The sequence below is a fragment of the Amblyomma mixtum genome, chromosome 1 (assembly GCF_055824585.1).
Source record: "Amblyomma mixtum isolate Tamu chromosome 1, ASM5582458v1, whole genome shotgun sequence".
NCBI lineage: Eukaryota > Metazoa > Arthropoda > Arachnida > Ixodida > Ixodidae > Amblyomma > Amblyomma mixtum.
The window spans coordinates 177,042,603-177,186,781 of record NC_143012.1 but is presented as its reverse complement, the minus strand read 5'-3'; the positions used below and the strand labels follow the sequence as shown (position 1 = coordinate 177,186,781).

Here is a 144,179-nt window from a genome sequence, read left to right as displayed (position 1 = left end):
ATCGCATAAATCTTGTCTTGCGTGGATCTTATGTAATGCGCAACTACGAACATCAGCCAGGTTGGGCCTCTTAGGGCATCCATGAGCTGCGCCTGCTCGAATTCAAACAGGCGCTGCCACGAATAGCATCTTCTAGTCTTCTAGTGCAAATTCTTCAGGAAACTGAGCTCTTGTGGGCGCTCGTGTGAGGTAACGAGAGTACGATATTCAGTAATATTCTTAATCGAACAAGAGCATAAAATAAATAAATTAATTAAAAATCCCTCGTGTCCCTTGGTTTCTGTGGCTGTTGGCTTCTCTCATATTTATAACGAGCCCCTCATCCCCCCTCTCTTATTTGCTTAATTGTTTAGCGAGGGCCTCGGTTCTGGCAGCCTTGACGCCATAGGAAGCATAAGACGGTTCTCACACAGCTTCCACTCTAGCCGTTCGATGGCGTTCTACGTCACATCAGCGGTAACTCAGGAGGTGCCACGTCCGCCGCTTAAGAGCGTGGGTGGCGCTGGTGAACACTGTAAAGGTTAGGTTATTTGTAAACATAAATACCCCCGAAAGCAGAAGAATTGACAGCCGTCGCCGGAGCTCAGCGGTAGAGTACCGGACGCGTAATTCGGAGGTCGTAGGTTCGGATCCCACCGGCGGCATGTGGTTGTTTTTTCTTCTGCTTTTCTAATCAATTAGCTTTAAGCGGTAACATATTCAGTAATATTCTTAATCGAACAAGAGCACAAAATAAATAAATTAATTAAAAATCCCTCGTGTCCCTTGGTTTCTGTGGCTGTTGGCTTCTCTCATATTTATAACGAGCCCCTCATCCCCCCTCTCTTGTTTGCTTCACGTTAAATGTTTTCTAATGTGTCGCTGCGGTGGAGCAATTGAATACGCATTTGACGAAAGCCCGTAGCCACTCGTGGCCAACAACGACATAAAACACCTTAGCGCGCGCCAGTAACGAGAAGGAAGAAGGAAGGAGCCGCCCGCACTAGTGCCGAACGCGGATCTAGCTCCATTCGTTCCTAGGCGATTCCGCCGGCGTTGTGTCCGAGCCGAACATGCCCTTTCAACGCAAGGGGAGAAAACGTAAGTGCACGCTTACCGCTCAACCTTTAGCAAGATTTACTTACGGAACTGCACACGGCTGGACCAGGACTGTTGCCTTATTAGGTTGTCCATATGCAAAGATATTCGTGGTGCGGTTCCCTAGCACGATTTCATAGAGTGAAAGGGAGGACTAGAAAGGCGGTGTGAAATGTTTTCGCCAGTCATAGGAAAAGACGCCGCGCTTACGGATCTCTTTACGAAATAGCCAGCTTATACTCATGACCAAACTTCGGCAAATTTTAACACCTTGTAGCGGAGTGAATTCCGCTATTTTTGTTGGCACAGCAAAATTGAAACAACAGTTTTGGGGTTTGTCAATGTAATTGGTGTCCTTAGGCCCTGCCGTTACTGCCCTCATTATTTGGATGCCAGAGCGAGGAAGCTTGTTCACTCTGGTTATTTCTAAGCATGCACCCTCAGTTGCGTGTTTTAACATCGCACGTCACGGTTTCTCCATTTCAGCGTTTCAATGCGAAATCATTACTATAGTCCCATTACCGCGAAGAACGATGCTCCATGTGCACTCAACCGGGAGGTTGCTCCATTCGCTACGGTGTAGCGATAGTAAAGCAGGTATTTAAGCTTATAAAGGATAATCTCTCTCCAAAACATCATATAATGCAACCTAAAGGGTAACGCGCACACCCTGAGGGGAACGGTAAATGATTTGTGTCCAGATAATTGCTGGTTGAGGGTATATAAAAATAAGGGGAATAAAAAATTGATTTCTACACAACGATTTAAACAACGATTTCATTCGAAAGCAGCTAGGAATGCAGCCTAAAAGCAAACACACTCTGGGTGGTAACTAAATTGGCTCTATTAATTTACTTATCCATATACCTACATCACCAAGGGACGCTATTGCATGGAGACACCGGCACTTATTTGCTTCGGCTATCACTGACTGCCGGATGGACCCCCTTGACAGGTCTAAACACATAACACTTAAACGGCATTCAGACAACCACGCAGACAGCAAAGAAACAGATACGCCAGTACAAAATGTGCTCCCGAATGACCGGCCGTCATCTCCGTGCACAACAACTCTGAACCGTGAACAACAGTCTCAGATGGAATATAAACTTCGCACACTATAAAAGAGGGCTCTAAACCTTCCAATTTACACATCTAACGCTAAACTATACGCCAACGGCCTCTTCCTCACCGTGTCCGGCATCCTTCAGTTGTACCGCGACCGTCAGATGGTTCGGCTATCTGGCACCAGACACGAAGACTGGCTCCTCGATCAGGCAGGGGTCACGTCGATCGGCCTCCCCACGTTTTCGGAGAACCGACTATTTGCCCACAGCTTACGCTGTAGCCTCCTGTCCCGTAATGTAGATCCGATCCGCATGCAAATCACTGTCATACTGATTCATTCCATCACAACCCTCCCTTGAGACGCAGACTATTATATACACAGATGCCACCCGCTCCTCCACAGGAGCAGCGGTATACGGTACAGTGCATCCCAATAATACAAAAGCCTTCATTAGAAAAACTCTTGGACCCCTCCCTTATCACCCTCCAGCATCAACTCTCGACCTCCTTCCCATTGTGGTGAGCATACAAGACCTCGCAACAATGGCTCCAAACCCTCATGGTTACACACTTACACAGACTCCATGGCGGCCATAAGGGCGCTCCAGAGTGGACGCATACCCACCACCCCTAGAGAAGACCTGCGCACCGCGCTAGAATAGCTGCGACTCGCACTTTCGCTCCGGTGGGTCCCTGGTAAAATACAACTAAAATACAGCTAAATATTACACAGCTTGCCCGGTCCTGTGCCTAGATCGTCTCCGAGCTTCCCCAGCTTGCCCTCACTTCCCTGGACCTTACGCAAACCTAATTGCCTCTACGCACGCCCAGTCTTCATACAGTCACCTCACTTTCCTTACCCACTCCCACCCTGGTGAAACAAGCTCCTTCAATCCTCGGCGACTAAAACTAAGTTTCCATAAAGTGCTGTGTTTTTATCTCTCTCCTCTCTCTCTCTGAGTGCTTTCGAATGGCGCCGTTTAGTTGTGATCGCTCCAATCAGAAAATTCTCCCTGGCTGGCCGACGGATATACGCAAACTGCTATAGGCAACCATTTTCTATCGAGACATTTATTCTCGACGGTTCGGCCTGGAAGTGTTTGCCTTCTTCAATTTAGCTGCGGAAACTAAGCCAACCGACCTTGGGAATCCATAGAGAATACTCAGGGTGCTTCCCATAAGATGTTCTGCAATTTTTGAAAATTGGCTTTTTGAATTAGAAGAGCGATTTTCTGTTGCTATAGTATTGTCAGTGGCACATCAAAATACAGTTAACACGCGCTAACTAGTAGGCTGGTTAAGTAGAATTGAGTAGTTAACTTGTAACTATTATTGTTACTCTCCTTTTTTATTGAGTGGTGTGTAACCTACCGTAAGTAATATTCATGTAAATTTTCGAATTCCGAAATTGGAATTACGCTTGGCGCTGCGGACCAACATATTTTGCCTGCCAACATAGCACTCAGTTACACGCGCTTTCCAGATGAATGCAACCCACCAGTGCACGAAACTCATCCAAATAGCCTAAATTTGTTGGGGGTACACCACCGACGGTAACTGCATTTTAGAAATTCTTGAAACTGATAAGCACATTAGTCACGGTGGACAGCAAGCCTCTCAGTGAATAAGGAAACTGACAGTAATAGTCAAGAAGTGAACTACTCAATATTATTTAACCAGCCTACTAGTTAGCCCATCTTAGCTTTATTCTGATGTGGTTCGCCGCTGAGAATGGTATGCCGAAAAAAGCGCTCTTCGAACTCAGAATCAAGTTTTGAAAATTACAGAACATCTTAGGTGAAACAGTTGACATACAGGTCAAGAAGGCAGAAACTTCTCGGTGAGACAATTTTTGTCGACGTTTCGGCTACTGCACATAGTAAAAAAAAACGCTCCCTCCAAAGCCCACCATCAAATATACCTTAAGTCGCGGCGCAGATGAAGGATCAAACGAAAGGGGGCGTGCTTCACCTTGCTCGAAAGGATACATCTTGGAGAGTTCTGCATGTACAGGATATTTTACCTAAGACTTTACACAGTTTTTAAAATAGGCTTTTTGAGTCATAAGAGCGCTTATTTTCCGTCGTAGCATTACAAGCAGTATATATAGTACATGAGAATGCAACTAAGACGTGTTAATCAACGAAAGGGCTAATTACTAATATTGAATAGTTAACTTTTGAACTATTACTGTTAGGCTCCTTAATTATTGAGAGGCGTGTGGCCTGCCGTCAAAAATATCCAGTTTTTAGAATTTTGAAAACACGGTTACCCTCGGCGCTGTGGCCCAACAAATTTTGGCTATTTCAACGAGTTACATGCACTGGAGACGTTGCTTTGCCTGCAAGCTTCTCCAAAGCGCATGTGTTTTGGCGCGACGCAACTAGAATTTCCTGGACCACCGCGCTGAGGGAAACCGCGTTTTCGAAATTCTAAAAACTGATATGGATATTACTTACGGTGGGCAACACGCCTCTCAATAATTAAGGAGACTAACAGTAGTAGTTGAAAAGTTGACTTCAATATCTGTTCAGAATCCTGCTAGTTAGCACGTCTTAGTTGCATTCTGATGTACTACACCGCTGACAATGCCATGCCACACAAAGCGGTCTTGTAATCCAAACAGCCTATTTTTAAAAATGCCTTAGGTGAAACACCCTGTATAGTACGCTTCCATCTCTCCGGCTTGAGAATGCACTGATCCTGTTTTCCTTTGCTTTTTTTTCTGTGCAGGCGGAAGCGTGAATTACGGGAGCGGCATGTCCGGCAGCGAGTAAGACACACGTGTTGTTTTACAGAGGCAGCGTCGCTTACTCCTAGACCATTCCGCAGATGCAGCGGAATTCGTGACATTGCACTTCGTTTTAGAGCACTGAATAGTGTAGTGGTTTGGAACTACTTCAAGTAAGCAAGAATCGGCTCTAAAAAGACAAGCCCTAAAATAAAGTGCAGTCCTTTGGTGCTAATCTGTTAGCAATGAGAAAAAGAAGTTACCTTGAAACTTTGTCTGTACATCAATTGGGATATATTGATAGCAATAGGGAAGGTGTGGTGTTTTCTCATACCACAATAATTGTTACCACGGTCCGCAGCGCCTAGTGAAAATTAGACATAGTCTAGGCTTTAACTTATGAGAGCAATACTTCTAGACGATGCGCAGAGACAGTCCACTATGGCAGGTCTTCTAAAACATCTTGTTGCTTCTTGAGCATATGGAATTTTCCACTTATTTTCGGCATTATCCATTAACCACTATAAATTAGCCCAGCCATCAATAAAACGCGGTTATTTCTATAGCCGACCTCCTAACTGCCACTTTTATCTTATGAGCACAGTGTTTGCGGGAAACCCAGCGTTCGAAATGTGTGTAAGCTGATGTATCTACAAAGTTACGGTCAAAACAGGGCATTTCTTTGATGACGGCTGGCTGATGGTGTCTACTGTCGAGCTATTTCGTTCTAAAGTATCGCCTGCTGTAGCTATCACACATACCTCCCACCTTTCTGACAACGCTCTAGCGTACGGCCCCTCGGCTTTAGATAACCACTCGTCTTATCGGCGAGCGACGTGCTTCCGCTCAGGCAGGATCATGTGCGCGTGGTTTAACCTTGCGCGCTGTACTTCATTTTTGCCAACGGTCGCTCACAACACAGCAGCCGCTACTTCGAGGGTTACAACAATTACTTAGGCTGTCTGCAAAAACATAGGAAGATATGCAGTAAAAAAACAGCGCCTTCTTCGGAGTTTATCTTCGTTCTTCTGTTGTGTAAGAAGTTCGTGCGCTGCTTGGAAAGTTTCATTGGAAAAACGGCACGAAAAGCGCAGGGACGATGCAGGCACATTGGAGCGCAGTTAGCGACTGTGTGGCTCACACCGCAGCCGGTGATGGTGCCACGGAACACGAGAAAACAGGCCAAAAACGTGCACAAGACGTAAAATAACATGACATAAGCGTCCAGAATGTCTTGAAACAGGATGTCACATCAAGTGGCTCCTGCACAACCTTAGCTCCCCGTGCGTCCACTCTCACGATCATCTGCGCTTCCCCAGTCAATAAGCGCTGTTACGTTAACCTTGTTTCTTAACTTTACAAAAGAAAACCGGCGTTTTTTCTGCCCTCATGCTAACGTTCGGCTATCTGGAATTTGGAATAGCCACCAGCTAGCGCCGCTAAACCTAGCGGCCTATGTCCCTTCAACGGGAAAAGTCGTGTTATTTGCAGTCATCATCAGCCTGACTACAAACAACTAATACTTGAAGGAATTGGTGAGCGCTATAAAACACTGAAAAGGGACGAACACACAGGACGAAGCGCTTAACTAATCGTAGAGACGACAGACCGAATATTTCAGCTCGTTTTTGTTTCTAGGTGATATTCCGAACCGCGCCATTATCAGTGGCGTCCCGATAACTCATAAAGAACATGTTTCCAAGAGAATTCATAGCTTTAACAATAGCAGTCCGTACAAACGGCCAGAATGAAGCCAATTTGCACTCTTAGAAAAAAGGGGCTAACAAAGGGCGAGAGGTTAGTCTTTTTGAGGATAACTGACCTGCCACTGGCATTCGTCCTTTTCGGGACTAACTGCAAAGGGTGTAACTGTTGGTCCCCTTGGAAAGGGTGTAACAGTTAGTCCCCTGGAGCAGACGTTTAATGAAAAAATGCAAACGATGCCTGATTTCCAGCGCTCTGGGATAGTTTCTCACAGAACTTGACAGACATAACAACGATAAAGGAAACAGAAATAAACATACATGAAAACATCAGGATTCGAACCGACAACCTTTGGATTATGAGCCGAGCGGACGGTTCATAGCAGAAAATAAAAGGCTTATATGCGAAACACACACTTTACCACTCTGTCTGTTTTTACCGCTCAAATTGTTGTCAAACATATTGCTGTTTAGAGCACAGTATGGTGATTTTGGTATCATACGCTTTTGAAACAACCTGCAGTAAGCTTTAATGCGCACGCACAACGGTCTAAATCGCGTTTTGGCCAAAAAAGAAGTGCTGAACTGTGTATACATTACGGCCGGTTTATTCAGAACCACAGCAGTTGTTTTCTTTTCGTTTCTTTTTTGTGCGTTTAAGGCGGTCTTATTTCTTGCAATTGGTAGCTGCACATTACAGCCTGTTGAAAACAAATATAGAAGGCGATGGTTCACTTCGTTTTTTGTTACTGGCGGACAGCGGTGACAGGGAATTGACTTTTTGCCACTCACCGATAGTGTCGCCGATACTTACACAGCATCACATAAGCTCGTAAACAACGGCAACGATATGAAACTACGTGCACTTGCTCAACCCTAACCTTTACAACTCACATTCGACACGTATTGAAGCTCGTAGTATTTTTTATGGTCATTCACAGCTGCCAGCCGTTTCGGTTGCCCGAAGCCTTTTTCTCACGCAAAAGAGTCTATCCGCTTCGTCACAGGCAGCGGCGGTGCTCTCACTGGCCTTAGACCACGCCCTGCGCTTCAAAAATCGAGTGCTATTGCAGTCGGATCTTCTCGCGCGATTTTCGCGTGCTGCTATGCTGCGATTCGCCCCCCGTTAGTCTCTTTCTCGGCAGTTAGTCCGTTTAGTTTGCGCACGGCGCGCATTTGTGGCAAGAAGGGTGTCGTGTGAAAATTTAGGGACTAACGAGCCGTTTTGAGGACTACAGTTGTCTTTACTCCTCCCTGGGCCGGTTTTTTTTTTAGAGTGTGGGAGACCGATACACGATTTCTGAAAAATCAAGGGCTCCAAGTCAGCTTTTCCAACGGCTAAATATATAATAGGGACTCTGCTTTCTATTATTCAAGGCCGCGCTTGCCGGAAAAAAAAAATGAAAAAATGTGCCCGAAATTGACGTTTTATTATTAGGATCACCCCATCTCACTTAGCATAGATATGCAAGTAAATGCTTGAACACGCGCTTTTACTATGCGCAGTATTCGAGTGATCGGGCGTCGCACAGCAAAGATCAAGAGGTTATCAGTTATCGTTCTCGACACGAATGACAGCCCTCAGTTCCTTGTCATTCGCCACGCGGCTGCTGAATAAGCGAACTATAGGCCGCGGTCCCGAATTCATGGTAACGAGAACTTGAACAGTGCTCCTGCTGACGGCACCCCTGGCCCGTTCCGTTTGTTTGTTGTGCAGTGTGAACCGGCCGGCCCAGTTCGGGCTGACGGACGAGTCCAGCGTGTACTACAAGACGAGCAGGAGAGCCGGCCTCTCGGGTCAGTGAGTGGACGTGCGCCCCGGTCGCAACCGGTCATACGTGGTCCAGTAGCACTGAAGTAAACATTTTATAGGCGGGCGATCATAGAAAACTCTCCAAGTCTGAATGAGGGGCCCATACCTCCCGAATTTAATGCGCAAGCGTCACCTGGCCCACGCGTCGTGCCCACAGAAAGTTGGTTTGTTTGTTATTGGGGTTTAACGTCCCAATGCAATTCAGGCTATCAGGGACGCCGTAGTGAAGGGCACCGGAAATTTCGACCACCTGGGGTTCTTTAATGTGCACTGACATCGCACAGCACACGGGCCTCTAGAATTTTGCCCCCAATCGAAAGTCGGCCGCCGCAGCCGGAATCGAACCCGCGTGTTTCGGGTCAGCAGCCGAGTGCCGTAGCCACTGTGTACAGAAAGTTTGTACAGAAAGTGTTTACAGTATGAAAGAAAAAACCCGCGCTTACCCGAGTAACTCGGTAGTAACTCGTATAAGCTCGGGTAAATTCGGAGGAGCGCCGTGCCAGCTACGCGAGATATTGCTCCGGAAGAGCAACATGGGTCGCACAGTCCCCGCGGGCGGCTGTGACAGGCAGAGACACCTGCCAGTGCAGTGGCATATCGCTTAAACCGCTGCGCCACTGCGCTGGTACTGGTACGAGGACTCGCCACCATCTGTGAACATTAAAGGTGCACTGAAGAGGAATTTGAACTTGTCTTTTTGCCGCGGGAACTCGATCTACACGTTCCGAGATTTCTTAGAAACTGCGATTTACTCCCCTGTGTGGCCGATTTCACCAATTAAATCGAATTAACGTCCGGCTCCCGCCTTTCTTTTTGAATTCTGCCTCGTACGGTGGGCGGAGTCGACCAACGCGTGGAGCGCCTTTCACCCAGTCCCGTGGCGGCTGGCCGCTCTGCCATCGGCGGAGTAATACGTAGTAGTCCGTAGTAGCAAATAGACCGCGCGTATTTTTATTTCTTCGGGCTTATTTTGCGGCTATATTATCTGCGAATGAAACTATTTATTCATGGAAACCTAAAAAAACAAAATAAAGCGAAAGCAAAGCCTCCACGGGACTGGGTGAAAGGCGCTCCACGCGTTGGTCGACTCCGCCCACCGTACGAGGCAGAATTAAAAAAAAAAGGCGGGAGCCGGACGTTAATTCGTTTTAATTGGGGAAATCGGCCACACAGGGCAATAAGTCACTGTTTCTAAGAATGCTAGGAACGTGTGGATCCGAGTTCCCGCGGCAAAAAGACATGTTCAGAATCCTCTTCAGTGCACCTTTAAGTAGAGAATGACCAATTCTGCATATGTGGGCATTAACACACGGAGTTCCGAATGGTGTGCGGTTTGGTGACCAACGCAAACTAAGTTAAAACCCGCCAACGGAAGCAGCAGTAATGCACAATGATTTCGCATTCACAGCACGTAAGCACAGCTCCGTATAGTTTTCTATGTACTGATTTTCTATGGACGCGTGATTCTCATAATGCGCTTATTATCCCGCGTTAGATATAGGGTCTCAGAGCGAGCATACACTGATATATTGTTTATCTTTATTTTCAAAATAAACCAGGGTAAGTATTTCACTGGCTTTATAGATTGCTATCCTTCGGTTTAAACTGCCTACGCATAAAACAGAGCACGCGCACATAACATCCAGAGAGGCGGATGCTGTGACGTAGAAGAAATAACCTGCAAATATTGTGCTGGAAAAGCCGTAAAGAAGATTGTGCGCAGCAGCACTTGTAAATAAAAAGAAAGAAGATTATCGTGTTCAAAGGGGTACTCGAAGGAATCTAAGAATAGTGACTGTTGTTCAATACCGGGATGTTTCCTAACTTTTAGCTCTGACAACGAGATAACGTGTTTCCTGATATATAATAATCAGATAAATTTGAAGCGGTAAAAACGGCACAGCAGTAGGCTAGAGGAAAAAGTATTTTTTCAAGTATGAATACCCAATTAAAAAAGTCAAATTGCACTCTTCAGCACTTATTCTGTGCTCCAGAGCATAACCAACGACTTCTATCTTAAACTCGCACTTACAGTTCGCCTAGCGGTCCATAATTCTATCCCAAGAGAGTACAACTAGAATCCGCTCTAGTGCGACTCATAGCAATATGCACGAATACAACCGCAACAAGTTGCTACAATCCTTAATATAGCAGTTCGAATAGAGAAACCCTTTGTGACGAGGTGTTAATGTCTTTTTTTAGTTCTGGGATTCTTCGCCGATAGGACTCGGCATTGGACAGATCTCAGTGGTTTACATTACCGCGTGGCTGTTTCGGCGTCGAGATAAGGGGCTAGCATTCGCTATTCTTATCAGCGAACTGCGCGTCAGAACTAAGCGATACATCTATTTACGCGATGGGAAAAAAAATATTACGTTTTTACAGGCAAAGTGTGAAAGTGTGGGGGGGGGGGGGGGTTCATTATGCGACTTATTACGGTATTTTCTTTGCAGTGTAACGAACCCGTAAAGGATGTTGCACAGCTACACTCTGAAAACAGATATGCTTATATGGGAGTAAAAAGGGAATATGTTGTTCTATAGCGCACTCCCTTTTTAGTCCTTTCCGTTTGGAGTATGAGCGAAGCAGACGTCTGTGCATGCACGTTTCGAATGCATCGTTCTCAGGACGTCCAAAAGAAGATTTCGCGGCTTTGTTTCTATCCTGACTGATAACGTGAAAGTTTTAATGGAAATAGAGGTGTGCGAATATCAAATTTCGCGAATACGAATCGAATACGAATACTAAGTTCCGAATATCGAATCGAATATCGAATAATGAAGGACAGACGCATTTAACCACTACAAAGCACTTATTTGAGCATCCAAGAACATCACAGTTCAACTATCAATGAGTAAAAGAACAGAAAAGGTGTCTGTGGCTGCACAAAAAGTATCAAAGTCTAGAACATTATTCTTAGAGGAGTGGAAATATTACAGAAAATGACTAGTACAAAGCACAAAAGTGCGTTGCTGGGATTCAGCAGCTTCGCGGATGGCTTTCCACAGCCTTGGTTCGCCATGGCACTAATCAAAGGCGGCCGCGCAGTCGCAGGTATAGCCACAAAGGAGCTCACCAGCACAGTCAGCCACGGCATGGCCTAACGTTACGCAAGGCTCTGGGCGCCGCCATGTTTCAATTTCTATGTCGATAGGACTTGCGGACTGAAATGAACGCCTGTGCTCACAATCGAATATTCATCTAAATGGGAAGATTCGCGTCGGATCGAATATTCGACGCAACACGAATACTTGGTTTTCGATTAGAATACGAATACTAAAAATATATTATTCGAATTATATTCGAAAATTTCGAATATTCGCACACCCCTAAAATAAATGAAAATCATGATATCGAAGTGACACCGAATTTTATCAAAGAGCACACAACAAGTGAGCGTAACGTTGTGGATAACCTCATTCATTGTACATGTTAAAAGGCTACAGAGCTGCGCAACAGACGAGGACAGAAGAAAAAAACAACTTGTCGTTTTCACTCTATTCTTTTGTCTGTTGCGCTGCTTTTTCGTAACAACACAGAGCGGTTTTTAGGTTGCTGCGCGCCCGTGTGGCCTCGCCGCGTGGCCAGTTAAAATGCGTGGATAAAGTTCCACCACGGCTGCTCGACACACACCTAGCGGTGTGGCCTATGTAATAACGTTGGCTGCGGATGGGAGAGAACATGAGTGGCCCTGAATGCATTGCGACAGCCGCAGAAGAAACGCTGAAGTATGCGACGGTCCGACCAGCCCACGTAAACAAAACCGAAGCCAGTGTCTGCATTGGTGTGTTCTGCTCTGTGCTGCTGAAACATGTGCAGCGAGCACTTATGGTGGGAGCAGAATACTCACATACGGCCGCATTTCCGAGAGAAAGTCCGAAGTTTTACCGCACAGCGTTCATAAGTAGCAGTCAAGTATTTGCCGGCACCTGTGAATTAATTCATGAGCACGGAGACCGAGGGGTGCCTCTCTGACTTGGAATGGGCGTTTGAACCATGATGCGAGGGGAAAGCTGGAGATGTGAAAGGGCGGTTACATAAAAGAAGTGCTGCTCAGATTCGCCGGAGGTGCCAGAGTGTTGAGTCGCACAGCCTACCAGGGTGCCTAGTCGCACTGACTGCGCCGCGGCGCTGCTCATCAGGGTACGATGGGTGGGCTGTAGATTGCAGCGGGTGTATTTGCACCAAGCGGACATAATACAAGCATGGTGCGGACAAACGACAAGTAACAAAGAAATTCAAGCGGCACTTTAACGATCTAAAAGTGCGCGAGGCGAAAGCCTTTCCACACAACTTTGGCTGCTACTCTTGCTGCATCTGATGACTGACTAGTCATGATTGGTGAATGCCTAACTAGTCATGCCTGGTTAATGTCTAGCTAGTCATGATTGGCTAATGACTAGCTGGGCATGACTAATTAGTCTAGTCATGGTTGGATAATGACTAACTAGTCATGACTGGTTACTGATTAGTTGACCATGACTAACGAGTAATGACTAACTAGTCATGACTGCTTAATGACTAGCCAGTCATAACTAGTCTTGGCTGGTTAATGACTAACTATCTATGACGGGTTAATGACTCGCCAGTCATAACTAACCAGTCATGACTAAGTATTCATGACTGTTTAATCACGAATTAGTCATAACTAATTAGTCATGATTGGTTAATAACTAACTAGACTCGATTTGTTAATAACTAGTCATAACTAATTAGTTGATGATTGGTTAATGACTAGTTAGTCATGTCTAATTGCTTGATGACTGGTTAATGACTAGTTAGTCATGACCTGTGACTAGTAACAACTAGTTATGACTTTCACTTCAGATGTAACGGACCGACGGACAGAGTCATTGCCGCGAGTATGAGCTGTTAAAGGCTTTCGCCTTAAAACGTAATTATGAATGCACGAAGGCGCACCGGCAAGTAATATTGCTAAAGGCGCAAGGCGCATCTCAGCCTGCAAACAGCAGCCTATGTCATCAGACTCATCACGAACATAGGGGATTTGCTGATGTAGTCAAAGAAAAGCTTATGATGCTCTCATCGCCCCGGCAAGCTGGAAAATCCACCAAATCTTTTTAAATCTCTTTGTTTACCAAGTACACAAGCGGCGAAATAACCCACTCCCTCGTTAGGAAACACGATTTCCAGGTTTCTAGGCATCGTGTGATTTTGCTTCGAGACTTAACGAAATTCCCGATAATACAAAAGCCTAGCCACTCCTTGACGACTTCGTAAAATAGAGCCTCAACAGTGCAAGAAAAGCGATTCAAATTCACTAATGGTGAAGTACATGTTTCGCTTGTTAGTTCAAAAGAAACAACCATGGGCGCAAAAGCTTCAATGCAGAGTATACTCTTTAATTATACTTACTGTTGAGAAACTACTCTATATGAAGGTTTTTTTTTTTGTGGGCATGAAGAGAGTGTTTTAGCGTCCACACTACTAGGATGCAATTTTTTTTTCAGTTACGAATTTTATGAAAACTCCGTAAAACTTTAATTTGTACCGTACGGCTGCGCTTTGCTTTGGTGGACACTAATGAGCAATTATCCACTCCACCTTGCGGGAGTGCCCTCAACACCGCCTCACACAATACCTCAGCAGATGTCTCTTAAAGGACGAAAGAAGCGGCCAAAACATATTGCAGAATCTAAGACATCACAAAAGAAATAATAGACAACTAAAAATTCAGGGGGCACTTTGACAGTCTAAAGTGCGTAGAGGCGAAAGCGTTTTCCGCACCACTTTCGCTGCTTCTATGGCACTAGTGGCGTCATATATAATTGAGTACTAATCACTAAGTGATGACAAATCACTAATTAATGGTTAATTACTGATTATTGCCTGAATACTAATTAACTGCTAATTAATGACGCTTAAGCTTCGCCTTTAGGAGTGGAACGCGACAGCGTGTTGTAGCGCTGCCAGGGAGTCCACGGAACGCCACCACCCGTTCGGCGAGTTGCCTTGCCGTTTCAACGCAACGGTTTTTGAGGAAAGGAAATGGCGCAGTAAATCTCTGTCATCTCGGTGGACACCTGAACCGCACCGTAGAGGAACGGAGGAAGTGGGAGTGAAAGAAGAAAGACGAAGATGGCCCGTGATGAAAAAAAAAAATGAAAATTGTATTTGAGGAAAGAAAATTACGCAGTAACTGTCTCACATATCTCGGTGGACACCCGTCAAAATTCAGGGGGGGGGGGGGGGTGCACTTTTTTGACCTAAAGTGTGGTCACTGATGTGTGGTTAAGATGTTAAGCTTCGCCTCTAAGAGTGAAACGTGAGAGCGTCTTGCAACGCTGCCAGTGAGTCCATAGAACGCCATCGCCCATTCGGTTCTACGCCTCGCTCGTCGGTAAATTGGTTTTTGAGGAAAGGAAACGTATTTCTCTTTCATATCTCGGTGGACACCTAAACCTCGCCGGAAGGGAAGAGAGGAGGATGGCAGTGAGCGAAGACACCGTATTCACTAGACGTGCTTTTGTTCATTCCAAACCATCGAGCAGACATGGCGGAGTGGATAGCACGCTCGTCTCACACTCCGAAGAGCGGGGTTCGGTTCCCGAGCTCGACCAATTTCCTACTCGGTTTTATTTATTTATATGGCCTGACTAGAAAAGTTAATTAGGCTAATTGAGTAATTTAGCAATTAACTAAGCTCAGTCCCACTTACTTGGAGCATCACTATATGGTCCCTTCAATTGGTTGCATGGTTACTAGCCGAAGTACAATTGGCCCCGTTTGAAATTGGCGCACTGTGACGTCACGACCGTTTCGACCAACTGAAAAGCGTGACATTCTCTGTCGACAACTGCTGCTTACAACGATGAGACATTAAAGGCTTTCGCCTTAATAAGCAGAGAAGAAAGAAGAGTGGTTGGGTCATAACAGTTCGGAAAAGTCGCAGAAACAGACCGCAGGAAACGGCTGCCATGTTGGACTGCGATTTATTCTGCTATGGGAGAGGCACGTGCACTACTTATGAGACGTGAGTTGTAGTACCGACGCACACCCAAAACCGTAGTGCGGTAGGTTATCAAACCGTGCGTTTTTTTTTTTTTTCAGAGCATGCAGACGCGTATCTGACACCCCACATTTTTGTTCTACTTGAGATGCACGCACGTCTGCCTGGCCGTCATCGCGAGTAGCCCACCTGTTCATTTAGTTTCAAGTTTCATCACGTGGCACCGTCTGTGAGGTACAAACCGCACCGAAACTGTCCGTTCCGTCCTGAATCTAAATCCCTCCACTTCAAGAACAGCGACAGGAACCGCCTGTGTTTGAACAGTTTACGGGCCCCCACAAGGCATCGCGATGTTTATAAAGCTGACGGTCACCATTGGCGCGTCTAAATTCTGAAACTTCAGGGAGGCCACTTTGACTCAGTGACTCCCTGCCTGGTGTAGACCATGCTGGCTGACGTGGCCTGAAAAGTTTAGACACAATCGACTCGCCAATACGCTGTTCTGCTGACGCCGCAGGCCGGACGGCATGGACCCGTTCACGATATTCGTGCTCGACTGCACCATGCTGCTGGTGGTCGTCGCTCTCATCTGCCTGACGTTCGCCTCCTTCGTGTGGATTTTTCAGGCCAGCGGTACGCACCGCTTTGTTTCGTAACTCTCGGGGAAGGGGGGGGGGGGGGGGGGCAAGCACAATTGTTTGCACGCGCTGTCGTGCTGCTTACCGTGAGCGCGATGCTAGATCATTCGTAGTTGCCCAGCAGACTTGCACACGGCTACGTGGCCACCAAGGTCGTAGTCACAATAACCTCAAAACGTGGCGAAAACTTCCGACAGAACGGCATTAAAATGTGAGATGCGTCGCATCCATGCAGTTTCGGCCTCGCAAAAAAGCGAACAAGTTTTCAATACATTGATTCCATTATATATTTGCCACACGACCTACGTTTCCCGGTAGTAGTACGTTGCAGACCAGGCAGCAATGCAGTCGTCCCGCCTTGAGGCAGCTTGTGGAGCTAGACCACAGACGCCTTCGAAACATCAAGCCTACACCATTAAAAAAAAGTTAGTGAAAAGGTAGCAAGTGCAGCATTTACTAACTCCGACTTTGTTTTACTACTTTTTATCAGCTATTTACTACCCTCTTCAAGGTATAGTAGCCCTTGCTACCTTTTTACTAACTATGGTCACTAGTTACTTCCTAGTTAGTAACCGTTCCTTTAACCCTAAATTAAAATCAAGGATTATAAACTGACACAGAATGTCGTGCTAATAAATTAGTTTTGTAATTAAACATTTCTGCAGGGGCATATGGTTAGGTTACAATCTCAACTTCATAACTAACACTGGTATCTTAGCTCAACCGGTAAGAGCCACTAGCCCGTAAATGAGAGTCTGATACACGAAGTATATAAGACTCAGATAGATTTCCCCTACATGTTCACGCACAGTGCCTTAGTGACCCTTTCTGATTTGTGCTTTTCCTGCATTCTGAACCATTTTATGTGATACAGTGTGTGCGCACGGTAAGGTTGATGATGCCATGAACTCGCATAATTTCTACATCTAATACGCAATAGGCTTAAACCTAAGTGTGTAATTTGCGGCCAGCGCGCTCTGATAGCTCTGTCTGGATTCCGGAATCAGTCAAATTGACTGTGAAGACTTTTTTATTTTTCGAGTACGCATAAATTTGACAAGCCACATCAGCACACCGTACGATGAATCAAGAAACATACGCGAGCTTCTATTCATTGTTTTAGTAAATACTACTAGCTTCTCGTTACTAACTGCAGGTAGCAGCCGTTACTAACACGGTGGGTTACTTAATGTTACTAACCTACCTGGTACTAACTGCAGTTACTAACAGGGTAGTAACATTTGTGACAATCAGTTACTGCCACAAAAGATAGTAAGTACTACTACCTTTTTTTGTGTACTACTCGCGGGTCCAATTGTTCCGCAAGCGGTAAAAAAAGCACTGGATGCTAGGGAATACTACACATGTGGCGACGTAGCTGTTCCTCTCTGTTCTCCTCCAAATTTCGGATAACTTTCTGAGGTATTTGGCAGACGGCTGCATGCATCCAGTGGGTGAAGTAGAGCCCGAAAGAGCCGGCGCCTAACGGATAATCCGTGAGTCTTACATCCCTGTAACATCGTGCTAACCACTGACCCAAGTAATCCAGCGCTGCGCTGTTCTCTGTCTCCTTTCTTTCTGGGAACTCACAGCTCATAAACGCTTCTCCATTACTGTGAATAATTAAACGCAAATATAAGAGTGTCACTATAGTGATTTCGCTTAGATTTACAGGAAGACAATTCTCAACAAGTTTTCACTGTAGCCGAAATAATCCTGGCACCAATCGTAGAAACAGGGCCATAAATTAAAAAAAATCCAAGTTTATTGTAACTTGTTTCTTGTTACAACTAAATATGAAGTAGCGAAAGGCGTACAAACAATCCAGATCGGAAATGCGCCGCGAGGGGATGAAGTAACAGTATGTCTTCAGAAGTGTCGTGCAGATTGTGTATTAGGAAAAGTTGCGCTTTGTATTAGCAACAGCTCATGACCTCAACTGCAAGAAAAGCATGCAAGAATGCTAACACATATCAATCTTTTTGAGGAGGAATGTTTCACACCTGCAAAATTCCAGACTGCTTAGCCTATGTCTGCGGTATGGAGCATCATTATGTAATTCTGTAATTCCTAACAGTATTTGAACAAATTAGATTTCAGCAAATTGGAAGACTATGCTGTCCTTCGGAAAAAAACCCTCCGTGATTGATCATCTTGGTGCCGCTCAGGTTGGAGAAGCATGCTCGCAATACAAGCAGTGTCCATAAGCAATTGTCGTAAATTACGAAAAAAACATTTTACTGAATTTAAGCACCAGAGTGAAATATACACTGCATAACCAGGGTATGGTGGAAGCTTCTCTAGATAGGCTAAAGAATAGGCTATCAAATAATTATTAGATCTAAGCTTGCCAGTGGTGGTGGGGAAAAACATTTATCATTTATTTTTACAGAGAGGTGATCGCAGTAGGGCCCTAGTGGCCCTTTCCCCTCACAATACTAGTCGGAGCCCCTTTTCCGGAGCCCCATTGCAAGCAACGCCTCCCGCTTCGGTTGAACCAAGGCCTTTTGGGTCTTTAGTTCCTGACAGCCGAGCAGGGCCGCCTCCCAGTCCTCTCTGGTGGGGTTGTGGTTTGGGGGGATAGATGGGTTTGATTCACACGCCCAAACCATGTGGAAGGTGTCAGCCACCTCCTTACAGAACTGGCACGCGCCATCAAAGGATCCGTTGAAATGTTTAAGCACCGCCGGGCACAGTACAGTGTTAGTGAGAATTCTGAGGAGGAGGCGCTCGTCAGCGCGATCCAGACCTTAAAAGGGGCCGGGTAGCGCCGGTGCTCCTCCTTGTAGTAATCGGTGATTTGTTTGAATGTAAGGACCAGATTGTCTGATTTGGAGTAGACTTCCAAGGACAGGGAGATAGCCCGGGGAGAGAGTGCGCGGGCGGCCTGATCGGCCTGTTCGTTTTCCTGGAGCCCCTGGTGACCGGGGGCCCAAATCAGCTTGCGTGGAGTTGGAGCTTCGCATCGGCAACTATATTGCAGTATGCGCCAGGCAAGCGCAGTGCATCAATGAGCGAAAACTGATCGGAATTCGCTTGCGAAATGTCTTCACTGACAGGCCCATTTTGACCTTTCATAGGCGACTTCCTGGTGCGGTGTCCACACGCCCGTCTTTGCTGCCTTCCGTTCGCGGTCTTCGGTTAAATCGCTTTCTCGGCACGCTTTCAGGACCACAGCGCCCACTTGCACGAAGCAAATAGTCTAGTTGGAAATTGGTTTTGAAGAAAGGAAGTGGCGCAGTAACTGTCCCACATATGTCGGTTGACACGCGAAGCGCGCCGTAGGGGAAGGGATACAGGAGGGAGTGAAAGAAGAAAATTCGGAGGACCTCTTCCAGCGCTGCCAGGGAGTTCATGGAACGCTATCGCCAAATCAGTGCGACGACTTGCCCGTTGGTCAAATTTAATTTGCTTTTGTAGTTAGAGCTACATTACCCGCAGTCTCGCCGTTTCGCTGTGGCAGTCGGTCGCCAGTTCTGCGCATGCGCGAGGAGCCGAGTGACGTCACAGCCGCGCTGGTGATCCGCCGCGCGCCGACCCCGGAGCAGACGCCGATCGTCTTTAATGTCAACAAGTAGACATGACGATATGCAAAACAACTACGCGCAACCAGGGATATACCGTACCTCTCCCTACGTATAACCTGGCATAGCTGAGCTAAGCCACTGCCAATTTTTGGAGGGAATCAAATGGCGCAGTATCTGTCTCAACAGTCTCTCCAAGGGAACAGCACTTCACAGTTGGCAGCGAGGTGCTGGAAGTGGTAAGGGGATGCGTCTGATTGGGGCAGGTAGTGGCTGCTTATCCGGATCATGAGAGGGAAATAACTAGAAGAGTGGAACGTATATGCATCATGAATGGCGAGGCACCTTGCCCTATGAGTGCACGTTAAAGATTCCCAGGTGGTCGAAATTATTCCGGGACCCTCCACATCAGCGCCTCTTTCATTCCTACCTTCCTCCCTTCCTGTAAGTGCACGTTAAAGAACCCCAGGTGGTCGAAATTTCCGGAGCCCTTCACTACGGTGTCTCTCATGGCCAGAGTCGCTTTGGGACGTGAAACCCCATAAACCAAACCAAACCAAACTTTCCACTCTTCCCGCATGGTGTGGTTTACCTGTACACACCGAGAAGTGGGACAGTTACTGCGCCTTCCACCTCCTGATAACCAGTTTTTCTTTCCACCTCTAGGCAGAGGGTAGAGCTAGGCATGATCGCCGGCGGGGGGTTTCTGTTGTTGTGACTGAAGGAAGAACGGAAATTGTATGGGCCTGCTCACTGGCTCAGCTGAGCCACAATCGCTGCCACGTGCAGATAGAGGAGACTTAAAAGATAAGAGGGAAGAGTGAAAGAAGAGACGCGCGTCGCAACAGCCGCGTTCGCCGAAGCGACTGCGCCGACTGTAATAGAGACCCCAGTTGCACCCCCCCCCCCCCCCCCCACACTATCACCGAGGGTGTCCCATAAATAGTTTTCGCTGCAGAACTGGCTTCTAAGTCAAGTGCTAATACAAAACGTTTCGAATTCCAGAAGGATAATACCGGCCAGTTAGTTCACATTGACGGAAAAGAAGTCTTCTGTCTCGTTCTCTGCCCCGTCTTCAAAAAGCGCATTTACTTCTGTTGCGTCAAAACGATTAGACTATGTTGTGCTATAGCGATCCAAAATTGTGCGGGTCGCGTCTTGTAAAAAAACTTATTTCAGCTGTACCACGCGACCCAGTCGCCTGATTCTGTTACCAGCGGATAAAGCATGCACGTCTCCTCTTTGCACATTTCAGCCGACTGAGTTAATTGACTGCGCTGAAATTAATACTTTTTTCGTCATACTTGCGTCCCGTAAACCTTTTAAAGAATAAACTTGGGCTAGTTGGTGCTTTTGATCCACAGACATATTACGAGAGTTAAAAATTCAGGGGGCACTTTGGCTCTCTAAAGTGCTGCAAGGCGAAAGCGTTTCCTGGCCACAGTTTGTTTTTATTTACTTTTCATTTTTCATATTTTGCTTTTACTTATTTTTTGCCCCTTTTCTTAATTTTATTGTTTTTTATTTTTATTTTCTCATCTTATTGCTATTTTTTTGTTTATTTTCTTATTTTTATTTTTATTTTCCTTTTCTTGACTTTACTCCTTTTATTTTATTTATGAAGCCCATGCATTCACTAGATGCGCCTTTATTCATGCTGGAACCTTGAGCCTTTTAAGCAGTGACGCCGAAAGACGGTCGAATGTGCCGACGCGTCTGTCGACACGGCTGCCGACGCGTCTGTCGACGCTCCTGCCGACGCCTCTGTCGACACGGCTGCCGACGCGTCTGTCGACACTTCTGCCGACGCATCTGTCGACACTTCTGCCGACGCGTCTGTCGACACTCTTGCAGAAGCGTCTGTCGACACGGCTGCCGACGCGTCTGCTAACGACAGTATGAGGCATTAAAGGCTTTCGCCTTAAAATACACACAAAGGACAGAGAGCAGAAACTCAAAGGCCAGACGCTAGTGTCTGTCCTCTGTGTTTCTGCCCTCTGTCCTTTGCGTGTATTTTAATGCAAGTAATATGTCGCAGTCTGCGTAAACCTTTTAACGCGAGAGTACATAGCGCACGAGATGCATTCAACAGAATGTGCTATTAATGCGGCAAACTATTTTTTTTCTTCAACAGAAAAATCCCTGAAAGGTAGACATGTTTCTTTCCTTTGTTGTAGTTGCTATTGTTCGCGGCAGGTAGTGCGCGTGTTTCGTGCCTGTGCGATCCTGTTCCACATGCATATTGTAATACAGGTTGGGGATATGTCATATAATACAAATTTTTCAACTGTTCACCTACCAGATAGCCGCTACGAGCGGAAGTGCCTTACATTAAAAAGACGCCGGTCCATATTTTCCTTTCACTCCTTATATCAGAGAAGATTTATGGGACTTCGGTACATTAGTACGCGTTACGCAGTTGCACAGTTATGACCAGATTACGAATATTAAAACGTTGGAAGTATATCGTGTCACACACGCCCGCAAAAGCTAGCCGCTTAATGTAAAAAATGCCTTATTTGCACGATGCGTTAGTGCGTACAAAAGCGTGTAGCCGAAAAAGCGGTAGAATTTTTCTGATTATTGCCTCGAGCACAGCAAATAACCTTTCAAAGTATAAACGAAAGTCAGGCTATATTGAGCAATAATTTAAGATCAGAAGTCATGAGTGCCTGCATGCTGCAAATCGGGAACATAACTTTTGTTTCATGATCTCGTTATGACGTTTTAAATGCAGTCAACTCTCGACAGTTTACACAGACAAAGGACCACATATTTTTTCGCATTGTGCGGAGTTAAAATTTACTGTAGCGTTTTCAGTACACTTGATGCTGCTGAGACTAGAGTGGCAATTCGAATAAACTGGAAGTTCGAATTAAGCATGCACAAAGTAGCAAGAGTCTTGTTTTGTTGAAAAGAAGTAACCTAATATTTTTCTGTTTTTTTTTTTAGGAATAAAAACTGAAGTACAGTGTAGCGTACTCTACAGTGTCCTCCTGCGCATAATCATGCTCAGCGCTGGCATTAGTTGTATTTGTTTAATATTCTACAAAACTATTATTAGTAAGAGTAGTTGTAACAGCAGGTACTTTTAGTCATATTTATGCAAATAAACATTAAGCTCCAGTATTTCTTCGGAGGCATTTGAAAATGTAGGATGTATTTTCACCTAAACTTGAAATGTTAATATTGCCGGTTTAATGTCCAGGCTAATAAATATCTGTTCATTTCCGGTGTCCGCTTGACGGCTCGGACGATTGGTGCACGCTGTTTCATTTTTCAACTATGCACTCTATGTCGCACACGCAGTCATCGCTCACGCCCTATACATTTCGCCTATGTTTCCAGTGTCATGCAACTCATCCACAATAACTAAAGAATCTCCGACAACGTCCGGTAAGCATCACATAGAATAAACACACCTGTGAGTGGCACGCGGTGCTTTTAGTGTGCTTGGTTGCGCCGCATTGCGGGAAGTCCTGAAATTGTGCAGTTTTGTCTTCCGTGCTGGATCGTTGAGACCGCTTGTTGAGGTAAGCATGGATATCATAAATTAACACCGCACGGGGAAATGCTACTAGGTTCAACATATAGCTTTAACCCATTTATTTTAAGTCTTTCACGGCTATAAGTGTAACACATACACTGTTTCCAAATAGTGGCCGTGGCACTTAAAGACATCGATATTTCAATATGTCTCGCATATTCATTATCAGGTAAGCGCGGCCAACTTCCAATGCTCTGCTGCAGGATGTACTGAGCACCAGATGAGAAGCTGGGCAGCGAGACTAGTTAATAAGAGCACAATTTCAGAGCAATAGTTGTGTGTGAAGCTTTCTCTTGAAGCTTCTGCGCTCATTTGCTGCTGCCGTTGCAGGGCAGCTTTTGGTTGGCCCTTACTCAGGCTGTGTCGCTTCTCCGCCGATGACAAAAAAGCTGGTAGTTTTTTTTTGTTGTTGTTGCTGCGGTCCCGAGATATTTGGCTAAGCGACAGGCAATTTTCCTGCTCTGAACATCTCTGTTGTCTTGCATTCGAAATATGACAGGCTTTCAAGTCTCTAGTTCTGCGCATGTTACTATTATGGTGACTATATCTTTCGCGAATTTCTATCAAGATGTTTTTTGTCAAATGTATGTGCCGAAAATTCTCCGATCACGCAAAATTATTAAGCAAGACCGCCGTGGAAGGCGAGGCGATGCTTCGCTAATAACAAAAAATGTGGTCACATTCGTTGGGCTTGAAGATATTCTCGAACAAGTCGGCGTTTCGTGAGACATTAGGTTCCGAAATAATTCTACCAATGTTGGCGTCGTTTACAGTCCTCCAATGAGTCCACCATCCTGTGTACAATCTTTTGCCTGATGATATTTTGCAAATATTAAATTCAGAGGAAGGAAGGGAAGGGAAAACTTTATTTACACTAATGGTTTTTCCTGCGGTTTGGGGGCATCTTCAGAGACGTCTTGGTTCTACCCCCAGGAGCCTTCTCTGTCGAAGTCGTCCGCCTCTAATCAGTGGTCGGTTGCCCTCAGTCCAGGGCTCCGCTGGCCACTGCCGCCCGTTGAGCTCGCTGTACCAGACCTTGTTGGTCTTCGCAGCGGTCGCTGGACAGCAGAGTCTCCCACTGCTCCGCACTCGGGTTTTGTATTTTGGGGACCACGTCTATGTTTTGGCAGGCCCATGTGATGTAGTATAGTGTAGGTTTTTCGTCGCACCAGGGACATTTGTTCGTGTATATCGTAGGCTGCATTTTGTTTAGTATATGTAGGTTTGGGAAAGAGCCTGTTTGTAATTGTCTCCAAGTGACAGCTTCCTCTCTGCTGAGAGATTTGTGCGGTGGCGGATATCGCATTCTTCTGCCTCTATAGTTTTGTAGTATGGCCGAGTATTCCCTGGGTGCTGGCGCGAGTTCCGCGGTCTTGTCGGAAGCTCGGAAAGTAATGTATCCTCGAGCTATCCTGTCGGCCTCTCGGTTCCTTGCCACCCCCGTGTGCCCCGGTACCCACACAATTTTGTGTCGGATCTTGTCGTTTTGTTCTTCGCGGTTTTTAATTCTGTCACTCGCTGCGAGGAGTATACGGAGCGCGTGACGACCTATCCTGCCATTCATGTAATTTCGGCAGGCTGTTTGAGAGTCCGTAAGTATTGTTAGTGACCGCCCGGTTCTATAGCCCTCCGCCAACGCTAGAGCAACGGCTACTTCCTCGGACTCTGCAGCTGTGCAGCCTCGGAGAGACGCGCTGGTCATTTCGCGTAAAGAAGAATCGACCACCGCCGCTACAGCGATTTTGGTATCTCCTCCTCTCGAAGACGCGTCTGTATACACGGTCGTGGCTTGAGGAGCGTATGTTTTCTCGATGAATTCGGCCCTCGCTTCTCTTCTGCCTCGATGGAGGTTGGGATCCATGTTTTTTGGTATTGGCGCTACCTTGAGGGTCTTGCGAAGCTCGTCGGGGATCGTTGCCGTCCTCGACATTTCTCGCATCTGCTCGCGGTATCCGAGCCTCTGCAGGAGCGCTCTTCCTGTCGTTGTTTGCAACAGCCTGAGTTTTTGCGACTCATGCTGCGCCTCTCGTAGCTCCTCAAAGGTGTTGTGTAATCCCAGGGCCATGAGTTTTTCTGTAGACGTGTTGCGTGGTAGTCGGAGCGCTGTCTTATACGCTTTGCGTAGCAGGGCATCCGCTTGTTGTATTTCATTTTTGTTGAGGCACTGGTAGGGTGGGCTGTACGTGATTCGACTAACTACTAGGCTTCTGACTAGTTTTAGTGTGTCTTCTTCACGCATGCCATGTCGCCTGTTGGTGATGCGCGTGATCATGCGTGCGACTTGTAGCGTTGTTGCTTTCAGTAGGGTAAAAGTGTGAGTACTGCGCTGGTTGGATTGAACCCACATGCCCAAAATTCTTATTGTTGTCTTTTCGGGTATGGGCGTCCCTTCTATGTAGACGTTGAGTTTTACGTCCTCGTTGGTTGGGACGGTCCGGTTTTGCTTGCCTCTCCAGACTCTCAGCAGTTCCGATTTCTCGGTCGAGCATGAGAGTCCTCTTTCTGCGAGGTATTGCTCTACACAAGAGGCCGCTTGCTGTAGCCTTTCTTCCTTCTCTCCGAGACAGCCCGTGTTTGTCCAGACTGTTATATCGTCAGCATACATTGCATGCCTGATGCCTTCGATGTTCTCTAGTTTTCAGACGAAAAAATAATAAGCACCGGAGATTCTAACTTGATTTGCATAAACTGTAACAGTAAGCATATTAGGACCCAATGACCCTGATAGCGGGCGGCTAGATTTGGCCTCTTTTCACGACCTATGGCAGTCGTTCAGTGGTTATATCCCTCTTCTAGAGAGCCGGAGTCCCCGGGCTCGAACCCGACCGCAGCGGCCGCGCTTTGATGGAGGCGAAATGCTAAATGCACCCGTGTTCTTTGTGATGTTAATGCACGTTAAATATTTATTTACTTATTTACCCTCACGGCAGTTAGGCGTTACAGAGGGGAGTGGGAATACATACAAGTACCAAAAACAAAACAGCAACTAGAAAAATTGAATATAGTTTGTGGGCGATTCCTCTGCGCGGGGACGCGCAGGCAGTGACTCGAGGCAGGTCTTTGTATGAAAAGGTTTAATCTCACATCAGGGGGGCCGGTCGTCGTCGTGGGGCAGCGGGGTCAGGTGGTCCTCTGGCAGGGCTGGTCCAAGAGAGAGAGAGCCAGCCTTCGCAGTCGCGCCTTAAGAAGGCTTCCCCCTAGCCTCGCTCCCCCCGCCCCACCACTCGGGAAGAAGGGGTCCGAGGCTACCCGCGGTGTGCGGCGCGAGATTTGACCTGCCCGCGAGCAGACCCTACATCTCCCCCCCCCCCCCCCCTCAAACGTCCGTCCCGGGGTCCTCCAGCAGGCGTTCGATGACCTCCGGGTCCGGGTCGTTATCCATAGAGTCGTCGCAGGGGGGAGGGGTGCTCGCCGGGGGGCCGCTCACCGCTAGCTGGATGGGCTCCTCACGAGCCGCCTGGGGGAGCGAGGCGCCTGGTTCCACTGGGGGCCCTGCCGGCAGCGCCCTCCAAAGCTCCTCGGCCGCCGGGGACAGCAGGTCTGGGCGGCTGGACTGGAGGATGCGGAGGGCCGCCTCCTCCGGGCTGCCCCTCTGCAGTGGCGCAGCGGGGGAAGGTGCTGCAGCCGCCAAGCGCTTTTCCGCCGCCTCCCTGCGCGCTCTATGCAGCGCACCGGCCTCGTGGCGGGGCCGGTGCACAACAAGTGTGCCGCAGAGGGAACACAGGCCGGCCCGCTCCTCGTCATTATACACGGCCGGGGGCTCCTGGTCCCTCTCCTCCAGGGTCAGGCCGCGGAAAGGCAGCGGCACTTCCTGGAGGTCACCGCCGCGAAGGGGCTGCGCCTGGTCCCGCCACCTGGACCGCGCGCAGTAAGAGATGGCCGCTCCGTTGGCGACCGTGGTCCAGGTGGCCACGTGCCGCAGGACCCTGGGCCGCTTGGGTTGCGGCTGCTCGGCGGCCGAAGCGCCGGCTGGGTGCTGAGGGGGGCCCTGCGCCTGGTGATCCCTAGCGCCCTTGCGTTGGCCTGCACCACTGGGAGGTGCTCTCCAGTGGTTAGGCATGTGGTTTGGCTGGCTGTGGGGGCCACCGCGGCCGTGGAACCTGCGCCACTCGCGCGGCTCCTGCCGCCAGCCGGGTGGCGCGCCTTGATGGCGGCCACCGTTCGACGGTGGTCTGCCTTGCCTTCTGGAGTCCGAGCCACGGGCGTCGGTCCGCTGGAGCTTCTTAGAAGACATACTGAGAGGGCGAGAGCACTGCGAGTGATTATTAATCGAGAGACACGGGTGCTACCTGGTCCTCAGGTTGTAGCGTCGGTTGCGAACCGCACCGCTACCTGCTCGTCCTCCCGGGGGTGAGATCGCCGCATCGCGCTGATTTTCCACCGCTTCGCAGCCATCGTCCTTGCAAAGGTGGAAAGCCTTCAAATCAGCGACATGCACCGGACCGGCGGTTTCGCCGTTTGTCAACAACCGCACCTGGTAGGTGAGCTGCGTAGTCCGTGCCGTAACTTCGTACGGCCCAGCCCACTTGTGCGCTAGCGACGCGGCGAAACCGCGCGCTGCGTTACTAAGTGGGTGCGTTCTCTTGAGTACTAAGTCGCCCGTGTTGAAAACGACGTGACGGCAACCTTTGTTGTACTGATCCGCCTGCTCCATGCGCGCGACATCGAGGTTTTCGCGGGCTGCGCGCTGCGCTGCCTCCAGGCGCTCCCAGAGCCTTGCCGCGTACTGCGAAAGCGGAGGGGGCGCGGGCCCCGCCGCATCGAGTAGGGCATTATCTAGCGGAAAAGCGATCTCTCTCCCAAAATTCAAGTAAGCGGGTGAAATACCCACTGACCAGTTCACGGTTGTCCTTGTAGCGAACGCCAGTTCGGACAGCCGCGCGTCCCAATCTCTGTGCTGCTCGGTCGTCGCGACCAGCATGCTCTTCAGATTTCGATTCACCCGCTCGGTTATGTTGCTCTGAGCGTGGTAGGGACTCGTTCTCCTGTGGCGGATTTGAAGCGCCCGACAAGAGTCTACAAAGACTTTGCTTGTGAAATAAGAAGCATTGTCTGTAATCAGGTCGGAAGGGAAACCGAAACGAGTGAAAGTCTCCAACAGTTTTTCCCAAATTCGTTCCAACACAAGCTTCCTAAGGGGGAAAACCTCAACCCACTTGGAATAGTGGTCCGTTATTACCAGGATGAATTGGTTTCCGCGCGCGGACCGAGGGAGGGGTGCCATGATATCGCACGCGACCACTTGCCACGGGTAGTTGCTAACTACCGCCTTCATCATGCCAGCGGGCTTGCCCGCCCGAGGCTTGGCTACCTGGCATACCGGGCAGGTACGGGCGTATCCCAGCACATCCTTTCTCATGCCTGGCCAGGTCGCGACACGGCATAACTTGTCGTAAGTCTTACTGCCGCTGCCATGGCCTGCCAGCGCTGAGTCATGGAAGGACTGCAGGAACCGTTTCCGCAACCTTCTCGGGACCACGACTCGGAAAGGGGATGCTATCGCCTCTTCCTCGTCAAGTTGGGGGATGTAGCGGAGCAGCAAGCCATCATCGCCCAGCAGATACGCGTCGTACTTGCCCTCAGCGTTCCCGGTGCAAGCTGCGCTGCTCGCAAGCTCCTTCAGCACCCGCTGGCAAAGACCGTCTGCTTTCTGAGCCTCGATCAGCTCTTCTCTACTGACCGCTACTCCCCAAGACAGATTTCTTTCTGCCTCGCTCCTTGGCAGGCGAGCGGTCGCCGCCACGAGCTGCTGTGCTTCCCTTCTCTCACAGCACCGTGCGGGACCTTTGTCCGTCTGCTCTTTCGCCAAACCGGGCGCGACACTCCCGTCCGCCCTCTCCTCCTCTCCAACAGCTGTGACGCCGCTTTCTACAAAGCTGGGCTGCGCCTCTGAAGCGCTTCCGCCAGCCTTCCACGGTGCGCGCGATAAAGCATCGGCCACCTTGTTCAAGCTGCCCCGGCGGTACTCGATGGCGTACGCGTAACGTTGCAACGTCAGCGCCCATCTCGCGAGTCTGCCTGCGGGGTTCTTGAGCCTCTTTAACCAAGACAATGCCTGATGATCTGTTTGCACGGTGAAGACCGCTCCGTCTAGGTACATGTCGAACTTCGACAATGCGAACATGATCGCCAGGCATTCCTTTTCGGTCACGGAGTAATTCCGCTCCGCCGATGTGAGCGTGCGACTAGCGAACGCGACAGGGCGCAGTTTGCCCTCGTGTTCCTGCAACAAAACAGCTCCAACACCGTAGTCACTAGCGTCTGTCTGCAAGACAAACTGCTTGTTCAGGTCGGGGAGGCGCAGACTAGCGGTATTCGCTATCGCGCGATCCAAGGCAACAAATGCGTCACTCTGTTCCTTGCCCCAGACCCACTTCGAGCCTTTACGCAACAGCAGGTTCAGCGGCCTTGCAAGCTCCGAACAGCGCGGGATGAATTGCCTGTAGAACGCAACCATCCTCAAAAACCTCTGCAAGCTTTTCCCATCCATGGGGCAGGGGTAGTTCAGAATTGCCTGCAGTTTGTCATCATTCGGTCTCAGTGTGCCATCATCCACAACAAAGCCCAAGAGGTTCACTCTCTTCGATGCCAACTGCACTTTCTTTGGATTGATGGTTAGACTGGCACGTCTCATTCTATCGAGAACGGAATTCAGGTGAATGAGGTGCTCCTCGAACGACTGTGAGAATATCACAACGTCGTCGAGATACGCCATGGCGTAGTTTAACCTTGCATCGCCCAGCACGATGTCCATCAGTCGCATGAACGTGCTCGGGGCGTTAGACAAACCAAACGGGAGTCGAGTAAATTCGAAGAGCCCGCGGTGGCAGGTGAATGCGGTTTTCTCAATGTCACCTTCGGCCACCTCCGTCTGCAGGTACCCTCTGCTTGCATCTAGGACTGTGAAGAACCTCGCGTTCCCTAACGCGTACATCACAGCCTCGATCGACTGAAAAGGGTACGCAACCGTAGGCGTCAGTGAGTTGAGCTTACGATAATCAACACACAGCCTGACCGATCCATCTTTCTTCGGTGCTAGAACCACTGGTGACGCCCAGGGACTTTGTGAGGGTCTCACCGCACCGGTATCAATCATCTCGTCAAGGGCACAGTCGAGAAGCTGCGAGAAGCGCACTTAACGGCCTCGGGTTACATCTGAAAGGGCGCGCATCACCCCTCTGAATCTCGTGCTGAAGCAGGTCGGTTCTGCCCGGTTTCTCCTTGAAGCAATCCGAAAACGGGAGTAAAGTTTTCGCGAGCCTTCGGCGCTGACTACTGGGTCCTGAGAAAGACGCAATAATCGCTTCTAACGGGCCACCGTCTCTCAGCATCTCGAGGGAGCTCACCTGCCTTTCTGTCGCACAGGTGTGGACACCCACCTTTTGTGCAGGACAGCCGGGCAAGGATGCGCTTTCGAAGGGAATGGAGGAATCGCCCACAAATAATGGCGCCCAACGTGGGGCAGCGGGGTCAGGTGGTCCTCTGGCAGGGCTGATCCAAGAGAGAGAGAGCCTTCGCTCTCGCGCCTTAAGAAGGCTTCCTCCTAGCCTCGCTCCCCTCGCCCCACCACTCGGGAAGAAGGGGTCCGAGGCTACCCGCGGTGAGCGGCGCGAGATTTGACCTGCCCGCGAGCAGACCCTACAAGTTACAGCAAACACTGGTATAAAATCAATAACAGAATTAACAAAAGGCAGAATTTCACAAAACAAAACACAAACGAAAACAGCAGCTTATAAATTAACAAAGTTATGAACACATCCTTATATAAAATTAATAACAGTGTTACGAAATGCAGCAGTATCAGTAATTACAGCAATATTGTGAGAAAGGTGATTCCAGCTGACACAAGTTCTGGGTATGAATGAATCATGAAAACATCTTGTGCGACACGGAGGGATCCAAACTTTGTGGCGGTGATCAATGCGTGCTGAAATATATGGCGGCCTTTTTAATAACTTCTCTTTAAGATGAGGATTATGATAAATATTGTGAAAAGTACATAATGAAGCTATTGACCTGCGATGGGAAAGAAGCTGTAGGGAAAGGTGAGCTTTCATGGCAGTTACACTACTAGTACGATGATAGTTGGAAAGAATGAAGAATCCTTAGGTGGCAGAAATTATTCCGAAGCCCTCCACTAGAGCACCTCCCTCTTTATTTCTTCTTTCTCTCCTTCCTTCCTCGCTTCCCTTACGGCGTGGTTGAGGTGTCCACCGAGAGGTGACAGTCACTGGATCATTTCCATTTCTCAAAAACCACTAATTTTCACGATTTAACTTAGGTGGTCTGTGTATCAACAGGTGTCACTCCTTGCTTTTGTAAACTTTGCTGAAGACTGCGCGGATAGCAACAACGGAACACATTTCAGACCATAATTTGGTTCACATCGATCTAGGTGTAAATACTCAAACAGTCCCAATGACCGAAAATTTTCTTGATATTTTGCGAGCTGAAGAGCAATCAGTTCTAGAATGCCTCCACTAACGCCTGGTGGAATTTGAGAACGGCGGTGATGTGTCATTCCTCTGGAATTGGTTTAAGTTCTTTGTAATGAGATCCATAGACAAGTTCATCCCTATCCGTAGAAGAAAATAAAACTGTGCGAACGCATGTATTACTAGAAAGATCATTCCTCTGAAGCGCCGACTTTTGTGAAAACTAAAGCCGCGCTCTAGAAACAGAGCCGAGATTGCCACTCTCCAAATAGATTCGGCTGAGAAGTTAAGACACGCACGAGCGCAGGTTTACGGGAATTCGCAGCCGAATTTTCCGAGATCATCCCCTCAGAAGCTCTCATGGATTTTTTTGCAAAAAAAAACGTTCCATCAACCAACTTAAAACAAATGGCGAAATTAGTACAAATATTAAAGGGGTCGCTGATCAATTCAACGCCAGCTTTCAAAAGTTGAAGAGGTCACCTAAGCTGCGCCTTAACGGCATTACGCGCCGGAGTTAATGGGCCGTATATCACGAATGGGACATTCCCTACTTTGCATTCATCACAACCTGGGAGTCCTCATACCACCCCTAGTGCAGTGGTGCAGCGATTAAGCAATGCTCCACTGCCCTGCAATGACGGGTGCTGCTACTAGCGGAGCTTGCACGACTCGGGTTGCTCTTCCCGAGCGACCGATCATTAATTTAACTGCCGCCTGCCACGGCGGTCAGTTTACTCACAATCCAGAGGGAAGATTGTGATGACGTCACAAGGTCATGTGACCTCGAAGCCCACCTAGGTTGCTTCGCACATTTTTCGCTCACAATGTCCACGACGACGACGACGACGCCGCATTTTGTGCAACACGGGAGCCTTAACGATGTCGGTTTAAAACGTTTTCACAAAGCCTGGTTCCCTCTCTGCGCATATTACTAGCCGCAAAGTGCCTCCTGATGAACGCAAGGTTTCGGACACTTCCATTTCTCGCGAGGGCATATTTTCTCTATTTCTGAGCCTTAATTTCAAGAAATATTGAGGCGCGGGCGATACACCTACTGCATTTCTTAGTGGATATGCCGAATTAGTTTATTTTTTCCTTTTGGTCATTTTTAACCGTTCTCTTGAGCTGTTCTCAGTACCCAATCACTGGTTTACTGCGAGGGTAGTACCGTTATACAAATCAAGCAAAAAATGAATCGGGTAATCTCTCCATTCGGCAAGTGCTACAGAGCAGGTGCTTTGTAGCACGTAGTAAGTGGCAAGGTGATTATTCCATCAGGGAGTTCCTTTAGGAGAAGCGGGGTAGTTTTTCAAAACGATAGCCTAAATGCTGTCACATTAAAAAAGTCTTTGTGCAACATTAATTTCACCCGAACGTCACAAACACGAAAAACTGGTGATGGGGTCGAGCGGCCCCCTTCTTCGCCGGCCGCCGCCATGTTTCCTGTGACCCTTTCTGGCATAAAGCGCTGTTGTGCTGGTTTTATATCAACTTCGCTTGCTAACCGAAAAACCCAATGGATGCTTGCGGTCTGCGCATGCGCGCTGGTGATCCACTATTCCCATACCGCCCTAAGCGATACGGGCGCCTTACTCTAAAACTCCTTAGTATAGTTCCAGGTCAGAAGATACCATAGGGCATGCGTACTGGTTTCACCAGCCGAATTTTGGCAGAGGTATTATCAGTCGTGAGGAAACGGCGCTTCTTGCGCAGTGTTGTTCGTGTAACTCAATTCAGTTGAGCCCTAATCAACATCGCCGAAGTATCTGTGTCGAGAACATCGCACACATACATGAGGACACCTCATCGCAAAACGCTTCCCTACAGAGCAGTAGCGCAAGGAAGTGAAACTATGGTCCGGGCTAGACATGTTCAAGTAGCTTTTGTGAGCAGCAGTCACAATTAATATTCTTCTGGCCATAGACGGAACTATGCTCCAGATACACGTATATGGGACACCGGTTCAGATGCAACTTCACTCCGTTGAGCAGGAACGTCAACGTTTTGTCAACGTGAAAAAAAAACGTCCCTATTTCCGTATGGCTCCCTTTTCCTCGCCATAGAAACCGATAATTTTTCGAGTGATTAGTTTGTTCTTGTGGTTCACCACAGTACACTAGACCATCTTTGACATCTTCCCTATTGATACGTTTCCTGAAAAGTTCGTTTATAACTTTGTGAAGTTCCGATTGTATGGCAGGTCTAGTCAACAATAGACCGCAGTACGAATTACATCCTAAACGAAATGCAACATAAAGCGAATCATCTGAAAGTAACGTAGGTAACCATGAATAGTTTCCGGATGCTTTCGCTGTCGCCCATCGCCTGACTGGACGTACTGCAAAGTTTTTCCGCAAGCCTTTTTAGCAAGTGGAAGTCCATAAACGTCCTTGTATTCATTCCCGAGTCACTTTTTTAAATCTTAGTGGTTTTGGATGATAACCTTTTTATGGAGAATACACTTTTTTTCGCATTTATATTTAATAAGGTTAACTATATTTAGTAGCCGCAAATGGCAGTAAGCCACGTATGATACAAACAGGTGCTCGGTCAGGCCAAACTGCATTGAAAACGTAACGTTTATCCCAAACGTTCCATGCAATCAGCCTGAGCCGTGTGAATAGATCGATGTTCTTGTTACTGATCTGAAAAGGTTTTAATTGTATTCTTCCACCTCCAGCTATCTGGAAACTTTTAACGTTCATCTGTGCGTTTCGTTCAGCTGGAAATTCCAAGAAATAGAAAGGCTGTATAGCCGAGTGGTTAGAGGCGTCAATCAAGCGCACTTGCGGCTGCTCATCAAAGAGATTTTATTTATTTTCACCATTTCTTTTTTTATTGGTGTAACCGGCCGTACAAAAATCGCTATAAAAGGGAGGCGAAAGTGCACTCGGTAAATGATTTCGTGGAACTAGCTGGAACCTATGTGGAGCTTAGCAACAAGTGAGAGTCAGAGGCACTGGCATCTATCTGGTTTCAGCGATTTCCCAGCTTGTAATGGGCGCTAGCTCTTAAGATCCTTTTTTCCCCTTGTTACACGCAGTTACAGAGCCCACCCTGCCATCCACACCGGTTATCCTGATTGGACCGAAGGGTGAGCGGCTTCACGTCCCAGTTGAGCGAGTATTGTTCTGTAGAATAACGGCCTCCTAGAATTCAAAAAGGCTGGAATAGGTCTGAGTGCCGGTCCACCCGCAGACATCGTGGGTCCAACGATGCCGGAGCGGCCCCTGCTGTGCACGTACCACTGCGTGGAGGCGGGAAAGAGGCACGCCAGGTTCCCTCACGACGGCCTCTGCGACTTCCTCTTCTACCACCTGGACGGCAAGCGAGTGCCGCTGGCCAAATGGGAGAAAAGTCGCTGCGCCGCAAAGATCGCCGCAGCCGCTACCATCGCCACGCGCACACTCATGGGTGTCTCCGTGGACGACGAGTGGGTGTCTGCACAGACTTCTAGCTCCCATGTACAGTCGGAGTCAATACGATATTTTTGGCATTGTGTACAAACCTTTCTACTGGCGTTACATGCACGCCGTTGTGCACTTGTGTGCGCGTCACTCCGTCACTGTGGATGCAAAAGCACTAGCTTTCTGATCGGCACAATCTATACATTAAGTGTCTCCACATTTGCGCGAACTGCATGGGAAGGCCTGTATCGCTTAGCGCTACCGCTTACTGCGACGGCCACGGGCCGGAAGCAGTCCAGCTGTGGGTGCACTTAGCGTCTCGTGACCGTCTGAGCATGCGCACTGACGGGGAAGTCGCGGCAAGCGGTAGTGCTTAGCGGAATGCACGAGGCCGATATGTTGCTGCTTCACATTTCCGCCCATGGTTCGTGATCTCTTGTATATCCTCCTGCTTCATTAAGCACCCACTCACTCACTGAGTGGCTGCCGCTTTTGCTCATTTATTTAGTCATTTCCTTATGGAGTAGCAGGTCAGGGCCATGACACCACTGGCTGACCTCTCCTCCTTTCCTCTCGTTAAAATCCCTTTCTCTCTCTCTCCAGTAACTTGCTACCTAACTTGTTTACGGCCACTGGTACCTTCTGTTATTTAGTTGGTCGGTTCAAGCTTGACCTACGGGATTAAGGTGAATTCCTGCACCCCAGGCTTGCCAGAAAGCCGAACAAAATGCGCGTAGGAAACTTCGCCGTTGTCCGGGGCCGATAAATTTTTCTTTAACTGCGAAGTTTCTGCGAAAGCTACATGGCTTTCCTTTGTGTGGCTGTTAATGATTAATTACTCGCTTATTGTTTGCATGGGCTTTTCCACAGCCTACAAAAGCTACGTTTTCGTTCAGAGCTATGTCTCTGTGGTTCGAACGCGGTACCCTATCGACATAGCTCAACCTCAGTTTCTCCCCAGTATATATTTACGATGGTGTGCATCTTAAGTAACCAAGCAATTTCTCGCACTAAAGGAGGGTTATATAAGGCAAAGTGTTTTACCTACTCTTAACTATAAAGTTACAACGTAAACAAAGGCAACTAGGGCCTAATATATCCCCACGCTTTAGAATACTTGAATTGGTCTACGCTAAGGAAGCCAGTGAACCTGGTTTCATGGCTTGCACAATAAGCTGCCATCCCAGGCAGGTAAAAGGTGACGCCGACAGCTGTGATGTGCAGTAGCACTTGCTTCTCTCAACGATAATCAAGACTGTTGTGTTTTTGCTCATAGGATTAAAACGATAGCCTTAGCGACGAGGAAATCTTGTACTAGCCATGACACGGATATGGATTTTTGACACATCTATCACAACTGTCGAATGAAGTGCAGTCCGAGAAAAATCAGCATTGCGATGTCCCCGCGCAATTACCGTTGTCGCAAACGAATCGTTTACTGCAAGCAGTGGTGGCAAGTATGGTCGGGTGCACGTTTTTGTTGTTAATTTTGCGAGCAGCAGCTAAATTGTTTAATTTTTGTTTCTCGTGGTGAACTAATTATCGAAAGTAACCGCTCGGGATCAAAGCCCGCAAGAAATGGAGGCTCAGATATACTGCATATCACAAGAGCCAGCATAAATACAGATACAGGGTGAAAGTTGCCGTCAAAACTTAAGCAATTACGTGTGTGACGGATAATACTAACGATGCCGCAATAACAAAGGCATTGTTACCAACCATCGAGCATGGCAATGAGCAGATTATGTTCCGCCGCGTTTGCCATTGCCGCGCTGATACTTTTAGTGGTATGAGTGTCCACCGAGCAATCCCGAAGCGGAGTGTGTGCTACAGGGCTAGAACCGCGGTACATCTCTACAGGATCTGCAGCCCCGCACCCTACCTGACTGGCTGCGTGTAGCGTTAAGGTGGATGCTATCAAATGTTATACCTGCTCTGTTATACCGCAGCGGTACCCTGTAGGTGGTTTGGGCAACCGCCTCGCATGCGAGATGTGCAGGGTTTATCTCTAGTGACACCGAATACCCACGAATGGTGCAATGGGTGCATGCTTCTCCTCGCCTGGTGTTCGGCTTCTTTTGAGTGAAATTTTTGCGGAATGGTTCTCTAAACCCCCACCTCCAGCAGACGAAAGAAAATGGCGGACTTTTAGCGTGCCAAGGCCAAATGCGAGTTAGGTGCGCAAGCATTTCGGTTATCACTTCGGTTGCGGTTCAAGGCTCTGTTTCCATAGGTTAAGCAGGCTTGAGACAAAAATCGGGCAAATCGGACTTATATGCTCCGCCTTGACGGTATGACGCGCGAGCGTTAATGGGTTAGTGCCCAAATATGCGCAATTGGTCGGCCTTTAGTTTACATTCATCGGTCGCGGGGATTCCCTCCACACCATTCCAGGCACAATGGTGGAGCGGTTCAGCGATGCGCCGCTGCCTTGCGATGGAAGGTTCTGACAGCGGTGGGGCTTGTCAGACCCAGGTTTTTTCCGAGAAATCTCATGTCCCTCATGGACTAGAGCCTTCAGACAAACATAATCGGAATCTGAGATTTGGCCTTTTAATTCGCAGCTTTTAGTGATGACGCGCTAAAACAACCTAGTGTCATAGCATCCTGTGGCCACAGATACCCTATCGCCATAGAAATTAATCATTATCATAAAATGTCGCTGTTGCAGTATTACACTCAATGAGATAGTTCAGCGGGAAAGAAGGGCCAATATAATATAATCACTGAAATCGAAGCTAGATCAAACGCGTAGACACCGCTCAGTTATCATTGTCCCAGTCAGCTATCGGAGGGTGATGCGGGAACAGAAATGAAACAGATTTTAGCCTGGAAATGGTAACCATGAGAGTTGATGACGGTGAAGATCCTTTGATTGCAATGAACAGGGACACCCAGGCCTAACGGCATCACGGATAATGTGTTTGGTCTTCTCGGGATGGAGTTCGAGACTCAAATTTTTTAACCATTTCCCACGACACAAGCCCAGCACATGACACGGTTCAGCTTGTATCTAATGAAAACCGGTGGCTTGGTGGCGGCACTAGGAATCGAACTCCTTACCTCCTGCAAATGAAGCTGATGTTCAAACCACAAGGCCAACGCTGCCCTAAAATCAAGACGGAATAAACATTTCCTGCCATGCCAGCTGTCGGTGGCTTCAAAGCACCGGTCAGGACCTGCCTTGTTCGCCGCAGGTACGGCGAGGAGACAATGAAGGACCTCTCCGGCGATACGGGAATCCGTGCCATCGTGGCACTGTGGCAGTTACACGTCAAGCACCACGGCGTCAACTTCGTCGACGGTGACCCCGCATATGTGCGTGGCCTCATCCCCACCCACCTCCAAGTACTCAAGGTGGGTGCGAAGCAAGGCAGAAGTCGCTATTCTCTTGAAAATGTTCGAGCGGTCCTTTTCAGTTATTCTGCCAAACATGAAGTGACAATAAAATACTGCCCTCAGAAAGCTACCAATAAATCGGCCCCTTCCAGCATCCCAGATAGTCCGGATACACCGTAGTAGATATCTCACATGCTCGGCTCTTTTGCGTCTTTTGTGCCACACTTGCGTGAAAGCTTTAAACGCTCGTAGCGCTGGGGCGGATCTTAAGGGCAACTCGTGAGTGGGGATGGTGTTAATGGGGCAACTGTGCAGTTATTTGCAACTTTATCTGTGCAATTAATGGTAATTAAGTCAATGTGGTTCTTCGGTAGGAAAAAAAATCTCAATTGGAGCGGTCAACCAACACATCTGCCTCTGCCGCAGAGACAGGAATATGATGTCACACTTTCCAGCGCGATGTTCCCTCTTGGTGGCGCGTCTTGGGCGCAGGGGTTCCGTGACCTGCAGATGATCCTGCACGCGTTCAACGGCACGCACCAGACGCAGACGTCGTACACGATGCTGGGCCTGCATCCCCGCGACGCCGGCACCCACATGGACGAGTGGGCAGCCCTCCTGCAGACGCTCACCACGTACGTCGGGAGACGTCTGCTAAGCAGTTACACGTGGCGTGCAAAGCATACGGTGATGCCTGCCGGGCCAGGGAATCTTCATTTCTTTTATCGGCTGCCCAGCATCTAACGAAAGTGATGAAGTATGAAATGACGTATGCGCTAAAAAAAGAACGAAAATTCATTGTCGCGAAGTCAAACAGGCAGAGATCTGACTGCCCGGATAAGACTACGAGACTAGTGCATCATCCTGGTACAGCTTTCTGGTGCATCCGAAAAGTGGCGTTGCGACTTAATCCGGGGTCCCGCGGTACCGCAACGCCGTCAAAAGGGTGGGCGTAGAGTGCGAAACGCCGTGGAAGGCGTTTCGCCTGGTGAGTGATTGAGTGAGTGAGTGAGTGAGTGAGTGAGTGAGTGAGTGAGTGAGTGAGTGAGTGAGTGAGTGAGTGAGTGAGTGAGTGAGTGAGTGAGTGAGTGAGTGAGTGAGTGAGTGAGTGAGTTTGGTTTGGTTTGGTTTATAGGGTTTAACGTCCCAAAGCGACTGAGGCTATGGGAGACGCCGTAGTGGAGGGCTCCGGAAATTTCGACCACCTGGGGTTCTTTAACGTGCACTGACATCGCACAGTACACGGGCCTCTAGAATTTCTCCTCCAAAGAAATTCTAGCCGCCGCGGCCGGGATCGAACCCGCGTCTTTCGGGTCAGCAGCCGAGCACCATAACCGCTGAGCCACCGGGGCGGCTGAGTGAGTTTATACCAAAAAAAGGGAGCAGCGGGAGCGGCAGAGGTTCTATTCTGAGTATGCCTCCTCTGCTCTCTGAACCCAGTTCAGGATCTTCTCTTGGAGATGAGCCGCCGGTCTACGTAGGGCAATCTCCCACAGCTCCTTCGAATGAATATTGAGGGATTTTTAATAAGGGAGTGATTTTTCATTGACATCCACCCGAGTGTAGCAATAAGGCTTCAGGAGAAAGCTGTACTGCTTTCTACTCCACCTTCTACCCAGCTTTGGGGATTCCCCTAAACATCTGACCAACATTGAAGGATTTTTTTGGGGGGGTGGAGGGCGGGGGGGTTGACGAACACAGCATCCCATGACGTGGTCGAGGTTGGCTCTGGCCGTCCAGAAATTACAGGCTGAGGAGAGATAGATGGTTGGGCGGATGAGGTGGGCGAAGGAAGAAGTGGGAAAAGTGCGAGTGTGAAGCTGGCGCCGCACAATGACGCGATACCGAGAGGTTTTGCGGTGTGCGGGGGCATACAAGGCGACCGAGACGATAGTGGTCACATATGTCATGTAAAGGAGAGGAGGCGGTCCCTCTTCACTAAGCGGAGCCACGTGTAAGCGGCGCTCAGTAAGCGGCGCTCTGACAGTGAAACCTCGGGCGCAGACGTGAGCCACCTCGTTACCAGCTAGTAATGCACGTGCGGGGGTCCAAAGAAGAGTGGTAGAGTGGGCTAGAGAGTGTTTTAGAAGGAGAGACAAGGCTGTACGGAATATTCGACCCACGCCTTAATTGTGGGTAGCAGATTTAGAATCGCTGACGATGGTGGTAATATCGGGAGTGGTCAAAACAAGAGCGAGGGCCTCCTCCTCCGAAGAGGAGGTATGGATGGTGGCAACCGTTTTAGGGCGGCCGCTAGAATCATCGGCTGAAACGGCATAGGGGAGGCGAAAGGGTTATTCAGGCAATTGACATGGGGTACATTGGAAAGACATTTTTGAAGTCCTTCATCCCTTTTTGGACCTCGTCGTGGATGGTGAACACGGTGCATTTCCTTGGGTAAGAGGCGGATGAATATGGTAAAGGTTAGTGTGCTTGGATTGAGTAGTCAAGGTAAAGCCGATAGGCAGAAATTGAAGCGTATGCCGACCAGTGGTGGTACAGGCAAGGCGGGCACACTGTGAGGTGAGGTGAGCTTCTAATATCTAAGGGAGGGTGTTTAAGGTCTCGGTTTAAAGACAATGGGTGGATGCATTAGAGGGAATACCAAGAGCGTATTTATGAATGCGACGGAAAAGAGCGCCTGCGCCATCGATTTCCACACCGGAGAGGGGAAGGTACGGTACCGAGTATGTAAGTCTGCTAAGGACAAAAGCCTGAACAAGACGAAGCGTCGATTCATGGAGACCTCCGTGGCTGTTGGACACGCGCCCTATGAGGCGGAGGGTGTGTTGGACGGCGGCACGAAGAATTTGAGTGTTCAGTCGGTTGACCTTACCGCAAAGACCAAGTACCCGATATTGAGAGACCTTTTGAATATGGTCATCATTAACGTGAGCAGTGGTAGAGGGAGAGTGTCCATCATGACGGTGTGAGGGAAGGAGCAGCAGTTCAGATTTGGTACGGTTCATAGCGGCAGAATGCTCTACTACGTTTGTAGCTGCTTGGAGGGTATCTTGAATGTGACCAATAGGACCTTCAGATACCCACAGGGCAGTGTCATCGGTGTATACAGAAAAAATTACGAGGAACTTTAGCGGCTAAAGTGGTGAAAGGCGAAAGCCTGAGTGCTGCATTCTGCTACGCGATTGTTCACTTCACATTCTGTTGGTGCATTAATTAACTGCCAATTAATGACGCTTTAGCTTCGCCTTTAGGAGTGGAAAGCGACAGCCTGTTGCAGCGCAGCCAGGCTGTCCACGGAACGCCACCACCTGGTCGGCGCGATGCGTTGCCCTTTGAATGCAACGCTTTTTGAGGAAAGGTTCTACGCCTTGCTCGTCGGTGAATTGGTTTTTAAGGAAAGGAAATGTATCTGTCTCTGATATTTCGGTGGACACCTGAACCTCGCCGTAACGGGAAGGGAGGAAGATGGGAGTGAACGAAGACAACGTATTCACTAGACGCGCCTTTGTTCATTCCAAGCCAAATAAAGAAAAAAAAAGCTGGCATGGCGGAGTGGTAGCGTGCTCGTCTCGCACTCCGCAGACCGGGGTTCGATTCCCGAGCTCGGGCAATTTCCTGTTCTGTTTTATTTTTTTATCTGGTCTGACTAGGAAGGTTAATTAGGCTAATTGGTTAAGTAAGTCCCACTAACTTGGAGAATCACTGTACAATCCCTTTAATTGGTTGCATGGTTAGTAGCCAAAGTACAATTGGCCACGTTTGAAATTCGCGCACTGTGACGTCACGACCTATTCGACCAATTGAAAAGCGTGACATTTTCTGTCGACAACTTCTGCTTACAACGATGAGGAATTAAAGGCTTCCGCCTTAAAAAACTAGTCAGGGGATGGAACGAAGACAAGTATGGATGGGCAGCACAGCCAGGTTAAAGAGGAATGGCGAAACGACAGAGCCTTGGTAAGTGCGGAAACTTCCCAAGGTGTAAGAGGGGAATTTCTCTCAAACGAAGGCGAGGGTAGTGGTACGAGATGAGAGGAAGCTGCTGATGTAGGAGCATGTTTTGAAGCCGCAAGAAATGTGCTTTAGGCCAGCGTAGATGGCAGCATGGCAGGGACTCCGGAACGTTTTGGGAGTGGGAGGGGGGGGGGGCAAGTATTGTCTTTGCTCCATCATCATCATCATCAGCGGGACTAAAGCCACTGCAGGGCAAAGGCCGCTCCCATATTCCTCAATTAATCCGGTCCTGTGCTAGCTGCATCCACTTGACTTCTGCAAACTTCTTATTGTAATTATTAATGTTTTAATACATTGTAACCGTTTCAATTTTACATAATTACATCCTCGCTTATTGTACATTGGTATATACACTTCAAAAATGGTTGGAAATTTCATAATTACTGAAACCTGCGCAGACCGCGCAAGTGAGTAAACGGATTCGAAAGATGCGAAAAAACCATCATTGTTAATATTTCTGAATTCGCGCTTGCACTGAAGCAAATGTGAACTGATATATTCATTTCATGCAAGTAGACATGAAAGTAGGCACTAGGTAAAAAGCTATAGTATCGCAGACTGACGAGCTTCAAGGATAGCATGACAAGAGGACGTTGAGCAGGAGAGGTTTTCAAAGGAGGCCGAACGTTGCTGTTCGTTCTGCCGTTCTAGATACGAACTCTTTCATAACGGCATCCAAATGCAGGTCCGCAACTTTCTTCTTGTGCACGCGGAGAAGGAGAAGGTGTGTCAGCCTCCACTTCGTCATTCGATTGCGCAGAATTGTTTTTATTCTCCTCAGAGCACTGAAAAATCGCTCTCCTGAAGCAGCTGACGCGGCACAGAAAACACGAGTGCAGATACCGGACAACCTGGTCCACCATATTACGCATGGCTGCAGACTTCCTCTGCCGAGTTTGTAAAATGCGTTCACTTTATGGGGTCACTCGCGTGCAGCCGGCCGGGAAGGCAAGCTTCCGTGCCAGCTATGCGCGGGCGTTCCCGTGTCCCCAACCCGTGACGCAGAGTTACAGCCACGGCGGGTTTGGACGAAGTAGGCAACGAACAGAGTACGCTAGGAAACCGTTTATTAACCCAGCGCCAGGCAAAGCACACTGCGGAAGAATGATCTATCCGATAATAGATGGTTCAGCAGCTTACCAAGTCGTTGTCGACCGGCGATGGATAGTCCGGAGAGGCGCGGGCAGGACGCGGGGTCGGCGGGGAAGTCGGGCAGTCACGCCGCGGCCAGAGAGAGAGACTAGAGAGCCTTTGTTCCCGCGCGAGCTCTCCTTAAACCACTACGACATTGCCTCCCCATTGAGCAACCGGTTGCAATCAAGAGGTGTCGTTCACCCCGTCCCTAAGACGCCAAAGCGTAGGCGTGACGTCACGTCCGAGCTGGGAGAGAGGAGAGTGGCAGAGTGCCCCCTTCTTCCCACGCCCGGCGGCGGGCGCTTCGTCGCGTGACTCGGCGCGGGGCGGCGAGGGATATCTGTATATCCCACATCCTCCCCTCCTTAAGAAGCCTCCCGGACAGAGAAGCGGGCGCAACGTTACTTAATCTTCTCCGCCATCCAGGGATCGAAGTTCTTCGGCTCCCGCCGGTACTCTTGTTGATGTCCGCGCCACGCCCGCACCGATCAGCTGGTCCGAATGCTTGACCACCCGCGAGATGCCGATGTCGAAAGGTGGCTTCATATCGGTCGCCGTCTTCCGATTACCCGCGCTTGCACCGCTCCGGTGAAGGTGGTTGACCGCCTCCGTGGCACCGGCTTCGACTGCTTGGAGGCCCGGTTCGTGGCTTCGCCACCCTCAGGGACTGGGTCAGGTGGCTTCAGAGGCGATGGCCGCGGCGCTTTCATGGTAGAGGCCGGGCGGTTGGGTTGCCCTAGCATACCTGGTTAGCTGGCCAGGGCCCAGGGTTGAGGTGGTAAACGGGGCCGCGGCTGCTCTATCTTCGTTTTGCCCGCTTGCTCTTGGGTAGGCGGGTGCGGCAGCGTACAGTCGGCAGGCGGCCTGCTCCGACGCGATGTGGCAGGTGGCAAGTTCGCCTGGCTGCAGCAGGGAGGCGGCTTCAGGTCGCGGGCTGGGCGTAGCGGCGGGCCATGGGCGCGGCGCGTTGCCGAAGCTGGATGGTGGCTTGTTGGCGGTAGTGGTGAACGATGTCGTTCTGATGTGCCCTGCTTTCCATCTGCGCTGAAAAAGGTCAACACAGATGTAGCAAACTCCCGCAGCGCGTGCTACGTAGCTGTTCGGCCCTCACGAGAGTCATGAGGGTTAACGCAAGTAAGTCTTACGTAATATTGATCGGCATGAGCGGCCCGTACGTTCATGCATCTAACGAGACTGCGTGTCGGCCTGCGCCCTCCCTCTAGTCCGCGCAGGCAGACTTTATTTCTGCCTACGGCGCAAGTTATAGCGGGACGCGGAGTTCGCCGGCTGATCGCAGCGCTCGCTTTCCGACTGCGGCGCGGGTCGGGCTATGTCCTCAACCCACTCATCTCGCTGCACGTAACGTTTCAGGTCGCATACGTGCACCGGTCCGCCTGTCGGTTTCGACCGCAAGTCCTCGAGCCTGTAAACGAGCGAGGAAAGCTTCTCTCGCACGCGAAACGGCCCGATCCATTTCGGCGCCAACGAGGCCGCGAACTGTCTGCTAGCATCGCTGAGAACGTGTTGGCGCCGAAGCACCAGATCGCCCACTTCGTAGTGAACATCCCGGTGCGAGCGGTCGTACTGTGCTTTCTGCTGCGCCCTAGCAGTGCTCAGGTTGCGGCGAGCCTTGTGTAAGGCCTCCGTCATCTTAGCGCGCAGCTGCGTCGCGTATTCAGCTCGTGCTGACGAAGCGACTGGCGTCTTCCTGCTGTCCGTTAGAACCCGGTCCATCGGATTTAGCAGCTCTCTACCCAGACTGAGAGAAGACGGTGCATACCCAGTCGAGCGGTTAACGGTCGAACGCAAAGCGAACGCGATCTCCGGCAGATAGGAGTCCCAATCTTTGTGCCTCTCAGAGTACGCGACAAGGATGTGCTTGATGTTGCGGTTGACTCGTTCCGTGGGGTTCGACTGAGCATGATAGGTGGCCGTTTCCTTGTGCTTAATGCCGAGTAGTAGTAGTAGTAGTAGTAGTAGTAGTAGTAGTAGTAGTAAAAGACTTTTAATCGACCATAATTTATAGGCCGAGCATTTCGACCGCCTGGGCGACCAGAAGCCGCGGTTCTTCTTCCCCTTCAGCGCCAAGCCAGTCGAGCCAGATGGTGATGGATAGAGAGGGTGGGGGGAAGGAACTCGACTGCTGAGCAGCCGGGCAATAGAAGAGGCAATGGACCAGGTCCGCATAGATACAGGGGCAGTTGGGACAGGAAGGGTCCGATCGATAGCGATAGAGGAAGAGGCGGGACGGGGTGATAACTGCATTCATCTGAATGTGCCGAAGAAGGCGAGACTCCGGAACCGTGAGTGATGGATGAGGGGGAGGGTAAAGGCGTTTGTCGAGGCGGAGCGCAAGGTAGACCTCTTTTATGGTGCGGCGAAGGGTGAGTCTCCCACCGTCCTCCGAGGGCTTGGGCCAGGGGATCAACGGTGCCCGGAAAAGTGTGTCGCGGGCGAGCTGATGGGCCAACTCATTGCCGTCAATCCCTGAATGCCCAGGGACCCAGTGGAGGAAAACGATGGAAGGCTGCAGTGCGGAGACCGCTCGTTCGACCTCCTGTTGGAGAGAAGGGGTCAGGGTGTGTTTCTGTATGTGGTGTATAGCGGCTTGTGAGTCCGAATAGACTGTGTACTCTTGGATAGAGGGAAGGAGGGAAAATGACTGGAGGGCATGCGCAATGGCGAGGACCTCGAGGGACAATGCGTCTGGAGGGTGTAGATACGGCCCGCTGGTGTGGGTTTCAGGAGCAGGGAGGTGTGGATGGTACAGGGCGTAGCCGCAGGAACCTCGAGGAGCCACGAAGGAGGCATACGTGTAAGCTACACCCTGGGTATCAAAGAGAGGGGAATGGTGCTGTGCGGCCACATGACGACGTCCGGCGTGCAGGACGGGGGACATGTTGGTCGGGAGGGGAAGGATACGAAGATTGGGGGCGGGGGTGGGAATAGGAGAGGTAAACGGGGAGATTGGAATAGGCGAGATACCCGCTTGAGTCAATAACCACTGACCCTGACGGGTAAGGGAAAGCCGGGCAAGCTGCGAGTCACGATGGAGACTGAGAAGAGAACGAAGAGGATGGAAGAGGCCTGTGGCAAAGAGCTTAGTGGTAGAGGTAGTGATAGGGAGGTTGAGAGCTGCCTTGTAGAGGCCCACAAGGGCAGTCTCGAGAGCGTTAAGTTGAGTCTGAGTGAAGGAAGCGTAGGGTGCAAAGTACAAGACCTTGTTGAGGGCCAGCGCGTGGGCAACTCGGCACGCGTGAGCCTCGTGGAGACCTGAGCGTCGAGTGACCACGCCCCGCAGGAGGTGAGTTACAGAGTGGCAGGTGGTGACAGCGCGGTGGAGGGCTTGCACATTCTTAGCCGCATGCAAAGGGAAGCCAAGAACTTTGCACTGTGTGACGACAGGAATGGGAGAGCCAGAAAGGTGGAGAGAGACGAAGTGGTTGTGTGAGCGCTGGTAGGAGGAATGGTTGAGAAGAAGCTCGGATTTCTCAGGAGCAGGAGAGAGGCCAGCTGTGGTGAGAAAGGAGTCGATGAGATCTAGGCCACGTTGCAGGGTGTCCTGTACGTGACCGGGAGAGCCAGATGAACACCAGAGAGTGATGTCATCGGCGTAAAATATATGATGCAGGTCGGGAATTTCAGCTAGCTGGGAGGCGAGAGGGGCCATAGCGAGATTGAAAAGGGTAGGAGAGAGAACAGCACCTTGAGGAGTGCCACGGGTGAGGTGGTGTGGGTTAGACAAGTGGGTATCTACTCGAAAGCGAGCCACACGTTTATAGAGGAATGAGCGGATATAGGAGTACATGCGGGAGCCACAATCCAAAGAGGCGAGTTGAGAAAGGATGTGATCGTGGCAAACACCGTCAAAGGCCTTGCGAACATCGACGGTCACAAGTGCGTAAATATGAGTAGGGGTAGGGGACAGGAACGTTTGCTGGAGAATCAGAAACATGTCCTGTGCACAGACGCGGCGTCGGAAGCCAATGAGAGAATAGGGGAAGAACTCCCGTGCCTCAAGAAAATCAGAGAGGCGAGTCAGAGCCATTCGCTCAAGGGTCTTACCAACGCACGACGTCAGGGAGATTGGGCGGAGGTTAGAGAGAGAGGGAGGTTTCCCCGGTTTTGGAATCATAGAAATAAGGGAGGATGTCCAGGAGCTCGGCAAGCAGCCGCTCTCCCAGGCCTCATTGTAGGTTTCAAGCAGGAATTCTTTGGCGCAGTCAGGAAGGTTGCGAAGTGTGGTGTATGTAATGGCATCCTCACCGGGAGCCGAGCGTGTAGAATTAGCCGCCAGAGCAGATTCGAGCTCCCGGAGAGTGAAGCATTGGTCCAGATCGGGGTTAGGTCCACCCGAGTACACCGGATAGGAGGGTGCCAGAGGGGGCGGGAGGTAGAGAGAGGCGAGTTGATCAAAAACTTCGGAGGGAGTCCCCTGAGTGAGGGCTTTAGCTAGAGTGGGAGCAAGGGCAGGCTTAGTGCCAAGGAGGGATTTAAAGAGAGACCATGCGGATCGCGAGTGCAATGCAGAATCAAGGCCATCACAAAGAGCACTCCAACGAGAGTGCTCGAGGGAGGCGCAGTGGGCGACGATCTCGGCCCGCAGAGCAGTGATCCGGGAGGAAAGTTGGGCATTGTGTGGTTGGGAGCGAAAGGAGTGCAGCGCACGAATCTACGAACACCTTCGCAGTGAAGTAGGACGCGTTGTCCGTTATCAGCTGCTCTGGGAAACCGAACCTGGTGAATACGTCCATCAGCTTCTCCATGATCACTCGTGCCGTCAGCTTTCTAAGGGGGAAAAGTTCAACCCACTTGCTGAAGTGATCCGTGACCACCAGCAGGAACTTGTTCCTACTCGGTGTCGTGGGATACGGTCCCATGATGTCACACGCCGCGATTTGCCAGGGAGTCTGGCTGTTAATCGGCTGCATGAGGCCGGGCGGTCGTCCACCCCGGGGCTTCACACTTTGGCACACATGACATGAGCGGGCGTAGCGTGTTACGTCCCTTTTCATGCCAAGCCAGGTAGCAAAGCGACACAACTTAATGTAAGTCTTGGGGCCGCTTTCATGCCCAGCGATGCACGAGTCATGAAAGTAACGTAACAGTGTCGCTCTCAACACTCGCGGTATCACCACCTTGAACGCCTCACTTGTGTCGTTCTCGGAGGGGATATACCTCAGCAGGACGCCGTCGGAATCCAGCAGATAAGAATCCAGCGCGCTCACAGCACTACCAGCTGTTTCCAAGCGCTCCGCACCGACAGCAAAACCAGCTGTCCCCGTGTGCGCGGCGGGCCGGCCGCCCGGCTCCCGGAGCCCGTCGAACACTTTTCGACAAAACGAATCCATCTGCTGAGCTTCGAGCAACTCCTTTCTGCTGAACACGATCCCCACGGAACTGGCGTAGTTCACGTGGTTCACGCTCTCGCCCGGGGTCAACGGTCGGTCCGCGTCCCTTACATCGGCTACGGCTGGGGACAATCCCTCACTCTCTCTCTCTGTCGGGTGGTCGGTCGCGTGACCTTCCTCGCGCTGGACAGGCGCTCGCGAGAGTGCGTCAGCCACGGCGTTGTTCTTCCCTTTGCGGTAGCGTACGGTGAAGTCGTAACGGTGCAGCAACAGGGCCCAACGCGCCAGGCGGCCGCTCGGCTCGCTGAGTCGTCTCAGCCAGGTGAGCGCCATGTGATCCGCCTCGATCACAAATGCCACCCCGTCGACGTAGTAGTCGAACTTCCGCAGAGCGAAAACTATCGCGAGACATTCCTTCTCTGTCACCCAGTAGTTCCTCTCTGCCGGTGTCAGTGAACGGCTCGCGAATGCTACCGGTCGGAGGACGCCTTCATGCTCCTGAAGCAACACTGCTCCTAAGCCCAGGTCGCTTGCGTCGGTTTGAATCACAAACTCCCTGTTTAGGTCGGGTAGCTGCAACTCAGCCGTGTCCGCGAGCACCTTGGTGAGGTTGCGCAGTGCAGCCTCTTGCTCGTGACCCCAACTCCAGCGCTCGCCCTTCTTCAAAAGCTTTGTCAAAGGTGCCTGCAGCGCTGCGCAATCTGGGATGAACTGGCGATAAAAGTTCGCCATTCCCAGGAAGCGTCTGGGACCAGCTAGATCTGACGGCGACGGAAACTTAAGCAAAGCCTCGAGTTTATCCTCGCACGGCAGAATGCGGCCTTTGTCGATCGTGAACCCCAACAGTGTTATTCGGGTCGCGGCGATCTGCGCCTTCTTCGGGTTCAAAGTGATTCCCGCGGACCTCAGCCTCTCTAGGATGTCCCTCAAGTGGCGCAGGTGTTCCTCGAACGTTTTCGAGTACACCACGATGTCGTCTAGATATGCGAGCGCGTGGTGCCACTTCGCATCTCCCAGAACACGGTCCATTAGGCGCTGATAAGTAGCGGGTGCTCCTACCAAGCCAAAAGACATTCTCTTGAATTGGAAAAGACCTCTGTGACAAGGGAAAGCAGTCTTCTCCTTATCACGCTCATCCATTTCAACCTGAAAGTATCCGCGGCTAGCATCGAGCGTAGTAAAGTACTTCGCCCCACCTAGGTTGGACACTAGAGAAGAAATGGTTGGTAGAGGGTACGCATCCTTCCTCGTAACCTCGTTCAGTCTGCGGTAGTCCACGCAAAGCCGATATGTATCGTCTTTCTTTGGGACTAAGACTACCGGGAAGCCCCAAGGGCTGTTAGACCTCTCCACAACGCCAGTGTCGATAAGTTCGCCTAAGGCGCCGTCTAGTGCTTTTCTCTTAGCCAAGCTAATTGGTCTAGGATTGCACTTCCACGGCAGTGCATCACCCGTGTCTATTCTGTGCCTTACTAGTGTAGTGAGGCCAGGCCGGTCCGTGAATGTCGCGTTAAATTCGTAGAGGAGAGATGACAAGCGTGCCTTCTCCCTCTCCGATATGCTGTTCACCTCCGAAAACAAAGGGTGCATTGCCCTCCCTGGCACGGTAGAACAGCTTTCTACCGCGACAACATTCTCTGTGGGCCCTCTCTCAGCGGCGACTGTCCGCTCGCATGCTTGTTTCCGGGCCGGCGGGGGTGATTTTCCACGGTCTCTCCCCGCTAGCTCCGCGTTCGGAGCCGTAATTGACTGCGAGGCCGCGGGCGCTTTTGCAAAAAGCTTCAAGGCGCCGGTGGTGCGCTCCCGATAGCCTCCGCTGGTTATGTCTATCACAATGCCTGTCTTGGCTAGGAAGTCTCGCCCAAGAATTATAGGAACGGATAAACAGGGAAGATGAACGAGGCGTTGTCGCCGCACGCGTCTTTCCCAGCGAACCACTATCCTAGCTGCACCGCTGGATTGCGCTCTGCCGCTCGCGAGGCGAAAAGTGGTATCGCACTCTCTCAACCGGATTTTGTTCTGGCGGAGATGGTTTAGCACCTCGTCACCGAACAAAGAAGCGCTTGCCCCTGTATCGAGTAACGCGGTGAATTTCTTTCGAGCTATCGTTAGCTCAATGAACGGCGCTGGCAAGTCAACAGATCTTCCTACGCGACATGCCAAGGGCGCTAATAAACCGGTGTGCTCGGTGTACGCCGCGCGGGATCGAAGGTCGATCACCGGCGGCTGTGGCAGTTTCCCGACTGTGTTTGGTCATGGGCGGGGAGGCGGCCACAGTCGCGGGCGAAGTGCCCCGGTTGGTCACACCTGTAGCAGCGGTTGCTCGGGCTCCGACGGGCTAGGCGCTGGTCGCCACGTTCCGGTCGGTCGTTTCGATCTCGATCTCGCGGTGCGGACGGTTGGCGCCGCTCGTGCGGCCGCGTGTCGGCCTCGCGATCTCGGCTACAGGTGTTCCGCTCTGCGGCAGCGTGTGCTGTTCGCAGCGCGTAGCTGAATGGGTCCAAAGCGCGGTCGGACAATTCCCAACCCCTCGGGACACGCTCGTCAGCAAACTGTGCTGTCGCTTCAGCTCTAGACGGACTACGCTCTGAGCTGCCATTCCACGCGCAGCGCGGCTCAAGTGACTGTGATGCAGGTGGCGGCGGCCGATACGCTCGCGCAGAGAGGATGTCTCCCTGAATGCGCTTCGCCTCAGCTGCTAGCTCGTCCAGGTCTCTAAACCTGCCTCCTCTCAGGTAGGCCGCGAAAGTCGGGTGCGCTTGTCGTGTGACACGCTCAACTTTCTCAGTGTTTGTGGCGCGAGGGTCAGCGAGGCGATACAGTTCGTCCATCGCTCGGACGTACTCTAATAAAGACTCGTCGGGGTGCTGGGTGCGGAGTTCCAGTTCTCTCCTCAAACGCCACTCGTAGTTAGCGGGAAGGAATTCGTCGCGGAAGCTTGCGCTAAACTCCTCCATTGTCCTCGCTCGGTTGCCGGTTAGTCGGTAGCAGCGGGCCGCTTGCTCCGTCAAAGAAACAGGCACAACACGCGCGAGCAGTTCGGCGTCTGCGATTCCTGTCGCGTGCTGATAATGCAGCAGACGGTCGAGGTACTCATTAGCCCGTGTTCTGTCATGGTACCCCGTGTAGGTAGGTACGTCTATCCTAAGACGGGGTGCCTGGGCCGGGGCTTGCAAATTGTTTTGCAACATACCCGCTAAGCTCTGCATAACTTGCATCGCGTTCTGCAAGAGCACCTCGGATGACTGCGGACTAACGCCCCCGGAGTTGGGCGCAGCCGCTGATGGTGTCGAACAATGAGGCGTAGGTGCCCCATTGTTCGCACCACGGAGCGGCGAGGTGCCCGATGTGGTGCCCTCCGTACCAGGCCTAAGTCCTGCCGACGCGCCCGGGAATGCAACTCGGCTATTCCGCGTGGAACACTCAAGATTTAAACCTTCCAAAGGCAAGTCAAGTAGGGAGCCCTGGCTCTGTGCCGCTAGCTCTGACAGCATGAACAAAGACTGGAAGTCAGGCCTATCAGCTGCCATCCTTTGTTAGCGCGTCGACAGTCGTTCGCTCCAACAAAGTATACTGCTCAATGCCTAGTTCGCGCCACGTTCGGGTGCCAGATGTGGGGTTTGAAATGAGGGGAGATAAATACGTATTCCCCGTTTAAGCGCGGCTGACATAGTTTAAAGCCGCGCAGACCCCACCCCGTGGTCGCGAACGCTACCGAGCGCACGCCGACCACGGCGGGCCTTGCTCTGCGGGAACAAAGGAACGACACACTGGCTGACACAAACAAGGCATTTATTGCTATAACAACAATAACGCCAGCTAGCAACAAAATACACTGAGGAATCGAGGATGTCCGACTCACCAGCACGGTTACGAGCGAACGTTCGCCCACGGTAGGGCAAAGGGATAAACTCCGAGGCCGAGCGGGACGGGCTCGGCGGGAGCAAGTTCCGACCAAGAGGCGCCCGTCGACGAAGAGCGGGGCTGCGAGCGAAACGTCCGGTCGCTTCCCGGTGCCGAGCAGAAGAGAGCGAGCCATCCCCCGCGCGCGAGCGGCAAAACACGCCATCCGTGGCGCTGCTGTCGCTGCGACGCGAGCGCCCTCCCCTGTTAGTTAAAGTAACCAAACTGAGAAGAGCGCGTTTCGGGGCACAGCTGGGGTACATTGCGGGAAAGTGAACGCAGGGAACGAAGGCGTCCCCACATCCCCCCAACCTTAAATAGACCCACGCGCCTGCAAGTTACATGCTATGGAGGAATCTCCTTGTCTTCATGCACTTGAGGCAGGTCTTGCAGCGGAGGTCACGCCTACAGCGTGCACGCAGTCTTCCGCGGTATTCCGAAGGCGGCGTGAAGGTCTCCGCTGGGACGACTCGCATGGCCCGCGGACTACGTGTCCGCAGGCCAGGATCCTGCAGTAGTCGACAGGGCAACAGCAGCCGGAGGTGGCTGCTGTCTGGTCTCGCCACAGCTGCCCCGGATGGATGCGGCGAACAGGATACAAGCCGCTCCGTCGCAGCAGGCGGCAGCGAGACGATGTGCACAGGACAGCAAGCCGGAGTGGCTCCACTGGATCTGCAAAATTTCCGAAACACACTCCACACGCCTTTAACGTAGGTCACGGGAGGGGAAACGGCGTACACAAGGGCCACGTGGCTCAATGCTCAACTCGCTAGCAAAACGTGTCGGGCGGCTGTGCAACGCAAAGTTCGAGTGAACAAAGCCCTTTCTTGAGTTGAACGAAAATGCTCGGTTCATGCGAGGTTAAAAAAAAACGGGCGGCCAGCAAAGTGCGCCCCCTCTCAACACCACGGTCCGGTGGTCGTGTCACTTTTGACAAGGTGCAGGCAGCTATATATAGCTTTAGGCCTCAGTACCATAGTGACGGTCGACGACCCCCAACAAAAGAAAGACCCGAAACGGGTTTCGTGCGCGCAGCCGCGAGGAGACATCAGCTTTGTGGGGTGGTCCTCCCCGCTCACTGCACAAAGCAGCTTCTGAGCGATCGGCGCCCACCGTATCGGACGGTGTCGGAACGCCCGGTGCCGAGCTGCAATACCAGCGAGCTCGTCGCGGCACCCGTGGCCCCAGGCCACCCGGCTCCCGGAGTCGCGACTCCCAGAGTCGAAAAAGAGACAGCGAGAAAATATATACAGAAAACTCGGACCACCCACGCGGCATCCGTATTCACTCGCTTCGGGCTCGGCAGCTCCGCGGGCGCTAGGCCTCGCGCTCCCTCGATGCGGACCAAGTGGTTCTTGAATAAACTCCAGGAAGAAAACTTCACAAAAAAACATGCTGAGCATGTCGAAAAGTTCAAACATGCTGCAGCGCAATACACCTCGCACTCAAGAAAGCATGCCGCAGGTCCTAGCAATCAAAATTCACACTAGGCCTACCACTTATCAAATCCGGACAAAGAGCGTTCCTTGAACCGAACAGACAGTCGTCCAATGTTCCAAGAGCAGGCCCCACATTGGGCGCCAAGATATGGGGTCACTCGAGTGCAGCCGGCCGGGAAGGCAAGCTTCCGTGCCAGCTATGCGCGGCCGTTCCCGTGTCCCCAACCCGCGGCGCAGAGTCACAGCCACGGCGGGTTCGGAGGAAGTAGGCAACGAACAGAGTACGCTAGGAAACCGTTTATTAACCTAGCGCCAGGCAAAGCACACTGCAGAAGAATGTTCTATCCGATAATAGATGGTTCAGCAGCTTACCAAGTCGTCGTCGACCGGCGATGGATAGTCCGGAGAGGCGCGGGCAGGACGCGGGGTCGGCGGGGCAGTCGGGCAGTCACGCCGCGGCAAGAGAGAGAGACTAGAGAGCCTTTGTTCCCGCGCGAGCTCTCCTTAAACCACTACGACATTGCCTCCCCATTGAGCAACCGGTTGCAATCAAGAGGTGTCGTTCACCCCGTCCCTAAGACGCCAAAGCGTAGGCGTGACGTCACGTCCGAGCTGGGAGAGAGGAGAGTGGCAGCGTGCCCCCTTCTTCCCAATCCCGGCGGCGGGCGCTTCGTCGCGTGACTCGGCGCGGGGCGGCGAGGGATATCTGTATATCCCACAACTTGCGACCGGACCCCCCTCGTCACGCAGGAGCGTTGGGAGAAGCACGAGTTGCGCTGAAAGCCTGCTGATGTCAAAATCTGCAGCATGTGCTCCTAAAAGTTCATTTAGGTCGTTTGACACCAAGTTTCGGCCTTCTGCAGGGTCAGTCAAAATGTGCTCGAGGCTAATCAGCTGCTCCATGCCAGGCTGATGAAATCGCCGTCGGATCTCAGTGGTAATACGATCGATAGCGTCAAAAAACTCTTTTCTCTATAATGACTTGCGTCAAGCGTTGCCAGCTCCTCAGGCTTTTCTGTGAATTGAAGCCTTCTGGGCGGCTGCGAAACTCTGGGCGCTCGAGGTTCCCTTTGACCTAACTCTGTTGCTCTTGAGTTCGTCCGCTGCCACAGGACGTCAAATGAGGCGTCAGACCACAGCCCTAACAAGCGGTCACAGAGAGCTTCTGCTGCTTCTATTGCTCCTGCAGAGCTGTAAACTAGGCGTTGAAGCGTCTTCGCTAATTCCTCGCACGGGCCTAACAGAGCTATACAAAGGTTGATTGCCAATAAAGTTTTGAACTTCTTTAATACTTTCTCATATTCTTTTAAGGCTGTCTTGCCGGTGCCACTGCAAAGTTGCCTGCACCCTTTCATAGTTCTCAACGAACCTTTACATTGATTTCACTCTTACTGTCCACGTCGTTGGATACAGTGGTAGCAGTAGGGTGTTCTGCCTAGAACAATCTTGCTCACCGGCATCATTACTCGGGGGAAGTACAACGCTCTAAGAAACAGTCTTCCTATTCTTCGATTCGGGTATTGCACTGGAAACATCTTTTACAATGTTGAGAACGTCGCCGATGACATCGCAGTTCATTGCGGCCTTCTGGAGTGCCAAGTCTAGGCAGTGGTTATACTTCAGTGCACAAATATTGACCGTGGTTCAGATTCCGTAATCCTCTTCTGCACGCCAATAATACTCGTGTAAAGCCCGCACTTTTTTCCCGCGGTTCTCACGGGGTGCGGCCCTTGACCACTGGTTCGACACGTGCGCGTCTTCGGAACCTTCCTCCTTTCCCTGTGAAGGATGCTCCCGCCGCTAGGTCGCCGTCGAGACACCTGCTGTGTGGGCGTGTCAGATTTCTTTCTGGGGCCATCTTCTCTTGCTGCTCGTACGAGATGCAGTATTAAACCTTATTCTTGTTAGACGATGCCATCGTCCTTTGCCGGAACCTGCCGATGCTCTACGCGGGACACCGGACCGCCAGGTCAACGCTACCTTTGGGGCTAGCCTGCGACAGCGGTGGGATGTCGCAGGCGAGCCCCATGTAACAACCGGTAGAAGCCTACGTTTGGTACGAATATATCTGCTTAGACCGAAGCGGCTAGCACCGCCGATCGGGCGAACCGCATCAGCTATCGGGAAAGATCCAGGGGGGGGGGGGGGCGCTTTCCCTGCCCCCCGGTTCCGGAGTCCGTGCGGTATGGACTAAGTTGTTAGATGCATGATGTAGGTCGAGACTTCGTAAGACTCATGCATCCGCCGGAACTTCGTTTCGCAGCAATGGTTGCAGATGGTGCATTGACTGAACCATGACTAGTGTTCTTGTATGTGCTCTCTGCTGGAGTGTACATGGGAACACTAACTCTGACTAGGCTGTCTCGATGCGGTGCCGGCATCAGGGCACTGCACACAGTTGAGTACGACCGGAGTGGTGAAAGAGGGAAAATGTGCACTTCCCTAAGTCGAAGAGAGAAGAGGAGCGAAGAGGGAAAGCACGGGGAAATGCTTAGAGCGTCACGTCACCGTTTCATTATCGTCGTACTTCGCATGCACAGAGGCGCGCTCAAGTCGTCGCCCCTGTCTGCTTAGTGCCGTTCACCGGACTGACGGCCGAAGCCAAGCCATCAGCACGCGTCGTCGCTTGTGACGGTAGCTGAAAGCATTTGGGATCAATGAAAATCGGACTCCGCGCCTCGTACCACTTCAAGGATGGCTTTTACTGTGTTTTTTATTTATTTATAAATACTGCAGTCTTGAACAACAAGACGATCGCAGGTGGGTACATAATTTGTCTAACACTAAAGGACAAAAAAAAAAGAAAATACAGCAGACAAGGCGTCACCAGCAGCGAAATTACTACATCACACTGTACTGTATCGTTTCACAACAAGGCATTCACACGCGTCATCTTCTTTTGTAAGGTCCTGTGTAGGATACTGGAATAGGGTGGCTACCCTGTGGCCAACCTGGTGCACAAGACTCGCGCAACTCGCCATGGTTGGAAAAAAGTTGGCCGGTCACGTGACGCTTTCACGTCAACCGATGTCACCTGACCTCTCATCGTCATCACAGCCTGCCCACCGGATTGTAAGAGAACCCCCCACCGTGGCAGGTGGCAGTTAAGTTAATGATTGATGGCAAGAGGCTGCCCGGCAAGAGCAACCTGGGTCTCTCAACCTCCACCGATGGCAGCGCCTACCATCGCAGGGCACTGGCGCATTGCTTAACCGCTGCACCACTGCTCCAGGAGAGGTATGAGGACTCCCGGGGATCTGAGAATGAAAAGTAGAGAATAACCGATTCCGCACATATGGGCGTCAGCCCATTCACGCTATCATGTCACACCGTTATTCGGGGCTTAAGTGTCTCCTCCAATTTTTCGCCACGGAAATTAACAAATATCGTACAATACCTGTCATTGGTAATGAGGAATAAAACGGCGCCTTAATCGTGTCGTTCTCGGAGGACACCTCAACCGCGCCGTCAAAGAAGGCATGGAGGACGGAGTGAAACAAGGAAGCGGAAAAGAGGCGCTACAGCGGAGGACTCCGGATTAATTGCGACCACGCAGGGTTCTTTCCGGTGCACTGGCGTCGCACAGCCCACTGTTTGGACTGTTTAGTACGAGCTCATGTACGCAGCACAAAGTGCGCAACAGAGATGTTGCAACCCCCTGCAAAGAAGGGTAAACACGTGGCCTTCTGAGTCCCGTAATAACTCGTCTAAGATGAGCAGAATGAATGCTGGGAAACCGTGCTGGTTCATCATGCTGAATCAGGAAACTGTGTTGCTTCATCACACTGAATCACCCCACATTCGCCGTACTCACCTTCGTAGAATCCGGTGAAGTGACGTTCCATGCCACTACAAAAAATTTTCTTAGCCCAAAATATACCTATTTTGAAAACTTTTTCCCTAGAACACTTCATTTTACTTCACTTCACTTTAATACCTTAAAGACCCTCGTTAGAGGGTATTACGTAAGAGGTGGGGGCACGCAGAAATGAAAAACAAAATAAGCAACAGATAAGTTGTAAGTTATACAAATATAAGATTTTCTCTGTGCAAGTACACGCGTGATTCTTTCGATGAACAAAGATTGGCATGTGATAGCAGCAAGTTCTCATTACTCATTGTAGTTCGTCGATGTTAATGAACGCCAAAGTGCGGAAATTTGTCAAGAAGTACCAGTGGTTGCGCGTGCTTGTGTTTACTTTTCCGCGCTGCTCTGTATATTCGAAGTATAGTTCATCCGTGATCACCATCACCTTAAGCATGTGTTCAAAGGGAAAGTTGGTGGAATACATTTTAAAACGTTATTGAATCAAAATGCATTCCCTAATTAAAGCAAAGAAAATAAACACGCAAATCAGTAACATGATCTCACCTTTCGTACTGTATTTTTACAACTCTGGGTAGTGCCAGGTCAACATGACTATCGCATTTACTCCCAAATTCGTCTATGCGTCGCGGTGGTCAGCCCTCTTTGAGCATTTAAAAATTTCGTGGTTGAGGTTTGAATGTAGGATAGGTCCCCAAAAGAAAGCTCTGAGCTGCCAAAATGTGATTAAGGTGCCCCGCACAGCGTATCGCATATCACTGATGCAGCGGTACTAGGAGAAACAAGCCACCGAAGAAAGCGATGTACTTATTTACTTTCACGGCAAAGAAATGCGTAAAGACACGATCCAATAAGAGAGCAGGATAAAGTGAGCAAAGCAGATCGACCCTCTTTTCATTCTGTCAATGTTCGGCAGGCAACATAAACGCCCGTAACGTTACCATTAATTTATCGAACAAAACAGTAACGTTAGTACGCGCGCGCAGTCGAAGTGAAGACAGCAAAATGGGGCTCAATACAATTGCCCTAGCCAGGGTTGTCAGGTCCTAAACTCGAAGAAGAGCCACAAAAATCAGAAAAGTAGCTACAAAAGTAGCCAGCCTGCCTCCGATGTGTCAAAATTAACCGAAGACAGCGCTAAGGTTGCCCAAAAGCATCCCCAGAAGCAGAAAAGTCGCTGAAATTGGAATAGGTTTCCCAAGAGCATAGAACTATGTAAAATGGTGAAACATTTTCAGTCTTTCCTGACGTCCAATTTGTCATAGAGGCTTTCCACCCTTTTAAACTTGTTTCTCGTACTGATATTTCAGTGATGCGTTCTTTTCAAAAAAAAAAAATAGAAAAAGTATTTATTTAGCATAAAAAAAAGAAATACAAACACAGAACTTCAGGGACCCAACAAAATTTGTTTAAGGGTCCCGACCACTATAAGCTGTTACACATGATGTAGACGACAGCAACAAATAACAAATAAGGCAACTATATAGCAATAAGCATGTTACAGCAGTAGGCACTGAATACTAGTGAAAACATGAAATAAACATAATATAATTAGAAAAAAAATACAAAAAAAGCACTAAAGAATGTACACTAGGTTGAGCTTAGTAGAAAATGTTTTAATTGTTTTTGAAAGGCATGAAGTGTAGGTGAAATTTGAATGTTATAATCAAGACTGTTCCACAAATGAGAACCCGTAAATTGCAACGTTTGCCGGCCATAATTTGTGTGTATGGTAGGAAGCAAGAGCCGATGTCTTGTAGTAGACGTGTTGGTGCGTAGTGAGCGATGAAGACGTACTGTAGTTAAATTGAGTGTGTTGTGAAATATCTGATAAATTAAGGAAGCGGTATTGTAAGTTACTAGGTCGTATACACTTAGGATACCAAGAACGGCAAATAATTCATCTAGATGAGTATGCTGAATGTTTTGCGCGACAATTCGAAGAGCTCTTTTTTGAAAAACATATAAGGGGGCGATGTGAGATGAATATGTGCATCCCCAAACAGATATACAGTAATTAATATGTGAATGGACAAAGGCGTAATAAAGGTTAACAAGTACATCAACGGGGAAAAAATTTCGGCATTTGGAAAGTGCATGCAGGCCGTATGAGGCTTTTTTAATCACTGAACGGACGTGTAAATCAAACTTGAGATAATTATCTATCACAATACCCAAAAATTTTGTGTTGTTAGCATGGTGAATAGGCCGGTTATTGTAAATTACTTCTGTATGCTGAGAAACAATTCTTCTGCCAGAGTGAAAAAGGATAAAGACGGTTTTATTAGGATTAAGGTTGATTGCATTCGCCATGCACCATTTATGTACATTTTGTAATTCTTTATTTACTTTTCTAATCAGGGCACTTTCATCGCGATCTGCTAATACTAAAGTCGTGTCATCAGCATATAATACAGTTTGGGCATAAGTTAATTGGGAAGGCAAGTCATTGATATAAAGTAAAAAAAATAAAGGTCCCAACACGGAGCCTTGGGGAACCCCGACATTAATCACCTTTGCACTCGACTGTGAATTTCCGAAGAAAACAACCTGATGACGGTCCGTTAGGTAACTTTCAATGAGTGTTAGGGGTGTGCCGTTGACGCCGTAACCAATTAACTTTTCTTTAAGAATACTGTGATTTAGAGAATCAAAGGCTTTGGCGAAATCGATAAATATGCCTGCTGCTAGGGAACCTGAATCAATAAACTTCCTAACTATGTCAACAAAGGTCGAAACGGCAGTTGTTGTGGAATATCCTTTTCTGAACCCAAATTGGTAGGGTGACAGAATACTATGTTTTTCTAGGTAGCTGTTAAGTCTTGCTGCTAACAGTTTTTCAGCGACCTTGCTGAAAAACGGTAATATTGATATTGGCCTGTAATTCTGGATGTTATCTTTTTCTTTTGACTTGTATAATGGAAGAACTTTCGCTACTTTCATTTTTGCCGGAAAAACTCCTGTCGAGAAAATTAAATTGACAATATGGGCTAGCACTGGAGATATTATTTCTATCACTAGTTTAGCACTTTGGGCTGAAATGTTATCAATGCCACAAGAAGCATTACGCATGCCGGTTATTGCTGACTTTACCTCATCATGATCTGTGGGAAAAAGATAAAATGAGCGAGTTGGTCGAACGAGGCATGTGGCACGGGGTTCCGTGGGATTTACATTTTCTATTGATGAAAAGTAATCGCTAAAAGCTGCACAGATATCCTCTGGTGACGTATGCGTTGTGCCATTATATGCTACTTTATCAGGAAGTTGTTGCTTTCTTTCTCTGCCAAGGTATTTGTTCACGATGCTCCAGTTTTTCTTTGAATCCTTTCCATTAAAACGGACCTGATCACTGAAGTAAGCTTTTTTTGCAGCAAAGAGCACATTGTTTAAAATTCTTGAGTACTCAGAATACCGACGTCTTAATGATGCATTAAAGGGTTGTTTTTTTAGTTTCCTATACATATTGTATTTCTTTTTAATGCAAAGTAAGACCGAGTTCGATACCCAAGGATTTCGTGGGGTTTTGTGCTTAGCAGTAGCAGTAATTGTTTAAACAATTGGGATTTACTGTTTACTTTCCGTATTGTGACCTGATCATTTCAGGCATATGTTTACTGTTATTGTCCCCCCATGCTATAATGCCCCTGGGTGCTGCAGGTACTCGTATAAATAAATAAAATTCTTTTAGGATGCGGGGTAGCACTAGATGCGAAAAACTGACGTATAAAAGCACCGGTATCAAATGAAAGGAAATATAAGATGATCATGGAAGAGAAGCCCGGAAACGTGCGAGGAATTTCTGAAAGAAGGAGAAAATCGGGAAAACCATTCAGAACAGTTTTTCTTCTCGCCAGAGGAGAAATAATTTTTGTTCCTATGGCACAGCAATAACAATTTTAATTCCCCTGTATAAATGCGAAGCATGGCGTTGATTCTTGCATGAAATTTTTTCAGTGTTTTTAAACAAAGTAATAATTTTATGCAGCTATTTCTTTCTCCATTTTTCTCCTGTGATCAATGAAAGCACAGAAAGCACTGCCTTGGTCAAATTTTTCAGGCCACTTTGGTTTCTTTTCAATACTGAGGCACTTATGGCTGCTCTGAAGCTCTACATAGTTGTAGATACGAAGAGCCTACGTCTTAACGTTTGGAAACTTTTTGGCCTTCAAGAGTGTCCGTTTCCCACTAATAGACTGAAAAAAACCATGTGGCCTGAAAAATTTTAAGCACGGTTCTAATTCTCAGCATCACACAGCTGGGATGCCGGGCTCGCATGTGCGGCCGATCAATGCGCTTTGAAGGAGTAGTCCACTAAGGAAACAAGTTACGAAGTAGCCAGTAATTTCCTTATTTAGCCGAGGCACACTGCGAATAGAGATGGTACATGTCTTACTGACTGTTCTAAGGAAGCTTCCATATCAGCACTGCATAGCCGAGGTGGGGTTTTGGAGTCTCACCTGGAAAAACAAGTCCGGCGAAAATTTATTCCAAGGTTTCTCGGACACTTCCGTCATAGCTTAGTTTGCTTTGCTGTTTTAGCGAGCGTTTTTGCTCTATAAATCTCTTAATTTCGTGAGCAGGCGGCGATACTAAGAGCGCTGTGTACAATCCAGAGGCCGCACTTACCACTTCGACAACACTGCCCAGGCTTTAAGCAGGCTTTTTTTCTAGCTTGCTACAAATATGCGCTCTCTAGCTTATGGGAATAAATGATACTTTACACCCTCGAGACACATCCTAGTTTCGCGTTGTCAACTCCAGGTGGTCAAAATCAACCCCAATCTCTTTTCTACGACACCTTGTTGTTTCTTTCATCTTTCACTAAATACACAAGGCGGCCGTGGGCTATGCGGCATCAGTGCGCGTCTAAGAACCTCAGGCGGTCGAAATGTATCCTATCTTATTTATCTGGAATCATTCACTGGGACGCCTTTTTTTATCCTTTGTTCTTTCACTTCCTCCTTCATCACTTCCCTACGGCGCGGCTGATGTGTCCGCCTTTCAGTTCCTCGAAAACACTTCTCACCTTTGATTTTTTCAAAATCAATTTTCCCCGAGAAGTACCCGCCGTAGTAGCTCAGTCGTTATGGCGCTCGTCTACCGAGCCGGAGCACGCGGGTTCGAACCCGACCACTGCGGCCGCATTTCTATGGAGACGAAACGCAAAAAGGCGCCCATGTGCTGTGTAATGTCAGTGCACGTTAAAGATCCCCAGGTGGTCGAAATTATTCCGGAGACTTCCACTACGGCACCCCTTTCTTCCTTTCTTCTTTCACTCCCTTCTTTATCCCTTCTTACGGCTCAGCTCGGTTGTCCACCCAGAAACATGTGACAGTTACTGGGCCATTTTCTTTCCGCAAAAACAACTTCAAAATTTTTTTTTATCAGTCGCTTATTGTGTGTATGGTGTGCTCCAGTTCAACTACGGTGAACTGGTTCGCTATTCGTAGATGAGGTGCTCCTGTGTATGGTGGGCCCAACGAGTGCGGAGAAGGGGGCGTGTAGAAGTTTGCAAGGTTTGTGTCGGTTGCTGTGCGACTACCGCAGTCAAATGTTCGGCGAGCCTGTGGACCGAGTAAACGGGCGGGGGAGGAGGAGGGGAGGTGCCACGTGCGTTCCTAGGGCAGTGATCTGTTGATTAATTACATCATTTGGTCCACTCCGAGTGCGCCAATCCTTCGCAGTGTGTTTGTACCTGCGAAGCAATCTGTGTGCGTGATATAGGTACATGGTCACTTCCGCAGGGTGCAAAATATATGTTGCTTGTGGTTCAGCACTGATGATTTTCTGTGAGAGTCTGCACCAACGTTTTCCTTGTGACCTGGTCATTGAGGTTCTGAATTTGTCGCAGTCTGTGCGGGGTATTTTAGCTTTGGATTTATGTGTTTAGACTTGTCCGGTGTGTTGTACGATGTTGTAGTCGTTATGAAGACCTGTCATTGGAGATGCCGTCACCTATTGCCAGGAATGGAGAGGTTGGTTGCAGCTTTATCATGCCTAGCATAGTGGTTCAACATTGCGGGCTGTATATAGTGTAGCGGTGTTGTTGACTCTGTATGTATAAAATCCGACCAGCTAAAACGTCCGCTCAGGGGAGCTCTGCTTAAGCGGAAGCCTTTTTAACTACTCTAAATACCCCCGCTGCTCCTCGTGTTTTTTTCTTTCTTCTTGTACTGTCAACGTCAGTCGACGCAGCAATCTCGCAGCGGTGACAGTCAAAGCCACACGTTAATGCAATGCTTGACCATTATCTTCAGCGCGCCATTTCCACAGCAAGCCGGAGTATCGTTTGGTGACGCTCTGACCGTTCGCGTGTTTTTCGACTCAGGGAATTCAGCCTCGACCTGCTCGCCGTGTACACCCACATAACAAGTTGGTCTCCAGAATGCATTATAGCCGGGCCGACCATCCTCCAGAACACGCTACCCCAATCACTGCCGAATATAGTGAGTACTATGGACAAAGCCTTTTCGCTTTCGCATTTCGTTTGTCACCTGCAGTGAAAGGTATCCAGCAAGCATACTTAATTTTGTGTGTAATTGTACCTGCGCTGCGTCATTCCGTGGTCCTAACTCTTATCAGAGGACCATCGCGCACGTCTTAAAGCAAATGAATTAATGCAGCCGTCCACACTCCGGATGCTCAGTGCTTGGAGAAAAGTGTCGTCAACACCCTTGTCAGTGTTTTTAATTTCTTTCGATCACTCGCGATCCTTAGCAGACCTTTGAGCATTCTGGGGGGCAGTGGCGTGTTGATGCAGTTCCATGTAGTTTGGTTTAGTTGCATTAAACAAGACCGCCACGCTTCCATGATTGTGTCGCCCAAAAAAGTATATGTGATGCTTTGCAAACGGCGTGCAAATGAGGGTGACGCCAATTAAGGTACATCTGCAATTTGCACCAACACTCCACCAGTGCCGCTCTGTGTGCAATAGAAATGAAACTCAGAGTTGTAGCACGGCGATGACCTCGCGCTAAAGAAAAGTTATAAACGCCGTGAAAACGTTCGCAAACTTACTTTGAAAACGTGTTGTGTAACGGTTTCGATAACGTTCACGAGTGTCTTCAAAATGCTTAACGTTTTATTCGACGATTTTTTTTTTCATTTGAACTTCTTTGTTATACAAAATGCTCATAACGCTCGCCACGCAAGAGCACGGAAATGCGGTCTACTCGGCATTGATGTGAATGAGTTTGCTATGTGTGAGTTTGTCGTACGCCTAAGCTGGACAGTATTCAGAGACGAAAAGCTCATTTGTGTGCACCACGAATTCAGCGATATGCCCGAAAGAACACGCAGCGTGCAACTGCATAAGATTCTTGCCGATGTCCCGCGTTAACACTTAATTTCCTTACCATGACTTCCAGGGAGTGCAAACTCCGCGCGGCACGAGATGGCGGCACTGGTTCAGAGAAAATAGAGTGACTCTAAGCGAGGATAACTTCGAATGCAGCGCACTCATAAGATAGCTCCATTCTATGATATGTCCGCTATCCTCCTGGCTTCCATTTTCCCAGTTTTCCGCTAGACCAAGCGCATCCACGCGAGGCATCGCGCGACTAGCACTGTGTGTATGCGAGCATGCGTGTGTGTGTGTGCGTGTGTGTGTGCGCGTGCATGTGTGTTCGCGAACGTGCGTGTGTGTGTGTGCGTGTGTGTGTATGTGTGTGCGTGCGTGCCTCTCGGACGAGGATGTGATGACGTCACGCTGTTGACCTGGCGCCGGCCGTGAGGGCTTGGCGCGTGCTCATCAAGCAACGAAAATAAAACCATCCTCTGAAAAGTATGCGCAGGGACGACTAGATTTCGGTGTAATCACATTCCGAGAATCTATTTTTAGCGTTTTTGTTCAATTTTAAGATTTTGCTTATGTATCTCTTGTGGGGTTTAAATCTGGGAAGATAAACACGTATTCCCCGTTTAAGCGCGGCTGACACAGTTCAAAACCGCGCTTACCCCACCCCGTGGTCGCGTACGCTACTGAGCGCACGCCGACCACGGCGGGCCTTGCTCTGCGGGAACAAAGGAACGACACACTGGCTGACACAAACAAGGCATTTATTGCTATAGCAACAATAACGCCAGCTAGCAACAAAATACACTGAGGAATCTGGGATGTCCGACTCACCAGCACGGCTACGAGCGAACGTTCGCCCACGGTAGGGCAAAGGGAAGATCCGAGGCCCGACGGGACGAGCTGAGGGGAACAAGTTTCCACACGAGGACGCCCGCGGCACAGAGCGGAGCTTTGCGCGTGAACGTCCAACACGCTCCCCGATGCCGAGCAGAAGAGACCTAGCCTTCCCCCATGGAGGTAAAAAAAACTAGGAGAGAGTGCGCTCAGCCTCTGCAAGCCATCCTCCTCTGACGCCGCTGCCGAGGGCCCTTTTGCGCACTGGCTCATGGGAAATAGGCCCTCCTCCACAGTTACCAGACTGCCAGCCAGCGGTGCTTTTTAGTGAACGTCCGTGCTCCGAAGTTGCGCAGAAGCGCAGTGCCTGTGTTGCAGCTTTGGCGGAATGCGTACCGAGCTCGAGGTTGTCTGAAGGCTCCGCGCCTCAACACTTCTGTTGATTACACTCTTGAGTTTTTGGGTGCACTGTAGAAAACTGCAGGCAAACTTTTTATCAAAGGGTGCGGCCGCGACCTCGTCACTGTTTAACTGTGGTTCATAAAGAGAATGGAGAGGAATTCCTTTCGTCGTTATACACACATACAGAGCGTTTATTTCAGCGCATGCTATAAGCGGAGAACTCGAGAGTAGGCGAAGAAACGAGCCTCTAAAAAAGGGCGCAGCGGCTTCCAGAGCGCTCACGGCGGACGGACGTGTTGAACGAGCGCTCCGGCGCGCTGCGCAAGATTCTATTTCTCGGGCAGGCGGACTTCGGCCCGCCCATCGGCCCGCCGTTCTCCGCTATTCTCGAGGCACTAGTCGCGCCGAATACGCTCGCGCCATGGAGGAAGGCTCCATGCGCTCGCGCACATACGCGGTTCCGACGTGAAATGCAGCAGTGAAGTATGTTCTCTCTCTCGCTGTCGAGAGATCGAGTGCCAGCGGCTTTACGTCTGCCCCTGCGCGGGCTCTCCCGGCCCTCTGGGTTAGCTTGTTTGTCGGTTTCGGAGTCGATGCTCGGAGTTGACGCGGTCCTGTGGGCTCACGTACGCCGCTGCTCGTGCACTACCTGGCGAAGAGCAAAGTCAAGCCCGCCTGCTCGATGAACGCACAGAGGCTCACCATTGTTCTGTCACGGGTGCGCGCACTGCCGCGAGGCCACAGGAGCGCCTCGAGACTGTCCGGGATGATTCCCAGCGCCCTGTAGGCCGCGAGCATCTCGCGACGCGGCACTGCAGAAGCGGCACAGCGAAGGAGCATGTGCTCCAATATCTCCACTGCGCCGCAGTCAGCGCACGCGTCGCTCGGGAATGGTGGCCGCTGCTACCGCTGCGGCGAGCGAGCAGTTTGCGCTCACCACGGAGCCGTCAGTTAACACAAGCAGATGGTCGCGCAGTTGCTCGTACAGCGAGAGAGCGAAACCGAAACCGAAATCCGGCTAAGAGCTACCGCTGCCTTGTCACGTGAGGGCCTATTTCCCATGATTCTTTCCATTATATTTTTTATGACTAGGCTTCATGATTGTGACGTCATGCTCCCTCCTAGTTTTTCTTCCTCCATGCCTTCCCCCGCGCGCGAGCGGCCAAACACGCCATCCGTGGCGCTGCTGTCGCTGCGACGCGAGCGCCCTCCCCTGTTAGCTAGAGTAACCAAACTAAAGGGAGTGCTTTTCGGGGGCAGCTAACAACAGTGGGGTGCAGTGCGGGAAAGTGAACGCAGGGGACGAAGGCGTCCCCACACTCTTTAATTGCTCTCTTCGCTCCTCCTCCAATACCACCTATCTGGGCCGGCAATCAGAGCGCCGGATCCGTGGCAGCGGATCTCGATAAGTGCACCACCCGAGCCGAAACGCATAGAAATTTATGCGGCAGAACATCCCGTTTCTCTCACTCGTAACACCTACCACGGCTGGGACAACCTCGCGAAATACTTGCGCAGACCTCGTCTTTGAGAACCGGGCATAGGTGCAGCAAGTCGAGCATATAACCATCTATTTCTCCGTCCACAAGGCTTCCTTCATGACAATCAAGAACTATTAGTGGAGCGATTCTTGAAGAAGGAATATGTGTGAAATACAACAAGTTGTCTGTAATTGCACATACACGTCTTGCTCGAATTCTTTGCGTCAGTCTATCGAAAAGCTGAAACAGCTGATGACCTGTGCTCAAATTTCGCATTAGGAAATAAAGAAATCGACGGCCATTTTTTTCTACGTTAAATATGAAAGTTAGCACATTCCATGCTCCTTACGTTGTCCAACTTGTTCCCGTTATGCTACTCACCGCATCTGGCTCGAAAGTGACTCCGATCGAGAGGCATGCAGTATCGCTCAGTCGTGACTGCACCGGATTTTCTTTCATCGCTCGTCTGTGAAGCAGCCTTGCTACGAGCAGTGGCTGGGAGTCCTTTCGTATGCCACGCATGTCCCGCCGCAAGGACACTGCGCTGGAGCTGATGAGCAAGGCGCAGCTCGGGGACCAGGTGGTGGTGCTGTTCTCCCTCAGCGTGGCCATGGTCAAGTTCAGCCTCTCGCCGATCGAGCCGGCGCCCAGCGGCTACGGCGCCACCTGCAAGCACGCCACCCTCGAGGAGTACCGCGTGGTGCGCCTCTCTCCTCTTTCTTCTCGCCCGCTTGGGCTCCCACTGATTTAGCGGCTGCTCACTCAGTACTGCATGCAATCACTCATTATTTTATTCAGTTATCATTTTGTACTTGTTTATTAGTTCGGTTTGCTCGTATTTCTGTTGTGAACCTATTAAGTGCTTTTTTTTAACCCTTTCTTAGGTAGCAGCGAAACGTTACTACAATGTCACTTTTTTTCATTTGCTCAGGCGTTTTTACACAGTTTTGAAAGCCGTATTTCCCAACTTTTCAGAAGATGTAAAAATAAACTTTGGAATAACCTTGCCCTAACCTTCATTAAGCAATGAAACAAAACAAAAATGCTACTTCCCCTAAAAGCAGTGTATAGGGTGCCATCCGATTTATAGTGTCAGTGTACATGTGGCCGCACCGCACCGCAGCATTCAACATACGCATTTTCAGAAGTCGTCGAGATAACTGAATCCGAAAAGCCTGCAGTTTTAGCCTGCGCACTGGTCACAATACACTATCTTGGATACAATAATTACAAAAGTTCTGTTACAAGATTCTGATTACAAAAGGCCCGTAGAAGCGGTGGCCTTCCGGTAGAGCATCCGCCTCGCATTCGGGAGGTGCTAGGTTCGATCCCCAGTGCCGTTGGGTACCAACCGGTTTATTTATTGGGTACAAGATTTCACCTGGCCTGGTGCTCGGCTCTTCTAGGGTGAGATGCTTGGGGAAAAGGGTCTTATACCATATGCTTCTGAAATAAGCCTTGTTTTACTGTTGCTTTCGGATGTGTACAGGAATGATGCTGTCGTGACCACACAAATGTGAACGGGTAAGACTGCCAGGAAACCTAGCCGATCTCTGAGGAAGGTGCAAATATGCATCTATGTGCGAGCAAATAAATTTTTACACATGTAAAATGCAAGAATATTAAGAAAATCTCGGAAGCGTTCTACACTGCCGAAACACAGCTCATTCTCCACATCATCATTGTCACTCAGCAGGCAAGCAATCATGTCTGTAGCAAGCAGTCACAGGCAAATGAAGGTAGCAGACGTGTGCATGTGCATCGACGACATCTCCTTCTCTAGGCTTCGAGAACGACTTGTTAAACAAACTACTGCGGCTGGCCCAAGAAACGCTGCTGAGCAACCACTTAGCACCAATAAAGCCGAGTTCGCGAGCAGCTCTACAACAATAGCATTGTGAACACATCAACTAGTTTCATACCACTGATCTCCCGATCGAAGGAAACTATGAGCAAATTCAACAACGAACACTGTAATTGCCCATGAGGCACTTCAAGACCACTGCATTTTTCTGATTACAGTGGTAACCAACATCCCACTTAAACTTCATATAGCCAAGCATTTGTCAATGTTCACTTAACACTTCCAAGTAAAAAGAGAAAAAAAACAATGGCAACGATTTTCTTGATGTTTTTGTTTTTTTTCATCAATACTCGTTATGCGGAACTTGCTCTGTGCACAGTTTTGATCGCATAAGCTGCTGCCCCACATTTTTTTTTTTTTGCATAACATGAACTGAAATGCTCATGAAAAAACACACTCATGAGATGGCATATATTAGAGACTTGCACACCGTTAACCAGCCATGATTTAAATGCGGCAATAATTCTTGTTTGTATTCGCATAATGCCATGTTGTTCAACCTAAACTGAAATGGCTAGGGGAAGTGTTCAGTCGCCCATTCATCACGCAAATATTTGTTGCAGACAAATGTCCTCGCAGCCGGCCGGAAATAAAAAGAAATGACTCTCCCGAAGATACATTTGCACTGCACACCAATGTTCTCACACAGGTTACGCAGTGACGCCGGCCATTCGTAACCCGAGCACCCATCATCACAAAATGTGTTGCATGGAGCCCCAAGGCACAGAAGGATGGCGGCATCGCTGTTGTCGCCGCAGAAAACAGTCTGACAGCCATGCAGCCTAGATCGTGTCACGTCGCACACGCGGCAATTCTCAATCTCAAGCACTGTGCCCGCACGGATCGCGGTCAAAATGGTAATGAATGCGTCACAGAAACAACACCGTGTGCACGCTTCGGTCGTGGTCACTGCAACCATCGCAACGAATGCGACTACCTGCACAACGCCACGTTCATTTCAGTATTCGGAGAGCACGGCGTGCGTAGTGAGCTTTCGCGGGTGCTCATTTTGCTGCCTTGACGTAAGAGCACTCGCTCCGATCGTGATCATTTTCACTACGCGGGCACTTGTCACCACGGTGCTTTTCACTGTGCTATGCAGTTGATGCACGCACAAGAAATTCATCGTCAGCAGCTGTTACTGGCCGCTGTCCGTGATGATCCTTGCAGGAATTAGGAACGCTTGCAACCACCACAAAGAGCTCCACATATGCACTTCGTGACGCCGCCAACCCGTAGGTCTTGCGTCGTTTTGAAGAGGCGCTCTGTCAACTCCATCAGCGTCGATGATTACAGAATTCAACTCGGGGAAGTTTCCCTCGCCCCTGCAGCGCGCGAAGTTCGCAGTTGCTCTAAACACTCTTAATATCAACACGTGGCCAATATAATATGCTTCATGACGTAGCTGCCACCATCTATACCTCGCTCCCCGATTGGGTCGACGGACGGCCATCTTGCCCCGGCAGAAGCGGAGGTGGAGGGGCCTGAGACGTCCCGCAAAAAGCAGCCAATAGCTGCAATCCTGTCGCCGGCCGCGCCAACATTGACAGTCGACCAACGTTCCCTCCGATCGCCGGAGGGGCCGGACGCCTACTCTCCTGACTGTGCGATCCGTCGCGCGCATGCCGTGCAGAAGGCGCAAAAAGAGATCGTACAACGGCCCTATGGTGGGGCGGAGGAAATGCCGGACCGAGCGGCTGCACGAAGGCGAAGCTGTCACATATGTACAAGGAAGAGTATAAAAGAAACAAAAATTGATGTAAAGGAAGCAAAGATCTAAAAAGAAGCGAAGACGCATGCCACCAAAAAAAAAGCGGACAAAGGGAAGCCAGCAACTTCACCCGCCTAGAGGGGTTCAGGTCAGTAGGAGAGGGATGAAGAGATCTTAAAAAAAGAATTTGGCAGTCGAGGGCAGGGGAATTAGCAACCGTGTATCGCGCATGACTGTCGTCAGCTGGGTCTCTAACAGCGGTCACCATTTGTACAAGTGGCGATGCAGGAGGCTCGATAATTCCTAATGCATCGGACAGTATAGCCCTGCCCCTTACGAATAGTTCCATATCCCACATACAGGACAGCTGCGGGTGCTCCATCCATCAGAGAACTCCCCCTACTCAAACGGACAGCAGGCAACGGGCCCAAGGTACCCTCCTGCCGTCGAGCCATCAACTCAACTATTTGAAAGCTGTTTCGTAGGCGTCAAAACATTTCTTCGAAGATGATGCCTCGAGGTCGTTCTCGCGGGGCCGCACTCACTGTTATTCCTCTAAATGAAACGAGGGAATGGTGAATCTTTATTCCCAGGCGTAGAATGTGGGTTGAAAGAAAGGACGCTGATTTCCTGCAAATAAATTTCACAAATCTAGCATGTCCATTTGCTTTGCTCGTCAGTTCACCTCTTCAACTCTCAGTGGCGCAAGCGGTGAGGCTGAGCGAGCACCGGTAGCTGACCCGGAGCAGCGCGAAAACGCAGCAGCGGTAGTGCTACGGCCGAACGTCGCCAGAAAGCGTGGCTTGAACGGCTTGGGGCGGTGCTGCAGTAGGCTGCGGCTGCGCCGTCGGACGGCACTCTAAACACTGCCTTCTCTTACATGGTAAAGCAACCCTGGATGATTGTGACTGCACAATACTTAACGGTTTGCGAGGGCCAACAACGATTGCTACAGAGGAATTCCAATGTATACCACCTCCGAACGCGTAATATGGAGCCAAGCTTATATAGGCATTATTCAATGGTTGGTCATGAGTGATAGTGGTGATTGAGTAATAAGGAAAGTTTTTTCTGTAAAATAATGGGGCGGTGCATGCGATATTGGCAGGCGCAGTCTAAGAAAATTTTTGCAAAGTACACCTAATTGAACATCACTGCCGTAGGAACAGAGGGAAAAGTCCTTGAACACAATGCTTGAAATATATTTTGAATGTCGTTTAATAGCGACGACTCAAAATTTATAATAGCATTTAGAAAACAATACTAGAACAACGTTTTCACGTTAAACTAATGTTTGCGATCCAAAATAAAGCATTATCTGTTAATTTAAAGAGCATCATATTGGCATTTAGAACTTACCATTAGCACAATGTTTACAATAAAACACGTACTGTTACTTCCTGTTTTTAACATCAAAATAACTTTCGAATATAACATGTAAACCTAATAAATGATTTTATAGCATATTCTAATGTTCGGCATTTCTGGGTTCATTGGGCAGTCATGCATTCATTGTCTCATTGCCCCATGTAGTCATGGGGCCACACCTAACCCCTTGAATGCGATCTATTTCGTACGCAGCAGGAGAACAGCAGCATGCCATCGGGCTTGCATGGGAAATAATATCAGAGAAAACGTCAGTCATGTCAATCACTTGTTGAGAAAAAAAAGATACTAAAACTCCCCACTTATCAAACTCTAAAGGTATGAAGACTAACCATTACTGCGAGACAAAAAAAAAGGGGATTTAAACAAAGAGGCCGTAAAACGCATGCCGTCCGCGTTCCACACGCCAAAAGCATTTCGGGGCTTACTTAGTTGAACGAAGCAGTCCGCTGGTGCAGCGCCAACTTCAGCCATCCTGCCCGCTGTTACTCATAGCGCGTACTCTCCAAATGCGAGGCGAGGCTCCCGTAATTGACCGCACTGTATGACAGCGAACTCTCTCCTCTCCCCGTGTTGCGAGGCAGAGCTGCTGGGAGCAGATGCAGAGCGCCGCCCTGGTGGACGAGGCGCGCGTCATGATGGGCAAGATGGGCCCCGGCGGACAGCCCTGCCTCTGGGAGACCAAGCACACGGTCCGACACAAGGTGCGTGGCTGCACGCGCCCAGCCGGACTGCAGTGACCTAAGAGGCGCTCCTTCTGTGCGCTATGCGCGAAACAGTGCGCTGAGCAAAGGTTAAGGGCCCGCTGTTGAGCTAGCTGGTATATGATTAAACTCGTGACTATGATTTCAATAACACAATGGTAGCTGAGCCAACGATCGTTACGTATTTGACAAGCAAACTGATGGTAGACTGATACACGAAAATGGACGCTTAGTTTGCCTGGCTTGTGCCTACAAAGTATCCAAAAACTCGGTGGCAGTGACAGCAACAAGCGTGCTTGGCAGTTGTCGAAGAACACAATCACCGCCGCTTTCTGCTGGACTCAATTTAAATCTGGCAGAGTTTCTCGACAAGGCGTGTAAAGAACCTTCGGTAATCACGAAGAGTGTATAACTTGTTGCTCCGGGCTACAAACATTCCAGATTAATCTCATACCATCCCTCATCCCAAGCAAAGACGTGTGCCGGCGATGTTCAGCATAAACAAATATTACAACGCTTTGCTGCGATGCCCCCCCCCCCCCTTGGCTAGAGAAGCGTAAGCATTGGGCACACACTTCACAACTAAAAAAAAAGGTGGGCAAAAATAAACAATGAGAATGCAAATTCTCAACCGGATGCGCTACTAGCAAAAAGGTATTCTTTAACAGTAACTCAATTTCAGCCACAAAATAAATGTTATAAGTATTCTTTTTTCCCTGGAACAAAAAATAACTGGAATAACTTTAGTGGAATTGAAGTTATGCAGCCATCACTGACATCATTTGCGTTCTTCCTTTGGTAATGCTCTTTGATACTGATGTTTTCTTTTTTTTTACATATTTTGCATCTATCTACAACTGTTTATTAGTGCTTTCCTATTGTATTGTGTTCTATAGTTTGTTCTTCTCCCACGGTGCTAAAATGCTCAAACTTTTGGGTTACAGCATATGTAAATAAATAAATAAAAATATTAAAATAAATAAAAGTTCACTATTAAATAAATAAAATAAGTATTAAAAATCAAAATCCTAAAAATAAGTGCTTTCTGTTATCTATGCAGACGCTGTGGCAGTTTAGTCAGTACATACCTCCGAGAGGCAGGCTTTCTGGCCGTTATGGACAAGTCCTCGGCCTGACGGTATCCGTTAGAAAGAAAACGTTTGACTATCTCGAACCGATGGGGTTGATGCCGACTTTCACAATGCCCATACAGCACTCACTCAACGGGCAAGAACTCGCTGCCATCTCGTCGGTGCGACTGTTAGCAGCCGAACTGGGAGGTGCAAAAAGCCGCGTCTGTTTCGGCACACTGTCCATTATGATGGGCGTTTATGCTGTCATTTAGCCAGTGCATTAGTGCACTTTGTTTGCAGCCTATACTTTTTTGCCAATCTTAGTTGGGATAATAACCCCGAGGGACTGGGACCGTCTAGAAACAGCGAACCGAGAGGCCATGCTAGTTATCACCTGCCTTCCTCGCTTGATACGCCCGCGCTGCAAGCCGGAGCTGAGCTGAACACGTGATAAACTTTCAGAGCAGTGTCGTAGTGCACGTGGCCTGAAGTTTCAACCTGCTCCGATACAGCTCTACTGGCGCAATAATTTGACCTGGCATACCCACTACTTCCTGCACCACCTTCTGATCCTCTCAATGCAAGGGACCCCAGGTCGCACGCAATCGTCCACTTAATCTCCCGCTTAATGGTCCCCGTTCAGTGCCATAACCAAACCCTCCACCCCCTTCCTGGCTGACTCGGTGGGCGGACTCCATGCTTATGCTCACGCAAGCCTGAAAGGTCGTGTGTCGCACACTCTTCTTGATAGCGCAGCGGTCCCTGACTTGCGCCGGACATGTCCACATCGCACAAAGGGCGCATCTTTCCTCTGTGCTGGCAAAGATCGTAGCCATGCGAGACGGTTTATGCTCTCCGAAAATCGCCGAGTATAATGCACCGCCACCCAGATTTCTCTTGCGTAAAGAAACGTTGAAGGGGTTTATACCCTATGCACTCAAGTCGAGGTATTTCCGTGCCCCGCCCATGTCGTGAGCGCGAATGTTCATCATGTCTAGCTCATATACATGATCCGATGAAGAGCAACACAGCTATTTTTGTGCGGGGAAACCTTTGTGCCGGGACAAGTAAAGGGGTGGAATTTCTCTTTGGCTAAAATTTAAGAACGCAAACCGAGGGTTTAACTACGTTTGAGGTGATATCTGAAAGTTCTAGCATTGCTTTTAGTTCTACTTGGCTATGTTAGTAGGTCCTGGTAAGTTGGCCATTCATGACGTTTGCACTGCTTAAAACAAAGGGGAGCAATAGAAACAGTGTGCACAAGCATCTTGTGGTCTTTTTGTTCCACGAGTCATCCCTGGTATTTTCCGCGCACAGGACGCCACATTTAGTTACAAGAGAGAGCTGCTCCTCCATGCCATCGGGATTGGGAATGTGTCAAAGAAGGATGGCGCTTGCATGTCCGCAGGTGGAGTATGTGTTGGACCGTTACAAGCGCGCCCGTTTCGGCTGGCTCGTGGACCGCATCGAGAAGGCCGACCTCTACGACACGTGTCGGGACACCGAACTGTCCGGCGGATACCCGCTGACGCGCGTGGTGAGGGAAGTGCTGCGCAAGGGCCACCGCTCTCACGCGTGACCACTGCGCCCTCACTGTGCACACCGATCGCCAAAGAGATACACTTGAAACGTAGTATTAAAGTCTTATGTGTGAATCAATGTGCAGGTGCCTGGATCTTCGCTTCTCTACAGCTGCAGCTGCTGACACCATTTCGGCAAGCACTCCAAGTCGCCACGGAGCGCAGAACATATATGAAAATAGTCAGCTCTCTTCATTCTTCATTCTATGTAATGCAGGAAACGGACCAGCTCTGCCTGCGCACAGTGTATTAATAATTAATAGGAATGATGCCTTTGCCATTTAGTAGGGGGTACATTTTCGAGAATTAAACGGCCCGAGAGCCGACCACGACTATCAAGTTATACACAATACAGGTACAGTTTTTGCCAAAAGTAACCGGGCAACGGTGGTTTCTTCCTTAGCCTTGTAGCGAAGCACATGTAGCAGCCCTTTAAGCTCTGAATCTGTGTAAAGTAAGGTGAACCCTTGTCCTCACATTCTGACACACCTTTCGGTCTTTATGGGTGCCTTAAAGGCTCCGTTATACGGTTGAGAAGCAAAAACCTACTGCTCGGTTACTTTTGCCAAAGGGGGTACCTTAATGATTTTTACAACTGAAAGTTTGTTTTTTTCCCTCAAAAAACGCAAAAATATTTCTCTACCAACGCGAAAGCCGAAAATACTAAGTACTTGTAGTTTCTGTTCTTTTCTATCGCGTGTGCGCACCGTTTTGAGCCATGGACACACATTCGGGGAAATTATGCAAAATCAAGCAATTTGATTTCATCTTGCCTCTTAATGGAGGTGAAGGAACCCAAATATCATAAAAGCCAAGGAAACAATACAGGGAATGTTCTCAGCGCAATAGCGTTAAAGGCCCCCCAGTTACGCGGAAAAACCGGCGTCGGCGTTGTCGACGTTGTGAGCGATAAATATGGTGGCGTAGGGCGTCTCAGCCAGCCACCCCCGAAGCAGCAGCCTAGGTCACGTGACCTTGTCGGGTCATCGCAGTCTACCCACCGGACTGTGAGCAAACTAAGCACCGTGACAGGTGGCAATTAAATTGGCTGATCGCCACAGGTTGCTCAGGCAGAGCATCTTGGGCCGCACAAGACCCAACGGTGGCAGCACCAGCCATTACAGGGCAATGGCGCATTACTTCACCGCAGCACCATTGCCCAAGGAGTGGTAAGAGCACTCCCAGGTACACATGAATGTAGAGTTAATTACTAATACCGCATACAAGGGCATTAACTTATCATCGCTATCGCGTCATATCCTGAAGGCGGAGCTTAAGCGTGCCCTGATATTTTTTTTTATTTTTGTTTGCGCTGTTCATCAACAACAAATGAGTAGTGCAATCATTTTTTCTTACTTGAAAGACAGTGGATTTGAACTGAATAAACAATGATGGCCCAATGTGGATCTGGTGCGCTAGCACTTCGGCTTACACTTCGGTTCCGGTGTTCGGACCCATTATTCACGGATGGAAGTTCTTGGGATAGCGCTAATGGGTGGATGCCCATAAATGCGGATTTGGTCATTCTCTACTTCACATTCATAGATAAGTACTCATACCACGCCTGGAGCACTGCTGGAACTGTTAGCCGATGCGCCACTGCCATGGCTACGATGGCACGTGCTGCCCCCTAGCGGGACTTGTGAGACCCAGGTTGCTCTGCCCCAGAAACCAATCACGACCAACCGTTAAATGCCACCTGCCACGGTGGGCAGGCGAGCAGCCTGCCACAAAGCTGGCTTGAAACAACCGAAAAAGAAACAATGGCTAGATACAAGGAATGGCCATTATAAGTGCTAACGCACGGGTGGGATCTGAGCCTATACGAGTTCCGCATTTTTCTTCCTGTGTGCGCGTGCGAGTGTGCGTGTGCGCGCGCGCGTGTGTTGTGTGTGTGTGCGCGCTGTGTGCATGGGTGCGTGTGTGTTGTGTGTGCGCGCGTGGTGTTTTTGTGTGTGTGTGGTGTGTGCACGTGTGTGTGTGTGTGTGTGTGTGTGTGTGTGCGCGCTGTGTGCATGGGTGCGTGTGTGTTGTGTGTGCGCGCGTGGTGTTTTTGTGTGTGTGTGGTGTGTGCACGTGTGTGTGTGTGTGTGGTGTGTGTGTGTGTGTGTGTGTGTGTGTGTGTGTGTGTGTGTGTGTGTGTGTGTGTGTGTGTGTGTGTGTGTGTGTGTGTGTGTGTGTGTGTGTGTGCGCGCGCTGTGTGCATGGGTGCGTGTGTGTTGTGTGTGCGCGCGTGGTGTTTTTGTGTGTGTGTGTGGTGTGTGCACGTGTGTGTGTGTGTGTGTGCACGTGTGTGTGTGTGTGCACGTGTGTGTGTGTGTGTGTGTTTGTGTGTGTGTGTGTGTGTGTGGTGTGTGCACGTGTGTGTGTGTGTGTGTGTGTGTGTGTGTGTGCACGTGTGTGTGTGTGTGTGTGTGTGTGTGTGTGTGTGTGTGTGTGTGTGTGTGTGTGTGTGTGTGTGTGTGTGTGTGTGCGCGTGTGTGTGTGTGTGTGTGTGTGGTAGCGGAAGCTCAGCGCGTTGAACCAGCTCGCTGAGGCCGTTAGCGTCGACACGAGCCAACGACGCTGTGCTGCTCCTGTCACCTGGGCCGTGCACGGACCTGAAGCGCAGGTGTGCTACGTGCTCAGGACCGAGCCGCCCGTACCCAGCACTGCACGCATCTCGGCGCAGAACACCCGTCCGTAAAGCGCGCAAATCCTTAATTCTTATGCTAGGTCGTCTTTACCGGCACACGGTGTGCTATTCCGATGGAAAGCGCTATCGCGATGGAGCGCCTACGCGTTCCGCGGTTGGAATTTCTTTTCATCTCTCTTTTAGCTGGATGGTAACAAAGAGGCGTTAGAGTCGTTCTGGAATGCATCACGGACTACTCAATCGTCTTTTTGCTAGCCCGCCGCGGTGGCTCAGTGGTTACGGCGCTCGGCTGCTGGCCCGAAAGACGCGGGTTCGATCACGGCCGCGGCGGCTGAATTTCGATGGAAGCGAAATTCTAGAGACCCATGTACTGTGCGATGTCAGGGCACGTTAAAGAACCCCAGGTGGTCGAAATTTCCGGAGCCCTCCACTACGGCGTCCCTCATAGCCTGAGTTGCTTTGGGACGTTAAACCCCAATAAACAATTTTTTTTGCTAGCGCCGAAGTAAAAGCGTGATTAAAAGAAATACCCTACACTCCGCTCTGTTCGCGTTTGTTTGCATCGCCCCTGTACATAGGGCACTCATCATTTAAGTTTTTGGATTCTTCCTCATAGCCGGAGCCCTCCACTATGGCGTCTCTCATAGCCTTAGTCGCTTTTGGACGTTAAACCCCATAAACCAACCAACCAACCATGATAATAAATCACGTCGAATCTATTTTGAGGCCTACGCTCGCTCAGCGATGATGGCGGCCGGCGAGCCTGCGGAGGCGAAAACATGCTCCACCGCAATACACGAAGGAGCGCCCGGAAAGCCAAGAGCGTGAATGATCCGATTCCGGTTAAACATCGCTCGTTATTTGTAAAGACTAAGCAAGCGCCCAGCCCACAGATTTGCCTTCACGCGAAAGTTCGCGCACATTAAGTTTGCCTCCTCCACCCTCGTGTTCGAGGTAGCGCTAACCGAACTACCCCTGCTCAGCCGTCACTACGCGGGAGCAGAAATTCTTAACTTCGACTGGAGGACACAGCTCTGCAACGAAAGCCTCAACGTTCTTGAAGCCGACGCGACTTCGGTGTACGGCAGAAAATTACATGTTGAACTTAGAAAAGCGCAATAAAAAGACAGGGACAAGAAGAAGAAGAAGCACGCAGTACAAACGCTTTTCTACTTTTCTTATTGCGCTTTTCTAAGTTCAACATGTATTACCAACTCGCCCAACTTTCTGCATTGCTAGAAAATTACATTTCGTTCATGTCTGCATGTAAATAGCAAGGGGTAATACAACATTTCGCATGCTGCAACCCAACGTGTGCCAGTAACGGGTTTAAAACCGAAAGACATGACGTCTGTCATGCGCGTGGGAGCCCGAACAGTTCGTTGCTGGCGCACCGAACGCCGATCGTCCCATTCCGGGAAAGAAAATCGCGTCACTTTCAATTTGCCCTTCTACGACGAATAGGGGACGGAAACATACCGAACCTGTACGAAAAAATTTTGCGAGGTGATCGGAATTTGAAAAGCACTGATTGGATTTGTCAGACGCACCGGGGAAACGAACTAAGGGGTCCAACGCCACAGCCCCAAAACAGCGATGAAATCCGTCGGACGTACCCAGAAAAAAAATATATTACCGTATCCGTGACCACGCTCAGCCAGCTAGCTGGCTGCCAAAAAATTTGCCTCTGACAGAAGTCCCACCATGATCGCATGGGCTGGCGGCCTCTGAAACCAGCCCGCCGGCTGTCACGGCGGCAGCTAGACAATTTCAGCCCCACGGAAGGGAAGTGCCCTCCGCTGCTTCGCGTGATGCTGCGTTTCGTTGCTACGTGCGCGTACGGTAAAGATAGGTTCCTTGGTAGGGAAGAAACGAAGTTGTTCAGGGCGGCCGCACGCTGCAGAACAAACATCTGATCGTGCACACCCATATACATATACGGCGACGATAATGCGGGGCACCAGAATTTTTACCAAAACGTTTTTACCAGAATGGTTACCAGAACGTAACCAGAATTTTTATGCGAAGCATACTAAAATAGCCTAACCCAGCTCCTCGAGCGCGGCGGTGTCGTTACCATTGACCTTTCGTTACCTCCATGTCATACCACGTGATGCGTGACGTCACAGCAGATGAAAAACGGGGGCCCAACTCGCGCCGTCGCGCGAAGCGTCGTGACCAAGGATGACCACGTGGTGCGTGACGTCACAGCAGATGAGAAACGGGGGCCCAGCTCGCGCCGTCGCGCGAGGCGTCGCGACCAAGGAGGACCACGTGATGCGTGACGTAACGACATAGGAGAAACGGGGCCCCAGCTCGCGCCGTCGCGCGAGGCGTCGCGACCAATGTGTTTCCTGCTTCTGCCGCTAGGTGCGCTGTAGTGAACACGTGATGTAAAGATCCGTCTCTTACGGGCTGATCCAAACATACCTGCTCTGCCTTCTAAATAAATAAACCACCACCACCAAACGCAGAAACTGACGCCAAAGAGCTGCGCTCTAAAACAAAAAATTACGGGATTGTTCTTGTCTGCTTAAGAGCGGAAATGCAAAAGCCTTTGCTGTGCTTTTTCTTCGTCTATTTTGTCATTTTTTTTTAATTTTAGATGTGCTCTTGGTTTGCATGCATTTTATTTTTATTTTCGTTTTTCTTCTTGTATTTTCTTTGTACTTTTGTTGTAATTTGAGTTTTTAATTTGTCGTTTTTAATCACTGACTAATTAGTAGGGCAATCTAACACTTCTTATTTGGCTATTTTTGTATTGGCTATGGATCTGTCTTGTACAAACGCCACTGATTAGCCAAAAAATGGGCTCGCTTTAAAAATGCATTCAAATGTGTTTCCAACGGGCAATACGTCGCGCCGAACGGGTAATGGTGTTCCGTGGACTCCCTGGCAGCGTCAAAGCACGGTGTCGCCTTCCACCATTAAAGGCGAATCTTAAGAGAGAGAGAGAAAAACTTTATTTGAAGAGGAATTCGGGGCACGCCCCAGGGTCCCCGCACAACCCCGCTGCACTCAAGTGTTTATGTTCCTAAGGTCCATAACACTGGCAGCCCGGCCGGTGGCGATGGTCTGCACGGCCGGGTCCTCCGAGCGCAGCAGGGTCTCCCAGTCCTCCCAGGTCTTGAGGTTCACTAGGTGCCGCGGGGGAGGGTCCACCGGGCAGAGGGAAAAGATGCGGAGGGAAGAAGCGAAGGGCTCTGGGCATAGGGCGCGTGCCGGACTGGGGAAGGAGGGATGATAGTGGGCTAGGGTAAGGGGTGAGGGGAGAGAGTATGTCTGTAGTCTGCGCCAGAGTGTTGCTTGTTTGTTATCTAGGGAGGAGTGGGGCGGGAGGTAGAGCTGGCGTGAGCCTTTGTAGGACTGCGTCAGCTCGCTGAATGTGTGCATGCGCTCCTACGTAAATCCTCGATCCGAGGTCACCTGAGCCAGGTTTAAAGAACCTCGGACTAAAAGGTTGGCGGCCTCGTTTCCAGGATTCCCGGAGTGCGCTGGCACCCATATCGGCTCCACTTGGCGAGGTGGGGGTGCATCAGGCGAGTCCAGTATGCCAAAAGCAGGGACATGGACTCGGCCTCGAGCAAAATTTGGAATCGCATTTTTGGAGTCACTTAAAATGTAGCGGGCTTCCGTGGAGGTGATAGCAAGTGCAATGGCGGCTTCCTCTGCAGCCTCTGGGGGGGGGGGGGGGGGTGTCTGGAGGGAGGAGTAGTGTGAGGAGGGCGGATAAAGAGGAGTCCACCACAGCTGCTGTCGCTTCATCACCCGTGCAGGCAGCGTCCACCCATATGGCGTCCGGCTCGTAGCCGTACGCTCGATGGAGTGCCTTCGCACGGGCTCTGCGGCTCTGCTCATGGTGGGACGGGTGCATATTCCTCGAGAGCGGCCTGATGAGGAGTTTTCATTGAAGGGGTCGTGGGATGGCGAGGAGGGTTGGGTCGATGGCCGGTATTCTGATTCCGAGGGAGTCCAGGATATACCGACCTGAGCAGGTTTGGAGAGACCGATGTATTGGTCCTGTCGGTGGGCCTCCACCAGTTCCCCGATCGTGTTATGGAGGCCCAGGCCTAGTAATCTGTCTGTGGGTGTGTTGAGGGGAAGATGAAGTGATACATTGAATGCCTTGCGAATCAAAGCATCCAAAGTGTTTATGTCATGTTTGGATAGTTGTAAGTATGGGGTAGTGTACAGCACACGGCTGAGGACAAAGCATTGAATGAGGTGACATAGGTCGCGCTCCTTCATGCTTCTATGATGTCCCGAAACCCTGCGGATGAGGTGCGATATCGCGCCTACAACCTGCTTGAGTTGCTCGAGGGTTTTGGTGTTTTTGCCATCATTCTGGATGTGCAGACCCAATACACGGAGGGTGCCAACCTCAGGTACCGGGTCACCTTTCAGTTCAAAGGTAATGGGGGAGCGGGGGCAGCGGTGGTTCTTAGGCCGGATGAGGAAGAGTACGGACTTCTCTGGGGAACAAGATAGTCCGATGGTCCGTGCGTAATACTGGGTGAGTGTGGCTGCTTCCTGTAAGGTTGTTCTCTGTGCCGCCGTCACTGCCGTGGGTGGTCCACAGGGTGATATCGTCGGCATAAAGAGTGTGCTTCAGGTGGGGAATAGTTGCCAATTTTCGGGCGAGGGGGATGAGGATAACGTTAAAGAGAAAGGGGGAAAGGACGGACCTTTGAGGGGTGCCTATACTCTGAAGAGTGCAGGAAGGAGGGGAAGACAGAGGGCCGAAGTGTGTCTCAGCCGTGCGGTCAGTGAGGAATGCTTGAGTGTAGGCGTGCGTGCGTACACCCACATTCAATGGGGACAAGGCAGTCATGATCGCCTGATGTTCAATGCGATCAAAAAATTTGGAAAGATAAAGAGCTAAGACTGCCTTGGTGTGACCTGGGATTTCGCCCCCATCTATCCGCACAGGACGCCATGCTGCAACTCACACACGACCTTTTCGACACGCGAATCTTTAGCGTCCTCCAAAATTTTCTTAACTCTCACAAACTTGATGTGGTTCGTGCGACGCATTGGCTCACGCAAATGTTTAGTGCTAGGGGTCGGTATTATCGCCATTCCTATTTAATTTCGCCTTGATCAAGATACCACCCAGGCTGCAAGGGATATCGGGACTTAAACATACATTTTATGCGGATGACATTACTTTATGGGTAAGAGGCAGTGACGCACAATTGGAAGAAACTCTAAAGCAGGCGGTGGATATTGTGGAGGAGCTAGAAGGGGAAGCAGGACTCTCGTGCTCTCAGCCCAAGTCCGAGCTTTTTGTGCTGAGGCGTAAACCAAGAGGGATACATGCGTGGCACTATATGCCGCCACCACCTTTAGAGGTGAAAGTATGGGCAGTACCGGTTGCTGAGGTCCAAACGATCAGGATACTGGGTATGTATCTGCAGGCTAACAGGAAGAATAGCGAGTCCTTGCAAAGGCTTAAGAATAGGTTCAATGCTACCGTGCGGCTAATCAGGAGAATCGCCAATCGTAAGAGAGTTGTTAAGGAAAAGGACTTGTGTAAGCTACTGCAGGCGTTTGTGCTGTGTAGAATAGTGTATGCGACGCCTTATTTGAAGTTGGACGCGGCGAAAAAAGGCAAGGTGGAGGCTATGATTAGGCAGGCGTATAAAGCGGCCCTTGGGTTGTCTCACAATGCGTCTACCAAAAGGCTGCTGGGATTAGGGGTGCACAACACCCTAGAAGAACTACGGGAGTCGCACTTGGTGATGCAGCTCGGTAGGCTTTCAAAACCAAAAGCAGGAAGGGACATATTGGAAAGGATCGGCATTGGAGTTGACGTTCCAGCCGGTGACACGGAAATTCAGATGAGGCGGGACATGCAGAAGGGCTTGTACATAAAACCTTTGCCCAAGAACATGCATCCAATACATTACGAGGACCGCAGGAAGGCAAGAGCCAAAGCTTTACATGCTAAGTACGGGAAGTACAACGGGGCAGTCTATGTAGACGTCGCCGAGTATAAGGACAAGGACGCATTTGCAATTGCGTTGGTGGACGGGCGGGGACGCTTGATCGCCTCTGGAGCAGTCAAAACCGGCTCCCCAGAAACTGCAGAGGCAGCGGCGATAGCACTAGCTATAGCTAGTAGTAATCCTGACCTGATCTTCAGCGATTCAAAAACAGCCATCCGAAATTTGGCGAGGGGCAGAATATCTGTTACAGCGGCGCGATTGCTGAATCGGGCCACGGGGCGAGGGACTATGGAGGCGGAAATTGTCTGGGTACCTGCACACCCTGGGAACCCTGGGAACGAGACGGCTCACATGAATGCTCGAGGTTTCGTCAGCCGAGTAGGTGAGCCGGACGTCCCGGGAAGGTCCACGACAGATGGGCTGGTACCCTTTCATGACATTACTAACCATTTCAGACTTGACCGGAGGATTTAACCACCCCCGGACAAGCAATTGGTGAAGGCGCAGGAATGCGTCTGGCGACGATTGCAGACTAGATGTTTCTTCAACCCATACGTGTTGAGCAAAATCTACGCGAAAATTCAGCCGGAGTGCAAATGGTGTTAGGAATTGACAACCTATGACCACATATTACGGAGCTGCAGCCTAGCACCCAGTCGTCCAGACCAGGGCCGTGGAGTGGGCCACCCAGGTCGCCGTCAGCCTCGGGTTGATGGCCAACTAACACGGAATCCTCCGCACATGCGGGACGCCGCGTTTGAGCGCGGAGCGATCGGACGCGTGGCACATCGGCTCCGTCGATTTTCGACTGGAACCGCGGCAATTCGATGTAACACCTATCAAACCTGTGCGACTGCATCTGTGAAGTCAGCAGGAACCTGGAGACACCGATCTGACCCAGGTACGCCCAATTTTCGGCCATTTCGAGCCACCCTCCGCATCACCACTTAGCGGTCGAGCTGAGCCTAACGGCTCCGGCTCCCCCGCCGCTGGCTGCGGAGACGCCCGCCGGTCAACCGCCCAACATGGCTCTGCCTGAACAACGCGGATACGACCCCACGACTCTGTCGTGGTCGTCTGTCCCTGCAAGCCAGCCAGAGGATGGCCCATCCACCATTTCGGCGCAGCAAGCTGCCCTTTTTCAAGTCGTTGAAATCCGGCGCCGCCGCCGGCAGAACGCACGAGGAGCTGCAATGCCCAAGACTCCTCTCGACAAATCAGCAACGGGAGACGCTCGCGCTCCGTCTTCTAAATGTCCGCAGAAGTCATTTTCACCAGTCTCCAAGTGGACGCCTAAGCCGACGGTCAGGATGCACCCTGACGATTACGTGATCGTGCTGCGGCCACGCAGTATGGTCGCCCTCAAGACAGCATTCCAGCAAGGTGAGCTCGGCGCTGCCATTTCGGAACTCATTGGCAGAGAGCATATGAATGCGATTACAATTTCTCCCAATTGGGAGCAAAACATTATCGTCTGTGGCACGCAGAACCCCGAGGTAGCTCAAAAGCTTCTGACGGACATCCAAATTACAACCAGCAAAGGATCGCTCCCGCTTCACGTACACCTCATGCTCACCGGTGATGTGTGTCGTGGTGTGATTTCTGTGCATAACCTTGAAACCAGCGAATCCTTGAAACATAGTGTGCAGTGGCGCGGTGGTGAATTAGTCCATGTGCGCAAGCTGGGAAAATCGAATGTAGCTGTGCTGACTTTCGAGGGATGCAGCGTACCGCGTTACGTCCATTACAATGCAGAACTGACTCCCGTCAAGGAGTATAAAGAAACGGTGCCAGCGTGCTACCGTTGCGGCACACTGGGGCACCGGGTGGACAACTGTCCCACCCCGGTCAAGGAAAGATGCGGCCTTTGTGGTCAAAACGTGGGGCTTGGTACTGAGGGGATGGCCCCCCACGACTGCAACCCTATGTGCTTAATCTGCGGGGGCCCGCACCTCACCAGCTCCCGCGAATGCACCACCAAATTCATGAAGCTGCCGCAGCCAGGGCCCAGGACGCCATCCAAGGGAGCCAATTCCGGCGCTACACGAGGAGGGCGGCAGCAAAACGACCAGAAGACGCCACGACGTGGCGTGATGCCTCCCTCTGGCAAGACAGCAACGGTAACGCCACCACCCGGAGCAGCGGAGTTCCCATCTCTCAGCGCTTCACCTGGCGGCGCCGCCTGCAACCAACCCAAGGCAGGCAGCTGGGCGAGAGTCGCCTCCTCTCCTTCCCCTCCTCCCTCCTCCCCCACCAGCACCGCCGAGACGCAGGAACTCAAGCGCGAGCTCGCCCTCTTGCGAGCTCAAAACGAAAAACTAGCCAGCGAGCTTAACTCGCTCAAAGCCAGATTTCCTACTCCGCCCGCGTCGAGCGACGAGGACGAAAACATCGCAGACAGGGAGATTCCTACTCCTGTGGAGAGTCGCACCGCGGCCCTGGAGAGCCGGGTGACCGCAATTGAAACACAATTGGCTGACCTCCCCAAAATTATCACAGATACCATTGCGCGTCAGGTGGAGAGTGTCATCGCACAGGTGACACAAGCCGTAACTCACATTATCCAAAAATGGATAAAAGACAATCCGCGCGTCCTTAAACGCGTAGGGCCTATCAGGGACGCTAACCGCCCCTCCAAATTCAACAGAGTTATTCTCGATGAGTTTGACTTCTCGGAAGACTCCTCCACGTCTGCGCCGGGCACTAGCGGACTGGGGAGTCTTAACAACGTAACCCCACCCTCTGCCTCCGACCATGGCCCCCAACCCTAAGTCGCGAGCAAGAACAACTCAGCCGCTTACACTAACGCAGTGGAACTGCCGAGGTCTCAAGAACCGCACGAAGGGGACTCATCTCCGCCTCTATCTTGAGACCTTTGAGTTTCTTGTCGCCGTGGTTGCCCTTCAGGAACCCGGCCCCGGTGCCAAACTCACAAACTACACTACATTTCAACACAACCAGCAGACATGTATACTTGTTCACAAGCAGTATAGTGCGCAGGAGGTCACGCTCCCCACAACACCGCCTTTCCCATACACGATGGTGTCAGTGCTGCCCCTAAAGCGGTCTGACCCACCTGTACACATTCTAAACATTTACTGCCCACCTAAACTTAAGAACGTCACGTTCAATGAAATTTTCACCCAAGCAATGCAGGTGGCGGGAAGGGATCCCCTTCTGATCGTCGACGACTTCAACACCCCGAGCAGGCTATGGGGGTACCCCCGGGAAGACAGACGTGGGAGGAAGCTTGCGGAACTTCTTTCCACACTTGGACTTACTTTACACACTGACCCCGCCAACTCAACACGTGTCGGCAATTCGATTCAACGAGATACTTGCCCGGACCTCACATTTACACGCAACAACTCAGCCGCTTACACTAACGCAGTGGAACTGCCGAGGTCTCAAGGACCACAAGAAGCGGACTCATCTCCGCCTCCATCTTGAGAACCTTGAGTTCCTCGTCGCCGTGGTTGCCCTTCAGGAACCCGGCGCCGGTGCCAAACTAACAAACTACACTACATTTCAACACAACCCGCAGACATGTATACTTGTTCACAAGCGATACACTGGGCAGGAGGTCACACTTCCCACAACACCGTCTTTCCCATACACGATGGTTTCAGTGCTGCCCCTAAAGCGGTCTGACCCACCTGTACACATTCTAAATATTTACTGCCCACCGAAACTTAACAACGTCACGTTTAATGAAATTTTCACTCAAGCTATGCAGGAGGCGGGTAGGGATCCCCTCCTGATCGTCGGCGATTTCAACGCCCCGAGCAGGCTATGGGGATACCCCCGGGAGGACAGGCGTGGGAGGAAGCTTGCGGAACTTCTTTCCACACTTGGACTCACCCTGCACACTGACCCCGCCAACCCAACACGTGTCGGCAATTCCATTCAACGAGATACTTGCCCGGACCTCACATTTACACGCAACATATACGCCATGCCGACTGGCTGAATACAGAGGACACTCTGGGTAGTGATCACTGTATAATCAACACAACCATTTACATGCGTTCGCTGAAACGCTCACTAACACAAGCTCGTGTCCCGGACTGGACGAATTTCCGCACATCTCTACCTATCGTAGATCCCCTCCAGTCGGGATACGACGCATGGCCCAAATCGCTCACGTCTACACTCACGCAACACGAACAGCAGATACAGCTTACAGAAACACAAACAGACGTGGACAACCACCTTCTCCACCTTTGGGAGGCCCGTCGCAGCCTCACGAAGCGATGGAAGAAACAGAAACATAACAGACGCCTAAAGAACCGCATCCTCGAACTCACACAACAGGCAGCGGAATATGCTACTCAGCTAGCCGACACTAACCGGGTGGACCGGTGCAACGCGGCTGCTCGCCAGATGTCTGGCCGCAACACGTGGCGCCTGTTCCGCGCTCTCATCGATCCAATACAAGCACGCACGGAAACCCAACGCCACTTACATAGGGCATTGCACAACTTTACAGGAACGACAACACAGCTAGCGCACACGCTCAGGGATCGATACCTTTGCACCACTAAGAACCCCCGGCAGGCGGCGTACTCGTATGCAGGCGAAGAGAACACGGAGCTGGACAAGCCGTTCCAGCTCCACGACCTCCGGGCGGCCTTGAGCAAAATGAAGCCGGGCCCTGCACCCGGGCGCGACAAGGTTACGGTCAAGCTCTTGGCCAACCTTCCCGACGCAGCCTACGCCGCGCTCCTCAAATACATCAATAGCATTTGGGACGGAGAGATTCCTCTCCCTCTCGATTGGAAATCGGCTCTCGTGACCTTTATTTCGAAGGCCGGCAAACCTATTGATGTAGAGAACCTTCGCCCCATCTCCCTCACGTCTTGTGTCGGCAAGCTGATGGAGACGATGGTGCGCGACAGACTATCCGATTTTCTCGAAACACAGCACACTTTCGCGGACACCATGTTCGGTTTTCGCCCTCACAAGTCTGCACAGGATATACTTCTGCAGCTTCACCACGACATCTTAGATCCTGTCGAATGTCCCCACAACGACAAGGTGGTCCTGGCCTTGGATCTTAAAGGCGCATTCGACAACGTCAAACACGAAGTAATCCTGGGCCACCTCAGTAACACCAACTGTGGCCACAAAACATTCAACTACATAAAACAATTTCTTACAGACCGTCAAGCCTACATACGCATACAAGATGCGGAACACGGGCCATACACCATCGGCTCGAGGGGAACACCTCAAGGCGCGGTCCTGTCTCCCCTCCTCTTCAATTTGGCAATGCTTCATCTTCCCTACAAATTGTCCTCTTTGCCCGGGATACATCACGCTCTTTATGCGGATGACATTACAATCTGGGCCACGCAAGGTAACCTGGGCCACATGGAATCCTGCCTGCAAGCAGCGGCGACCCTAGTCGACGACTACGCGGCCTACTGCGGACTCCAGTGCGCCCCGTCTAAATCAGAATTTGTGCACATACGTCCCTCCCCTCGGGACACAACACCGCTTTGCATCAGTCTCCCCTCGGGACCGATCCGGGAGTCCAAGGAGATCCGCGTCCTTGGTCTCTTCATACACCACCAACGCAGAGTCGACACCACCCTAGCCAAACTTCGCACGGTGGGAGACCAGGTGGGCCGCATGGTCCGCCGGGTCTCCAACAAGCGGGGCGGATTACGAAACAAGGATGCACTGCGGCTTGCCCATGCTTTCGTAACGAGTAGAATCCTCTACTCAACCCCCTACTTGCACCTGCGCAAACATGATGATGACCAACTGGAGGTCATCCACCAGAAAGTCATCAAGCGGGCTCTCGACCTCCCGGTCACCACGTCCAACCAGCGACTTCTGGCCTTGGGCGTGGTGAACACATTTCGGGAGCTTCGAGAGGCCCACTTAGTCAACCAATACACGCGTCTTGCACAGACCACGTCCGGTCGCCGCCTCTTGGACCGGCTACACATCAAACATGACTACCATATTGAGGAAAGGGAGAGAGTGCCAGCACCCTGGAGACGCGCCCTCCGGGTCCGACCCCTTCCCCGCAACATGTCCAGAGAAGACCATAGCGGTCGTCGCCAGGCGCGCGCGGAAGCGTTGGCGCGATACTATGGTAACCAACAACATGTGTATTACGTGGACGTTGCCGGCCCACACCACGGGGTGTGGTACACGGCCGCAGTCGTACACAACACAAACACAGTCAACGGGCTCACTTTCAAAGCCTACAGCGCAACACACGCGGAGGAGATTGCCATTTTTCTTGCTCTCACTACTCCCAAGTCGAAACACATCATCACCGACTCGCGAGGGGCCTGTCGGAACTACGAGTTGGGCTGGGCTCCCCCGCTTGCCTGGCGCATACTGGAATATAGCTGTCGATCTGAACATCCAACTCCACGCAACCTGATTTGGGCCCCCGGTCACCAGGGACTCCAGGGAAACGAACAGGCCGATCAGGCCGCCCGCGCACTCTCTCCCCGGGCTATCTCCCTGTCCTTGGAAGGGTACTCCCAATCAGACAATCTGGCCATTACATTCAAACAAATCACCGATTACTACAAGGAGGAGCACCGGCGCTACCCGGCCCCTTGTAAGGGTCTGGATCGCGCTGACGAGCGCCTCCTCATCAAAATTCTTACTAACACTGTACTGTGCCCGGCGGTGCTTAAACATTTCAATACATCCTTTGATGGCGCGTGCCAGTTCTGTGGGGAGGTGGCTGACACCTTCCACATGGTTTGGGCGTGTCAGTCAAACCCAGCTATCCCCCCCAACCCCAACCCCACCAGAGAGGACTGGGAGGCGGCCCTGCTCGGCTGTCAGGACCTAAAGATCCAAAAGGCCTTGGTTCACCGGACGCGGGCGGCGTTGCTTGCCAATGGGGCCCCGGAATAGGGGCTCCACCTCGTATTGTTAGGGGAAAGGGCCAATAGGGCCTACCCCAATCACCTCTCTGTAAATATTTATTGCATTATAAATGTTTTTCACCATTACACGCTACATATACGCCATGCCGACTGGCTGAATACAGAGGACACTCTGGGTAGTGATCACTGTATAATCAACACAACCATTTACATGCGTTCGCTGAAACGCCCACTAACACAAGCTCGTGTCCCGGACTGGACGAATTTCCGCACATCTCTACCTATCGTAGATCCCCTCCAGTCGGGATACGACGCATGGCCCAAATCGCTCACGTCTACACTCACGCAACACGAAAAGCAGATACAGCTCACAGAAACACAAACGGACGTGGACAACCACTTGCTCCACCTTTGGGAGGCCCGCCGCAGCCTCACCAAACGATGGAAGAAACAGAAACATAACAGACGCCTAAAGAAACGCATCCTCGAACTCACACAACAGGCAGCGGAATGCTAGCCGACACTAACTGGGTGGACCGGTGCAACGCGGCTGCGCGCCAGATGTCTGGCCGCAACACGTGGCGCCTATTCCGCGCTCTCATCGATCCAATACAAACACGCACGGAAACCCAACGCCACTTACATAGGGCATTGCACAACTTTACAGGAACGACAACACAGCTAGCGCACACGCTCAGGGATCGATACCTTTGCACCACTAAGAACCCCCGGCAGGCGGCGTACTCGTATGCAGGCGAAGAGAACACGGAGCTGGACAAGCCGTTCCAGCTCCACGACCTCCGGGCGGCCTTAAGCAAGATGAAGCGGGGCACTGCACCTGGGCGCGACAAGGTTACGGTCAAGCTTTTGGCCAACCTTCCCGACGCAGCCTACGCCGCGCTCCTCAAATACATCAATAGCATTTGGGACGGAGAGTCTCCTCTCCCTCTCGATTGGAAATCGGCTCTCGTGACCTTCATCCCGAAGGCCGGCAAACCTATCGATGTGGAAAACCTTCGCCCCATCTCTCTGACGTCTTGTGTCGGCAAGCTGATGGAGACGATGGTGCGCGACAGACTCTCCGATTATCTCGAAACACAGCACATTTTCGCGGACACCATGTTCGGTTTTCGTCCTCACAAGTCAGCACAGGATATACTTCTGCAGCTCCACCACGACATTTTAGATCATGTCGAATGTCCCCACAACGACAAGGTGGTCCTGGCCTTGGATCTTAAAGGCGCATTCGACAACGTCAAACATAAAGTAATCCTGGACCACCTCAGTAGCACCAACTGTGGCCACAAAACATTCAACTACATAAAACAATTTCTTACAGACCGTCAAGCCTATATACGCATACAAGATGCGGAACACGGGCCATACACCATCGGCTCGACGGGAACACCTCAAGGCGCGGTCCTGTCTCCCCTGCTCTTCAATTTGGCAATGCTTCGCCTTCCCTCCAAATTGTCTTCTCTTCCCGGGATACATCACGCTCTTTATGCGGATGACATTACAATCTGGGCCACGCAAGGTAACCTGGGCCACATGGAGTCCTGCCTGCAAGCAGCGGCGACCCTAGTCGACGACTACGCGGCCTACTGCGAACTCCAGTGCGCCCCAGCTAAATCAGAATTTGTGCACTTACGTCCCTCCCCTGGGGACACAACACCGCTTCGCATCAGTCTCCCCTCGGGACCGATCCGGGAGTCCAAGGAGATCCGCGTCCTTGGCCTCTTCATACACCACCAACGCAGAGTCGACACCACCCTAGCCAAACTTCGCACGGTGGGAGACCAGGTGGGCCGAATGGTCCGCCGGGTCTCCAACAAGCGGGGCGGATTACGAAGCAAGGATGCACTGCGGCTTGCCCATGCTTTCGTAACGAGTAGAATTCTCTACTCAACTCCCTACTTGCACCTGCGCAAACACGATGATGACCAACTGGAGGTCATCCTGCGGAAAGTCATCAACCGGGCTCTCGATCTCCCGGTCACCACGTCCAACCAGAGACTTCGGGCCTAGGGCGTGGTGAACACATTCCGGGAGCTTCGAGAAGCCCACTTAGTCAACCAATACACGCGTCTTGCACAGACCACGCCCGGTCGCCGCCTCTTGGACCGGCTACACATCAAACACGACTACCACATTGAGGAAAGGGAGAGAGTTCCAGAACCCTGGAGACGCGCCCTCCGGGTCCGACCCCTTCCCCGCAACATGTCCAGAGAAGACCATAGCGGTCGTCGCCAGGCGCGCGCGGAAGCGTTGGCGCGATACTATGGTAACCAACAACATGTGTATTACGTAGACGTTGCCGGCCCACACCACGGGGGTGGTACACGGCCGCAGTCGTACACAACACGAGGTTGACACCCAACTGCGCAGGAACGCGGACGTGCTCTGCATGGGCTCCGTGAATCGTCAGTGTTTTTGACCGGAAAACCCCAGTTTAATGCAAAGTGTTTATTGGATGTGTTCCGTTAAGTTACGAGGACCATCTGGACACCAATTTTATCTCTGTGAGTAGAATATTTTTCCACTTACGGGACATTGAAATCTTGAGGCGGCGAGAGCCACGCTACACCTAACGCCGACGTAGCGTCGGCCGTGGCCGAAGCAGGAGACGCATGGGCTTCGCTGGCCCTACCGGGGCTGAGCAGCCTCGACGGCGGTATGGCATCAGCATCGACTGCGGCACACATTACGGCCCCGGTTATTGAAAATAACCCGGGTACGGACCAGCCCCAAGCCATGGAGCTTGCAAGCACCAACAACGCTGGAGCTACGAGGGGACCGCAAGAACAACCAAGAGTCTACCCAGTCAACGAGACCCCGTGGCGAGTGATGAAGGAATTAGTGGAGCGCAGAGCCCAGAAGGATAGGAAAGCTACCGGTCAGGCAAGTACACCTTCGGAGGCAAACAAGACTCCAGTGAGAACGAGCGAGCCACAGCAGCAGAAACCTGGGACGCCGGGACCGAACGCCATGGTCCCGAACGCGCCACCGGCGTCCGCTGCAAACAACCAACTGAAGACACTCCCTGGTAACAGGCGAGATTTCGTACAGCTCCCGAAAGGAGGATACAAAATCGTATTCCGACCGAAGAGCCACAACCTAAGAGTGGGAGATTTCAAGCCCAGCGATTACATACAAGCCCTGGTGAAGGAATGCAACCTGGTATACATCGGCGACATGCTTGTCGCGGTGAAAGCCATCTCAAACATAATAATAGTCCGGACGCCAGATGGTGCGAAGGCAGAAGCTCTGCAAAAGACGAGGAAGTTGTGCCTCGGAGACAAACAATTCGAGTTCAATGCCTACTGCTCCACGGCGGAGGGAACTATCCGGGGTGTGGTGCATGGAGTGATGGCCGGCACCACGCAAGAGATCCTAATGAACCACATCCAAGTAGCAACGCCGGGAATTCGTGCAGTCTACGCAAGAATGCTCGGGAAGTCAGAGTCAGCGCTCATCGCGTTCGACGGACCGAGGTTGCCCAAGACAGTCGCAGTGATGGGAGGACTTTACAGAGTTTACCCTTACCAACCTACGAAGCAGGTGTGCTTGAGATGCCACCTGCAGGGGCACCGATCAGACGTCTGCCCGGAACCAGAACCCATTCCGCAGTGTCCTAGATGCAAACGTCGACGGACACGAGTGTGGGGAGCCCAGGTGTGAGTGGTGCGGCGAAGCTCACGCCACGGGCGATATAGGATGTAAGAGACGTCTCAAGCAGAAAGGCCAGCAGAACCAGCAAGGCAAGAAAAAAGAAAGCAGTTGCCACGGTGGTCACAGGCCGCGGTGGTTCGACAGCGAGGAAGCCGAAACGAAAGGAAAGAACGGATCCTCGAGATCTGCGTCTCGGAACAGGCGCGGCGGCAGCAGAAGCCGAACGCCGTTCTTCAAAGAGGGAGACTTTCCGGGGCTAGCAGACGCGAGAACCACCGACCACGATGGCGACAACGCCTGGGTTCGAGGGAACGCTCACGGCGCTTCCGCATCTAAACAGAAGACCAAGCAGTCCAAGAAGGTGAGTCAGTCTAGGAGCGAGTCTCCAGTCTATCCCACTGCTCTAGACTATTCGATACAGGCTAGATTCGAAGCTCTAGAAAAAACAAACAGGGAACTTAGAGAGGAAAATGAACGACTAAAAAGGAGGCTCTCGTTTATAGAACAGCGACAACAAAGAGAAGAAAGTGATACAAACCGAGGAAAAGTACACGGAGTACAATCGCCCACGACGAAAACAAGCACGCAAGGGCCAGCAGCCGTACAACCGCAAGTAAGGGAAGAAATAGATGCTACTATACCACTGCACCAAATACAGGAGCAACAGAAAACAGTCTTGGCGACGCTGGAACAAATCATGACCAGACTGAACGCAACCGATCAGAGATTGGCAGAACTGTTCAGGAGACAAAACAAGAGAGCACCGGAACAGGTCGACCTAAACGAAAGCGCGAAGATCTTCGCGGCGCAGCAGTAGTGTCACATCATGGCTAACGCAGAAGAAAAATTTACAATATGGCAATGGAACTGTAGAGGATTTCGAAAAAAAAACGATTTCAACATACATGTAATGCAGCATAAACACCCTCCCACTGTAATAGCGCTGCAAGAAACTAACACTTCGCCGAAGATAGTCGGCTACGACACCATAGTAGATGAAAGATTTAAAAAAGTGGCCATTTTATGTCAGAAGGGGGTCACTACGCACAAGCACACGACACCAGAAGAAGATATAGAACACCTTTTAATAGAGGTAATACCTAAGAAGCGCGGGGAGAAGAGCCTATTCGTACTTAACATATATTCACCACCTCGAAAGAAGAGACATGACTTCAGAGAAATCATTAGAGTGGTGATTGGCCTGGTAAAACAAAACCACCTTGTGATTGTAGGAGATTTCAATGCTCCGCACAAAGAGTGGGGCTACAAGATGAATACAAAGAAAGGAAAAACCATCCTAGATGGAGTGGACACGCACGGGCTGGAAATCGTTACCGATAGCAGATACCCTACTAGGGTCGGAAACAGCGTTTCAAGAGACACTAGCCCTGATTTGACCATCATAGGAAATATCCTAGACTACGAATGGTCTAACACCGGGGAGCAGTTCGGAAGTGACCACTACGTAATTCAAACGCAAATTAAACTTACATGGTTCAGCACAATCCAGAGAAAGACAAAAATCACAGATTGGAAAAAATTCCGTGAACAGTTGGAGAATGAAGCCGGACGAACTGCGATAACGGACATCGAAAAGTGGACCAAACGACTACGGGAGGTCCACAGAGACAATACTACAGAGCTAGAGGTCACCGATGAATTTCCACGTGCGGATAAACGATTGCTACATCTTTGGGAGGCTCGTAGGGGACTGACGAAAAGATGGAAGAAACAAAAACATAACAGGAAATTGAGACTCAGAATAGCTCAGATCAATAAGGAGATAGAAGACCACACTGCAAACTTACTTAGAGATAATTGGCACCAAATTTGCAATGAACTAAACGGCAACTTGGGTAGCGCTAAAACATGGGCGCTGCTCAGGCACCTCATAGACCCGACAAAATCGAAAAGAGAAAACAGCAAAACGATAGAACGTATCACGCACAATTTTCAGGGAACGGACGCCCAGATTACAGATTTTCTTTGGTCCAGGTACGTCGGAAGCACGCAAGTGCCACCCTGCACCATGGTATATTCAGGGACAAGGAACTCGAAGCTGGATGAACCGATAAAAGACTACGAGGTATACGCGGCTGCCAGGTCATTCACAAGGAACACAACACCGGGAAAAGATCAAGTAACAAATGCAATGATCAGAAACCTCAGTGATGACCAAATCGAAAGCCTGACTGGACTAATCAACGAGCACTGGGAAATGGGCACGGTCCCGGCGGAGTGGAAACACGCTGAGATTATCGTGATACCTAAAACAGGGAAAACACCCAGTTTGGAGAACCTTAGGCCCATTTCACTAACGTCATGCCTCGGTAAACTATACGAGAAAGTGGTAAAGACTAGACTGAGCATTTACATGGAGGTCAACGGTCTGTTTCCGGATACCATGTTCGGGTTCAGAACGGGGCTCTCCACGCAAGACGTGATGCTCCAGTTAAGAGACACGGTACTAAAACAAATATCGGGCACTCGAGAAGGCGTAATCTTGGCCGTAGACCTCAAGGGGGCCTTCGACAACATCGGCCACAATGCCATTCTCACAGAACTCTCGGCAACAAACTGTGGGGAAAGGATCTTCGCATACGTAAAGGCTTTTCTGTCTAACAGAACAGCAACGATCGGCATCAACAACATTAGGTCAGAAAAGAAGACGACGCCAAACAGAGGGACGCCACAAGGATCCATCATCTCACCTTTGCTCTTTAACATAGCAATGATTGGATTAACTAGGAGACTGAAAAACATCAAAGATGTAGAACATTCAGTTTATGCGGACGACATCACAGTGTGGACGACAAAAGGATCGACGGGAAACAAGCAAGAAATACTGCAAAGAGCGGCGGATGAGATCGGTCAATTTGCTTTATTTAGCGGGATGCAGTGCTCCCCAGAAAAATCAGAATTTATTAGACTTCACAAAAATAAAGAGGACCGGGGAACGATAGAATTAGAGATAGATGGACAACCCGTAAGAAGGACAAATAAGCTTCGCATCTTGGGAATGTGGCTGCAGGAGAAAGGCAAACGGGACCATACCATCCAGCTCTTGGAACACTCCACGAAACAGATATGCAGGATGTTAAGCCGGATTACGAACAAGAGAAAAGGGGTGAAGGAGCGAGATGCGTTACGGATCACTTCTGCGCTCATCATACCGAGGATGACGTACGCGCTTCCGTACCTACAACCTAACAAAGGGGAAAAGAACAAAATGGAAACATGCATCAGAAGGGCGTATAAGCAAGCCTTAGGCGTCATGACCTGCGCCTCGACAGAGAAGCTGATGAACATGGGGGTGTACGGCACCTATGAGGAGCACAGCGAAACCATGCTCAGATTTCAAATGGAAAGACTTAAAAGAACAGCCGCTGGCCGCGCACTACTGATCAAGCTAGGATACCCGGCAGAAGACGAGGGCGAAGACAAAACAGACATTGACAGCCAAATTAGGAGCACTTTCTTGGTTAAACCAGTGCCCAGAAACATGGACCCGAAGAACCACGAAGGAAGACGGGCGGCGAGATCATTGGAGTTGGACAGGTTCCTAAAGAAGAAACAGATGGTTCTGTATGTTGACGCGTCCAAGTACAGAACGAAGGAAAACGCTAGGGCGGTAGCAGTAGTGAACGCCAATGGGAATATAGTTACTGGTGCATCAGTGCGCACAAGGACAACACAAGCAGCGGAAGAGATCGCCATAGCTCTAGCCCTGACTGAAGCCAATCGGCAGGGACTGAGTTACTGGATAGCCACGGATTCTCAGGCTGCAGCAAGGGCGTACAGAGATGGAAGGATCGGCCGAAAAGCCGCGAGTATCCTCTTCGAACAAAAACAACACAGACATGGATCAAACAACACAAACATTCAACACACCATCATTTGGGTCCCTGACACTGGGGTTGAGGGAAATCTCATGGCAGACACCGTTGTCCGAGGGTTCACGAACCGGAGGGCGGGTTTGCCGGTGGAACCCTTCAGCACGCCAGAATCTTACGGGGAGGCAATGAAGGCGTTGTTGGGAGCGCGCAAGAAGTACTCGGCTCCGGCGGATATCCTCGACAGAGAGCAGGCCACCACGCTCAGACGACTACAAACAGACACCTACCCAAGCAGAGCCATGTATCACAAAATGTGGCCGAACAGATACGGGAAAGAGTGCGTGTGGTGTGGAGGCTACGCCACAACGTACCACGCCACCTGGGGCTGCGAAAAAAGCCCTTTACTACCAAAGGTAAATAGCCCTAGTCTAGAGCAGTGGGAGGCCCTCCTGGCTGACTCCGACCCGAGCACTCAGCTTATGCTGGTGACGAGGGCCAAGGCAGCGGCGGAGGCCAACGGTATCCTGGACTAGGGAAGACCGACCACTGTAGCTCCACATCTGTCTATCCCCATCCCCCTACTCCCTAACTCTTCCTTTTGAAAAAAAAAAATAAATGTTTTTACTACTACTACACAACACAAACACAGTTAACGGGCTCACTTTCAAAGCCTACAGCGCAACACACGCGGAGGAGATTGCCATTGCTCTGGCTCTCACGAATCCCAAGTCAAAACACATCATCACCGACTCGCGAGGGGCCTGTCGGAACTATGAGTTGGGCTGGGCTCCCCCGCTTGCCTGGCGCATACTGGAATATAGCTGTCGATCTGAAGATCCAACTCCACGCAACCTGATTTGGGCCCCCGGTCACCAGGGACTCCAGGGAAACGAACAGGCAGATCAGGCCGCCCGCGCACTCTCTCCACGGGCTATCTCCCTGTCCTTGGAAGGGTACTCCCAATCAGACAATCTGGCCATTACATTCAAACAAATCACCGATTACTACAAGGAGGAGCACCGGCGCTACCCGGCCCCTTGTAAGGGTCTGGATCGCGCTGACGAGCGCCTCCTTATCAAAATTCTCACTAACACTGTACTGTGCCCGGCGGTGCGTAAACATTTCAATACATCCTTTGATGGCACGTGCCAGTTCTGTGGGGAGGTGTCTGGCACCTTCCACATGGTTTGGGCGTGTCAATCTAACCCATCTATCCCCCCCAACCCCAACCCCACCAGAGAGGACTGGGAGGCGGCCCTGCTCGGCTGTCAAGACCTGAAGAGCCAAAAGGCCTTGGTTCAACGGACGCGGGCGGCGTTGCTTGCCAATGGGGCCCCGGAATAGGGGCTCCACCTAGTACTGTGAGGGGAAAGGGCCAATAGGGTCCTACCCCAATCACCTTTCTGTAAAAATTTAATTGACCATAAATGCTTTTCACCACCACCACCACACATGCTCTCTGACGAAAATAGTTTTTCCATCCAAGTGCCAGTGGAGTTATGATAACAGTGCATTCTGGCTTCTTCAGCCCTTCTCCGATTGCTTACGTAATCGCAGCGTTGACCTTACGTTTTAGAGCGCAGCTCTTTGGCGTCCGTTCCTGGGTTTCGCGTCGTGGTCGGCGTCGGCCTCGTAACCAGCTCCGCCCCCAATGTCACGCTTTTCAATTGGTCGAAATGCTCGTGACGTCACAGTGCGCGAATTTCAAATGGGGCCAATTGTACTTTGGCTAGTAACCATGCAACCAATCAAAGGGATCGTATAGTGATGCTGCAACTAAGTTGGACTGAGTTTAGTTAATTGCTTAATTAATCAATTAGCCTAATTAATATAGAGGAGAATGAAGAGGTCAGAAGAAAAGACGCGCGCCGCAGCGACAACAGCGTCCGCGGAAGGAGACGCTGCTGAAAAAAACAGATAAGTACGAAGCCGCGTTCCCTCCACCACCACGCACTTCCCCAGTCAGTAACACGTTGCTCGTTTCATATACGTTGTGTCGAACATCCTAGACAGTTCCAACAATTGACAGGTTAATGACAGAACACGATGGATAGAAATAATAATAGAAATATGAAATAGCCTAATTAACCTTTCTAGTTAGACCGCATAAATCAATAAAACCGAGAACGAAATTGGTCGAGTTGGGGAATCGAACCAGGGTCTCCGGAGTGCGATACGACCACGCTAGCCACTCCGTAATGCCAGCTGAATGGTTTGGAATGAACAAAGGCGCGTCTAGCTGATACGGCGTCTTCGTTCACTCCCATCTTCCCCCTTTCCCTTACGGCGAGGTGCAGGTGTCCACCCAGATATGCGAGAGAGATACATTTCCTTTCCTCAAAAAATAAATTTACCGTCCAGCAAGGCGTACAGCCGAATTAGCGATGGCGTTCTGTGGACTCCCTGGCAGCGTTGCAAGACGCTGTCGCGTTCCACTCTTACAGGCGAAGCTTAACATGTTAACCACATTCTTAACGTACGCTCCCTTGCCGCACATGCCAAGGACGTACACCACGATCACATTCTGCGCCATTCCTCGGTACTTTGCTTTGCTGAAACCTGGATGGATCCCGAAGAGCCTCTCGAAATCATAGATTTCCTATACTGCTGTGGTGCTCGCAGAGACCACAACAGAGCGGCGGGAGTCGCTATCTACTTGCGCACAGGTCTCTCTGCAATACCAGTCGAAATGTTTGGCACGTCACATGAAGTTGGCGAACTGTGCGCCGCAAAGTTGCCCAACGGCTTGCTGGTAGTAGCTGCCTACTTCGCCCCTACCGCACTCACGAAAGACGTCGTGCACTTCCTGCAACTCGCATTAACCGTCCATCGATCCACGCCGATGTTAGTAGTGGGGGACTTTAATGTTGACATAAAGACAAACAGCAATTTCCTAACACTTATGCGGGAGAACATCCCGTTCCTCTCGCTCGTAACGCGTCCCACGGCTGTGACAAGCTCGCGAGGCACTTGTATAGATCTCGTCTTTGAGAATCAAGCATTGGTGTACCAAGTCGAACATATATCAGTCTATTTCTCCGACCACAAAGCTTCCTTCATGACTGTCAAGAACTGTTAGTGGAGTCTTTGTTAAAGGAATACGTGTGAAAAATAAAAAAAAATTCTGTGATAGCGCATACATGTGTTGCTCGATTTCTTTGCCTCAATCTATCGAAAAGGTGAAACAGCTTATTTGCTGCGCTCAAATTTCGCATTAGGAAGTAACGTAATCGTCGGTAACTTTTTTAGCTATCTTTTTGATCGAGTATTGTTGATAGGCACAAGACGAAATTAAACATTCACGCAGGACGTGAGACACAGACGCATATTACGGAACATACGCAGAGCGATTTCAAATAGGCAAAAGAATTTACCAGTTTGGCTACCATTAGCAGTACGCCTTCGATCGTTTTCGCTAGTGACATGGACAGCCCTTGGTGTCAGCCTGCGGCTTCACTGGCGATGGGCGAAGGCAGAAGGACTGTTGGCGGGGGACAATAGTGTCCTCGTTCTGTAACGTTTTTGCGTATGGTGACAATAGTCGCCGTTCTGTATCTTCGTGTGTTGGGCGACATCAGTCACCGCAATGCAACCTTGTACAACCGAGGGACGGTTGTTTCTTTTCAGACAACGGTCCATGCGCCCTATGCCCAGAACCCTTCGATTCTTCCCTCCACATCTTTTAAGCATGAAATGCTTTTAGCTCCCGTTGTCGGCAGTGTGGTGACGTCACGCCGAGACCGAGAGCCATCATCCGGGCACTGAAATCCACTCATCCGGGCACTGAATTCCAGTCATCCGGGCACTGAAATCCACTCATCCGGGCACTGAATTCGTCATCCGGGCACTGAATTCCAGTCATCCGGGCACTGAAATCCACTCATCCGGGCACTGAATTCCAGTCATCCGGGCACTGAATTCCAGTCATCCGGGCACTGAAACGAGAACATCCGGGCACCGTACGAGACTTAACGAGATTTAACGAGACTCTCTAAGCCCTCCTACGCGACCGGCATGCAAGCGCCGGTTGGTCTCCAAATGAGACAAAAAATAACTGCTGCCAGTGCCTTCTCAATGTTTATCAAGATATCAGTGGAGCTGTGGGTTTGATAATGCACGGAATTATAATTTCCGATTTCTAATAACGCGTGCAAAAAGCACATAAATGCCACGTTACACTTCGTTGTCATACGTGATCCGGGGGAGAAGCGCTGCGTTCAAAGGGCAAGGCATCGCGCCGAACGGGTGGTGGCGTTCCTCCCTTCCTTTACGGTGCGGTTCGGGTGTCCACCGAGATGGCAGAGAATTACTGCGCCATTTCCTTTCCTCAAAAAACCTTGCGTTCAAATGGCAAGGCATTGCGCTGAACGGGTGGTGGCGTTCCTCCCTTCCTGTACGGTGCGGTTCGGGTGTCCACCGAGATGACATTAGGCCCGTAAACATTTTATGCTTACTCTACTCTCGTTTACGGGAGAGGCAGAGATTTTTCCCTCTGCCCGGCGGACCCTCCCCCGCGGGACCTAGAGAACCTCAAGATCTGGGAGGACTGGGAGACCCTGCTGCGCTCGGAGGACCCGGCCGTGCAGACCATCGCCACCGGCCGGGCTGCCAGTGTTATGGACCTTAGGAACATAAACACTTGAGTGCAGTGGGGTCGTACGGGGACCTTGGGGCGTGCCCCGAATTCCTGTGTAAATAAAGTTTTTAAGCATGAAATGCTTTTAGCCCCCGTTGTCGGCAGTGTGGTGACGTCACGCCGAGACCTAGAGCCATCATCCGGGCACTGAAATCCACTCATCCGGGCAATGAATTCCCGTCATCCGGGCACTGAATTCCAGTCATCCGGGCTCTGAAACGAGAACATCCGGGCACCGTACGAGACAACGAGATTTAACGACTCTCTCTAAGCCCTCCTACGCGACCGGCATGCAAGCACCGGTTGGTCTCCAAACGAGACAAAAAATAACTGCTGCCAGTGCCTTCTCAATGTTTATCAAGATATCAGTGGAGCTGTGGGTTTGATAATGCACGGAATTATAATTTCCGATTTCTAATAAGGCGTGCAAAAAGCACATAAATGCCACGTTACACTTCGTTGTCATACGTGATCCGGGGGAGAAGCGCTGCGTTCAAAGGGCAAGGCATCGCGCCGAACGGGTGGTGGCGTTCCTCCCTTCCTTTACGGTGCGGTTCGGGTGTCCACCGAGATGGCAGAGAATTACTGCGCCATTTCCTTTCCTCAAAAAACCTTGCGTTCAAATGGCAAGGCATCGCGCTGAACGGGTGGTGGCGTTCCTCCCTTCCTGTACGGTGCGGTTCGGGTGTCCACCGAGATGACATTAGGCCCGTAAACATTTCATGCTTACTCTACTCTCGTTTACGGGAGAGGCAGAGAATTTTTTCTCTCTTTCTCTCCAATAAAATTCTCTTCAAAACCTTATCATAATATTACTAGGTTGGCGCTGAAGGGGAAGAATAACAGCGGCTTCTGGTCGCCCAGGCGGTCGAAATGCTCGGCCTGTAAATTATGGTCGATTAAAAGTCTTTTACTACTACTACTTACTAGGTCGAGCCCTGCAACAAAGTTGGAACTTGAGACCAAACATTCTGCTTAAGCTGGGATTTGGTTGAACTTTTTTAATTACCAAGTTGCCGCCGCGGTGGCTCAGTGGTTATGGCGCTCGGCTGCTGACTCGAAAGACACGGGATCGATCTCTGCCGCGGCGGAATAATTTCGATGGAGGCGAAATTCCAGAGGCCCATGTACTGTGCGATGGCAGTGCGCCTCAAGGAACCCCACGTGGTCACACTTTCCGCAGCCCTTCAATACGGCGTCCCTCATAGCCTGAGTCACTTTGGGAAGGTAAACATTAAAAAATCAAATCAAATCCTAATTACCAAGTTGCTGGTTGCTGCGATATTTTAGACCCATTTCGCGGCACGCTGTCGCAGTTGTCTGTCGTAACCAGCAGTGGACACCTCAGTCGGGCTGCAGGCATTGACAACGTTGTGCCAGCATCAGTTGTGGTCAGTGGCGTTCGCGTTGACAGCCTTTTATGTTCCGATCATTTCAAGGAAAGCAAGTGCGCATAACTCGGTCCCTGGATCACTTATAGGTACGTGGGGTGATGAGAGAGAGAGATGTGGGCTGCATGCGTTAGTGCTGACAACGGTGAGCGAACTCTGGCGATCAGCCACTAACTGCCACCTGCGAGGGCGGCAGGGTAGGTGGGGACTTTAATGTAGATATCAGACAAACAGTAATTTCTTAACCACTTATGCTGGAGACCATCCAGTTCCTCCATGGCTGCCTCGAGAAAAAAATTCAGGGGCACTTTGACTGTCTAGAGTGCGTAGAGGCGAAAGCGTTTTCCGCACCACTTTCGCTGCTTCTGTGGCACTGGTGGCGTCACATATAATTGAGTAGTAATTACTAAGTGATGACAAATCACTAATGGTTAATTACTGATTAATGCCTGAACACTAATTAACTCCTAATTAATGACGCTTAAGCTTCGCTTTTAGGAGTGGAACGCGACAGCGTCTTGTAGAGCTGCTAGAGAGAGAGAGAGAGAGAAAACTTTATTTACAAAGGAATTCGGGGCACGCCCCAGGGTCCCCGCACGACCCCACTGCACTCAAGTGTTTATGTTCCTGAGGTCCATAACACTGGCAGCACGGCCGGTGGCGATGGTCTGCACGGCCGGGTCCTCCGAATGCAGCAGGGTCTCCCAGTCCTCCCAGGTCTTGAGGTTCTCTAGGTCCCGCGGGGGAGGGTCCGCCGGGCAGAGGGAAAGGATGTGGAGGGAAGAAGCGAAGGGTTCTGGGCATAGGGCGCAAGCAGGAGTGGGGAAGGAGGGATGATAGTGGGTTAGGGTAAGGGGCGAGGGGAGAGTATGTGTTTGTAATCTGCGCCAGAGTGTTGCGTGTCTGAACGCAACGCTTTTTGAGGAAAGGAAATGGCGCAGTAATTCTCTATTATCTCGGTGGACACCTGAACCGCTCCGTAGAGGAAGGGAGGAAGTGGGAGTGAAAGAAGACAAAGAAAACCGTAATGAAGAAAGTGAAAATTGTATTTGAGGAAAGCAAATCAGGCAGTAACTGTCTCACATATCTCGGTGGACACCCGTCAGAATTCAGGGGGGGGGGGGGGGGGCACTTTTTTGACCTTAAGTGTGGTCACTGATGTGTGGTTAAGATCTTAAGCTTCGCCTCTAAGAGTGGCCTGATGAGGAGCTCCTGGTGAAGGGATCGTGGGATGGCGAGGAGGGTTGGGTCATGCACCCGTCCCACCATGAGCAGCGCCGCAGAGCCCGTGCGAAGGCACTCCATCGAGCGTACGGCTCTGAGCCGGACGCCGTATGGGTGGACGCTGCCTGCACGGGTGATGAAGCGACAGCAGCTGTGGATGAAGCGACAGCAGCTGTGGTGGACTCCTCTTTATCTGCCCTCATCACACTGCCTCTCCCTCTCAACACCTCCCCAGAGGCAGCAGAGGAAACCGCCATTGCACTCGCAATCACCCGCACGGAAGCCCGGTACATTTTCAGTGATTCAAAAACTGCGATTCTAAATTTTGCTCGAGGCCGAATCCATGTCCCTGCTTTTGGCATACTGGACTCGCCCGATGCACCCCCGCCCCGCCAAGTGGAGCTGATATGGGTGCCTGCGCACTCCGGGAATCCCGGAAACGAGGCCGCCAACCTTTTAGCCCGAGGTTCTTTAAACCGGGCTCAGGTGGCCTCGGATGCGGGATTCACGAAGGAGCGCATGCACTCATTCAGTGAGCTGACCCAGGTATCCAGAGCCTCACTCCAGCTCTACCCTCCGCCCCACCCCTCCCTAGATAACAGACACGCAACACTGGCGCAGATTACACACACACACTCTCCCCGCGCCCCTTACCCTAGCCCACTATCATCCCTCCTTCCCTATTCCAGCATGCGCCCTATGCTCAGAACCCTTCGCTTCTTCCCTCCACATCCTTTCCCTCTGCCCGGCGGACCCTCCACCGCGGGACCTAGAGAACCTGAAGACCTGGGAGGACTGGGAGATCCTGCTGCGCTCGGAGGACCCGGCCGTGCAGACCATCGCCACCGGCCGGGCTGCCAGTGTTATGGACCTCAGGAACATAAACACTTGAGTGGAGTGGGGTGGTGCGGGGACCCTGGGGCGTGCCCCGAATTCCTGTTGTAATAAAGTTTTCTCTCTCTCTCTAAGAGTGGAAGGTGACAGCGTCTTGCAACACTGCCAGCGAGTCCATAGAACGCCATTGCCCATTCGGTTCTACGCCTCGCTCGTGGGTAAATTGGGTTTTGAGGAATGGAAATGCATCTGTCTCTCATATCTCGGTGGACACCTAAACCTCGCCGGAAGGGAAGGGAGGAGGATGGGAGTGAGCGAAGACACCGTATTCACTAGACGCGCCTTTGTTCATTCCAAACCATCGAGCTGGCATGGCAGAGTGGATAGCATGCTCGTCTCGCACGCCGAAGACCGGGGTTCGACTCCCGAGCTCGACCAATTTCCTACTCGTTTTATTTATTTATATCGCCTGACTAGAAATGTTAATTAGGGTGATTGGGCAATTCAGCCATTAACTAAGCTCAGTCCCACTTAGAGCATCACTATACGATCCCTTCAATTGGTTGCATGGTTACTAGCCAAAGTATAATTGGCCCCGTTTGAAATTCGCGCACTTTGACGTCACGACCGTTTCGACCAATTGAAAAGCGTGACATTTCTGTCGACAACTGCTGCTTACAACGATGAGACATTAAAGGCTTCCGCCTTAATACTGCCTCGTCTTTGAGAATCAGGCATTGCTGCAGCAAGTCGAGCGTATGATCGTCAAATTCTCCGACCACAAACCGAACGGATGGGGAACTGGTTGGGTGGTGGTGGTGAAAAACTTTAATATGCAAAGAGAGTTTGAGGGTAAAAAAAAAACCCTGCTACATGGTCGGTATCCTTAGTCCGGGACACCGTACGACGAGGCCACGTCTCGCGCCCGCTTTACTACAGCCCTTTGAGACTCCAGTGTGGAGCATTTCAGGAGGGCAGTCTCCCATGCCTCTCGGGTGGGGGTGGGGGAAGGGGGAAGGTGAGGATTCTGAGTACATGCCCACACCATGTGAAAGATATCGCAGATCTCACCACAGTGCGGGCAGCGCCCATCTGTGTTCGGATCGAGGTGTTTTGCTATGGCAGAACAGAGAAGAGTTCCTGTTTGCAGGAGCCGCAGAGTTCGCTCCTCCGCCTTACTCAGCCCCTTGGCAGGTACTGGGTAGAGACGGTGGCTGTCGCAATAATGAATTAGGATTTCGCGGAACCGCAGGAGAGGTTTATGAGCTTCTGAGCCAGGAGAGCTAGGATGAGGAGCCCGGTGTGTGAGCGCTCGGGTGGCCGCATCAGCGGTCTCATTGCCTCGTAGACCCTGCTGGCCAGGAGCGCAGATCACTTTTGTGCGAGTTGGATTGGCGGGAGCGCGTCTTAGAGTTTGGCAGGCAAGAGGGGATATTTCGCCTGCAAGATGTTCACAGGCCCAGCGAGAGTCTGTGATAACTGTTCTCGATTTTGTATCGGCGGCAGCGAGAGCTATTGCGACTTCCTCCGCTCGTGTTGAATTTGGGGCCCGAAAAGATAGCCCATCCACATTCATTCCCCGTGGACTACGGCAGCCGTGAAGAATCCCGTGGGCGACGGCCCTGTGATGTCCACGTAGTAGGCGCCCTCTTGATATCCATACTGCCTCTCAAGCATGCGAACCCGCGCTTGTCGTCTGCCTTCATGTGAAGCCATGTCCATGTTACGCGGGAGCGGAGCGACCAAGAGCATGTGGCGCCACAGCACCGGGATGTTCTCCGTCCCCTCTGGTATGCATGTGTGTTGGATGTGTAAGCGGTTTAGCAGGCGGCGCCCAGGAACCGTCTGCGATAGCCGCGTATATTAAGGCGAAAGCCTTTAATGCCTCATACTGTCGTTAGCAGACGCGTTGGCAGCCGTGTCGACAGACGCGTCGGCAGTAGTGTCGACAGACGCGTCGGCAGGAGTGTCGACAGACGCGTCGGCAGATTCGTCCGCCTTTCGGCGTCACTGCTTAAAAGGCTCAAGGTTCCAGCATGAATAAAGGCGCATCTAGTGAATACATGGGCTTCATAAATAAAATAAAAGGGGTAAAGTCAAGAAAAGAGACATAAAAAATAAAAATAACAAAAATGAACAAAAATAAAAATAAAATAAAAATAAGATGTGAAAATAAAAATAGAAACAATAAAATTAAGAAAAGGAGCAAAAATAAATAAAAAAGTATGAAAAATAAACAAGTAAATAAAAACAAACAGTGGCCAGGAAACGCTTTCGCCTTGCAGCACTTTAGAGAGCCAAAGTGCCCCCTGAATTTTTTGGTTCATGAGGTGGGCCTCCTGCAACTCCTGATAGGAGTTTACCACTCCCAACGCCTTCAGTTTGGCGTTGGAGGTAGCCACCGGGAGGTCCAGTGCTGGCTTTGTTGCCTTCCTGATGATGGCGTCAATGCGCTCGTCTTGTTGTTTGGTGGTGCGTAGGTACGGCACGGCGTAGAGGATCCGGCTGGTCACGAAGGCATGGGCGAGCCGTAGCGCGTCCCTGCCCCGCAGACCACCCCGCTTGTTGGAAACACGGTGGATCATGCGCGCCGAATTTCTGACCCTTTCCCATAGCATTTGCCGAAGCGCTACAACACCATCAGGCTACACTTCCAGAACAACGAGGAGGCCACCCACCTTTGTTCAAGTGGGACCATTTTCTCAAATCTTACGAGAATTTGAAGTTAAGCGGATGGTGCGAGTTGCTAAGCCTAACAGCCCTCGACTCAGCTGCCCGCCGCGGTTTCGCGGGCAAACTCTGCCGCAAACCATGACGACTCTGACGGGATACGACCCGCAGGGTATGCAGATCGTCACCATGCCACAGGCGAAAGCGCCAGTTTTCGACAAGGTTACGGAGGCGATTATCCAACGCAAGATAGAAGAGTGGCAACGCGCATCAGCCCGTGCCAACCACTCGGCACGGCAGAAACGTCAAACGCCAGATGGCCGCGTCACCACGGCAGGGGATACGCCGCTGCAGCAGACGCCCCGCACGCAAGTCAAGCGTTGGAAGCCTCCTCCGCAGCCGCGTCTGGACAAGCAAGATGCAGTCATCATAATCAAGCCTAGAGGAACGCTGGATCTCAGCAAATTCAGGGCAATCAACGCGGTCGGAAACGCCTTGCACATGGCAGCTGGCGTGGACAATGGCTCAACCGAGTTCAGCGTTTGGCCCATATGCGAACAAAACATCATCGTGGTCGGGGTGCGTGACGCCCAAATAATCAGAAAGATCCTGGCAATTCCAGAAATTCAGCTTGGGGACAAGGCACTTGCAGTGTACTCCAACCTCCGCCTCTCCGACGACACGTGCAAAGGGGTAATACAAGTGGACCCGAGAGTTTCTGACGAAGACATCACGAAAGCGCTTCGCTCCCCGGACGCACCAGTGGTGAGCGTGAGGAAATTAGGTTCCTGCAACATGGCGGCCATCACGTTTGAAGGCAGAAAGGTCCCTTTTCACGTCTTCTGCTACGGTGAAGCGGTTCCTGTACGCCTATACAAGAAAACAACGCCAGCCTGCGCACTGTGCGGGAAACTTGGACACCGGGCGGATGTTTGCCCTTGCCCTTCGAAGTCAAGATGGGCGCAGTGCGGACTGCAAGATGTTCCAGAATCCCACGACTGTCAACCCAAGTGCACGGTCCGCGAGGGTCCCCATCCCATGGGGTCCAATCAATGCAAGTACAAGTACCGAACATCACAAACATCCAAGCCCAAGACAGGACAAGTCAACCACCAGTCAAGATCCAGGCTTCGCAACCGGTCCAGCAGCAGAGGCCGATCGAGCAGCGGGGACCGACTGATCCACCTTGTGAAGTCCTCCAGCAACCACTCAGCACCACCCGGCTCACGCTCTTCAAGCAAAGGACCTGGGACTACCGATAAGGTGTCGCACCACAACAGCAGCCGTCCAGCCGAGAAGACAACAGGACCCCATAACAACGAGCAGCGCAACGGCAGCAAGGTGAGCTGGTCAGATGTAGCTGCCTCCTCCCCCGAAGCGTTCGCTTACAAAAGATTAAGCAGAGATTAAACAACTAAAATCAGAAAATAGCACATTGAAACAGCGATTAGGTATCGCATTCAATCCAAAAAATATATTACCTCCATCGATGCAACAGGCATGTCCGATGGAAAAAGGTAAGGCAGAGCTACCCCCTCCGTTTACACACAAGTTAGACACTAGCAGCCCCGAGAGGCAAGCAACTCCACCAGACGCACCACACCAGGCACCAACTCCGCAGGCACCACCACCGCAGGCACCAAAGCCGCAATATACAGAGCACCCCCAACCGAGAAACGCATAACTCGCTTGGAAAACACAATTCAAGATCTCATTGAAAATAAATCACAAATTATGATCGAGACGACAATCAAAAGCGTGTTCGAATCAGTTATTAAACCAATGATGGAAAACCTCGAACCACTTCTAATCAGAATGCAAGCGCAGGAGATTAGAATTGACCGCAAACTTCAGGAATTATGAGATGTTTCTCACAACAAGGGCACAAAGCCACAGGGTAAAATAGGAACTCGTCGCCTACTAAGCACTCAGCTAGATCAATTACCTGAGGGTGGACCAAAAGATGAGACCCACGATTCTAATCTTCAGCATGGCGCCACAATCCAGACCTAAACTTACCATCCTACAGTAAAACTGCAGGCGACTAAAACAGAAGAGGGAAACATTACTACAATACATAGACTATAATGCCCATACGCCGCAAGTAATAGCCCCGCAAGAAGTGAATATGGAGGCTAAAATCAGAGGATACTCAACACATCAAACAAATACCTCAACATGCATCTTTTTCTACAAATCACGCACGGCAACCACTGTAGACCTTAATCTAGACAGCAACATTGAATATACCTTCATAAAGCTACTACCAGAGCACAGAAACAGCATGAGCACCTACATACTCAATATATATAGTCGCCCCAAACAGCACCGCGTAGCCTTTGACGCGATCTTCTTTAACGCCCTAAGAGAAGCCCAAAAAGCTCCCGTAGCTATAGTTGGCGACTTTAATGCTTCTAGCCCCCTGCGGGGCTACCCGAGGGAAGACGCGAAAGGCAGAAAACTGGCATACGCCATCGCTGACCTGGCGTTGACCCTACTCACTGACCCGCAGTATCTGACGCGAGTCGGCGCCAGCATAACACGGAATACTTCCCTCGACCTCACGCTCGTCCGCAATGCCCGCAACTGTGAGTGGCTAAATACGGGAGAAACGCTTGGTAGTGATCACTACGTGCTGCAGACTATCTTCGAGAGTAACAAGCACAGCAAACTATGAGGGCAAGCCAGAATTACAGACTCGGATACATTCAGGAAGGACACCAAACTAGCTACATCGGAGCAAATAACCAGCTACGAAGATTGGGCGGCCTCCATTCTCGACCTCAAAGGAAAGCTCTCAAAAGCCCTCACCACCATGGAGCACCACCCAGCTGTTGCCAGCGACCTCCTACATCTTTAGGAAGCCAGACGTGGAAAGAACAAAGGCACAATCGGAAACTCAGAATTCGAATCGCCAAGATTGCTATTTAAGCGGAACAATACGCATAGGACCTTGATCGCACCAATTTACTGACAAAGTGCGAATCCCTCAAAGGCCGCCTAGACACGAAGGCCACGCAGAACCTTCTGCGATGCCTAACTGACCCCCCGAAAGTGAAGAGTGAACAGCACAGAAATGTGCATCGAGCCCTACACAGCTTTCAAGGCACGAATCACGAACTCGTGCATGAACTCACGCGTCGCTATATTTGCACCGCGAGAGACCCACAATCCTACAATAAGAAGTGCCGTGGGGAACCGAACGAAAACCTAGATAGAGACTTCACTTTGGAGGAAATCATTGCAGCACTAGAAGATATGCGCCGAGGCACAGCCCCGGGACAAGACAAAATTACGGTCGGACTTCTGGCCAACCTCGGCAGAGAGGCTCTGCAGCAACTCATGGATTACATAGACGATCGCTGGCGCACCGGCACCATTCCACAAGCATGGAAAACAGCGAATGTACACTTTATCCCGAAGCCCGGCAAGAAAATCAGCATCAAAAACCTACGCCCCATATCCCTCACGTCGTGTGCAGGCAAACTCATGGAAAAGGCAGTCCACACCCGTTTCTCCAACTATCTTGAGGACAACTAGCTACTGCTACACACGATGTTTGGATTCAGGGCACACTTGTCCACCCGTGATGTGCTTCTGCAAATCAAACGCGAAGTCGTTGATCCCGCACGCACAAACAGTAACCGAGCGCTTCTAACCCTCGACCTCAAGGGAGCGTTTGGGAATGTCAAACACTGCACAATCCTCAACAACCTCCACAGCACGAACTGTGCCCAGCGAGTCTACTCGTACGTCTGCGATTTCCTTACGGACAGAACCGTCAACACCTGCACCGGCACAAAACAAACAACGTAAGTGAATATGGGCACAAGAGGCACTCCGCAAGGGGCAGTACTATCCGCACTTCTCTTCAACATTGCACTCCTAAATTTCCCACCTCTTCTCAATCAGGTACAGAGCATACGCCACGCTTTATACGCTGATGATATAACCATCCAGACAACCACGGGAAGTAAGGTAATGACTAAAGAACAACTACAAACAACGGCGACAACAGTTCAAAATTATGCACGGGCGTGTGGACTAACGTGCTGACCCGAAAAATCCGAGTTCGAAGTCTTCCGTCAACGCAAGAATCAGGACACCATCGACATCCGCGTTGACAACTCACCCATCAAGGAAATTCAGTCCCTCAAGATATTGGGTCTGTACATAAATAACAACGGCAAAAACCTTCTCACCATGCAGAAACTACGGCTCATGAGCGAGGAAGTCGCCAGGATGATAGCCAGGATAGCGACGCGGAAATCAGGGATGCGAGAAGATACTCTGCGACTGGTGCGGGCTTTCGTTGTAAGCCGCGTCGTCTACGCAGCGCCCTACCTCCGCCTCACGAAGCGTGACATCAAAAACCTCGACATCATAATCAGAACAGCCTACAGAAGGCCCTGGGACTCCCTCTTGCGACATCGACGGACCGGCTCTTGCGACTGGGCGTGCACAACACGATAGATGAGCTCATAGAGGCACACCTTACGGCGCTAAGGGACACCCAAGGCACTACGGCGGGCGCGAGGGCGTGGTCTATGTCGATGATGCGGGTCCCGACCGTCGCGGTAGTGCACCAAAATAAAACAGTGGACGGACTAGCACTGGCTAGCCAGGACATACTGGCTGCGGAAGAAGTGGCGATTACTCTAGCTGCAACACACACTAGCTCAGAATACATTCTCACAGATTCACATACAGCGTATCGCAATTACCTCAGGGGCAGGGTCGCACCGCTAGCAGCTAAAATCCTGCAAGATAGCTACACCCGTGGCTACCAACCGTCACAAAAAGTCTATCAGGACATCCCAGGGAACGAGAGCGCACATGCCTCAGCCCGAGCATTTCTCCCCTGGGCATTCAGTAAGGATGCCGTAGAACCTCCTACCTCACTACTAACTTACAGCACATACTTCAGCGCTTAAGATTATCCCGTCGGGTCTACCCTCCGCCGGCTAAGACAATAGATAAAGGGGAGGAACAACACCTCCGAAAGCTACAGACCAACACTTACAACGGCCCACGAAGACTACACGCAATAAACCCGGAGTCATGTGACTCACAATGCAAATTCTGCCGGGAGAAGGCGGACCTGTACCATATGATATGGGCCTGCCAACAAAATCAGGCGATCACTGTTAATAACCAGCCAACGCAGGAGAGGTAGGAGGCAGCTCTGACCAGCTCGGACAAAACGAGTCAAAAGCAACTCCTCCAAAGAGCCCGCACAGCAGCCTAAGCCAATGGGGTTGCGGACTGAGAGCTCCAACCGCCGCTACAACCTCCGCAACTATTTCTATGAAATATTTTCACCACCACCATAGTAGTAGTAGTAGTAGTAGTAGTAGTAGTAGAAGAAGACGTTTATTCGGCCAAAATTTACAGGCCGAGCATGTCGACCGCCTGGGCGACCAGAAGTCGCTGTTCTTCCTCCCCTTCAGCGCCAAGCCAGTCGAGCCAGGTGGTGATGGATAAAGAAGGTGGGGGGTAGGAACCCGACTGCTGAGCAGCCGGGCAAAAGAAGAGGCAATGGGCAAGGTCCGCATAGATACAGGGGCAGTTGGGACAGGAAGGGTCCGATCGATAGCGATAGAGAAAGAGGCGAGACGGGGTGATGACTGCATTCATTTGAACGTGCCGAAGAAGGCGAGCCTCCGGCACTGTGAGTGATGGATGAGGGGGAGGGTAAAGGCGTTTGTCGATGCGGAGCTCGAGGTAGACCTCTTTTATGGTGCGGCGAAGGGTGAGTCTCCCACCGTCCTCCGAGGGCTTGGGCCAGGGGATCAACGGTGCCCGGAAAAGTGTGTCACGGGCGAGCTGATGAGCCAGCTCATTGCCGTCAATCCCTGAATGCCCAGGGACCCAGCGGAGGAAAACGATGGAAGGCTGCAATGCGGAGACCGCTCGTTCGACCGCCTGTTGAAGAGAAGGGGTTAGGGTGCGTTTCTGTAGGTGGTGTATAGCGGCTTGTGAGTCTGAATAGACTGTGTACTCTTGAAGAGAGGGAAGGAGGGCAAATGACTGGAGGGCATGCGCAATGGCGAGGACCTCGAGGGACAATGCATCCGGAGGGCGTAGAAACGGCCCGCTGGTGTGAGTTTCAGGAGCGGGGAGGTGGGGGTGGTACAGGGCGTAGCCGCAGGAACCTCGAGGAGCCACGAAGGAGGCATCCGTGTAAGCTACACCCTGGGTATCAAAGAGAGGGGAATGGTGCTGTGCGGCCGCATGACGACGGCCGGCGTGCAGAACGGGGGACATGTTGGACGGAAGGGGGAGGATCCGAAGATTGGGAGCCGGGGTGGGAATAGGAGAGGCCACCATAAGCCACTTCTGCGATTCCGCGAAATCTTAATTCATTACTACGAGAGCCACCTCCTCTACCCGGCACCTGCCAAGGGGCTCAGTAAGGCGGAGGAGCGAATTCTGCGGCGCCTGCAGACGGGAACTCTCCTGTGTCTTGCCATCGCTAAACACCTTGATCCGAACATAGATGGGCGCTGCCCACACTGTGGAGAGACCTGCGATATCTTTCACGTGGTGTAGGCATGTACTCAAAATCCTCACCTTCCCTCTTCCCCGCACGAGAGGCATAGGAGGCTGCCCTCCCCAACTGGTCTACACTGGAATCCCAAAGGGCTCTAGTAAAAACGGGCGCGAGACGGGGCCTCGCCGTGCGGTGTCTCGGATTAAGGATACCGACCATGTAGCGGGGTCTTCTAATCCCCAAACTCTCTTCGAGTATTAAAAAATTTCTTCCCCACAACCACCACCACCACCCTGGGACAGTGGACACCTTAGTTGCGCTTTAAGCTACGAAACCAACGGAGCGGATGCTTGGAAAGCAGGAAAGCAAAGGAAAGGCCCATAACTGCCCTCTTGGAACAGTGGTGACCTCAGTCGTGCTTTAAGCTAGGTCGCCTCCCAGTCATCCCGGGTTGGGTTGGGGATAGGGGGAATGGCCGGGTTGGAGGGGCAGGCCCACACCATGTGATAGGTGTCCGAAGACACCGCACTACAGTGCGGGCAGTTGCCGCGAAAGGAGGGGTCGAAATGTTTTAGGGCTGCCGGGCACAGCAATGTATTGGTGAAGAGGCGGAGAAGGAGCCGCTCATCCGCCTTCTTCAGGCCTTTACAGGGGCTAGGGTAAAGGCAATGGCTATCTTGATAGTAGGTTGCGATATTTTTGAACGTATAGACCGGATTAAAATCGGGTTCCTGATCAGGTGGGGAGAAGAAAACAGCCCGGTGAGAGAGCGCGCGGGCGGCTGCGTCTGCTGCCTCGTTTCCTGCCAACCCCTGATGAGCAAGGGCCCATATGAGGTAACGGTGAGCGGGGTCCGTATCCCGTATGCAATTTTGTTATATTCGATAGGCTAGGAAGGGAGTGCAGCCTTGTTCGACGTTCCGACAGGCCCCTCGCGAGTCGGTGATTATGTATTTTGAATTGGAATGTGAGGCCGCGAGAGCAATCGCGATCTCTTCTGCTTGTGTTGCACTGCGGGCTCTGAAAGTGAGGCCGTTAACTGTGTTGCTGTTGTGAACTACCGCGGCCGTGTACCATCCCCCGTGGTGAGGGCCGGAGGCGTCCACGTAGTATACACCTGTTTTGTTGCCATAATATCGGGCTAGCGCTTCCGCTCGTGCCAGGCGCCGACCATTAGGGTCTTCATGTGACATGTTTGCTGGAAGAGGCCGCACGTGGAGGCCACGTCTCCACAGTTCCGGGATGCGAAACCTGTCTTCCATTGGAGGGGTGTGTTGGATATGGAGTCGAGCAAGAAGGCGGCGACCCGACTCCGTTAGCGACAAGCGCGTGTACTGGTTTGTAAGGTGCGCCTCCCGGAGCTCCCGGAAAGTATTCACCACCCCAAGGGCCATAAGCCGGCTGTTTGAAGTAGTGATGGGGAGGTCAAGGGCACGTTTAACAATTTTGCGAAGGATGACCTCAAGGGCGTCCTCCTCTTGTTTCCGTAGGTGGAGATAAGGAGTCGAAGAGAGAATTCGACTAGTTACGAAGGCGTTTGCCAGCCGCAAGGCATCCTTACTTCGTAACCCTCCGCGTCTGTTGGAAACCCGGCGGACCATGCGGCCCACCTGGTCCCCCACCTTACGGAGTTTGGCCAATGTAGTGTCTGGCCGCCTGTGTTTGTGGATGTAGAGTCCGAGTACCCGTATCTCATCACTTTCGCGTATGGGACCACTCTCAAGAGAAAGAGATATTTTAGTTGTGCACTTCTGTGAGGGGCGGAGGTGCACAAATTCCGATTTTTGAGGGGAACATTGAAGACCGCAGCGGCGGGCGTAGCGGTCTACTATCGTCGCCGCTGTTTGCAGGCTGGTTTCAATGTCCCCTGTGCTGCCCTGCGTGGCCCACAGAGTGATGTCATCGGCGTACAGGGCGTGCTGCACGCCGGCGACACCACCCAGCTGGGCCGGCAGGTGCATCATGGCCAGACTGAAGAGCAGCGGGGAAAGTACCGCGCCTTGAGGGGTTCCCCGCGTGCCGAGTAGGTAAGGACCATGGTCTCTATCTTGAATTCGAATGTAGGGTTGACGATCCATTAAAAATTGGCTTATGTATCGGAATGTGTTGAGGCCACAGTCGGTGTGACATAGGTTAGTGAGTATGATCTCATGCGTTACATTGTCAAATGCCCCTTTAAGATCCAAGGCGAGTACTACCCGGATATTATGGGGGCATTCGAGGGGGTCAAGGCAAGCGGGGGAGCCCAGCCCAAATCATAGTTCCGACAGGCCCCTCGCGAGTCGGTGATGATGTGTATCGACTTGGGATTAGTGAGAGCCAGAGCAATGGCAATCTCCTCCGCGTGTGTTACTTAGTCAACCAATACACGCGTCTTGCACAGACCACGTCCGGTCGCCGCCTCTTGGACCGGCTACACATCAAACACGACTACCATATTGAGGAAAGGGAGAGAGTGCCAGAACCCTGGAGACGCGCCCTCCGGGTCCGACCCCTTCCCCGCAACATGTTCAGATAAGACCACAGCGGTCGTCGCCAGGCGCGCGCGGAAGCGTTGGAGCGATACTATGGTAACCAACATGTGTATTACGTGGACGTTGCTGGCCCACACCACGGGGGGTGGTACACGGCCGCAGTCGTACACAACACAAACACAGTTAACGGGCTCACTTTCAAAGCCTACAACGCAACACACGCGGAGGAGATTGGCGTGGGCGGCAGCAAGCGCTATCGCTACTTCCTCGGCTCGCATTGAATTCGGGGCTCGAAAGGTGAGTCCATCAACGTGCATTTCCTGGTGAACGACAGCGGCCGTGTAAAATCCCGTGGGCGATGGCCCTGCTACGTCTACATAATATACACCGGGTCGGGAGCCGTGTTGTCTCTCAAGAGCCCGAGCCCGCGCTTGTCGTCTGTTTTCGTGCATGTCGGTGTCCATGTTACGCGGGAGCGGGGAGACCCAGAGCATATGGCGCCACAGTACTGGGATACGCTCCGCCTCCTCTGGAGTGCAGTCGTGTTGGATGTGTAAGCGGTTTAGCAGGCGGCGCCCAGGGGCCGTCTGCATGAGCCGCGTGTATTGGTTCACGAGGTGGGCCTCCCGCAGCTCCTGGTAGGAGTTTAGCACCCCCAATGCCTTGAGTTTGGCATTAGAAGTAGCCACCGAGAGATCCAGGGCTCGCTTAGTTGCCTTGCGGATGATGGCGTCTATTCGCGCCTCTTCTTGCTCAGTAGTGCACAGATATGGCACGGCGTAGAGGATCCGGATAGCCACGAAGGCATAGACGAGCCGAAGCGCGTCCCTGCCCCGCAGACCGCCCCGCTTGTTGGAAATGCGGCGGATCATGCGCCCTACCTGTTCGCTACTCTGTTGAGTTTCACAGTGGTGGAGTCTGGTCTGAGTCTGTGGTGAATGAAAAGGCCCAGAATACGGAGCTCCTCCACTCTAAACGACAGGCGTTGTTTCCTTTCCTTCGGGCAAGGCGTCACGCCGAACGGGTGATGGCGTTCCGCGGACTCCTTGGCAACGCTGCAACACGCTGTCGCGAAGCAGCCATTTCGCGGAGTTTGCAAAGGCCAAGCTGCACATGCGCGAGGAGCGGGTGACGTCGCACGGTGCACAGCTGGCGCACCGGGGCCGCGCGCTCTCCATCACCTCGCCGACAGTCTCCCTCTCTCTCTCTCTCTCTCTCTCTCACTCTTTGATGCGCAGTAGCGATTGCGCATCGTCATCTGCGTGGTTTGTGGTGTATATAAAGTTTGCAGTGGCTTAGCTCTGCTATGCCAAGATATACGTAGCATGAGCTGAGGGCGAGGTATCCACATCTCGGTGGACACCTGAACCAGAGGGAAGGCGCATGACTGCCCCTTTTGGAACAGTGGACACCTCAACCATGCTTTAAGCTGTATAGGGTAGTGACAGGTGTGGGCTGCATGGGTTGGGCATTGACAACGTTGTGCCAGAAGCGCGGCGCTGAAGCCATAGGCCGTCGGCGTTCGTTGTGTTCATTGGCGTTGGCGTTGACGTTTTAAAGAAGGGAACGCGAGCGCGCACGCGCGGCGAGGCACGCCAGCTGTGCGTAGTGATGTCACTTGCTCCACGCGCATGCACAGCACGGCTCTCCAGGAGAAACGCGGAACTGCTCAACCTCGGCCGGTGTAGCACACGCTACAAAACCACTACTGCAAGAACGATTACGATAGCGGTGTATTGTAACTTCCTGAACCTTTCTCCGACCTCTTAATCATCGCAGCTCGCTTTGTTACGAGGTAGGCGCGAAATAGTGTATGGTAACCTTGCATTATTTGGCTAAATTTCAGATGAATTTTTGTTGTATGTGCAACGCAAAATTAAAGAATAACGCAAGATGTGAGACGCAGGGCCACCGTATGCAATATGCGCTAAAATTTTAATTAGCAGTTTCAAGACTTTATATAATTCCCTTGGGTGGCAGCACATCTTCTGATGTTTTCTCCACTAGCGTGGATTGTCCTCGCTCGTATCTTTTGGCTCAAATAGAACCGTATGCGTCGTTGTCCGTTGCTTAAGGACAGACAGCCTTGTCAACGTAAGGAGTGCCTGTGGTGGTGCCGTTTAGCCATCACCTGTGCAACAAGCTGCGGGAGAGAGAGAGAGAAACTTTATTTTAAGAGGAATTCGGGACACGCCCCAGGGTCCCCGCACGTCCCCACTGCACTGAAGTGTTTATGTTCCTATGGTCCATAACACTGGCAGCCCGGCCGGTGGCGATGGTCAGCACGGCCAGGTCCTTCGAGAGAGAGAAAAAAAACTTTATTGCACATGGAATTCGGGGCACGCCCCAGGGTCCCCGCACGTCCCCACTGCACTGAAGTGTTTATGTTCCTATGGTCCATAACCCTGGCAGCCCGGCCGGTGGCGATGGTCAGCACGGCCAGGTCCTTCGAGAGAGAGAAAAAAAACTATTGCACAAGGAATTCGGGGCACGCCCCAGGGTCCCCGCACGTCCCCACTGCACTGAAGTGTTTATGTTCCTATGGTCCATAACACTGGCAGCCCGGCCGGTGGCGATGGTCAGCACGGCCAGGTCCTTCGAGAGAGAAAAAAAAAACTTTATTGCACAAGGTATTCGGGGCACGCCCCAGGGTCCCCGCACGTCCCCACTGCACTGAAGTGTTTATGTTCCTATGGTCCATAACCCTGGCAGCCCGGCCGGTGGCGATGGTCAGCACGGCCAGGTCCATCGAGAGAGAGAAAAAAAAATTTATTGCACAAGGAATTCGGGGCACGCCCCAGGGTCCCCGCACGTCCCCACTGCACTGAAGTGTTTATGTTCCTATGGTCCATAACACTGGCAGCCCGGCCGGTGGCGATGGTCAGCGCGGCCAGGTCCTTCGAGAGAGATAAAAAAAAAACTTTATTGCACAAGGAATTCGGGGCACGCCCCAGGGTCCCCGCACGACCCCACTGCACTCAAGTGTCTATGTTCCTAAGGTCCATAACACTGGCAGCCCGGCCGGTTGCGATGGTCTGCACGGCCGGGTCCTCCGAGCGCAGCAGGGTCTCCCAGTCCTCCCAGGTCTTGAGGTTCTCTAGGTCCCGCGGGGGAGAGTCCGCCGGGCAGAGGGAAAGGATGTGGAGGGAAGAGGCGAAGGGTTCTGGGCATAGGGCGCATGCCGGAGTGGGGAAGGAGGGATGATAGTGGGCTAGGGTAAGGGGTGAGGAAGAGAGTGTGTCTGTAGTCTGCGCCAGAGCGTTGCTTTGTTATCTAGCGAGGGGTGGGGCGGGGGATAGAGCTGGCGTGAGGCTCTGTAGGCCTGCGTCAGCTCGCTGAATGAGTGCATGCGCTCCTTCGTGAATCCCCGATGCGAGGGCACCTGAGCCCGGTTTAATGAACCACGGGCTAAAACGTGGGCGGCCTCGTTTCCGGGATTCCCGGAGTGCGCGGGCACCCATATCAGCCCCACTTGGCGGGGCGGGGGTGCATCGGGCGAGTCCAGTATGCCAAACGCAGGGACATGGACTCGGCCTCGAGCAAAATTTAGAATCGCAGTTTTAGAATCACTTAAAATGTACCGGGCTTCCGTGCGGGTAATATCAAGTGCAATGGCGGCTTCCTCTGCAGCTTCTGGGGAGGTGTCTGGAGGGAGAGGTAGTGTGAGGAGGGTGGTGTCTACCTCGGAGTAGACTCAGAACTTTCCACTTGGCAAAGCGGTTAGGCCTACAGTGCAAGACACGTTACGGTTAAAACTTGGATCATTCTGCTACGTACTTCTGTCTGGTTCTTGCGACATACTTCTGTGTGGTTCTTGCCGAACAAATATGTTCATGCATGCAGCAAACTTGGACGCAGTCCCGAGGCCTGTATTTGCTTTTGAAATAGACGCTCCAACCTAGGTTGGGAGACACTGTTCCCGGACGACCATAGAAAGATACAAGTATCAAGTACAAGTTTCGTTTTCTCCGTAATAACTACTCGGGCGCCCCTATTTTAGTTGGCGGAGATTTCAACGGCTATCACACATCGTGGGGCTACCCTTTGGATTCCTCCCGGGGTGCTCATATTCATGGCACCTTTCTAGATCATTCATTTCAACTACTAAATCAACCACAAACTTCAACACGCCCTCGGGGTGGTCCGTATTCGCCTGATTTGTCTTGGTGGTTAGGGCCCGGCTACCCTCGTTGGAATGTTGAACCAGACACTTGGGGCAGTGATCACAGCCCTATTTTAATCTCCATCACAACTTCGCGTCTCCGGAAAATACGCCGCAGCGTGCGCTTTACATCATGGGATTCCGTACGCGCAGATAGGTTGTCTAGGCTGAACCCATCTACTGTTCTGTCTACCCTCTCAGCTGTTTTGTCGACTCATACATTCGCCACTACTGTAAATGAGGATGATCCGAACCCGGACATGCATCTCCTTAATCTCTGGGCTCTTCGTCGCAGGGCGGATCATTATGCTTCTCGTAATCCCGACGACCCTTCAGCTCTTCCAGCTCTTCATCGGGCTACTGCACGTGCGCGGCGCTACTCAAAGTGACTTAGCAGACAACGCTGGGCTGCATGGTGTGCCCGCCTCTCCTCTACACAGGGTAACAGACATCTTTGGCGGGTATTTCACGCCATGGAACGCACTTCTCAAGTAGCTGATTATACCGAAAGCATTCGCTTGGCTCTGAATGTGGATGAAACTTCATTTGCACAACAAGCAGCCCGTCAGTTTTTCCCGCATCATGACTGCCTCCCTATTCCTTCTCCCATATTATCGATTTCTGAGCCCCCTGATGAGGTTACTTCAGATTTTACCATGGCAGAATTGCTGGCCTCCATAGATCGCCTCAAAACAAGCACTGCTCCCGGGCATGACGGTGTACCTAACTCATTGTTTCGCAACTTGGAAGGACCTGCTCTACATTCCCTCCTTGATACATTCAATGAGGTGTGGCATTCTGGAGTTATTCCTGCAGAGTGGAAACATTCCATCGTTGTCCCAATCCCCAAATCAGGTCAGCCGCCGGTTTCTCTTTCGGCCCTCCGCCCTATTTCACTTACGCCTACTATCTGCAAGCTTTATGAACACATTCTAGCAGCTCGCTTGTCGTGGTGGCTGGAATCGAATGATTGTTATCCAGAATCTCAAATTGGGTTCCGCCCTCACATTGGAACAGAAGACGGTCTGGCTGTTTTGGCTGCTGACGTACTCAGCCATTCTCCCCATAGTCATCTTGTTCGTACGGTGACCGCTACTGACATCACAAAGGCATATGACAACGTCCTACACTCTTCTATTCTTGGCACCCTTCAAGATCTCGGTCTCCCGCATCGCTTTCTCCTTTCAATTCACTCATTTTTAACAAACAGAACCTTCAGTGTACGTATCAATGGGAAGCCTTTTGGTCACTTTACCTCCAACCGCGGTGTACCCCAGGGCTCCGTCCTCGCCCCCACATTATTTAATGTAACTTTTATACCTCTTGTCCGAGCCCTAGAGAAAATTCCTTCTGTGCGCGTCCTTGCGCACGCCGACGACATAACCTTGTGGTCCTGTAATCCAGATGCGTCTGTGCAACAGTCGGCGCTTCAGCAAGCGCTGGATGCCTTAACATCACGACTTCCCCCTTTGGGTCTGACCCTCTCGTGTAATAAATCTTGTTTCATTCGCATTGGCAACAGAAGTGGCTTACGGAAAGCAGCACCTTTTACCTTCACGGTAGATAATTCTCCAATTCCTCAAGTTGAAAGTGCGCGTGTTCTAGGTCTGCTACTTCATACATCTGGGACTGGGACTCCGTGGCTAAACGCGACCCGTAAATCGGCTCACGCTACTCTCGGTCTGATTCGACGCATAGCTATGCGCTCTGGCGGAGCGCGTTTTGATACTGCCCGTCAGCTCGTGCGCTCCATCCTTCAGCCGCGGATAGTGTACCAAGCGCAATTTCATCGCCTCACCCGCCGACAGTGGGACTCCCTTGAATCTATCAATCGGGAGGCTATGCGCGCCATAACTTATCTTTCGCGTATCACACCCATACCCATTCTGCAAGAGTACGCTCAACTTAATACATTGAGTAAACTTATCGACCAGCGTGAGGCAAACAGAGCACGCAAGATGTCGCTTCAGCTTCATCGTTTACAGACTCTTCCTCCGTGGTCATACTGTCAGCTCACAGACAATCGCCCCTCTGCTTCGAAGCCGATATCAGCCGCCCATCTTCCTTCAGGGTGCATAATATACACCGATGCATCACACACAGCAGTGCAGGGAGTTACTGCAGTTTACAGTCCCTCACATCCTCATCTTAACTCCCGCGCTACATATAGCACGGATACTTGCTCCCCCCTGGCCTTGAAGCTTCAGGCGATACACAATGCCATTGCTTCCCTTCCACTCGTACCTACTTTCGATATTGTACACATTTACACCGACTCCCTTGCCGCCCTTAAGCAGCTTAAGGCTGTCCGGCGCACATTCCAAGTTACACAATCCATTCACCAACTTTGCACAAAATACCCCTGTCCTGTGCGTATACATTGGATTCGCGGGCATGCCCAGGATACGCATAATATTCATGTGGATGCAATGACACACCTTGACACATCCGATATCCCGCCACCTTCCCCTCTTCCCTCAGATCCGTTCCTGTCCCATGTTTCCGAGAAACAGTCTTTGCGTCAGCGAACACGCGCTCTAATTCCTCCGTGTTCGTACCCTCTCCCCCGGAGTCTCACTCGGGAGGAAGAGGTATCTGTGCGCCGGATTCGGGCAGGAGCGGCTCTGACTCCTTCTGTGCGTCATCGGTGGCGTGACAAACGTTACGAAGTGACAGACAAGTGTCCCCATTGTGGTGCTGCGCCCGACCAGTGTGATGAAAAACACTTGCTGTGGACTTGCCCGGCTACAGCTTCCGTGAGACGACGTTTACTAAGAAAGGTTGGCCTGCGATGGGACGTTGCAGACGACTATACCAAATGGACTCTAGATAATTGCTATATCACGAACTTTTGCCGCTTTTTAAGCGAGGCTTGTTTGCACTCCTTTTTATAACTTTCTTTCCTTTTTCATTATGCCTGATGGCAAACAACTCGAATAAAAAAAAAATAGACGCTCCTTTTTTCAGTAGCCATACGATGAGCACATCAGCTCAGCCAGTGCAATCGCCATCCCGATAAAACATAGAGCAATGATCAAAAGTTTCTTGGCTAGTGACACAAGCTTCAGTTCCCAGACCATGGCAAAAGTATTACCGAAGGCACTTTGGAAATTCTCAAGTGTGCTTGGCGAAAGCCTTGTGGTCAACCCACTGTCGCTTCCCCGAACCGCTTGGCGTGTGGCCGGCTTCCCGCATGTGCAGTTTTATTGCGAAAGCAATACTGCGCTAGGTTTTGAGCCTTCAGCGTCGTCCCGGCGGATCCACGTTTGACCTTTAGCTTGACCTCTTTTGTGACGTCGCGCCAGACGGAGAGAAAACTGGGGCCCAACTCAGCTCGTCGCCGCTCACAGCTCCGCGCCGCTGCCGCGAATAAAAAAAATAAAAAGAAACGGAAAAGAGAAAAATAGAAAGTAAAAAATGAAGAAAATAGAACAGAAAAAATTAAGAAGAAATAAAAAATAAAGAAAAGAAATGCTGAGCATGGTACCACCACCCCGTTTCAAAGGGGGCGCTCCTATCCATCCATCCATCCAGCGGTTATCCGAAACTTCGGCCGCCGGCTTTGGCCGCGTAGCTCGGAGCTTCTAGACAATCATCCGTTAGCGTCAGCCGCTCGTTTTGGCGACTGAGGCACGCATAAATCTCCCATCACGTGGGGGCCCTCGTGTGGTGAGTATAATGCCATGTAAAACAAATGCGCAAAACTTTGATAAACATAAGCTTTACTAAGAGCACTACCAAGACACACCACCAGCCAAACCAGGCAGGGCTGTTGCTTTCGCAACTTACCGGGCTTAACCAAGCTAAGCCTCTGCCAAATTTTTATTGCGAAAGCAATACTACTCGCACTTTCAAGCCTTCGCGTGAACCGGCCGCAGTTACGTTTGACCTTTAGCGGAGTGAATATGGGCGACCAACTCGCTCCTTCAGATAGCCCGGCTGCAGTTACGCCGCGCCGCGCACCTGTGGCGCTACTGCCGCTGTGACGTCATACAAGCTGTAGATTATGGGCGACCAACTCACTCCTTCAGAGAGCCCGGCTGCAGTTACGGTGTGTGTTTGCCACGCTGAGCACCTGTGGCGCTACTGCCGCTGTGACGTAATACCAGCTGTACATTATGTTTTCTTTCTCTCAGTCGCAACAACATCAAAACAAAATATAAAAAAATTACCGAAGACACTTTCAGTCGTCGCGCAGCGGTTGTCGGTAGCCACGCGTGACCTGTAGACGCGGCGCACTGCGTTCCTTCAGTTGGAGGCGCTGCGCTTTTGCTTTCGCAGCCTACCAGGCTTGACCAAAGCTAAGCCCCCGCCAATTTTCTGTAGACGTGTTGCGCGCGGTAGTCGGAGCATCCGCTTGTTGTATTTCGTTTTTGTTGAGGCACTGGTAGCGTAGGCTGTACGTGATTCGATTAACTACTAGGTTTCTGACTAGTGTGTGTCCTCTTCACCCATGCCATGTCACCTGTTGGTGATGCGGGTGATCATCGTGCGACTTGTAGCGTTGTTGCTTTGAGCAGGGTAAAAGTGTGAGTACTGCGCTGGTTGGATTGAACCCACATGCCCAAAATTCTTATTGTTGTCTTTTCCGGTATGAACGTCCCTTCTAGGTAGGCGTTGAGTTTTAGGTCCTCGCTGGTTGGGACGGTACGGTTTTGCTTGCCTCTCCAGACTCTCAGCAGTTCCGATTTCTCGGTCGAGCATGCGAGTCCTCTTTCTGCGAGGTATTGCTCTACACAAGAGGCCGCTTGCTGTAGCCTTTCTTCCTTCTCTCCGAGACAGCCCGTGTTTGTCCAGACTTATATCGTCAGTATACTGACCCTTGGGGAGTTCCCTTGTTTGGAGTGCGAATTTTGTCCGATCGAAGGTCTCCTATGCAGATAGTGGCAGTTCTATATCGGACAGGAAGGCTTTGACGAAGCCGTGGATTCTGCGTCCGCAGTCCAGGTTGTCTAGGCCCGTAAGTATCGCTTCGTGGCTGACGTTATCGAATGCCCCCTTGATGTCCAGTGCCATTTTGACATTTTCTCCCGTCGGAGGCACGTACGTACGTTTCGCAGCACATCTTCTTGTATTTGGAGGAGAACGTCCTGCGTCGAGAGCTTTGCTCTGAAGCCGAACATGGTATGTGGTACGCAGTTGTTATCTTCAATGTAATTTTGCAGTCTTAAAGTTACCTGTAGCAAAGCAGACATTTGGGCTAGTTACCACCCGTTCTTAAAGCTCACCAGGCACGACGTAAGTGATATATGGATCTGAGGTTTTTAATATTTAGCTTTTTACCAGGTTTAGGTATCATTATTACTTCGGCGTGTTTCCAATCTTCGGGGATCGTCTCCGCCTCCAAATGTTTGTTGAGAAAGCTGGCGAGCTCTTGTATGAGGTTGTCGATCAGGTTGCGGATTAGGGCGTTGTCGATTCTGTCTGTCCACTCCGGCTGCCGTGTTTCTGGTGGTGGTTCTTATGGCCGCGTAAACCTCTTCCACAGTTATGGGGCGGTCGAGTTTCTCGTTTTCGGCTCCTCGATACGATCCTTGGTATCGCGGGGGGGGGGGTGATCGCCGAAACATTTTTCTCGTGCCTTCTCCGCCCTCGGAGTGGATGAACCTGTGGATGGCTTTAATGTTTTCTGATTTTATTTTGGTCGGATCGATTAGTGCTCTTAAGAGATTCCATGTTCTGGCCGTGCCTAGAGTTCCCCTAAGCGAGTCGCTGATATGTTCCCAATTTTGTTTCGCTGAGTTGCATCGCGTATTCTTCCGCCTTTGCCGTAATTTCTGCTATCTTTAGTTTTAGTTTTCTGTTGTGTTTTTGCTTCCGCCGTCTTTTGGTGAGACTGCGTCTCGCTTCCAATAGTCTGAGGAGGCGTGCGTCTACTTCGGGCGTTGCTGTCGTTCTCCTTACACTTTTTGTGCATCGTTCTCGTGTTTCTCTCAGCATGCCGCTCCATTCCTCCAGTGATTGGATACCGCCTTCAGATTGGTTGCAAGCCCCGCGAAACGCGTTCCAGTCAGTGATTTTCGCCAGTCCAATCTGGCGTCTTATGGTGTCGGATGTTATTCGTGTCCGGAGGATAAAGTGATCGCTGCCTGGATTTTCCATCATGTTTTCCCACTGTGACTCCCTGCTCTTCCTTACGAAGGTGAGGTCTGGGCATATGTCCGTGCTCACGCTATTCTCGATTCTCGTGGGGGTCGCAGGATCTGTGATTAGACTGCAGCCTAAGTATTCCGCTACTTCCACTAATGTTCTTCCGTTGATGTCTTGTTTCTGGTATCCCCAACTCCTGTCCATGGCGTTGAAATCTCCTACGATGATGAGTGAAGAGTTTGGCTTTTTTTTTGTTAACGTGCTGCCTCCCTTTCGCTTTTTCAGAATAATTTCTACAAGCGCGTGATCTATGTCGATGTCGGCGATGGTATCGTGCCTGATGGCGGTGATGGCTTTGCTGGCTAGGACGGCAGCTTTACCTTCGTTTTGACTCTCGTAAACCTCGTACCCTTAAGGTTGGCTTGATTCCAGTCTCTTGGAGCGCAATTACATCAGGGGGTGTGAGTTGTGTGTTTATATATTGTTTTAAGAGGGTCTGCTTTTTGCGGTAGCCTCTGCAGTTCCATTGCCAAATATCTAAGTATTCTTGTTCTTGCCGATACGTATTGATCATGTTTACGCGTTACTGCTGTTGCCTTGTTCGCTTGCGAAAGCTGTTAGCGCTGGACGGTTGTACGCTCTTTCCCTAATGTTTTTTGGTGTGTTTTTGTTTTCAAAAAGCGCTTCTGATCTCTGAGATCTGCCCTCAATTGTGACTGTACTTGCATCTGTTGCATTTGCGATTGGATTTGCTGCATCGTATCCTGCATCATCTGTTGCATTCGTGTTTCAAGGTCTCCTTCGTTCGATGCCTGTGGTTGTCGTTTTGGAAGGGAACGGAAAGATATGAAGTGCTAGATTCCCAGGATAGAAATTTCAAGCGGTAGTTGGTGAGAGATGACGTCCACTAGTCCCTGACGTCCACTATTCCTAATGATGTCATAGCGTGACGTCATGCCAGGGTTAGAGATGGGCTACCAAGTCGAGTCGTCGCGCAGCGGCGGCCGGTAGCCACGCGTGACATTTAGAATGACTCCTGACGTCCACCATTCCTAGTGATGTCATAGCGTGACGTCATGCCACGGTGAGAGATGGGCTACCAAGTCGAGTCATCGCGCAGCGGCGGCCGGTAGCCACGCGTGACATTTAGAATGACTCCTGACGTCCACCATTCCTAATGATGTCATAGCGTGACGTCATGCCACGGTGAGAGATGGGCTACCAAGTCGAGTCGTCGCGCAGCGGCGGCCGGTAGCCACGCGTGACATTTAGAATGACCTCTGACGTCATACCAGGGTGAGAGATGGGCTACCAAGTCGAGTCAGCGGCGGCCGGTAGCTACGCGTGACCTGTACACGCGGCGCACTGTGTTCCTTCTTTAGACGCGGCGCGCCGCGTTCCTTCCGTTAGAGGCGCTGCGCTCGCTTTCGCAACCTACCAGGCTTAAAGGGATGCTGAAAGGTTTCCCAAAAAAATTGAGTGAAGAGATGCACTTTTCAGTTTTCCACCCTCGGAATTCGAATTTCTCATCGAAATTAGGCAAAGGAAAGCGGAAACCTATTTTATTTTGGCGAAAAGTGCAGCAGCAGCCTCGGGCCAGCTCGCGCGCCTCGTTGCCGCCTGTGATTGGTTGGGCGCCTCGTGACGTGAACACTGGCGTTGGCTCGGTGAGCCCGGCTCGCTCGCCGCCGATGTAGTACATGAAGCGCGGCGCGCGGTGGTTCGGGCTGTTGGTTTGATGCTTATATCACGATGGAACACATCGAAGATTACCAGGAGGATCTTGGCGTCATCCCCTACATGTACGAACCAATCGCAAAGAGCAAACCGCTCCAAGGAAGCAACGATGCTGGCGCAAGCGGTGCTTTTGGCTTGAACGAAAGCGAAGTGTCAGCATCTCCACGTGTTGGAGATGTCCTTTGGTAAGCATACTTTTCTAGCCAAACTTCATTCAGAGATACAATAAATTAATTTTGAAACGAGCACTGCTCCACGAAATTTTGCTAATGCAATGTAAGCGGTATGCGATCGTCGGCGTTGTTGTCTTGCCGCTTCTCGGTGCTGCCGCAAATCTGCTTGTAATGCACACAGACCACTGACATGCGCAAGAAGTTATCAGCTCTTTTTGCACGCAAATTTTATGCTGGCATCGCTTCATGGTTGCTGCGTGCCGGCTCGGTTCATAACACACGCGTAAAACAAAAGTTCGCGGCGCTTTGCGGCAGAACTCGTCGAGGTGACAAACGTGCGCCTTCCGTTCTGCGTGCAAAGATGGGATCTGGCAGTAAATTGAAATCCTTGTTTAGGAGAGTTGCTTCATACTGCAAGCCCTTGTAGGAATATCTCCATCCGTTTGCGGCCGCCTTTATCGTGCTGTTCTCAGATCAAGGGACAAGTGATTTTTTTTCACTAACTCGATGGCCTCGTGCTGCAACCGAGCAGGCCGAATCGCAAGGCTGGCTGTAGCACACGTGGCGCACAATTATATAATGTTATTATTAATGTATGAAGCCATGCTGCACTCGGCAATTTTTTACGACTACATGTGTTATTATAAATGTATTCCTGGCAGAACACTTTACTGGTATTGGCTGCATTAGAACTTGAACAGACTTGTCAGCCTTGTCATCACTTTTAGAAAAGTTCGATGCAGGGTCTTCAGCAGCATCTGCCAGTGGCATTCGACTTGTTTCACCGTCCTGATTTGTACTGCTGTTTGGTGTGCATTCTTGACTTTCTGGTGGGCAGCCTCCAGGTGTGATGTCATTTCCCATGCACTCTTGATTTGCACTATCGTCTGGTGTGCAGTCTTGATCTTGCAGCAGTTCGGCAATAACCTGAAAGGCATAAGCCATATGAAGTTATTGTTGCAAACAGAGCAAAAGTGTGCTTCAGTATGACTAAAATCTTCTGGTTTATTTCATAAACCATTTTGTTGATTGGCGAGCTCCGTGCAAAGTGAGATCATTTATTATATACCAGGTGTTTCTTTACAAGGTCCAAAATTTATTTTAAAAAATGGGTACCTAACAGAGAATTAATTTTATCCCCGGGGCTATACTGGGGGATATGGCAGACACCAGTAATAGGCAGAAGGCTTACATTAGCTCACTAAACTGCATATCTTAATTAAATTTTTATTTTCATATTATGTTGTATTTGCAGATTTGGAGCACCTCCTGCAAATACTATAGCCAAGCAAAAAAGATCTCTTTAAAAACTTACGTCCTGACAGACAACTTCACGCGCTAACACAGCGCCAGCGGGCGCGTCCGACGTAGATCGCTCAAAAAAAAAAAAAGTGTACGCTTTGGGGCCGGACTGCAAGCGCCATGACTGCGCACATTGGGCGCTGACGAGGCGGCTATCAGCCAGGCCCCAGGCGAATCCAAATTGAAAACGCATATCTGCAAAGAGTTTTCTCGGCGCTCCGAGCACGAAGAAAAATGTGCCGCGTACTACTCCCTATAGATGTTCTCGCCACTGAGGGCTACGCATGAATCCTAGAATATCTGAGCTCCAACATAATTGAGTAAAGAGTCTGCATATAACGTCTTTTCACGTGCTCAATTACCGAACGAAGTTCTGTGCTCACGCGCGGTGCGCAGTCTCCGGTTGTGAGGCGCACTTCGCGTCGCTCCAGCTCTTGCAGTATTAGTAGCAGTTTAACGATTTTTATTCAGCCAAAAAATTTAAGGCCGAGCTCTGATATGAGTAATCCTGTACGAGATGCATGATGCAATCCTGCAAGCAAAAAAGCTAAGCACTTATTTTGTAAGCTGCAGTTCGCTGCCGTCCTGACGTTCTCATTCCAGCGCCGTTCATCTCGCTACTTCCGAAAGTCTTGCATCCACGAAATTACGCGCCATACACTACACAGAACACCGGTTCGCGCAGTCAAATTCTCATAGAGTTAATACACAAATTCTTACCTCGAGCTTCCGTTTTTTTTTTTTTGCGAAAGCTGGCCTCGGTGGCGGTGACGAGCTCCTGTGCGCGACGACAGACTGTATTGCGCCGGGTTTCAGTCGAGCTGACTTCGTTGACAGGCCCAATGAACGCATTATCGACAGGCTCTGGTTATAGTCCATCACGAAAGTGGTCAGAGCATAGCACTGTAATCTTTGAGCGCTTGAAATCCCTTCGCTTCACAGCAGCGACCCACCTCGCTGAAAGCTTCTTATTTTGCGGGAAATAATGAAAGACCACATCGTCGCGGCCGCTGGTGTTAGTGCAGCCGAGGACTGCGCAGAACGCCGGCATGATGGTCCACCGCTTCACTCGATGCTGCACACGTTTCTGTACGTCACCACAAACATAAAAACGCACAAATACAGGAACACACGGCAGCTCGAAGCAACTTACGATGGCACGCACGCAGAAACAAGCGCGGTCGCGGAGGCTGCGAGGCGACGGATGGATGGATGGATGGAAAAAACTTTATTGCTGATAAATTTAAAGTGTTCTTGACCCTTACGGGTCACTGGGCGCCGTGGTCGATCCTTGGTCCAGGATGCCGAACTTGACTGCTGCCATCGTGGCTCGGCGCACAAGGAATCGTTGCGCTTCCTCGTCCTCGCTGGCCAGCAAGTGCTCCCACTGCATCACACTCGGGTTTATTCTTGGTTCTAAGTCTGCCTTAGGGCAGGTCCATGTGATATGTTCTAGTGTAGGTTTACCCTGACACCACGGACATTCGTCTGCATATTGTGTAGGGAAAATCTTGTGTAGTTTGTGAAGGTGTGGGTAGGTACCGGTTTGTAGTCTGCGCCAGTCTACCGCCTCCTCTTTGGTGAGCCTTTTGTGTGGGGCTGGGTAGCGTTTCCGCTGACCCCTGTAATGATCGAGTATATCTCGACGGAACACCAACGCGACGAGTATATCGCGACGGAACACCAACGTTTACGTCACCACCCCACGGTTTCCGGTTTCGGCTCGCATCGTCAGGGTCATCAGCAGCGCTCGGCGGACAGCGGGAGGCGGAGCTACCGCGCAATTTTAAACGGCGATTACGGCGCTCCTAAGTGATTAATCTGCAAAAAATTTTCACCCGCATGATTTTTAAGGTTCCCACATCCATACGTGAGCAACTTAATGAATTCGAAAATCTCTTCAGCTTCCCTTTAACCAAAAGGTCGCTTCGATTTGGCTGCACTAGCTGCACGAGTTCAGAGAGTGCAGCACTGTCGTACAGTGCAGCGCGCGCCCTCTGCACTTTCCTCTTCGTTTTGTACAAGTGCAGGCCTAGTTCTCGGCGAGTTCTCGACTGCGCTGCACTCATTTCGGAGCCAGTGCCAGCCAGTTCACTATGCCGGGTGGCCTGCACATTTTGTGAACTTGCCTATTCGTTTTGACAGCGACAGTGCGGCGCTAATGTTGTGAACTGCCGGATCCGGCCTTGCGCGCTCGTTGCACGGTGGCGGAACTTTAGCAAAACTACTGCAGCCCCCGCACGCCCCCCCCCCCCCCCCCCCCCCCCCCCCCGCAGGAAGCCCCCGCATGTTTTTTGCCCCAGCGCCGACAGTAATCGGATTTTCGAAATTCTAAAAACTGATATGAATAGCACTTTCGGTGGGTTACACGCCTCTCAATAATTAAGAAACCTAACAATAAGAGTTTTTTAAAAGCGCACTATTTAATATTAGTTAAACAGCCTGTCTCTTAGCTCTATTCAGATGTACAACCCCGCTGGCAATGCTTTGCCGAAAAAAAGCGTTGTTCTAGTATCCCAGCTAAATGTAACCAAGCTTTCTTAAAAAAAAAACCAGTGTCCTAGCCCCGTAAAACCAACTGAGGGTTGTTCAGAGTCGCATGGCCTAGTCTGCGGTATATTAAGGCACGGCCGGTCTCGACGCGCGCGCTCTCTCGCTCTGCGAGCTAGCGCGTCGAGACCGGCAGTGATTAAGGCGAAAGCCTTTAAAGGGACACTGAGGAGAAATTGAAGTTGGCTTGTATCGACAGAATACCAGCTCCAGATTACAAAAACGCCACTCATACTGACAACAAAGCTCTTGTAACGTAGAAAAGAGCAAGAACCAAAATACAGGTATCGCCGCCACAGGCCAAACTCGCAAGTACAAGCGTGATGACGTCATAGGACAAAACAATGCTGCTAGAACCAATGGTTCTAGCAACACTTGGACACAGAAAGCCAAGAATCACTGAGGCGCAGCCAATGCATGCGCAAATGTCCTTGACGTCGCCAGATGTCGCCACGTATCCGGCAGCTACGCGCGCGCCTGCAGTATCGGGACCAATCAAAATTTCACCAGCGCTGCGACTAGGAACAAGAACAGAGAAGGAAGACAAGGACAAGCGCTACTAACAACTGAAAGTTTATTTGAAAAAACACAGATTATATGCACACAATTGACAACCCAAAGCGCCTGCGCTTCCCGCAAAAGCACGCAAAAGAAAGTTAAGAATCTAGATACAAAATTTCACACTAATGTAAGTGTACAGATGGTGTGCTAACGCACGTGTCGCTGTTCTTGTGAATGTGATAGGCTTCACACAACTCCCTAGTCAGCTGATCTGGATGTCTGAATTTAATCTTAGCCCTGTTAAGCAGTGGAAAGCATGCTTTTTTATTAGACCCACCGGGTTTGTTCAGATGACAATCTCTGTAATGAAGGGACAGATTTGATGAAGGAGCACCATTCAAAGAGGTTTTATGCTGACGTAAGCGTGTATTTATGCATTTACCGCTTTGCCCAATGTAATTCTTGCCGCATTTAAAAGGTATGTCATATACCACTCCCTCTGAACATGGCACAAAGGGTGACTCATGATCCACCTGGCATGCATTTTTTCTTTTGCCTCTTATTTGCTTCTGTTCCCGGGCTCTTTTATCAACAATAGCACAAACCTTGCCTAGTTTATTAGGAACCGAAAAGAGCACTTTAACCCCATATCTAGTGCCAACCTGCTTAAGCCTATGGGATAACTGATGAATGTAGGGTATTACCGCATACTTCGTTCTATCATTGCCGGAATTTTCGTGTGCTTCATGTCTACCAAACGACTTCATCTTCTTCAGCATCTTGTTGCTAGCAAGCGCTATCACATCTTTGGGAAGCCCGCTGACCTTAGCCTTTGAACCTGCTTATCGAAACTGCTGCCTAAAGTATGAATACATGATTTAGTAAGTGCAGATCCGAAACAAGACACTGCTATGCCGCATTTAACTATTTTCGAATGCCCAGACTGATAATTTAGCAAAGGCTTTTCCGACCGCTGCAGGAAGGACCAACAAACATGAGTCACCTTTTTCTCCAATCTAATATCCAAGAATTGCAGCTGATTTTCTTCCGGTAATTCAAAAGTAAACTTCAGACCAAACCCGCAATTTTCAAACGTCAATAAAATGTCATCCACCTGTGGCTTGAAGTCATATGGGATTCAACAAAAACAAGATAATTGTCTACATACCGGAAGATTTGTTTTACACGGTTGTCTAAGTTAACTTTAATGCTCCTATCCGCATAGGAAAGAAAGATATTACTAAGTACTGGAGCCACTTTTGAGCCAATGCACACCCCTGTTTTTTGAACATATAGCCTGCCTTCCCATTCAACAAATGTGGATTTGAGATAAAATGACACTAGCTCCAAAAACGAGCCCACAGAAACGCCACACCTTGAAATGAATGCTTCTTCATCATTATCCTCTACTATACATTTCTTAACACACTGGAGGAGCCTATCATGTAGCAATGAATAGAATAAATCCTGCACATCAATACTAAACATATCACACCCACCAGGATTATTTAGTTTCAGATATTGCACAACCGCCACGGAATTAGATACAAGAAACGGGTCTTCTACAGTCAGTGAACACAAATTACTCTGCAAAAAACTTGAAACAGCATGTTGCCAAGTTCCCCGTTCAGTAACAATGCAACGGGAGGGGATGTCAGTTTTGTGTTTTGGCAGCTAAAACACTTCTAAAAAGTTGCCTCTCGCCTTCTTAACGGATGCTTGCAGGCCAACTAAATTCATATCACCTACCAGGCTTAACGCCTCGCTTTTTTGCTTAAGGGCACTGGTACGCACAGGCTTAAAGTTTTTGGCAACTGAATTCCTAGCTTTCTCGCGGAAAAGTTTCTCTGGCAGCGTAACGAAATAACCTTCTTTATCCGAGACAACCACGCGAAGTTTTGCGGACGTCAAGAAATCGGTCAGGTGCGCAAACTCCCACCTTTTGACCGGCCCTCCGCCACTCTTCTTGAGGGCCTCAACACACTCCACAACGCACCTAGGCTGCTCCTCTTTCCGTGCTTGGCGCGCGATGGACCTTCCAAGAGCCAACTTTTCTTCTTTTCCTAAAGAAGGCTGGACACCGAATTTTGGACCCAACTGGAGAATCTTCTGAAACTTCTCTGGCACCGGCTGATCACCCAGGACCAAGAGTTTTCCTTCGGAGCACGGAGACGCTGTACTGGAGGGAAACCACGGGCGGGCGGAGTACCAAAGGAACTCGGTGTGTTTCTTCGCTTGTTCGCACCACGCATGGAAGTGCCGCGCACGATTTTTGTCCTTCCCACACGCCACCCAAAGGCAATCCTTGTAGTATCGATGTTGCTAGTATCGAGAAAGCTAGTATCGATGTTGTAGTATCGAGAAAGCTAGGAATTCAGTTGCCAAAAACTTTAAGCCTGTGCGTACCAGTGCCCTTAAAGGGGCCCAGAAACACAATCTTAGTTAACTGTTTTGCGTGTTTATTGCATACAGTGAGTTATAATGGTGCTATTAGCGTCGGTAATACCGCGTACATTCCGTTTTTTAATATTTTAATGTCCTCCCAAAAACAACTTCATGGCTCTGATGGTGCCGCCACACAGTGGCGGGTTTTTAGCAGCGGATATGACATCACCTGGCGCGAGCTTGATGACCGGACAAACAGTAAATATACTGCAAATTGTGTGAATAAATAGAGACACATTTTGTCACCTGTCTGCGTTTTATATTAGATCAACAAAAACAATTTGTTTGTCTTAGATAAAAGCCCTGCAAAGCAAGTAAAATAAAAATACACCACCAGGGGCGCTCTGGCATGGAAACAACGCTGCCAGTCTCACAGAGAGCAGGCAACCATGGAGTACAAACTTCCGCGACGTGCTCTGGCTGGCAGTTTTGATTGGTTGTGCCAGGTGCCGTCATTGGGAGAGCGAAATAGGAGTGGGAAGCCCCGCCAAAATCGAGTTGAGGGCAGCGTTTTGTTTGCTTGTATTTTGAAATTTCTTCACTGAATAACTCCCGTTCCTGTGCATCGATTCCTGTAATTCTTTTTAAGTCAGCATCTGTGTGACATAAAGAACCCACCTGAAGTATAGCCGGTATTCCCCCAGACAGTGTTTCGCAGCCCCTTTAAGCAAAAAAGCGAGGCGTTAAGGCTGGTAGGTGATATGAATTTAGTTGGCCTGCAAGCATCCGTTAAGAAGGCGAGAGGCAACTTTTTAGAAGTGTTTTTAGCTGCCAAAACTCACAAAACTGACATCCCCTCCCGTTGCATTGTTACTGAACGGGGAACTTGGCAACATGCTGTTTCAAGTTTTTTGCAGAGTAATTTGTGTTCACTGACTGTAGAAGACCCGTTTCTTGTATCTAATTCCGTGGCGGTTGTGCAATATCTGAAACTAAATAATCCTGGTGGGTGTGATATGTTTAGTATTGATGTGCAGGATTTATTCTATTCATTGCTACATGATAGGCTCCTCCAGTGTGTTAAGAAATGTATAGTAGAGGATAATGATGAAGAAGCATTCATTTCAAGGTGTGGCGTTTCTGTGGGCTCGTTTTTGGAGCTAGTGTCATTTTATCTCAAATCCACATTTGTTGAATGGGAAGGCAGGCTATATGTTCAAAAAACAGGGGTGTGCATTGGCTCAAAAGTGGCTCCAGTACTTAGTAATATCTTTCTTTCCTATGCGGATAGGAGCATTAAAGTTAACTTAGACAACCGTGTAAAACAAATCTTCCGGTATGTAGACAATTATCTTGTTTTTGTTGAATCCCATATGACTTCAAGCCACATGTGGATGACATTTTATTGACTTTTGAAAACTGCGGGTTTGGTCTGAAGTTTACTTTTGAATTACCGGAAGAAAATCAGCTGCAATTCTTGGATATTAGATTGGAGAAAAAGGTGACTCATGTTTGTTGGTCCTTCCTGCAGCGGTCGGAAAAGCCTTTGCTAAATTATCAGTCTGGGCATTCGAAAATAGTTAAATGCGGCATAGCAGTGTCTTGTTTAGGATCTGCACTTACTAAATCATGTATTCATACTTTAGGCAGCAGTTTCGATAAGCAGGTTCAAAGGCTAAGGTCAGCGGGCTTCCCCAAAGATGTGATAGCGCTTGCTAGCATCAAGATCCTGAAGAAGATGAAGTCGTTTGGTAGACATGAAGCACACGAAAATTCCGGCAATGATAGAACGAAGTATGCGGTAATACCCTACATTCATCAGTTATCCCATAGGCTTAAGCAGGTTGGCACTAGATATGGGGTTAAAGTGCTCTTTTCGGTTCCTAATAAACTAGGCAAGGTTTGTGCTATTGTTGCCAAAAGAGCCCGGGAACAGAAGCAAATAAGAGGCAAAAGAAAAAATGCATGCCAGGTGGATCATGAGTCACCCTTTGTGCCATGTGCAGAGGGAGTGGTATATGACATACCTTTTAAATGCGGCAAGAATTACATTGGGCAAAGCGGTAAATGCATAAATACACGCTTACGTCAGCATAAAACCTCTTTGAATGGTGCTCCTTCATCAAATCTGTCCCTTCATTACAGAGATTGTCATCTGAACAAACCCGGTGGGTCTAATAAAAAAGCATGCTTTCCACTGCTTAACAGGGCTAATATTAAATTCAGACATCCAGATCAGCTGACTAGGGAGTTGTGTGAAGCCTATCACATTCACAAGAACAGCGACACGTGCGTTAGCACACCATCTGTACACTTACATTAGTGTGAAATTTTGTATTTAGATTCTTATAACTTTCTTTTGCGTGCTTTTTGCGGGAAGAACAGGCGCTTTGGGTTGTCAATTGTGTGCATATAATCTGTGTTTTTTCAAATAAACTTTCAGTTGTTAGTTGCGCTTGTCCTTGTCTTCCTTCTCTGTACTTGTTCCTAGTCGCAGCGCTGGTGAAATTTTGAAGATGTACCAACTAGCTCAAACCACCATTTTGCTCCGGGACCAATCAGCGCCTGCTCACCGGCGGTAGGCGGGCTCCCGGTATTCTGCAACAAGGTACACGCAAGGGCGTCCGCAGAATTTTTTTCAGGGGGGGGCCCATTGGTTGTTGGCGCCGGAGGGGGGGGTGGTATATTCGTAGCGAAAAGGCACTATTTGCGGAGTAAATTTATTTATTTATATATAAATAAAAAATAAGTAAAATACACACATGAAAGAAAATTACAAGCAGCAAATTAAAGCGCGGATTGTAGAGATACATTGGAGTTTATCAACAAAGAAACAATTAAAATTAATAAAAATGCAAAAAGATACTATCAATACTCGAAGTGCTCAGTCTTACAGCATACGGGTTCTCGACTCACCCGAATTGATGACCAGCACACAGCGCAATATGTTCACAAACACGCAACTACAGTCACTCAGTCAGTCTTCCTTGAACAGCAACTGTAGGCGCCTCGGATTTTTCTGGGCGAATTGCGTAGTTACACGGGTGATAAATTCATTTCTGTGCTTCATTACACGCTCTCAGTGCACAGTCATCATATATATTGATTGGAAAAATGGTTGAACGAGTACGTTGAAAACAAAAGATGACTATATACAACGAAAACTTATTTACAAGATAAATGCACGCTCGCAGCTTCATACACCTCGCTCCATCTTGCTCGCGCATCCGCACAGTCGAGCAACCGCACACACACTGCTCGCCGCTCGTCGTTTTCTCGTCCGCTGTCTTGGTTGTTCTCACCTTCGTTGACAACCCGCCACTAAAAACACCGAAGCACAAACACAGAGGCGCGCACATGTGCAAGGGCTTACTTGCCACAATATCCACGAATGCGCACTTTTGGGGTGTAAGGAACGCCGCGCGACTTCCGAGGGGAAGGGACACCCGCAACTAATTCGGTCGGAAAATTTGTTTTTGTGCTTTTATGGGGTTCAGAGCCCCAAAACGACTCAGGCTATAAGGGACGGAGTAGTACAGAGTTTCGGATAATGTCGACCACCTGGGTCTCTTTACCATGCACTGACACGCACAGTACATGGGCGCTGTTGTGATTTGAGGCCCAGCCAGAGGTGACAGGCGAGCCAGGCAGGCGCCATCGGGCTGCGTTGACCAAAGGCGCTGGTTTTCGGAGAAGACGCAAGGAACGCTGGTGTGGGGGCGCCTCTGGAGACTGCGTCGCCGTGAACAAAAGCAGCTAATCCCCTTTGCCGAAGGTTCTGAAAGCGGCGCTTCTACCGCACTGAGCTCTCCCGTGGATCGGAGGAGACAGCGAGCGGCGGCGGCGCCAACTCGTCGCCCGCTTGCCCCTGAGCACCCCGACAAAGCGGGGGTGGACACTGCTGATTTGTCCTTCCCCCCTCAAGAATTCATCGGTGGCCGGCGACCTGTGCCCTGTGCACTGTCTGCCTCCGTGTCGCTATCTCTCTAGAGATCAAAGAAACAGACACCCATCTCGAAACACATGCTCGCCGGTGCCGCTGCATGTCTGCAACAGGTCGTCCTTCAGCAGAGCTGGCGGTGGCGTGGTTTGAAAACGGCGGAACGACGCGCGCCCGGACGCGGCATTTCGCAGATGTGACCAAGCGTCGAAGCGGGGCTGCTTTTACCCTTTTGGCTGAGCGCACCACTGCCCCTGGCGTGCGGCCATCACTCACGGTTCGAGTGAGTGATTTTCCAGGGGGGTGCAGCCGCCCCCCCTTGCCCCCCCCCCTCCGGACGCCCATGGGTACACGGTATGCTAAAGGTGCCTATTTGCGAGAACTTCGTTGACGACTTCGAGAGCGGGATCCATCGTAACGCTGGCAAAAGGCCGGTACAAACGTAAACGAAGCGACGGTCGGTAGCGACGGCCGCAATAGCCGATAGAGGCCTTCAACGTGCGGCCGACGATAGCTTTCTTTTCGGCTGCTGCTAGGCCGCACTGCTGGCCGCAGAAATCACGGAGTCTGCGTTACATCATGGGCACGACATGTTTTCACGTCACTTATTTAGTCCTGTGTCGTCATAAGAGAATCCCGAGTTTGAATCAGAGCGGCAGGAAAAACTTTTTGAACTTCGAATCCAATTTTTTTAGAAATAAATGCATCTTTCGCTGCCGGCGAAGTGGCAACAAAGCCATGAAATGCCGAACTATCGGATCTTGCTTTAAAAAAAATATTAATAGAGCTCTCCTCCCTGTCCCTTTAATGGCTCATACTCGCGGCCCCGACTCTGTCCGTCCCTCCATTACACGTTTGTGATTTGTGGCGTTTGCAACAGATGGCGCCACCCATCTGAGCGTGCTAGGGAGCCTACATGTTGCGCGCCTCTAGAGCGTGCTAACCACTATGCTACGCGGACTTCCTGCCAACGCCTATGCAGTTCTCCCGTCTATTATTTTTCTTTCCTTTTACACACCCATCCTAATTTTTGTCTAGGGTGAGGACGCTGGCGAGCATTGCGGGAAAAGCTTTCGCCTCATCGCACTTTAGACAACCAAAGTGACCCCTCGAATTTTTTTTCGTTCTTCAAAATTTAATTAGTCAAGCCTAATTAGCTAACTTTTAAATTACTGACTTGAGGAACAAACTGCCAATGGAAAAGTTGTAGTAGTAGTAGTAAAATACCTTTATTTGACCACAATTTATAGGCCGAGCATGTCAACCGCCTGGGCGACCAGAAGCCGCTGTTCTTTCCCTTCAGCGCCAAGCCAGTCGAGCCAGGTGGTGAAGGATAGAGAGGGTGGGGGGGAAGGAACCCGACTGCTGAGCAGCCGGGCAATAGAAGAGGCAACGGGCCAGGTCCGCATAGATACAGGGGTAGTTGGGACAGGAAGGGTCCGATCATCTCGAAAAACCACTAGCATCGCTATTTCCATCAAGGTACAACCTTGGCCTGAAAGTTATCACATGACCAGCTGTTGGCTTGCTTCTCTGTCCCAATGTGCATGCATAGGCTCATCGGGGAGAGCAACGGATTTTGTACCCTAAGACATGTCTTGGGACGTTGAAGTGACAACGTTGTGGAAGCTTTTTTTTTATTGTACGGGTTATGGTTTAAGCCCGGTAAAAAAACTACTTTACGTAAACGGTACCTTCTGAAGCCTGTTTCACATGCAAGCGAAAACACTAGCGAATCCTGCCGCCACGGCGCAAAAGCCTGTTTTTGAGTCGTCGCATCGGTGAGCAGCAAGGTTCCGACAAGTTGGAAATTTTCACGGCGACGTGCCGCTCAATCACTCCTTCACTTGCATGTGAACCAGCCTTGAGAGCTGTTTTAGCACGCCAACACTACAAGGCGCATTTTCTGATTTCAAGCGTACGTTCTCCACGTCCCTGAAACCTGTTCTGTGGCAGGTGGCCCACCTGCCCATGAGTTATGGGCAACCTGCCAGATGTGTACACCTGACTGGCCTTCACCTGACTGAAGGTCTTTACCCAAAGACCTTTTGGGTGAAGGCCCTCATGGTAAATGCATTCCGGCTAAAGGCCTTTAGCCCCACAGCCTTTATGGTAAAAGGCCTTTAGCATGTAAGGACTTTAAAGGCCTACTTGACCGAAATTTTTCAAACCGTAAAAAGGTTGTTTTTTGATAGTACACCCCCGTATTATGCTACCCACAAAACATTACGCTGCAGTTTCAAGCAGTTACGGTGCCAAAGGCACGCAAAAATCGGAGTTTTCAATACCGAAACTGGAAAAACGGGTGCCATTGCCGCCCGCCGGAAGTGACGCATGTTTGAGACTGGAGGCCTGACAGGTTCGGAGCGTCTGCTCGTTGCGGCTCGAGCAAAGCGCTGGTACCGGTAGCGCGTGCAGCACTTTGTGCGATAAATACTGGTT

The 144,179-nt window shown here is 50.5% G+C and overlaps 2 protein-coding genes and 1 pseudogene across 2 annotated transcripts; all 3 read left to right on the top strand.

Annotated features, from left to right (window-relative positions):
- Positions 1 to 34,557: 34,557 nt before the first annotated feature.
- LOC149370023 (uncharacterized) lies at positions 34,558 to 76,244 on the top strand. Its single transcript, XM_089581096.1, has 8 exons — positions 34,558 to 34,603; positions 34,708 to 34,942; positions 38,114 to 38,273; positions 38,748 to 38,890; positions 64,218 to 64,335; positions 68,439 to 68,603; positions 73,449 to 73,568; positions 76,050 to 76,244. The coding sequence occupies exons 2-8, from the start codon at positions 34,725 to 34,727 to the stop codon at positions 76,218 to 76,220; spliced, it is 1,095 nt and encodes a 364-aa protein (XP_089437222.1). The 5' UTR covers positions 34,558 to 34,603; positions 34,708 to 34,724; the 3' UTR covers positions 76,221 to 76,244.
- Positions 76,245 to 80,568: 4,324 nt separating this feature from the next.
- Positions 80,569 to 85,528, top strand: LOC149370022 (uncharacterized; annotated as a pseudogene).
- Positions 85,529 to 85,670: 142 nt separating this feature from the next.
- Positions 85,671 to 100,581, top strand: LOC149370021 (uncharacterized). The gene is made up of 2 exons (XM_089581047.1): positions 85,671 to 87,002; positions 100,414 to 100,581. The coding sequence occupies exons 1-2, from the start codon at positions 85,830 to 85,832 to the stop codon at positions 100,555 to 100,557; spliced, it is 1,317 nt and encodes a 438-aa protein (XP_089437173.1). The 5' UTR covers positions 85,671 to 85,829; the 3' UTR covers positions 100,558 to 100,581.
- The last annotated feature ends 43,598 nt before the right edge of the window (positions 100,582 to 144,179 follow it).

What these genes read in the sequence shown, in the direction of transcription:
- LOC149370023 (XM_089581096.1), top strand. Translation starts at nt 34,725, where the DNA reads ATGCCGGAGCGGCCCCTGCTGTGCACGTACCACTGCGTGGAGGCGGGA. An exon ending in CTCCTGCAGACGCTCACCAC is followed by an intron (nt 38,891 to 64,217) that starts GTACGTCGGGAG and finishes TTTTCGACTCAG; the next exon opens with GGAATTCAGCCTCGACCTGC. An exon ending in AGCACACGGTCCGACACAAG is followed by an intron (nt 73,569 to 76,049) that starts GTGCGTGGCTGC and finishes GCATGTCCGCAG; the next exon opens with GTGGAGTATGTGTTGGACCG.
- LOC149370021 (XM_089581047.1), top strand. Translation starts at nt 85,830, where the DNA reads ATGGCTCTGCCTGAACAACGCGGATACGACCCCACGACTCTGTCGTGG. An exon ending in CCGCCTGCAACCAACCCAAG is followed by an intron (nt 87,003 to 100,413) that starts GCAGGCAGCTGG and finishes CAACCCCACCAG; the next exon opens with AGAGGACTGGGAGGCGGCCC.